A 144,179-nucleotide genomic window follows, 5' to 3' on the forward strand; every position below is an offset into this window, starting at 1 on the left:
GTTATTCATAATTATTAATAAGGATACAGAGTTGCTACTGTCTGAATTCGAATAAAATCAGACATTTTAATGCCTACTAATAAAACCTGCATCTTAAAACATGTGTCCAAAGTATAATCTCTCAATCAGCTTGCTGCTTACTTGTTCAATTATCTGAAGTTTCACTAATTTTTACTTTTTTGTGTAACCACTCATTCTTTTCAATAAAATGAATACATTTCTTATCTTCCATTTTGATCCACCACTTCAGTCTCTTATTCTATTAGATTCATGGAGTTATAATTTCAGCAACAAAACAGAGTTCAAAAGGGTAATTACAGATTATCTGATTGATCATATGAGGCGACAATGGTACATCTGTAAAATTACCTTGCACCTGGGCTGGGCTAACACAAATGATGAAATCTGTCTGACCTACATGTTGATAAATTGGCCATGTGTTGGTGCAATTCAGCTTCTTTTTTCTCTATTCTTTTTTTCCATTTATGAGACAGAATTTTCACATCTCATCTGGTCTGTGGACAAAAAGGAATATAAGTAGCGTATACCCTTTTTCTCTCCGCTCACACTCACACATCCTTTACTGGAGGCTAGTTTTAGTTCAGCGTTATTTAACATGTGCATGTGTCTTCTCTTGCTATAGGGTTAAATAATACATGTTAATATTTTCTTAATTTTCTTGCTTTCAGCGGAAACTTATGCCAGCGGTTATGTACAAGCGCATATAACACTTAGACACTGTGCTCGGGGTCATTACATGCACATTCTTATTCATGTCGTAAATTAGTGTGAATGTGCGTGTGAACACCAGCACACCAATCTGGCAGACATCTGGCACTTGAAAGACACAGAAGGTGGTCAGCTCAAAGAAAGCCAAAATGTAAAGAGACCAAGAAAGTGAGACAGAGACCGGTAGGCATGCACCCATCACCTCAGACAAAGGTTAATCTTTAGAAAACTTTCACATACCCTGCAGGGTATCGTAATCCCCTTCTCCGAGTACCAAACATGCTCAGGTATTCCTGTAAATACCTGCAGGATTTGTGATGCTGCTTTGTATCACTCAAAGAGATGTCAAGAAGGTGTAAACACTGGATGCCATGCCCAGATCATCTAAGAATATGCAATATGACTACAGAGGAAATCCTGCTGTGGTATAGGAGCATATACTGAAATGTTGAGGGGAGGGTGCCATAAGGGTGCAGTGATTGCACAGCCCAGATGGCTTCAACCAGTAAGTGCCAATTGATATAACAGTGCAACTCAATGGCTCTGCCACCAAGCCCATTTTTGATTAAACCCAAGACACTGATGGCTGGCAGCAGCAGTGCTCACTACCCAGTCTGATGTCTTGATGACAGGATCTTCAGTTCTCAGTATGAAACAATCACGCCCACGCAGGTTCTATCTGGAGCCTTGAGACGAGCGTAAAAGAGAGATTGAAAATACTGCATGAATTGTGACAGAGGGCGACAGATTTTCTGAGTAATATCCGACAGTGAAATAAAAGTACAATGCTGTTTTTTCAACCTGTGCTGAGAGGCTGAGATATACTATTGTCATCACAATAACACCTGGATTTGCACAAGAGTTTCCTGTTCACAAAAGAGACAAAATTATGTTTCTGACGAGTGGTTCCTTTTGTCGTGACAGCAGTTCGAAAAATTACTTTCATTCTAGACATGTCTGAAGTTAAAACCTTGGGTATTTTATTTTCAACATTTTTCTGTGTTCCACTCCTTGAAATAACTTATGTGAGTGTGGTGCTTTGTGCATTAATGTTTGCTTCTGGTGCCGTAATAGAAAATTGAAACATTGCCCCAGAGCATGAGGAACTCCTGTTTGAAGTTTCTGTTTCAAGGAAGAGCGTAATTGTGTGTTATACAATGAGCTCACTAAATATTTAGACAGTGATACATTAAAGCTCCATACTCATACTTTTTGATGGGAAATAAGAATAGCTACTGGGCTAAGACCACACTTTCTGCTTTAAAAGGAGGAAGTTTAACACGTCAATTTAACAGTTAAATAACCAGAGCCCTTGCTGTCTTTTTGTGCTGGCAATATACACAAATATGTAATCATTTCAGTCAATGCTGCTGAACATTGACTTGTATGTGTCTGAAACCAGAAAGGACTCTCCTCTCTGGCCACTTCATCCTGTTGTCAGGTTTTATTTTTCAGCCTGTTGCATTTCCTTATATGCAGTCCATCATTGACTTTTAAAGTGACGTGTGACATTTTGGGAAATACACTTATTCACTTTCTTTCCAGGCGTGAGTTAAGGAGATCCATACAACTTTAACAAGTCGCCCAAAGGGGCAGCTTGAGTAGCAGAGCAGCGACGGCAGCTGCACTGTTTCCTCTCTGTCTATACAGGATGCATTCAGGCGCAACATTGACTGTGGGTCACCTGTTTAAGCAGCGCTTAGAGCCAAGCACACAATCACTGTAATTACATGAGACGGATGCTGAAAACCGCAGCTAAAACTCTCTCTCTGTAGGCGCCTTGGTGTCTGTAAATGAAGCTACAGCCAGCAGGCACTTAGCTTAGCCCAGATACACTGGCAGTGTTCAAAACATAACAACAAAAAGCCTAATGGCACATCTAAAACTAACTAATGAGCACAAGATATATATTTTTATCCCAAACAAAACCAATGTGCAACAATGTGGACTTATGGGAAGCTGTCTGAGATCTCTGTGTACCTTAGGATGAGTCAGAGGCATCATGAAGTCCCTGGGGTATGCCTGTTTCTAGTTCTTAAGTTAACTTAAACTTTCTTGCAGCTCTGACTTAATATTAATAGACATTTTAGTGTGCATTCGTCTCCCCCAAACCATTGGGTCTCCCTGACAGTATTATTTATTAGTATTAAATAAAATGTCCGATTCTTTTATATTTGCCATAAATCTGTTAAAAAAAGAAACTTGTAATAATGCTAGCTGTGGTGATGATTTTAGCCTCAATGTCTGAGAGACAGCGCCAGAGAAAAAGTGAGTGGAAATGTAGCCAAAACAGCTGAGATATTGAAATTTAGCCTATGATAATCACAAACTAGTTTTGTCAAGGTTGAGCATTGATTAAAAAGAGTGTGAGTGTCTATTTGCCAACACTTGTTTCAGTCTATCTAAATCATAGTTATTATTTTACATCTGCCTGTAAGTGTGACAAGGTTTTGCCATTGTGGTCCACCTCTAGTCCAGCACGTCGCAGCCTGAACCAGAGAAGCTTTTAGGTGGGAATACATTATCAGCACACCAAATTGAATAAGTCCAGTTATTGGCCATCACGTCTTCTTTATTCACTCTGAGAGCAGTGGAAAATGTTCTAATGGGCAGTTCTAAGAGCCCGGCCCAGCTTCTCATGAAAGAACACCAAGAATAGAAGGCGCAAAGACACATGTCCCTAGAATGAAAAAAGATCTCGAAAGATGGGCAAAAGATGTCTCCTTTCAAGAATAATGTACACTAAACCTCTCTCACCTTGATTTCTATGTCAAGTTTTTAGATTTCAGTGATGTCCGTGCATGCAACAGTAACACGTGTAATGGTTTGTATTTGCATTTTTTCTGTGGCCTACATTCTTATTTGTTTATTTACCATGTTGTGTAGGTAACACAGCTGCTGCATGGATGTGCTAAAACCATTCAAAAATGCAAAAAAGTGGTCAACAGAACATGAAAAAAATAATAGTTTTGACATTATGATGTCTATGTATTGTGTTCCAGCGATATCTACAGAAGTTAGCATGCCATCTGGCGATCCCCGGCCTGGTCCATAGCTCCTGTGCTCACGCTTTGAACACAAACACAAAAGAAGGTTTTTGAACTACTCACGTTAGCTGCTGCAGCTCCTGCGCGTCGCCGTCATGGCAGACAAAAAGTGTCGATCCCTGAGTTTCGTTTTAAATACTGCCCTTTTAATTAGTCATTATTTATCTTTATTTGATCCCATCCAAAACATTGACAATTACTATGGTGTGGAACCTTAGAACAAAACAGTTGACAACAAAAACAACAATGTTTTATAGCTAGAGGTTAAAGCGCAGGATAACCATCCTGTGGAGTAAAATAATAAAGAGAAACACATACAGTTAAGTATAAAATAGAATAAGACAAATAAATACAAGAGTAATAAACAGTAATTAAAATTACAGTATAGCTAAAAGCATTTACAATCAATCAAAAAAAGTCTGAAATAAGAGCCCCTAACGGCCCAAAACTGTGGTAGTTTAGTTTAGCGTTCCCACTGGCTCATTACAAATTGATCTAACAAAAAAGCAATGTATCACAGGTTCTGCTATTTAAATGGGTCCTACAGTATTCAGGCAACCAACATAACCTTTATTTTCATTTCAGTAACAAATACTTTCTTCCTTTTTTTTCTTACGCTTAAAGTGAGAGCATTAAAACACTTTCTTCTTAGTCAACTCCTGGCATTGACGGGAGATCAATAAGACATGCTGTTCTCCTCTCACGGTGTTTGGAGATCACGTCAGGACGGAGTGATGAATGGCAGAAGAACAGGCTCAGCAGTGGGGAAGAATGAGCTGGACAGGGAACAGAGGGTCAACAAGGTTAATGATGTTGGCCGTGATTATTTGCAGGTGTGAATGATCTGAGATTAATCATTTAGTAGCAAGGCTTGAATGACAGGAGGTGAGAAATGGCAATGATCTAAAGCGTTGGAAACGCTCTTGAGCTCTAGGAAACCTTTACTGAGGTGGACCAGAGGATGAAGCAAGGGGAAGTAATGCAGCTGTCCACGCTCCGCTGTGTGTGTCAGGACAAATGCTGAAGAATTGCAGGACATGTACTCTGCAACTGTAGGGATTCTAGACCTTTGCTCACTGTGAATACTAAACTGAAATACTGAGTGTCTGTCATTACTTAATAATAGTCCTGACAGTTTTTGTCAGACACCTCAAGTATTAACAAATGATATCCAATGACTTAGGAGAGCCCTCTAGATAGTACTGATGCAGAGTAATTACATAATTACAGAAGTAATTAAGTTGTTCGTTGTACTGGCCATGTAGCATTATTTTATTTCTGTTCCCCTGCAGTTGCACATCATTAACCTACTTGAGATTCACAGTCTGGTTAATAGGCAAATAAAAAGCAAGAAATCTCTGTCAGTATTTCCTCAGATATCTCAACAACCATTCATCCAATCTACTTCACAACGTCAGGTTTGCTGAGGACCCAGAGAAATGCAGTGTCAAACTGGTGCACTTTGGACTTGCAACATGTTCAATATTAATAAACTCTGAATAAACTGTGAACACAGTTCTGTGCAGTAAGGTGGGGTGGTTTCTGGTTTCCTGAAGTAGTGCTCATGAAGACTGATTGATGGTCCATCAAGCATCAAGCAGAAGTTATGCAAGTTTGGATGATTGCTAGAGACAGGTTTTCTATTAATAAATGAGAAATGGAGGTGAGATTTTAAGGTGTAAGATTCGACCACTAAATGTGGCTTTCCATCTCACCCCTTGCAAGCATGTTACAACACGGCAGTTTTTTTAATTTGCTACATTAAAGCCCCTGTACAGACTTTTCATTTAGTGTTGATTTTGGCGGCCCCGCTGGACGAAAGCGGTGGTGTTATGCCGGAATGAAGACTGCATTTCCCATGAGCTCTAGCGCCCACTGTCGTGAAGACGTTTGTGTGGCCAGCGCATGTAGATTTGTTTTGGAAACGTCGGAAAGACAATGGGACTTCCTTTGAAAACTTTTTTTTTTTTTTTTTTTTTTAGCAGCTATCTGCAGCGTGCATATGGACGAGGTAATGTGTCTATTTGTATTTCTACTTAATATAATATGCCGCCGGTGAAACAAAGTAATGCTGCTGTTGCACTGCAATTTCCCAGCTATAAATATTACCCACGGTGCTACAGAGCTAGCGTTACAGCAAATTCACAGTGATTGTGATGGATGTTTTGTTCTAAGTAAGAAACTGAATCATTTATAATGACAGAGGATATTACCGATGCATCGTTGCAGGTCGGCTGGGCTGAAGCATACACACAGCTGAAATGGATGCGTGATCTAAGACGTTTGTTGTTGTTTTCACGAGTGTAGTATCTAGAGCTAATCTAGTGGTAACGTTAGCCAGCTTTGTTTTAACAACATAAATTCATGTATTGCTGTAAACTACGTCCCGCATTACATTTCATAAATGAAATAAAATTTACAAACCTGTCTAGGAGGAATCGGGCGAATTCTGGATCCGACCCTCCCTTCAAGTCCCGCAACTCTCTCCATCTCTGGAAGGAATCGCCAATGTTTATCCGTGTTTTAGCCCTAGCTCGATCGGATTCCCTCTGGCCTTTCGTTGGTCTTCGGTTCGAATTCTTTTTCTTTTCTTTGTCTCATTATCAGCCATGACAAAAGTTTTAGCTCGGTTAGCACTGGCTAGCGTAGCAACAAAACAGCTATGCCGTATCCTGAATGTCGTCAGTTCCGGTCTGACTGCCGTAAATCGTTTCGTCAGTGGTCCGACCCGACCAATGCCTTTCAGAGGTATAGAATTAGACTACTTAGAAATAGCGTATCTTCATGCTGATGGGCTCATTTGCTGTTGTAGGTAACAGAGACACATCAGCAGAAACCAGAGACTTTTGCATATCCAGTTAAAAACTCCGTACAGGGGCTTTAAGTGGTTGCCGGTAGCTAATGCTGCTAATACTAGCTAGCAAATATTGGTTAAGTTAACGCTGCTAATGCTAGCTACCTAACGCTAGGGAACTACATTATGCTTATAACCCATTTTTTTATGTTTTTGTCCACAAACTGGCAAATACCACACTTTTGATAGCAAGGGTAATGTAATGGCTCACAAACATTGCTAGACAGACATAAACAAAACATTTTGATTCACAATCAGAATTTCTTCAAGAAAAATACTTGTATTTTGCACCTGTCTACAAGCTCTGTAGATAACTAATAAAAATGTTATCAATATGACCTTCACATTTCTGTCAACAGTAGTATGCTAGCTAACAATACCTTCAAGCACTAGAATGTTTACTATTGCTTCACAGCACAGTCAGCTGCTTATAATGCCCCTATCTGTTGACAGTTGTGTTGAAATGTCTTGGTCCACTAGAATCATCCAAAAAACCTGTTACATTTACACCATTTTACATGCTGGATCACCTGCATGCAAATTACTGTTTAAGGGAATCGAGATACTTCACATGAATGCAAAATCCTTTTTACGCAGAGCTAAAGACATTACTTCAAGGGTGGTTGTGATATTACCTTAATTGTACAAACAGATGTATCTGCATATGTTTTTTTCTCAACAAGAAAAAAAAAAAACATGTCGGTGGCATTCGTAGGAAAAATAACCAAGCAGTGGAACGAAAGACACATTGCGCTCAGTTGCCTGAATGGACCAGAGCAGATTACCCAAGGGTCTGACAAGAGGAAATACATGTATGTTTTTAAGACACACTTGAGAGCCTCCGAAAGCAGCTGATATAGATTTATCAGCTCTATTTAAAATGCATCAGCACTTACATCTCAAGCCAGCTATATGTATGCTGCAATCAACAGCAGTATAGTTCTGGGAATACTATAGCAACAAGGAGAATGTGGGTTCAGTTCCAGAAGAAGAGACTCAAATAGAATTCACATACAGATTAAAATATTTACACTATATCGCCAAAAGTATTTGCTCACCTGCCTTGACTCGCATATGAACTTAAGTGACATCCCAGCTTTCCACAAGGTTTAGGAGTGTGTTTATGGGAATTTTCTTCCAGAAGCGCATTTGTGAGTTCACACACTGATGTTGGACAGGAAGGCCTGGCTCTCAGTCTCCGCTCTAATTCATCCCAAAGATGTTCTATCGGGTTGAGGTCAGGACTCTGTGCAGGCCAGTCAAGTTCATCCACGCCAAACTCTCTCATCCATGTCTTTATGGACCTTGCTTTGTGTACTGGTGCACGGTCATGTTGGAACAGGAAGGGGCCATTCCCAAACTGTTTTCACAAAAATGGGAGCATGGAATTGTCCAATACCTCTCTACCAAGAGTTGTTGGACAAGCTAATCTGAAGGCCACATGAAGTTTGGAGGTCCGTAGCGATTGACTTTTTCTCTCAGAAAGTTGGCGACCTTTGCACACTATGCACCTCAGCATCTGCTGACCCCGCTCCGTCATTTTACGTGGCCCACCTCTTTGGAAGCGATTGGAACGACAGCAACTCAGCCACACTTTGTTGTATTACCACTGACAGTTGACTGTGGAATATTTAGGAGCAAGGATATTTCACGACTGGACTTGTTGCACAGGTGGCATCCTATCACAGTCAGAGTGAGGAGGAAAGGTTGTGAATGTTACTTTATGTTCAACTTTAAATCATGTCCTCATCATTTAACTCTTCTGCCTGAAAAATGTCAGTTAGATTTTAATCTCCAGTGGTGGCTTTTTAACAATAAAAAACACACAGGATCCCAGGCTACTTCAACACATCATATAACCATGTCTTTTTTTTACACTGATTTACGCTCTACCTTCATCCCAACCTTTGCCGGTGCATTGCAGTCTATCTTTTTGTGTCCTCATGTAGATAGATAAACAAAATGGGGACCCACAAGGCACCTTAAAGCATTAGACAATGACAGCAAGGACATTCACAGCAGTTTGTCTCAAAGGAGCTCTTTCAAAGTTGTCTCAGGTAATCTTCCCACCTTTGGTCTGTTTCATTTACTCCAGGCCAAGTAAAATAAAAAAAATACTATGCTGCCTTTCAGTTCCGATCAGTTTAGCATTCCCACTGGCTCATTACAAATTGATCTAACAAAGTAAACATGGAGTGGTATGGATCGACTGTTAACACATTGTGGAAGTGGGAAAAAAAACACATTTCTAGACAGACATGCAGCACTAATAAACCTTAATGCAATTATTTATGTTCTCTTATGTCACAATGTCCTTACCGAGAAAGAAAATCATATGGTTGGTCTGTTTTGCTTTCACTCTGCAAACAATCCCGCTGCTTCAGACAGCCATAGATCGGTATTTCAGCCTGCACCGGAGTGTGATTGACAGCTTTCACACTGGCCTTAACGAGCTGAGCCAAACGAGCAAACATACCAGAGGTCGTTTGAACCAGAGCAAAGACCTTAAGATGTGATCATGTGAGGTGCCCTTGTTCAAAGTGTTAATACATAAGTTTGTGCATTATCAGTAGTCTTCCTCACATGAATTGAAACGTGTATGTACTGCATGTGTGAGTGTGAGTAAAGGGCAAGGAAAGGTAAAATAAAGCTGGTGGTCTATGTGGACTATTTACAAGCAAACACTCATACAGATTCACACACAACTGCATACAGATAAGAAACATAATTTTAACATGTAAATGCATTTGTCCCATGATAGCATTTTAAAACCTGTGGTGATATTTAAAGCAACATCTGGCATTTAATGTAATGCAGAGATTATTCATCATCTGTGGACATAATGTTCACAAGTGTCAGGGGGTAAGTATGGAGATCGCTTCAGCAATGGATGCATCAGGCTAAACTCAAGGGAATAACATGATTTGTCAAGTATCACAGATGTCGTCTTATTGTGCTGCATTTAAATTCTTGGAATTTAATGATCCTGACAAGGTCCATTTTCATGAGGCACGCACATTTAATCACCAATACGAAGGCATGATTTCTGTGCCGGTAGCCTGTCATTGTGGTAAAGGCACACAGCGGCGAGTCTCAAGCTAATCAATGAAGTGACCTCCCACAGAGCTGTTTATGTCTCATGCATCTGACACATAATCGATTGATAAAAGTGGAATTATGAAGTTGATCCAATCTGCTGTTTCATTCAGAGTCGCCAGCAATTCATACACAAGCTGCATGACCGAGCAGCATATACTTACACAATGATGGATAGGAAACTGACGCAGGAAATGACATAAAGGCCACATCCAGCGTTTTGTTGTATGGATAAGCAGCAGTGGTCACTGTAGATGTTTAGAACATGGTGCAGTAATATAATTGATAATACAAAATGTGATATATTTATAAATATATGCATTTACCAAATGCAGACAAAAGGCAAAATAATGGTCAAGAGAAGCCAGATCAGATTTTGTCTCCATATTGTAAAAGCAAATTATTCACAATAACATAATGCTTGCTAAATGCTTTGGACTCACATATTTGACTATTGAATTTGGCATTATGTGAAGATTGATTATTTTTTTTAAAGGATCAGTTTGCTTGTCTGTTTTCTCAGTTGTGAAATAGTTTTGGTGTCCCTACACCTGATAAGCGATGAAACTATTGTCAATCAAGTGTACCTGTCTTGGAAGTTTAAAGATGACAACACATTTTCTGATCCCTCAGAGGAAAAATTCAGGTGTTAAAGCTGCACAAGGACAGAAATAAGTACAGATGAATAGATTACTTATGAAAAATATCAGTTTGGTTTACAAAATGAGTATCAAGTATGGCTTGATAAATGCAAAGAAGAGGGAAGAGGACTGACAGCGACAAGCTTATAAAGGGTCATCAACTAGCAAGTGAGCTTGAGCAGAATTCTCCCTGAGACCTCAACTTAAAGATCCCTTTATTAGTAGTACATTTATCCATATTTGAGGATCAAAATGTATCTTGCTGCTACTGGGCGATTTAGAGATTTTTTATTTTCCAAAGCTTAAAGTCCGTGTAAACCAAAATCAGCCATTTTCTTCTAAACACATTAAACGGGTCATAAATGTGTTTACTTAAAACATGTAAAAGCCATTCGGCCATGTAGAATTTAATTTTGGAGCTAGGCTCACAAACAGTTTTTCAACATTTCTGTGTTCAGGATTTAATGGGCGGGTCAGAAATCATGCAAATCATGGCCGCGTTACGTAACGCGGCCATTTGATTTGCATAAACCCCGCCCTGCTGCGGAAGTGGTATAAATACGTTCAGCGCATCGGCTTCAGCGGTTCTCCCACTCACTCTCCAGTTTCGGATTGCATTGCTTACAATAGTTTGCAGCTAGCTAACCAGCCAACCAGTCAGCTAACCAGCCATGTCTCCTCCACATCGCTCTGCATCTTTCCTGGATGCCACAGTGTGCAGGGTGACTGCGCTGTTAGCTTATTTAAGTTTCCTTCGGATGAAACGTAAGGAAACGGGGGAGTCCATTGACGCTGGTCAACTCCGTCCCGGCTTGCATCCTCTCCTCCGCCAACGAGGAGATGTGACCGCTGCTGACCGCCGCTGACACTCTCCGTCCCGCTGACAGCGGGTCCCACCGGCATGATGTGGCCGCGCCGCAGCCGGCCCTCCGTCCTGCTAACGGCGGGTCCCACCGGCATGATGTGGCCGCGCCGCAGCCGACCCTCTCCGTCCTGCTGACGGCGGGTCCCACCGGCGGTATGTGGAGGTAGTATCAGGGCCGCATTATTGGTGAGCCGTCCCAGTGTGAACGGAAAATCCGGAGGCGCGGAGCGAGGGCGTGTCGGTCTGACAGTCTAACTGCACAGGTCCTTCACTCAACTAAATACAGAGAAATGTCCCACAAAGCAACGTTACATGACCGAACAAAAGTAACGTAGTAACTATAACTGTCTTTAGCAACTTATATGAGGAAAACAAATCCCACAGCTGTATGTGGAGAAGCGTCTGTCCTCCTGTCCGTCCCCTCCCTGTCCTCCCGACTCTTCCTCACATTTCTGCTCACAAAACAGCGTCTGTCACGCTTGTCACAAGAGTGTTTAACTCACCGAGTGTTTGACGAAAATAAATCACCGCGACCGCCAGCCCTCCTGACCGAGACTTAAGGAAACTGTCCCCCAGAAAACAGCCTCCGTCCCCACGAGTGACAGAGTCAGACAGCGTCCTGTTTACTGATGGTGATTATGTATAATTATGTAATTTAGCGCGAAAAACTTCACTCCGTCACTTTCCAGGATGTTTAGTGGGTCAGGATCTCAATCAATACACGTTATAACAGCATCTATATGATTATAAACTGTCCGCGGGTTTAGATAGACAAGGGGAACACCTGGGGAACACCTGGGGAACACCTGGGGAGACAACGACGTCATTAACATGACGTGTAGCCCCCGCCGCATGGGCGTGGTTCCAGCGCCTCTAACTGACACGCCCCCAGCGTTTCACAGCAGAAAGAAGTGCTTGTTTTTCCATGATTTAGAGACCTAATTTTATATACTTAACAATTTTTTTAATCTTTCAAATTTGGCTCAGTGGTCAATGATACATGTTTCTTTGGTGTGACAAACTCATAACACAATTTTTTTGCCGCTTTACACGGACTTTAAGAAGACTGGGTATAATGTCATAATGATGATCCATCTGGAAAACACATTGGGACTTGTGACATCATAAGCCCCAACTGATGCAATCAGCTTCCTTATCTTCTGTCGCTGTTAAGAAAGGTACAACTGAAAGATTACAACAGATAATATACCTTTATCCTTTCTTAAACACTTAATCATTACCTTCCCAGCAGTGTTGGGGAGTAACGAATTACATGTAACGACGTTATGTAATTTAATTACAAAATTTACATAATTGTAATCCGTTACATTAGTGGGAGAAAATATGTAATTTAATTACAGTTGCTTTTGGAAATTTCAATGATTACAACTTAAGTTACATTTGAAAAATTGCCGCAAAAGCTCGGATTTATCAAATAGTTTTTTGCCCCCCTAGATTCATGTTTGTTTTTAGTTTTTTTCATATCAACATCCTCCTTCCAAAACTGACTCTTGTGATTGGCTCTCTCTGGTCATGTGCCATTCGACTCAACCGACAAACTGTACGGCGGCAGTCAGACTCAGCAGCAACAGTGTCGGCGGCACACAAGATGTTCCTGGGCTGGAAATACAAAAAACACTTCATACAGACAGAAGCCAGGCTTCCCTGTATTACAAAGGTGGCTCTCTTTTAACCCAGCTAGATCACCATGGTAACTTATGCTTAGCTCATAACCTGGTCCCAACCAGGTTCTGTTCAGAGTTTCAGCTTAAAATCGGCTATAAAAGCGCAGCTGTTTCACTATTTAACTCATTTACAGCTGGCGTCACCTTTACTTTGAAAGTCCAGTGGAGCTGGATCAGAACGGAGCATTTGTACGAGGGAGAGATCGCGCTGATCCGCTGCTGTTTACTTTCTCTCTGAGCGTTGTTTCGCCTGTTATGTGTTGCCCAAACGCAAATCTTGAGTAGGTCTACTCTGTTTTCTCACATTTAAAAAGGTCTTTGTACAGAGACAACATGAGATTTGCTTGTAGCTACAGCACCTAAACCACCTAACCTATTTTCAGAGCTCACCCAGCCTCGCTTTCAATAAAACACACACTGGCATTTTATAATTGCGATCAGTGAAATATATGAAAACAATATAAAACACAGTTTGAAACAACAGTTGTTGTTGCTCTAAAGCTTCATATTTAAAAGCAGCTCAATGCAGAGCTGTCAGAAATTAAAATCAGCCTCCTCTTGTCATATTTGCAGCAACACTGTTGCTTCAGGCTGTGATCAGGCTTTTTTGTATCGCTCATACTCTCTCCATTAAAACAACCTGCTCCTTCTCTGGTCACGAAATTATCAAAAATCTCTTGTCATGGCCAAGTGAGCGCTTATTTGCAGAGAGAGGGCCCTTCTAATTTTTAAATGGATCCTGGCCTTAAAGGCAGTACTCTAAGAACAAACATATGTCATCACCCAGACACCCATTGCTTTAGCCAAAAACAATTATGAGGTAATATGTAGTCTCATTCATTTTAGTACAGACTGCATGTGCTATGAGACAGTACATCATTCAAAGGACCTGATTTATTTCCAAACACTCTGAACCAAGGTCACAAAGTGGCCCTCTGAAATGAAGGATTGGCTGGTTTGAATGTGCAAAACCAACTTTTTAGACGTTCTATAGCAGATGGTCTGAAGCGCAAAGCACTAGTGCATTTAGGGATATATTAAATAAATAAACTAACATTGAAATGAGGAGGATGATCTCAGTCCGTGGATCAGGTGGGACGGGTCATAAACATCATCCTGATCAATAACAGGTGGAATGAGAGGGTGAAATACATCCTTAATAAGCGATATATTAATGAAACGACCTGCAGTGATCCTCCAGCAGCAGAAACAATATGTGTATCTCTACATTAATATGAACATTTACGCACAACAAACAGCTGACAAACTTCACTGATTATTTAAAACTTGTTTATAACTCGACTTTTACTTTTGCTGATTAAATGTGCCCTGATAGTTGTTACACTGCATGACTGTGTCCATTAATTGTTTAAATTGACTGACATAAGCCCAGAGACCCTCTTTTTGTGATGAGCAGCTCTGGGGGATGAGTGGTCGTGAGAGGAGTGGCAATGCTGCAGCTCTTATACAATTATTTCACAACAGAAGCAAGAAAAAAATACATATAATAACAATAACCCCCAACCACAACTGAGAACTGATGTAGGATTCATAATAAGGCGGTTTTGAAATCATGTCAACATTATTGTTTCTTCGCATTCTGTTGAACATGTTAGTCTATTTTTTAAATATTTCATACTAAAATTGTGGCCTTAATCTTAAAAACTACCCTTCAATCTGGGACACATCTGTTCTGTATAATTAAGTGTAGAAAAACAATAGCTCGCAAATGTGCAAAGAGAGTGAGAGTTTGAGAATCTTAAGCACAAGACTATAAGATCCATTCAGACATAAGTATTCTTATGATGTCTTTGCCACCATGTAATTCTGGAATAGTTCTAACTAAAATCGCCGTCTGACGTTAGTAGAGATCTTACATAAATCACAGCAAAATTTTCCTTTGAGGAGGTTTTCCTAAGATGGCGAGTGTCCATTCCTAACATATGATCCCATCTAGTAGAGACAAACAATTTTCTAAAGTGTTCTTTTAAAGGCCACAGAATTAAAATGGAGAGCAACAAAAAGAGATTTTGCCGAGATGGCCTCAAAAGATTGAGTTTTAAGAAGAGAGGAATCACAAGGACGTTTAACTAAGGGCAAAAATATGTAATGCTCCTTGATAATGTTCGCTATGACTTACAATAAGGCTGATTGATAGACATTAAGAAGCCAGTTGGAAAACCTCTGTGTCTGTCCATGAAAATCTGGAGGTCAAGGAAGTGCTAAAATAAAATATTACCTTAAAACACAACACAATATAAAACATTCTAATTCACTCCAGTGGGAGTGCCAGGGTTACGGGCAGGCTCACACCCCCTCCCCCTCCTCCTCCCCACTCTAACTAATGAGAAGCTATGAATGAGGAGGTTTGGATAGTGTTTATCTATGTGGCTCTGAGGGGGCCAAGGTGCCCTCACACACAGCAGCATGTAGAGAGTGTGACTGCTGGGCATAATACTTCACACATCAGCTGCCTCTCACATATGGCTGTCCTCGCCTGGCCCTGGCTCCTGCCCCATCTGCCTTCCCCACCTCAGTCCCCAAAGTTTGTTTTTCCAACCTGTGATTGGCTGCCTCGGAGTCCTTATTGTGTTGCCATATCACCCCCAAAGCTGGCTGTTCTATCATCCCATGCCCTCTTCTTCATTGTCATGTGCACAGAACAAATCTGGCCATCTCCAGTGCAAGCCCAGTCACCTTCCTACCCCCATAACCTTTCCTCCATTCCTCCCCCTTGGATCACTGCCCTCGTCCTGCCAAGTTTGGCGTAGGGTCACATCTGGATTGGAGAATTATTACCGCCCCGTCCTGGCCCTCTCTTCCATCCATTTACAAATGGCCTGTTGATTTTTAAGCCCTCTACTGTACACTGAATGCAGCCTGTTGGCATATAGAGGATGGTTAATGTACAGGGAAGCCTGTCGAGGGCTTCAATGCCTAAATTGTTTGTTTTTTTTCCTTTGGAAACAGATGCAATTATCGCTAACCATTTCACACTTATAATTTATACCAAAGTGATGATCTGCTCGGGTGACCATGGGAATTGGCTGCTGTAACCCTCTGACCCTCAGACCCTCTGATATATTAGATTACAAGGCTGGACCAGGGTGAGGTGGTTTGGATTTTGGCCAGTTAGGCAGAGAAGGGATGGTGATAAACCTGACATATGTTTCCCTTTTTTCAAACAGCACGAGTCACTGCCATGTATTAATTTTGATCTTCACACTACTCGTGTTTTTTGAGATAATGATCGGCAAATTGAATGTTTATAGTGTAACAGAAACCGAGGACTCTTTTACCTGCAACTGAGCCATAAGTATACATTATTATATGCTCTATATTGATTGCATTGTAGGAAAAAAAGCACTACATGTAGAATGGAAACTCTCACAAGTGTCATTTGCAGCTATCTCTGCACTAAAGGGCGGTGGGGGATGTAATCAAATCACCTGCAGGCTTTTGTATTCATGTAAATATTATCTTGTATCACATTTGTTGTTGGTGTTGAATTTATGTAAACATTGTATTCTAATTTTTTTTGCCTTTATGTTCAAAGAGCCTGGGGATGGTATTATCCAGGCAATTATGTGCGTCAGGGATCTATGAACAGCTGCTGGATGCTCTAAGTTAAGGAAGGTGTTGGCGTTTGCACTGACATGGTATGTGATGAAAAAAACAAAAGCCACAAGTGGTGGGTTGCACATTACCTTTGTCTCATGGCACTTTATTGAGGGATTCCATCTGCTAATGGTTTACACGGATGCACTTATTCTACAATTTTAGACCTCACTATGTCTGATGCTGTGAATTTACAGGGGTTTAATGTTGTGTGCAGTAACAACAAGTTATTTAATATACATGAATATGATTATGCTGCTGATCAATAATTTATCTGTGCTTAGACTAGCGTACCGCAAATGATGGGCATTAAAGTGGATACAAGTGAGAACAATGAGTTGGTTGCTATTTATGTGTTCAAATATAGAAAGTCTGTATGAGGTGCTTTTATAGAAAATGGAAAATTAACAGTTTGATATGATTTTTAAAGCTGCCACAGGGAGCTTTCATTTCGATTGATTCTGGCAGCTCCTGTGGTCTAAAGCGGTACGAGCACCAACTCCTCCTGTTGTAAGGAATTTGATGAGACTTGCAGATTTTATTTTTTTTTCACAACTGTGGAAGACAAGGTGTGTTGAGGTCCATCACCTCATCACAATCTGAAGTGATATAGATTTTAAAAAAGTCCTAACGAAACTGAAAGGACAAAGAACAGTGGGTATAAGAGAAACAATGTTGTTAGTCTTGTGTTATGCTCCTCTTGCCTTCTGCTTTTGTTATTGTTGTGTATGTGATTTCTCCTTGTGTGTTTAATCAACAAAGACTTATTTAAAATTCAATTTGTTCACAGCCCTTCACCGTAAAAATAGTTTTAATTTCATGTCTGATTTGGCCCGAATAGGTTCGCAATCCTTATAGCTACACAGAAGTAACCAATGCTTGTTTGCTAATGTAGGTAGTATAGCAGGATCAATATTGCATTTACATTGTTAACTTAACCAGTAAAAACTAGTACATTTAAGTAAATACATTTACTGTGCTGTTTGTTAACTGTCATATATTGAAATAGAAATCTGGTTTTGAATTTTTGACACCCATAATTTGGCATCGTCATGCTGTGACATTTGCCAGTGAATATAAGAGAATTTCATTTGAAAACATGTGTCACCTGCACCATATGCCCCTTTAACTGTCTAGAGCCAAAATCCTATTACTTTGAAACTGCTTACAGCTGTTCTAGCTCAGGAGTTTGGCAAATGCAGCCTGTCAACATCAACACACACCACGGAAAGCCAGAGGGGCAATAGTGAAGCCAAAGAATGACTTCCCAAATTAGGGCCATCTTTCTATCGGCTGCTTATCTGCTTGGCCGACAGGATAAAGGGAGATTTCTTTATCTGAAATAACTGCAACCTATACAAGATGATGGACTATCACTGTATGTTTTCAGCACAATTTTCAGCCAATCTCCTGACTTAAAATGAGCAATTCGGGGTATTTCTGTTCATCAGCGCAGTGACACATTTAAGTTTTGTTTCAGCTGCATGTCTTAACAGTTTAAGGAAAGAGGAAAACTCAAGTTGTTTCCCGTCATCATAACAAGCCTGTCAAATATTTCAGTACAGTCTGGTTTTTACTTAACTGTGTCACTTGCAGCATTTTCCCACAGCGACGTGTAACATTGTTCTCTTGCCATTTAAAAACACAATGTTAGTACTGTACTATGCCTTTGTACATTCATACTAAAAGTAGAGCACAGGAACACTGGGAATAAGCCTCAACAACAGAGGAAAAGAATACAGATTTACAAGGGATATGGTTTGCTATTATGGCTTGTTTCTTACTATTAGCAATGTTGCTGAAGTTGTTCTAAGGGTTTGACATGTAATTTTACCATTAAGCAGCCTCTTTAAATTGTGTTTTACATTGTGTGTCACTGGCCCATTACTCTGCCAAACTGCAAAGACAAAGAAAAGAGAGGCTACAGTTTTCTCTTCTTACCTCAGGTGACTGCAATGCAGAAACTTCCAAATATGTGTATCATCTTCAATGGTTTTCCCATGTAAATGTCCTTGTCAACATTGGCCAGTTTGTTTTGCTTTTCATATTTCATGCATGGACAAAAGGGGAGGTAATCCTGTCATGCTCATACCTTCCATCCAAACAGAGGCATTGCGGAACACAGAAGGTACAGCATGTTAATAATAGATTTAAAAAAACACAAGATGTCAAATGAAGGTAAATATTGCAGAAATAGAGTGCAGTACGATGTTTCCATTAAGTCATCGCAACTTGACTCATCCACAGCGGTCTTTTGTGCGCACCCGAACAGTTGGCCCGGGGAGTTTCTGTCTGAAATCGCATTTGGCAAGCTTCCCTTAAACACCTCACTCCCCTGATGCTCTGTGCTGCTAGATACTCACAGCCCAGGTCTATCTATATTTAGCATCAGTAATTATTTTAGTATTACATGCAGATATTTTATGATGCAACATGTGTAATATATTAAAAAAGGTACAAAAATAGGAAGGTAATCCTTTAACATTGACTTGCACCTTGTTTTGCCCTCCAAACAGGCTTAGTTAACTGCTGTGCAAACGGTATAAAAAGGTGATGAAAAAGTCAAACAGGCCTGCTGGTTCGTGGTGACTCCTATACCTACAGTCATGATGGGTTGACTTAATTTGATCTCAAGAGTGAACCATTTCTTTAATCTCCATGTAATCCCATTTCAGTTTTTTTTTTCTTTCCTGTTTTCCTGCCTCCATAGGAAGGTCAGAAAGGTTGCGCTACTGAGCAGCATATCATGACTTGGCATGGACTGTTGAGGTACTGTCTTGCTAAAGACATTTAAACAAGTCTGATGCCTGCAGCCACACTGTCCTGAAACAAGGCCTTCCAGTTGAAGCTTGGTGTCCCTGCTTACACCAGCCTGCTGCTTATTTAATGGGATCTACTGACAGGGGAAAACAGCAATATGTTGAGTTTGTCATGTTTCCTGACCAGCTGTAGCCTGGTGGTATGTCACATATTATTGTATAAAAATGAGAGAAGGAATCATTTCTGCAGCCTAGCAGCAGTTGCAGGAGACCCTGCATACCCATGCAGCCACTAGGAACAATTGGCTAATATTAAGATCCATGCTCTTTCCAATAAAAAACAACGAACAGACAAAAGAAGACAGAAAATCATCTGAATATATCAGCTCATTATCTGCAATTTACAGTAAAGCAAAGAGCAGGTCTTGCACCTTGCTCAAAACAGGGAAGGTATTGTTCTATATATACTGTATGTATCTATATGTATATATGTGTAGTAGTCAGGGATTTATTGCATTAATTTTAAAACTCCTGATAGTAAGATAATAATGCTGACGCTTTAGGGTTCACAACTTATCAAATACTGATGCTTTGGGATGGTAGGTCGGGTTGACCACCATCCCAAAGCATCAGTATTTGACCAGTTGAGACTCAAAACTCAAGGTTCTTACTAACAGGAGCTTTGAACAAAATACATATTAAATCCTCAAATCTCACAGTAAATGTAATACTTCTTCGTTATAAAACATTAATATTTCTGTCATACATAACTAGAAACTGTTTAGCATTTGGCCAGAAGGACAACCAGCAGCTCTGTTGCATTTTTTTCTTTGTTATCTTTTCAGTGTATTACAGGAAGAACAGAGTAAACTGTCCTCGCTTCACAAGGACCCCATTTCCTGTAAAATGCTGTGTCTATTGTCGTCATGCAACAGGAAATGGAACAACCATTTTAGTGAAAACATGCAGACAGGGTGGAAAGTTAGTCACAAAATATGTTTGTTGTTTTGTTTTTTGTTTGTTTGGTTTTTAATTGGCAGAATTATCAATTAACAAACAGCTCATCTACAGGCTTTAAGGCAGAAATGACAGAAATAAAAATTGTGGGAATTTTTTTTTTTACCTTTCAGCCATAGACCCATATACTGGTGGAACAGCTAATCTGACTGGAGGTTAAGCGGTCCCAAAATTCTCAATAGGCAGTGGTGTCACAAATAGGACATAGGTGTCACAGTAGGACTGTTGTTGCTTCCAGTACAGGGACAGAACAGGCTTGTAGTAGCCACCACTGATATAATAACCCAAGGACAGCCCCTGGGCAGGATCTGTATAGCAAATGCTCATAGCCTATTTCTATAATGACGAGGAAACCGTTAGAAAACTGCCCATGGGTGAAGCCTGTTCAAGTTCAACTTCAGTGATTTAAATAGCCCCTCATCACAAACAAGCCGGTCTGAAAGGATGTTGCAGCTAAAAAAAAAGAAAAAAAAAAGAAAGACAGGAAAGGGAGGTGAAAAAAGAAACTCTGAGTAGATATTTTAAAAAAAACAACAGCAACACAATATCAGCTACTAGGTCTGTATCGTAAGGGATACTCAGCACCAGTCCAGTGGGAAACCTAATCTGGCATCACTCGGCATCCTGCCTCAATATAAAGCCAAACGTTTTCAAAACAAGCTTTGATAGTTTCCCTGGATCAGGCACACTTGACTTCAGTAGGGGCCTGGAGGTTAGAGAAACTGCATTCCGACTGAAAATTTGCCAGTTCTGGACTGACTACAAAAAGCTGAGTGAATACTACTCTTACCCCTCAACAGCTATACATCAAAGTGCAGTTGAGCAAGGCACTGAACCATCAATTGTTCCAGGAAAGCTGCACCAGTTGCCAACAGAGACAATGCCATAATGGCACTTGGGCGAGTGGGTGTGTAAAAACCCTGAGTGGGTGTCAGACTCCCCTGCTTCCAACCGCCTGCTGTAGCCGGTTTCCGTGAGTAAAACTATCTTTGCCATCATCTCGTCTTGTTTAGCCGACATCACAAAATCAGTGGTATTGTGTTTAGAAAAGGAAAAAAAAACACTGAGCCCTCCTTCGAAATTCTGTCTCGGAAAATAAACTATAACCATGAAAGTCATTTCATTACTCATGACATCACCTTGTTTCCTTTTTTGTACCAATGGGAGGACGGCAGAAAGTGTGAGCTGACTACCAATTTACCTTCATTTTGCATTTGAAAGTCACAGCGATTTGTGTTATTACAGCTCTGTCAGGTTGATGGAGGCGGAATTGATGGAGCCGCTGAGCTGTTCCCGAATGCTAGAGAACAGAGGTTACAGTCCTTTTCTCATCAACACCTATGACACAGTGATGAGTGGAGGCAAGTCGCTTTGACAGACAACTAAATGTGGAGGCTTGCCACATACTTATATTTGGATAAGAGGCAGCATGTGACTCTAATTTTAGGAAAACACTAAAATCCACGAAGCACAGCAAGACGTGGTTATGGAGTTGTCTGAGGAGAGACAATATAAAGGGAGAGGGCGGGCAGGGAGGGGAGAGGAATGAAAGGGAAGTGAAAAGTTAGCAAAAGGGTGTGAAGTAAGGTGGAGAAGAGGGAAAAAATGATGAAAAGGGGAGCAAAAACTGGGAGGAAGGAACATAGCATGAACCTTTAGCATCAGCACAGCCTCATTTTACACAACAGCGTGCAGAGGCATACACGTTTAAAAAGACAAAGCCCGGCCACCAGATTAAAACGCTGACATTTACGGTACATGTACGTACGTGTCATAGCACCATTTCAACACATCCTCACGTGTTGCAGTGTAACAGCGACACATGTACTTTACCTCTGTCATCTGGTCGCACTGTGGTTACGTTTAGGCAGGAAACTACGAGGTTAAGTTTAGGGAGTAAAACTACTCAGTTAGGGTTTAGACATTAAAACTACTTGGTTACGTTTAGGCATGAAAACACCATGCTTTGGGTTAAAGTCACTATGTTAAATCTGTAACTTCCATTATAAATGTACCTATGTTACCTAAGTAACTTACAATATGTTATGTATGTGACCACACTTCACTATATTAGTAAGTTAAAACAACTCATTGTTGACTTCTGGCTTTACACTGGACACAAACAGCGGTCTCCTGAATGAAAGTGTCGTGCTTATCTATCCTGACCACCCATTCCTGACCCTACTACAGACTTTTCACCCTTTACCTTGCCTCATTTGCTCCCTTTGCAGCTGTAATTACACCAGCCACTAGAAGATGCTGCCTAAAACTAAGGGAAATATGGGCTGCTTTCATTTTCAAACAATATGGTCTGATGAGGACTGGCTCCCGCATTTCTACAATACCTCGCACTGAAGGTCAAATGTACCTATATGACCTGATGCTCATGTCTGGAGATGGAGGGGAATGGTGGTGCCATGATGGCTAGGCAACACCAAACCAGAAGGAACTCCCACCATTTTTAACATGTTTAACCACTGGGTGTTTTTAATGAGACCACTGTGTGAGATATGGTTAGTAAGCATGAAACCATTGGATAGTTTTGATAAGACATCAGGACATTTCCAGCTCCAGCTGTGTTTATGGCTACATAACGAGGTACACCAAAATATGATCTTTTCCTAACCCCGACCAATAGGTTTTTGTGCCTTCATCCAACCAGACCACGAGCACAGTTTGTCGAAAAGCTGCACCATAAAGAGAGAGTTTCAACATTTCACGTGAAAAGTTCCAACAAATCCATTGTTTGTAACAATTTACCTTGCCAACATTTATTCTGATTGAGGTGCAAAAACATGTTCAGCAAAAGCAGGAGCAGAGACATTCATTAAACCTTTGTGCTATCCTAGTAGAGCTTGGCTGCCCTCTTGACCCAGACAAAAAGAAGGGGTAAACAAAACCAGGCACAGGAAATGGTTTTGTCTGTAAAAATTACGAGGTGATGGCTGGCACAGCAGTGGCTAACAGGTTGGGAAAATTGGACTTCAGTAGCACAATTGGAGCTTGATTTGTGTCCAAGTTTTCTGCTTTTCTTCCTTCAGACATGAACAAAAAACATTGAGATAGAAACAGAATTTACATCACAATCACTACATTGGTTGTTAGCCACGTTGGTCGAAAGTTCTCCCAGTTTTTTTTGTTTTTTTTTACAGTGGGGCCAACATAGCTCGACCTTTTCAATGTCATGTTTCTCATCTGTTCTAGCATCTGTTCATGAACAAAACGTCACAAGAGAAACACGCATTAGGACTTGTGAGGAAGACCGGTTGATTATCTGCCCTCTCTCTCTCTCTCTCTCTCTCCCTACCCCTCCGTTTTGTTTACATGGTGGATTTATGATGATGTGACCTCTATAATAATCAAGAGGGACAGGCCGAGGTTACACCAGACGGTGCAAGAAGACATATTGTCAACACAATCCTGCCATACAGCTCTCCTGTTTCATCTCTTCATTTGCGTCTCTTTCAGTCCATTTCAGTTTTTTTGCACAAGAGCCTGTATCACAGATCCCAGTCCTCTCTAAAGCAGACATCAGTTGGCAGTTTGTCTAACTCCACAGGCCTCCTTCATCACAACAGACCTCCAGCTGTCATAGTAGTCATCCTTCCAGCCACCACACTGAGGGTAGAAGAGGTTCAGTCCAACAGAGCTGCTTGGGTTCCTCTCCGTCATGTCGAGCCCTCCTAGGAAGTAGGAAGCAGGAGCAAAGGGAGCTTTTCCTCTCCCCCGTGGCTCAGTGTGCAAAGCTAGTTATTATCGGTGGGAGGAGGTGGGGGAGCACCTCATGAGGCAACAAGGCGCCGAATGAATGCATCTCTTTCCTCCTTTTCTTCTCTCTGCTTTCCCTTTGTTGTACCTGCCCCACAGTGTTTCTCCCTCACTATGCTTCTTTCACCTTTCCTCCCCCCATGCCTCCCTCACTGCTCCTGCTCCCCACAGCTGACATCAACACGGGTAATTCTGACTAATGTGACAAATAAACTCTTCTAATCTCAACAAAGTGGCTGTTGCTTTCTCCTGTGCATTCATCTGTGTTAAATCAAAGGTTTTATGCAAATAAAGGTTTTTTACAGGGTCTTACTTTTCATCCAAATAAGCAGCTATATCAGGTTGTAAGCTGGACAGCTTTGAACTTACTGTGTAAACAAGTGTCAGGCTTTGTGCGGAAATGCGAACCTCCACCGCGCTCACCTGTCAAAAGCAGACTTTTTCCCCGAAATTACACCTTTTCTAACTAAGCGACATCTCCCGCAGAGAGATTTAAGCATTTTAATCAGGTGTGTCTGGTGAGTGATTCACCTGCTCTGCTATTTGAAACTCCTGTGACCTTAAAGAGCTTAGCACAACATCATCATTCCCACCGTAGAGCCTCACTGTATATGCAAAGCTTTAGGCTGTCAGCTGTGCAAACTAGATAAACATTGTCGGTAAATGCTGCAATTCCACAAGTAAAGACGTCAGATTTTGAAGGTCTGTGCAGTCTTGTCAATAATATTCCGACTTACACTGTATCTCAAGAAAGTAAGCTAAGCTTCATATACCCTATTGCTTTTTTCACCCCTTCATCTCCTGCTGGTGGAAGTACATTACTGTGTTTCCTATTGGCATGGCAGTAGAGGCATTTAAACATTAACAACAATACATCAGGATATATGGGGCCTGTCAGGGTGTGTGCTGGGAAGCACATTGCCAAGGCACAGCTGTCTTGTAAGCGAGGGTAGGTTCAGTGCAGCAGAAAGACAAAGCGTCACCCTGCAGTATTTATGAACAGTTTTTAGAGGGGTGGTGCTGAGTGCTCTCCTTTGTACTCGCCAGTCTACATATCCTGACCTACATAACCTATGTGTGACAACAAGCATCGTCTGTTGAGTGCTGTCTGCTCTCCAGGGGAAAGTCTTGTTTTCCTCAAACATTGGCAGCACCTTACACTCGGTATAATGTGCCAAACAATTGATTCATTGGAATACAGGTGCACAGTGAAAGCTGCAACTCATGTCAGCTCACCCAAAGCACAAATAAACATATTTTTTTTGCCACCTTTTTTCAAGTGGTATCCAGCCATGCAGATAGTTCTGGTGGTATTTGCCAAGGTTTTGAGATCTCTGCCAGTGGGATTTATGCCACCAGCTCAACACAATGAGAGTGAATGGGGACGTTGTTGTGCTCAAAGAATGGAGAGTCCACATTTTAAAAATTAAACAAGTGAATGCATTTCCCGACACTGTAGATTATTCTAAGTAGCAGGTATTGTTTCTGACATCAGCCCAGTCGCCAGTATATAATGTCAGCAGCTAACGCTCCTGCGAACCACAGTTACCCTCAAGTTTGTACGTGTGCCATATTGACATTTGTTCAAAATGTATTTATATCATATCACGTTTGCATTTCATGGTTATTACCTGACTTTCTCAAAGGGAGGTGGAGCGGATGATGGTGGAGTTACATGCAATGAGTTCGACTTTTTTAGGGTATATTTTTAACAAGAAGTAGAGACATTTCCAGCTGTATTTGTGGGAACCAAAACTGTCATTTTAAGTCAAACCATGATGTTTTCCCAACAATCACCAGTTGCCGACTCAGGATGTTTGAGGGCCAGGGGCATAAGAAAACACAAAAGGCACCAGTTTGCAGAAAGTCATGATATAATTATAATTGAACAAGATCCCTTCACCACCTTTTTTATCCACCAGAAGGGCACCCTAGTGGGCATCCTTATTTATCTACCATAGGGGCATCCAAGAGTGCACTTTCGCAATGTTTTTCTTTTTCAAACATGCCCCCCTTCACCCCACCAAGTCCACCAGGTGTTCGTGTCTAAACCCAACCAGAAAATAAGCACAGAGTTGTGAAAAGACAGAAATAAAAAATGGATCTTAAAGAAACTTACAGCCGTCCAGCCTTGAATTGCAGAAACAAACTAAGATTTATTCTAGTGATTGCTGAGATTTAAATTTTTCAAATGTAATCCCTAAAAGCTTGTCATTTCTTCAATGATCATACTAAGGCAGTGCATGCATATTCAACAATAGCATCAAAGTGCGCTGGATTACTTTTGTCAGTAAAGATATGAAAATAATAGATGTGCTAAATTTGACAACATTTCTAGCCTAAAAAAAGAATCTGTTCTCTTACCCCAGGACCACATGTCACGGAACATGTGATTGTGATCCACTGGGCTATGACAGAAGGAGCAGTGACATCACAGGCCTCATGATCCAACACTCTAAATTTAGGTCAACACATTTGGATAAGTTGAATACTGGCGAGACCAAATCATCATCGTGTCATGTTGATCTTTGTGCATCACTTCATTTTCATGTATTTTCAAGATTGTTTTTCTATCATTCTGGCTTTTATTATTATCTTTACAGTTATAGTTAGTACTTATGTATTCATTTGACTTTCATATGAGCTTTGACAATTAGTCAGTTATTCAGTAATTGCAGGGAAAAAAAGAGCCAAACTACAGTCTTCACTACTCCTCACAAAGACATAACTGAGGGCTCCCATAGCAGTAGTTGTGAATTCTCATGACACAGATTCTGCCAACCTGAATAGTATGCAATGTAATAGGACATTTAAATGAACAATTGTGTAATGAACAGTTTAATTGTCTTTGGTAAATAAATGCCTTTTTTTATATATATATATATAAATTAATAATCACTATCTCCTCTATTTGACATTCTGTGGGCACTACGCTGTTTGACCGTGCCAGTCATCACTGGGCATCAGTTTGTGCCCCAGTGGTCCTGAATGATGCCATCAGGAATGGATGTGGTCTAGATACCACACAGGCCTCTCAATACCATGCCAGATGCAGCTTTGCCACCCGTGGCACCATCTCAACCTTTTGAAATTTAACGGTTCATGTACGTCAGGGCTGAACCATCTGGCCCTCTGAAGAGTTTTGCATGTAAAAATGACTTTGGAGGTGATGAAATGGACACCCTGATCACTGCAAAAAATGCATTTTGCATGAATTATTTTATGTGATTTGATAAGTGCTGCGTTATAGAATTACAGTTTTTTTCACATTGTTAATTTCAATATATCTGTCTGCCTTTTTTTTCCCGTAGGTATTCCATAATTTCCCTAGGGCTAAGACAGGTCTATATATGAGTTCATGTTACAGTTGAGCTAAGAAAGTTATCTAGTTAAAGAGAACCAATCTGTTCCCTTTTGGTTGGCCAGTGTTCCACCAGCCTCATCCCGATAATGCACTTTTGCATAATGTGTTTCTTTTGATGTTGGGGTTTTAAATCCTCATACTTAAACATTGATTCAGGTCAAAGTTAAACAAATTACATAAAACATGGTTTTCTGATCCACCACCTTAACGGAAAACTACTTGGTTAAGATAAGATCATGTGCAGGAGGGAGAAACCCCTTTCAAAGTTAAGAGAAACCATCACTAACTGTTCGTTGGAAATGGCTTACCCAACCAAATTGGCAGAATGATTGTAAGCATAGCGCGAACCACAGGTGACTTAAAACTGAATGTCTCTTTATACATTGAAATTTGTATTTTTCTGTTGTCACAACACTGTGCTTAGCTCTGGTTAGGTTTGTGTACAAAAACCACTTGATTGAGGTTAAAAAACCATCACAATTTCACGATTTCACAATACCTGTACTGGTCGCCACAAACACATATGAAATGTCTGCAGGTCTCTGGCTGTTTTTCACACCACAAGAACGTCTAGAAATATTCTCAGGTCTCCTGAATATACCCCTGGTTTTATGTCACAAAAAAAAAAAAAAAAAACTTCTGGAAATATGCTGTCCTTAAAAATATCTACTGCATATGTGTTCTGCTGTATGGCACCCTTGTTGACTGAAGTAACACCACCACTATACAAATGTCAACCATGAAAGCGTCTGTGGTTTGCAGAAACGTTAACTGCTAACATCATATCCCTGTGACTGGGCTGTGGCAGGAGACGGTATGCTAACCGCAGGCACTGGTGTCAAAGTCACAGCCACCCAGACCTTCTCCTGAGGATGATTTGCAGCAGAATAACAATGACACCACTCCCGTCTATCTGTTTTGCTTCTGAGAAAAGGCATTTACAAAGGAAAACAACAAGAAGAAAAACATGGCTCGTTATAAGAACTTAATGGCCAATGCTGCCGTTTCTCTTGTCTCCCCTTCTGAATGAACACGCATCCCAGTTTTTTGGGAATATGCGTGTTCACGTGCAAACGCTGACGTGAAATATGTCTCATTAGTCCATGTGGGCTTGGCATCTTGGTTGCATGTAGCTGATGCAGTGTGAATCAATTATTTCATCAATAGCTTAATCTGTTGAGCGGTCAGAAGATCAATACACTGAAAAATCACTCAAATAAGATCTGGGTGTGCCTTTCAGAGGCAAAATAAGTCGTTCGACCCGACTCATTCACCGGAGTCCATATACTTTGATGTCCGACATGTCACCTTATTGTAAACCGTTGTCAGCCACATTGTGTCACACAGGCAGCGGATCTGAGGCAGCACTGTCACTGTCCTTCTGCCACTCAACTGACACTTGAAAACAGGGTGTTCAGATGTGCACTGGGCTGTGATCTGAGCTGAAACACTACACCAGATGCACAATACGGGCACAGCTACACACTCACTCACACTCACGTCACTCACTGTGATAGTCTGGGTGGTCCGGAGGAAGGGAGGGCGACGGAGAGGCAGGGAAAGAGCAGTATATCTGAAGGGGGGGTGGGGGGACATTAGAAGGGCATCTCTTATGTTTTCCATTAAGGTAACAGAGATGTGATGGCAGGGATGTTGGACCAGATAAGAACAGAAAGAGACATAAATGGAAATGGAACACTCGTTTTTTTTTTTTTTTCCTGGATAACCTGAGGCTAGCACGATTTCATGGTGACTCCAGACGCTCTCCTTGTAGCTCTGCTTTAGTGTTAGGTTGGCTTTCTAGTTCAACCTGAATTGTTGCTCCATAAGCATGCGATGCAGTATATTCTAATGTAAAATATGCAGGGCCAGATTTGTGCAGAGGCACCTTAAATGGATAAAGACAGGCAGAAGCTGGCACCATTGTTAAACCAAATTGAGAATCCTTAAAGATAATGTCCCTGCAGCTGGTTAAGTAAATGTCAGATAGCATTCTTACAAATCAAACACCCAAACCAGAGAGTTTTTTGTGTTATGTGGTACACATCTCTGGGGACCGACTGTTATTTACACCCTCTCATCCTGTCTAGGTTGGTGCTGTGCGGATGCATCGCATTCTCACTTTGTTGTAGATCAGCTTTAGACTGCTTTAACTGTCAGCCGCAGCCCTTTAAATCCCTGAAGACCAATTCTATTTGCACTAGCCATTAGCCGAGGAAAAGGCCTCTGCCTGTCGCCCAGCTTATTTAGCAAGTCTTTGTTTGTTTTTTCCCTTGCTGATTCCTATTTGATCGTTCCATCCCTCACTCCTCATTGATGTGGACTGCATGGCCCTTTTTTGTTTAGTGTCTCAGTGTTTAAGTTGGGGAATAGTCGAGGGTGGGGGTTCAAAGCTCTAAAGGATGGGCTAATCATATGCAGGCATGGCTTTAATCGCCTTTGTCAGTGGTGTCTCGGAGTTCAGAGAGGGGCCGACGTCCCAGCATGATGCCCGCTGCTGTGTTCACACTGGAGATACATAAACTTTGAAAACAAAGGGAGGAAGGCAGAGGCACAAGGCTTTGATCTGACTGAAAGTTGCCAGTTGCCATTCTTGTTCATATTATGCCATACAAAAGTTTGGTTTGACCGAGTGTGCGAGTGTTTGAATAAATTCAAACAAATAAATGTCTCTCAGAGTTTTACTGTGTTCATTTGACTCTCAAGGCCAAAGTCTTCAGCCATCAATGTGAAGTATTATCACTCCTCACGGACTCTCAGCGAGCTGCCATAACTTCAGTACAGTTAACAAAAAATGACTTAACCTTCCCCTTAGACACAGTTTTTAAACCTCCTATTTGCAAAATGTAAACCTTTAATGATCTTCGTCTCAATGGATTTTGTAGCTAATTCAAAGTGTTTTTGAATTGAGATTATATGAAAAACAACGGTGGCAGCCGCTGTTCTGGGCTGATGTAGAAATAAGGTGGTGCAACATGGTGATCTCTGTGGAGGAGGTCTGTCTTGCTAAGTGCAGGGCACATTCTAAGGCAAAGAAAACACACTCTTTATTTTCAGCCGATCAAACAGTAAAAATACCACCAAACCCAGACTCCATCAGATTGCCAGATGGAGAAGCACGATTCGTCACTCCAGAGAACGCGTCTTCACTGCTATAGAGTCCAGTGGCGGCGTGCTTTACACCACTGCGTCCGACGCTTTGCATTGCACTTGCTGATGTATGGCTAGGATGCAGCTGCTTGGCCATGGAAACCCATTCCATGAAGCTCTCTACGCACTGTTCTTGAGCTAATCTGAAGGCCACATGAAGTTTGGATGTCTGTAGCGATTGACTCTGCAGAAAGTTGGCGACCTCTGCGCACTACGCACCGCTGACCCTGCTCCGGCATTTTACATGGCCTACCACTTCGTGGCTGAGTTACTGTTGTTCCCAATCGCTTCCACTTTGTTATAATACCACTGACAGATGAATGTGGAATATTGAGGAGAGAGGAAATTTCACGCCTGGACTTGTTGCACAGGTGGCATCCTATCACAGTACCATGCTGGAATTTACTGAGCTCCTGAGAGCGACCCATTCTTTCCCAAATGTTTGTTGAAACAGTCTGCATGCCTCGGTGCTTGCTTTTATACACCTGTGGCCATGGAAGTGATTGGAACACCTGATTTAAATTATGTGGAAGTGAGCGAATACTTTTGGCAATATAGTGTATATTTTCTTTGGATAACAATTTCAAAGTAGAAAATGCAAACTTTTGTTAGAATAACATAAATAAATATGGGTAAATAAATAGATAAAATGATGACCAAATGTAGATTCGTGATAAAATCTATTAATATCCGCCTGATGTTATTCTGATGATATTTCTCTTTCATTCTGCTAAAGATGACAAACAACTATACAGACAGAACTGCAGGCAGTGAATCACATAATTGCTTGCAGATGTAATTTATGTTCTTATTTTGACAACGACAGCCAATAGGTCAGATAAAGAGCACCAGCTATTGAGGTTATTATAATTGAATCATCTGCCCCACTTATTTATTTTTCCTAACATGAGATGTATCACGTAGCAAACGTGACTGGTGAGTGTGGGGGTGTTGTATGTACGCGTGTGCATGCGTGCATTCACAATATAACTCTATTTTCCAAGATGGTGCCATGTAAACTTTTTCTTACTTTAACTTTGCTTTTAGCTCTAACCTGAACAAAAATGACAAAGGATCACTTTCCACAAGCCTCGAAGAACATTTAAATATAGAGTAGACAGAATGGGTTGCTCTGGATGTGTTCCAAGGAACATTGTCAAAATGACATTGTGGTAAAGCCTGCTTAATGATGGCATAGCTAATTGATATAAGAGGAAAGGATCAATGTTGCAGCTCTGCCAAAAGAAGAACGGCTTCAGTAGTAAGATGTTTGTCCCCAAGGTCATATTCTGTTGCTGTAATATTGACCTTCCCGTTCCCTCCTGACATTCTGTCCAAATCACATCCTGTTGTTATTGTACAGCCATTGAGGTATCTGTCTTCCCTTTCATCCAATACATCCTCTGTCTGATAGCCTCTGTGGGAAGTCGTCAAAGTCTAACAATAAAATCATTTGAGAATTGATCTTGAAATAACAGATACGACTATATTATATTGGGAAAAACAAATGGATATTGTCATTATGCCTGCAGATTTACAAATTATGGGCACTTATGTAGTCGAAGTGTTCAACGTTATTTCTGATATTGTGCTTTAAAGGAGACATTATGCTCACTTTCAGGTTCATAATCTTATTTTGGGTTGGCACTAGAACAGGTTTCCATGCTGTAATGCTAAAAAAACCCACATCAATTTTCTCATACTGTCCAGTGCAGCAGCACTGTCTTCCCCCTATGTCTGAAACCATCTGTTTCAGCAGCTGTTTCTTTTAGACTTCTTCTACTCAGTCTGCTCTGATTGGTCAGTTCACACACGCCTGAGCCAGCTATGCACACCGTGTCTCCGGTTGGCTCTGTCCTGTTTTCAGCTTCCAGTTAGCTTCACTTCTACTGTGAATATAGGCATAAACTATGCAAATGTGTGACATGGTGATTAAGTGTGATGTCACAAAGTGTCAAAGTTGAAGGCAGGACGACTGACGAGGTGTTTCAGGAGCCGGGCTTTCTGTGGGAGAGAGGTTCTCCTGTTGGCACAGACTTTGACCTTTTTACCTTTTTAGACCGTTTACGTGCAAAAGAAACTATATAAGAAAGTGAAGGCAAGGGGAAAAAAATCTATAATAATAGGTCTCCTTTGACATTTTATCATCATATATTAAACATAACAAATATTGAAGGAAAATATCATGTTCTAGCATATTTGATTGAGTAACTATTGTATAACCAACCAGCTAATGCCTGTGTAAGTAATACTAATACCCCGGAACATCCAAGGAATTAAACCTAATGAAGCAATGAATACAATGGCAAGAAATCTCAGAGACTGTATCCAGTTTGATTGGAAATACTGAAAGTGAAAAATGGACCAGTAACAATGAAAAAAATTATGTGAATGCGATTGGTTTAAATTAGGGCTGTCAAAGTTAACGCATTAATAACACGTTAACGCAACATCCTCTTAACGCCGTTAATTTTTTTAATGCGCGATTAGCACTAGGCATTAAAAAAAAAAAAAGAAACATGCATTGTATGATTTACGGCCGTCGATGGCACCTGTAGTCTTGATCCAGAGGGTGGCAGAAGAATAAGAAAGGGAATCAGAAGGAGAAGAAGCAGGGTTGGCGGTTCGGAAAGAACATGGTGGACTGAAAAGCAAAAGCGAAAGGAAATGGAGAAAGGACTTATGAACGGCAAATTCACTTTCACTGCCAGCTGGTTCGGTCGATAGGACAAAAGTTATCTGCACGTACTGTCGACATGAAATGAGTTACCATTGAAGTACGTCGAGTCTCAAATATCATTTGCAAGCCAAACACATGGCAGATGCAGAGAGCCCACCGCCCCACTCGCCAAAAGCAGACATCACCATATTTTGATCCCATTTAGGGTGAGGGGACATTTTTTGAGCCTTTTATTTTCCTGCATGATCTGAAGTGTTGAATAAACATTTTAATAAAGCAAGCATATTTGCCTAACTCTAACCCTTTCTTATGTTGTTAAAAGTATTAAGAACATGAAAAAAATGCATTAAGGTACATTTAGAACAGAAAAAAATGTGCCAAAAAAATTGCAATAAATCGCAAGTTAACTATGGACAAAATGCGATTAATTGCGATTAAAAAAATAATCGTTTGACAGCCCTAGTTTAAATGTCTAGGAGGAATCTGATGAAAGGTCCTCTGAGCTCTTCAGCATCTCACACACCAGACACTGAATATTTCTGAATTGATTCAGCGGTGTCAGTCAGTCCTGCACTTTGCCAGGGGCAGTAATCCATGTGGTGGAATTCATATGTCTACTCCATATTAAGTTCCCCGTGTTGCTTATTGACCTTTTCATCTAGCATTTTCCCCCACTGATGGGAGCGGACCCCTCCACGGAAGCTGTCGGGAGCCATTATTTCGCTGCTTTTCTATTCCGCTTCCGGTCAGAAACACTTGAACGCTTAACACACTGCTCCTCTCTGAGGTGAATGGGAAGGAGTCTGAGGTGTTGGATCAGAGACAAGTTTCTTGAATGGCTGGATGTGAAAAAAAACAAAACAAACCCAACCATGTTAATTGGTGTATTTGTATGTTTTTCTTTGTAATCGCCAACCTCTATTTTTGTCACAAAGGTTGTCATTTCCTCCAGGTTTGTGCTTTTGAGGACAGACAAAAAGTTTCCGGCTAATACAGGCTGACAGACGGCTTTCTTTCAGACGAGGACAATTTCAATCGAGTGCGGATGCACATTTACATAGTGACACAAAACCTCTTATCACCATGGCACATTCATAGTTCCACCCATTGTTATTTAGGCATGTGGCAGTGTTTGCCATGATTGCGTGTGCCATCATTCCTTCTTCTGTTTGATGAAAAGTGATTCTCTTAAACACCCACTCAGGCGCTGTGACCATAGATACCTACTGTGTTTCTACTTCTTGTCAGCGACATCAAATCAAAGTCGACACGCATGACCGTTCATGTTCTAAGACATACATTTCCAACCTGGCCCGCACACACATACACACACATCCCTTTAAACATTCTTACACACACATTTTTCAAATTGCCTACCTCCGCACAACACAAAATACCTAAATGCCTTTCCTTCTTCATGTTGAAAAGATCTTTTCTTCTCTCCATGTGCCCTTTTAGCCTGTTCAATATAGAACAGTACTTGATTAAATCCCATTAGCATGGTTATCTGAATGAAGGACCTTCATTAAAATGCACAAATGTGATTTTCCTAGTGTTCCTCAGTGGTAATATCCTCCAAACTGTGTGATAATTTTCTTGCCCTGTGTTTTAAAATAGCATTTGATGTTGCCAAGATAATTATGACATTTATTTTCTATTTCATTGCAACTGTTGCAAACTTAATGTCATTTATTATCAAAGGTATAAAAAAGACAGGATTTTTCACATCATGAACCTGCTGCTGATCTTTACTCGTCACATGGTCTGCCATACCATTAATATTTCACACTTTGTCACAGTTCTCCTAACAAGCTGTGATCTACAAAGTTCTGAGAACTTAGATTTGAAGGTGATTGATATGTACCAGAGGACCAGCTGTTTTTTTTTTTTTAAAAAAGAAGGTATGTGATTGATTTACAGAAAACTTTTCCCACTGGGGCCAAATAAGGCAGCCTAGAAATGGTGTTTTTTTTTTTTTTAAGAAAGTGCCTCTGCTATCTTTTTAATTAACATCTGCCTTGAGGCAAATAGTTAGATACAAACAGAAAAAAGGCTTGGTGCATTCCAATGGTCTACAAATTCAGGAAGGGGGAGAAACATATTCCCTCTGTGGTCAAAATGAAAATTAATTCATTCGATCCAGCCTCATCAAATGATAAATAATTCCACGAATAATTTATCTTGATGTATTTGAGAGAGATATTTTTTGCACTGGATTGTTGCGCACATTAAGCACCACTGTTACTGCCCTGGTCAAATATAAAAATTCAAGTGTATTCATTTGGATCTGAGTTTATACTAGACTTTTTAAAAAAGCTTCATAATGTTTAATCTCTTGAACACCAGGAAAAACATCCACTGGCAGATTATGGGACATTTTTTTTCTGCAATTAGGATGTGATCGTCCCGAACGAGCATATAGAAAGGACTGCCCTCTTGGGAATGACTAACTTTAATTCTTAGACAGCAGTATGCCGATTGATGCGTTGAGTCACAACAGCATAGGACCATATGTAGTTCTGCAATTACACAGCGATGATGGAATAGTTTCCTGAGATAAATGTTATGGCGTATCATTAGCTTCCATGGTCTGTCATTTTGAATTGAGAAATGCTGAAAAAGAACATTAAAAACCCATTCCCGAGCACTAATACTTTAAGCACCAGTCAGCTCTAAAAAGTTTGTTTACTATTCTTCTTGGAGAGCTAAACACCAAGAGGGAGGGTCACATCTGCCACTGCTAATAGCCGGTACCTTACGAATCAAGCAAATCTGATTTGACTGAGCAAACGGGAGGCATACAGTATAAAACCACGGTCCAGTGTTGAAGAAACTGCAAATTGGCCACTGAATGTGAATCTAGCTGAAGGGTGGAGTGCAACATCTTATCTGCCGAGCATTAGTACACATAATTTCAAGCACCGATTTATTTGCCTCTGAGCAATTAGGCGATAAAAAAAAGAGAGAAAAAGAAGAAGAAAAAAAAAAGCGTGAGCAGTTATCTTTTGTGTGGCGAATATGTGAACCAATGTAATGAATAAAGAATCATTTGCCTGGAGCAAAATTTTAAATTGGTGCAAGTGTGTGCGCATAAGGTACATGCATATGTGCATTCTTTAAAACCAAAGACCGTTGTTGAAATAGCTAATTATTATCTCTTCCAAAGTAAGCTGGAACGGTGGATGCAAACAGAGCAATCCTATTCGAAAAGGCAAAAATTGGCCGCGCAGACGCTCGAAGGAACAAAAACACAGTGCTGAGCGAGGTTATCGTCCGGGAGGAGAGAAATTAAATCAAAGCCATGACTATCCATTCCTCAACCAACTCATACAAGGACAAGAGCAAACATTATTAGTAATTGCTTTTTTATTTGATCTTTTCATCTTTTTTTTTTTTTTTTTCAGATAGATCACAATGAACACAGCCTTTAGACAATAGCAGTTGAAATAATCCATACAAATGAATGTCTCTGGTCTTTTCACCAGTTGCCCATTGTAGCGTGGAGCCCTATGCTATCAGTGTGGACTTTGGGAGGGAGGGATGGGAGGGGGGGGGGAAGAGAGAGAGGAGGAGCGGGGTTGAGGGGAGGAGCGACACTGACAAACATCGGGTGCTTGTTTTAACTAACCAAAATGGCATGTTGTCTTTACGTGTGTGAAGCAGTGGCTGTCTGAGTCCGTGTGCACCTGCATCAGTGTGAGTCAGAGACCAGAGGCGGTTAAGCCACATTCATCAAGGCCCAGTCCTAATCACTTGGTAAAACCAACAGTCTGAAGTGGGCAAAAATTACCCACTCTGGAGCTGAGTAATGCACTGCCAACAGTGTATGATGCCAACGGTGTGTCATTAGACAATGAGAGGCCTTACGTTATGCTCAATCTCCAACTATGCGTTGACCTCAGAAGCAGCCTCTGCTCTATTAGACAGCAAATAGCCTGAGAGAGGGGGGGGAGGGGGCATGGCTTTAAAGAGTTCCTTCAATCCACCAGACCCAGCTCATTTCCTGCCCACGGTTTGTGAGTGTACAGACAGTGGCCGGGCCAATGGGGAACACCATTAGAGGGGACAGCACTTTAAAATGTGCTTGAACTGTGACAGTGACTCTTCGTGGCAGCCAAACTGAGTAAGTCCCGGGTTGACCTCTGCACTCGGTTTTAATTAATGCCCAAATTAAAGGGAGACCACGGCAATGGGTTTTAACGTGAGTTGGAAGTAAATCTATAGCACACAGGTAACATAAATTAAATGAGAAGGGAAGGAATTGTTTTGTCAAACAATGAGAGCATGAAAGCGAATCAAGCACACGCACACACACGCAGAGCAGAGAATGCTTGATCCGGCATGAAGACCGAGCAAAATGAGATAAAACAAAAAGAAAATAAACCATGAAGACAAGTGTGGAAGTGTCACATTTGTCTGGGTAGGGTTTTGCCCTCTCTTCCAGCCTTCGCTTTACCTTTAAGGGGCGATGCATTTAAATGAAAGGCAGTGTGTTGCTGAGGTGCCCGGGTGTTTGTGTGTCTGGGTGAGTGCAAAAACAGCATTTCTTTCTTTCTCTTTTTGTTTTTTGTCTTGTTTTTTTTTTTTTTTGTTTCGTGTTGCGAGGATCACAGTAGCAGAATGCACTATTGAACAGCACATTTTAACCGTTTGTGCCATCTGTATGATGCGAAATATCAGGCTCGCTTGATTTATCCAGATATTTGAGAGAGATAACAACAATCAAAAAAAAAAAAAAGAAAAGGAAAAAAAGACGTCATTTAAAAATATCCATAAATATTATTCCTCCTCTGTCAAATCTTCCAAGCCCTCTCTCTAAAAACAGCCGCTGCCATCTCCCAGGGAAAGGAGCAAGGGTAAACTGAAAACCAAACACTTTACAGACGAAAGAGAGGAGGAAAGCTAACAGTTGCTTTGCTCCTCAGAGGCGCGAAAGCAAACAGCTGAGGAAGAGGAAAGTAAGCAAAAGGAATAGTGGTATAAAAAAAGATGGAAAGCGGGCTAAAGATACAGCTGAATGGCAGAATGACAGGAGAATGTCCAAACACGTGCCTCGATTAAGAAAAAAGAAGGGAGAAACAGGAACACCGAAAAATACTCAGATGTGACATGTCTGAATGTGTTAAATCTGCTGTCAAGATTCCAACTCAGCTCAGCTTTCACTTCACATTGAACACACCGGGAGCCATTTCTACGAATATAAGTCACTGTTCCCTCTCATGGCTGCGTCTTACATAGATTTGGTGATTGTGGACACATTTCTCAGAACACATCTAGTCTAATAGCCTACTGTTCTGCTTTTACTGTCAGATAATATTAGAAAAAGCACCTCCCATTCTTATTTCAGAGAGTGGCCGAAATGTGCCAAAATTTTCAAAAATAAATGTCTGTATTATTATTATTCTTTTTTTTTTAAGAAAGCCTGAATGTGAAGACACTTGGTTGTATAAACCGTGTACTAAACAGCTAGAGACATCAAATCCAAAAGGAACTTCAGATATTATTTCAGATGTCAAGTTTCTCTGCAAAGTATGAGAATTTCTAACACGTATAGAGAAGGAGTACATACATAAACGACACAGACTGCTGAGAAAGAACCTCTTTTGGTCCTTTATAGAAAATGCACATTCTGGTGGACCAGGGCTTCATAAGCAGTCACAAGCTCCACAGATACAACAAGCTCTCCGCAGAGACAGTAAGGCAGTTTTATGATCACCAAGGAAACCACTCCACTTTCCATATGGCAGGTTTCTTTTTTGGAAAGAAAGTAAAAACATAATGAAACACAAGATACGCATACTAGTTATTGTTAAAGAAAATAGCTGCCCTGTAAAAATCTGCTCAGTAAAAATATTCAGACTGTTATCTTGTGGTTGTTGCTTTTTGTTGTTGGTTTGACTTGTTTTTTTTGTTTTTTTTTCTAGATCAGCTGGCTCATTAAGCTTTCAACAGTTATTGTATTTGATCCAGCTGGATCTCAGGGTAAAAAGAGGCGACATCTCAAAAGCACTGAAGCCAGCCTGCAAAGATGCAGAATAGAGAGGAAAAAAAACACCAACAAAAAAACCCGAACTAAAGCAAACTCACAGAGTTCGACAGCTACTAAGGCAACTTTTGCCAAATACAATATAAGCCCATGTATATTGCAACACAACTATATATTAATTTAATAAAATACACAATATAGCTTTTGTACACATAACAATTTGGCTCAAATGCACAGAAATTGCAGTGAAATCAATAAAAATATGTCAGTTTTTTGATGTAAACACATCTAAATTGGATACATTTACACATATAATGATATTATGTATAGTGATAATGTGAAGGGACATTTTCTTGTTTGTTTATATTTTCGGGTACTTGTCTTTCGAAACAATGGCAGTGTCCTTTGCAGTTCTTTGAGTTAACACCCCCGCCGCTCTGGACCTTAACTCGAGGACACTTTTTTGCTGAGATTCCTCATTTCTTTTTTCCTTAGAAAATGTATAAATATTGTGTTAATATTTGGACACTATACATGGAATTCATACATATAGTCATCTATATAATCATATAGATATCATCTTTTCACAGTTGAGGAAAAATGTCCCTTTTTATACAACTCGTGATTGCCATGGTAAGGCATAGTCACACACATGATAATTCACTGTACACAAGGGACTGAAAGCTGATGATGTTTCATGTATAAGACAATTACACAGATGGCCAGTTGTGTGAAAGCATCAGTGTGTATGTGTGTCAGTTTGTGTGTGTGTGTGTGTGTGTGTGTGTGTCAGTGCGTGTGTCAGCATGTGTATGCGCATAGTGTAGTGCACACGTGTAAAATTGGTGCGCGCGGCTACACCGGCCAGCAACATGAATGTTTAAATAGGAGGCGTGAGACAGACACAACTTACTATTTTGTGGCTACAAATGACAGGTGGAACATGGTTACACTGTTAATAATTCTCCTTCAGCGTAGCGTTTAAGCACCCCCCCCCCCACACACACCTAACTGCGATTCCTTAACCAACCCCTGCGAACACACCCCTGATTAACCAGTCTGTTCATGTTCAGTTACATGATCTATCACACAATAAACACATTTATTAAAGTCAGAAATGATAAGGTTGTTTTGTGTATTTCCATCTTTCACCGTCCCGGGTAGATTAGAATTTGTTTCTCTGCTTCCGCGTCGATTGTCGTGTCTGACCATGACTAGTCCTTTTTCATTCAGTTTCTATGGCCATCACACAAAACAGAAATCCACCTACACACACTTGGATATGTAGGATTTCATGAGAGACCATGAACAACACACTTATGAGCTGGTGGGCACTTAGATAATAGCTTGCGAGGTGCCAGAAGCATAAGCCTCTGCAATTTGTTTAAGAATCCAAAACAAAATGCGTTTATAAATTCAGCAGAATTCAGATGTTTGTTAGCCAGTTCTTTCATGTTGGTTGGGATCTTAGCCCCAAAACTGGTGCCAAGTAATAAGTGTTCCCATTGTCCATCCAGAGTTGGTACTTCAACAACAAATACAGTGAAAAGAGCTCCTATCATAAGAGCCATTTAACCTCTTTGATTTGTTTTGGTGACAGTGACAGTTTTGGCATGAGAGTTTTTGGAATAGCATCATATTCCTCTCTCTACCTCCCTACTTCTTTTTGTTACAGTCCTCTGTGTCACTTCCTGAGTGTGCCAGTGGCCTCACTTCCTCTGCAGTCTTGCAATAATTTGTCGATGTCTCTCACCACCTGGTCAGCGTCCATTCTGTCGCGGCTTCCGTCGGGCTCCACCTGCTCCAGGACACACTCCATTTCACCTGCTGCCTCTTGGCTGATCCTGGAGCGGGCCTCTGCGAGCACCTTGGCCACTGGGTCTGAGGGAGGCAAGGGTGGGTAGACCCCCTGGTCTCTGGTTTGTTTGGTCGGTGACAGGTACTGACCATCGGGAGGCCCGTAGTGGCCGGAGCAGGTAGCAGGAGGAGGTTTACCTTCAGCCCCGTCGGCTGGGCTTTTGACTGAGGAGCAGGGAGACATGGTGGAGCACCCTTTGGTAGGACTGCTAGAGGCTGAGGGTACCTCTTGGAGCAGTGGACTGAGGGCACGTTTCGCCTTCAAGTAGGGCTTGACATTGGCGACCAGGATGGTGTGGTCACGCCTCTCTTTTCCAAAAGTACAGAACGTCTTCTTCCCATTGGGGTTGACAGTCTCGTAGGTCTCTGCCTCGGGCACCGTCTCCATCCCCGCCGGCACAAACATATTGTTGCGGTAGTCGACACCCTCTGCCTGGTTTCCTCCAGCGGGAAACTGGGGCATCCAGCAGCGGTCAGAATGACCCAGTACTCGGCACTCCTCCGTACAATTCACGCAATCCTCATCTGCAGAGAGAAACAAAGGGAGGGGATGGAATGGGAAAAAAAAAGTCACATTCATGTCAGTAGTGGGCAGAGAGAGTGAAACCACACAAGGAGAGGGTAATAGAATCAGAGCACTAGTCTGAAACTGTACAAAGCGCCCAAAAGTTAAGGAAGTAGAGCCAAGCCTGATAAAATTATGAATAACAGGAAGAGGCAGCTAAACATGTCTCATTCCAAGAACTGTAAATGCACACACACACACGCACACACACACACACCTTTCCAAGGGACTGGGGGACACCTGCTAACATTTTCCAAAGCTCTGATGAAGGGGATGGCAGAGCATACAGAAGGGACGGGGAGGGAGCAAGAGAAAAACAACAACAGTTGAGGTTTGGCAAAGGCATAGTGGCGTTATCATAAATTCATGTCAGTGGGCTTTGAAGCCCTCCCTAGACAGAGACACTGTGCCAAATGGCTTGTGCTTCTTCCCCGTGTGTTTGCGCCTGTTTATTTGTGTGCTCCTTGTTGTTGTTGTTGTTGTTGTTGTGTGTGCACGCATGTGTGTACAACTGCAAATGTGTGTGTGTGTGTGTGTGTGTGTTTGTGTGTGTGTGTGTTCCCCTCTTTCATCTCTATTCAGAGGGATGCACACGCTGGCTGATTATCGGGGTGTTCATGCCTGTGTCAAACAGATCCAGAACTTGGTTAAAGAAATAAAAATATTATTAATAAAATAAAGAGAGGAGCACATTTTTTTTTCTTCTCCTGAGCGTGGAAGGGGAAAATAGAGAGGGTAAAAATGTTTTTTTAAAAAAGAGCATCTGTTGTCCCATAAATTGAATTTTTCCATTGGCCTGGTGGGATGGAAACAAGAGACACCACAGACAGGACTATACAAATGAAATTGGTACATGTAGTTCCTCGTTTCTCATCCACACATCTGACAGCGTAATATACAATAAGTCGGCACATTTTATTATGCTGCCTCGACAGGCCTCCATCAATCATTCCATTAGTTTAGGAGAGTGTAAACTTGACAAGCTACATGTTAGAAAAACCACAGAATGCAACAGCATTCGCTGTGCTCCAGTAAAGTGTAAAAGCTTACTTTTATTCACAGGCTTCCAAACGAATGCAGCTCAGGCCAATTAACATATTATGTTCAAGTTATGCAATGCATCTTAAACACAATATGTTTGTGGAGCCAAACAATGCAGAAAAACAACACACTCTTAATTTTCTTGCAACGCGTTTGTTTGCCAAAATACACTATTTTGAAAGAAACAAATTCGGCAGAAGTCAAGCAGCTCTCTTAGTTACCAGGAATTTGTTGGGTCCATCAATGGTGGCTTAATTTTGGCATTGTTGATGTTTGTATTGGCCAGTCAAAGTGGCAAAAGCCCAAGAGGCATAAAGCAAAGTTTGACCTTAAATTAGTCACAGACTGAAAAATTTAATTCTCATAAAACATGATACAGCTTCTTGACATTTTTTACCTCCCCTGCTGAATGGTAATGGTTTAAACCTTGATTCCTCATGATGAATCGCTGTCCTTGTATATCGAGAGTGATTTTTTCTTTTTGTGAAATGTATCTGCATTTAACAAGCCTTTTGTGGCTTGAAGTTTGAGACAAATTTCAGTAGGTGACCTTTAGAGGGATATGCTAATGCTGTGATTGAGAACTTTAAACATTAAAGGGGCACTATTTGAGAAAAAAATTCAAACTCAGAATTGTGATATTCACAATAATAATAAGGTAATTATTTCCATGACTGAATAAACAAGCTGCTCTCAGATGAAAATAAAGTCCTCAGAACACTGTTTGAAGCTAGGAAGGTGGCAGGGTCCGCCACGTATCAGTTTGTTTATTCAGACATAAACACAAAAGAGAGTTTATTTATTAATTTTTTTTAGGCATAAAAATCAGTCATGAAGATCTTTCTCTTCTGATTTCTTCTTCGCTTCTAAAATTTCTCCAAAACCTACATATTGCACCTTTAAAAGACTTAAAAGGCTCTACAGCTTTTCTGCTATTATTCTCAGCCAAATGTGAGAAGACAACATTACTGTTAGGAGCCGTAAAGCCGCCCCATCGATTCCATTACACCATGCGTGGACCTCTACGGCGTGGCGAGAGTGCTGCTGTAAAGACCACAAACTTGGGACTAACACAATCTTTTTCGTTGATGCAAATGAGCAGGCAGAGTGGACGCGCTTGAGTGCACTTGGCGAGGCCGTCTTCGCTGTGTTGCGGGTCAGCAGCCTTGATTCCTAAGAGACTGCCCTCCTAAGCTGTAGAGATGAGCTTAACACTTCACAAATGTTTGAATAAGCCAAACAGCGCTGGCAAGAGAGAGCCTGACATTTCCCATGTCGAGGCAGTCAGCTGAAGAGGAAATAAGGTGAGCTGGAAAAGCGAAGGCCGGACCAGTTTGAGATGGACTACATTTAAATGGTGCTGGGAGGGGGCGAGCGAATGCATTCGCACTCACCGAGAAGCATTCGCGCGTGTGTATGTGTGTTTGTGCAAGAGTGATTTGAGATTTGAGTAAGAAAATACAAACATGTCAAAGCGCAAAAGATCGATGACATGGTCGAAAGCTTGTACATACATAATACAAACCCGAATACGCTTTTCCGACCAGAACACCCTATTACTGCAATCCATCACCGGGCGGCGAAATACAGAACCGTACGTGTAACCGGGCTTAACAGCTGGACGACCACTGCCAGTCGCACACACACCGGGCTGTCATGCACTCCAGACACACACAATTAACTTAGCCCCTGCGATGTCTTCATGCTCTCAGAGGTGATTGTCCATTCACCGTGTGCATATTAAAGCATAAATAATCCATGCAGACATATTTCCCTCTATTTAGTTGGAGGAAAACCTCTGATAGATTATTCATGTCTCAGTCGCACGTTCAACCTTGAGGCGTTCTCCTCATATCTATGGCTAACAATATGACATATGAGAGCAAGGGTGACATTCATCTCCCTCCCTTCCTCCCTCCCCCTCTGTCTCACTCCCTCTCTCTCTCTCTCTCTCTCTCTCTCTCTCTCCCTCTCTCTCTGGGATGGGCAACAGAAGCCTCCACCAAGGACACATTTGCCTGCGATGATTTGGCTACCAGGTGCATGCTCGGTCGCCGCATCTCCAGTTTCTCTCTCCAAGATGAATTACACTGAGAGAGAGTCGTGCAATTACGTGTCACAATTTGATCCAGCTCTCGGTCGGTGATTTGATGGTGTGCGACGATGAAACAGAACAAATCAGCATACAGTAAACCATCGCGCAAAGAGTCCAATTGGCTTTACTGTTTCTCTACCACTTAAGTGCAAGATCACTGCTTGAAATTCCGAGTATTTGCTGCAAAATGGAAAACATCGCGATAGCTACAACCTCAAGATGCCAATCTATGTTTACAATAGGTAACGCTGTATTATTTATCTTTTGGTGTCCACTCTCTTATCACGTCTCCAATCTCAGACGCTGATATTGTATAGCCCAAGAAAAACGAGCCCTTAAATCTCATCTTACATAATGCCGCATCCTCGACCACGCTGGCCCTGAGCCAAATGGAAACAAGTGAAAAAGACGAGGGGACGCTGAGATGATATGTGGCATTTTAGATTATTCAGTATGAAGCGTAAGAGGGGGAAAAAAAAAAATAAACATCTTGGACATCAAGAAGACGATGACAAAATTGAGCTTAATTTACAAGTGAAGTGTCACCAAAACTCTGATGGAATTGTCAGGAGGCAGGCGCCGCTGATGTTTGCATCTTTGCAGCCCCTTTGTAGACACTTGACCTGAATCGCTGATTGAAATCAGATATTTATTACACCTCTGTTGCCGACAAAAAAAGTTTAATTAACTTCACACACTCTTTTGTACTTGTGGATGCTTTCTTAACAGCGAGCAGTCAGAGCTATCTTACTACCTCTGGCAGGGTTAATTGCCTTGCTTTAGGGCAGAATAGCCAGACTGGGTAACAAAGAGTTAGATAGGACAGCTATGTAGCTGCCGGTTATCTTTACTGCTAAGAGCACATGAAACAGATATAAAAAGAAGCAAAGGCTGCCCCAGGAAAGTCTCTTGAGAGGTAACAAAACAAGGACACAGTGTCACGGAAACTGTTCACAATTCAGAAAAAAAACCTCAAATAAGCAACATAATTTTTTTGTTTTAAATGACGCAAATGATCCTGGTTCACTGCTTTATTTGTCAACATCAGATATCGCAGTGCCTCGTTACAGCAGCCGGGGCGAGATAGGCCGGTGGAAGTGCAGGAGAGATGAATGAAGGATTTGTTAATTACTTTCCGAACCGGGGAGGTGCCTTATCTAAAATGTAAAAATCAGTGGCTACATGTATCTCTTTAAAGTGACTGGAACATTTTTAGAGGCCGATTCTCGCTGAATAAATTATGAATAATTTGAATGAATAATCTCAATAATGAATTCCATTAAAAAAAAACAAAAAAAAAAAACAGGGAAGAGCGGTTAAAACAGCGCGCAATGACCGCATGAGCTATTCAGAAGGAGGGGGGGGGGTGAACCAAAGTGGACTATATGTATTGTGCATTAGATTAAATCCCTGTGACTTAAAGGTGCACTGTAGATCTGAAGAGAAGGCCTTTTGAGCTTCTGGATATTTCATGCCTGAAAAAACTGAATAAACAAATTCTTTTTTTCATGACAAACAACTGAAGACGATTTTCATACTTGATTTACTTGCTATTTATATTTGGTGGACCCCGCCACCTTTCTAGCTTCAAACAATGTTTCTTGGGAGGTATGAGATTTGTTAAATATTCTCCAAATCTACATTTACCAGATGCTTTTGTCCAAAGCGGTTGCAGTAATTTGTGCAAACATTCATACACTGATGGCAGTGGCTGCAAACCAGAACATCAGGATTCAGGACTTGCCCAGGGACACTTTAACATGCAGACCAGGGGAATCAAACCAGCGACCTTCTGAATAGAAGACGCTGACTCTACCCTTGAGTCACAGCCACTCTACATAGTGCCCCTTTAATGTTTCCAACCAAAACACAGAGACCAAACGAGAAAAGGCTTGCAATTCATGTGCAAAAATAAGACATTTTTTTTAATGTCTGTAGTATGCACTGATTTTTTCAAGAGCACCGAGCATTCGCTGTGCGGTTACTACAGATTCACAAGAACAGGGAGCTATTATTGGTGTCTCATTTTTCAACCTTGCATTTCTCTAATACTTCTTGAGCACCATGCTGAAGCAAATGCAACGGGAAAAACACACAACAAAGAATCAAGGTTGGCGGGGCAAGCCCATATAGACACACACGCCCACCTATACACACACACTATCACAACTCCACTCGAGATGATTCACAACACAGTGTTCGCTGTAAAATGTCAAGAAGGAACGAGGTCGATATTAAAAAACTTCAATAACCCAAAGGGGTCAGAAATAGAAGCTGGAGGAGAAAAAAAAAAGGAATCCTTAATATAGTGCTACACCCCGCGGACTACTAAATTGTTGTGTTCTGCTGTCATTTAGGTTGTAATCATATACAAACAGCCGCATTTTATCACCGTCTCATATCATAAGAGTTATCAGTATCATGAAAACCTCACGCAGCCGTTTCAGCATCGCAGCAACGGTGAGGGTGCTTCTTCCACTGAGCCGTAAAACACCTTGCATCCCTTTCCAAATGATAAAAAAGAACTCCCCTCTGTTTTACTTCCAGAAAAAGTCCTTTACTAAATTAACACTTAATTAATGAGGACAAGGGGCCACTTAAAGTCACACACAGGTGGGCCTAAACGCGCGGGGGGGGGGGGGGGGGGGGGGGGGGGGGGGGGGGGGGTGTTACACACTGTAACAGAAAGGAACTGGGCTTCCAACCCCACAGTGCTTTGTTTTTTTTCTCGACCCTCCTCTCCTGGATTTGATTTTTCAAACTTTTGGGTTGGAAGCTTCCCCGTATGGCGCGTGAAGAATGTGCACCTAAACCTGTGAGTATAAAAGTGTGGCTTGTTTATCAGTGTGTGTCATAAAGCATGGTGTGATTTCCCTAAACACCCCCTTTCTCCCTCCAGACGCCTGCCCCCCTGGCCCTACATGCCCATCCCTCCTCGCTTTATTACCCAGCCCTGTGATTAATGTCCCTCTGTCACAGTCTGTGGTTCCTGGGGAGGGAGGGAGGGAGGGAGCAGAGCCAAGAGAGAGAGAGCTGTACATGCAGGCCACTGCTTGCGAAGCAGGCTGAATACAGGACAAACCCGTAGCGCGACCGAGTGTTCCCGAAGTCAAAAAAAACTAAGGTGCGGGAAAGTAAAGAAGCTACACACACACACACACACACACACACACACACACACAGCAATTTAGCATCCGTCGTGGCGGCGGTGAATCATCTTCCGGTTATACACACCTGGGCAGTCATTAAGACAGCTTTACGAGCTCCGATTGAGCCTCTGAGGTTGGAGAATGATCCAAGATAATGTGTCTAGGTGTGTGTTTGTGAGTCGAGGTTGTGTCGTCGCGAACATCCCCCCCCACAACCCACCCGAGGTGGACAGGAGGAATGGCAGCTGACAAATTGCGCAGAGCATCTGTGACAGACCATGACTGCACCTGTTCACCTGAGGGAGCTCGCAGTGTGTGTTTATGAAGCGCATGTGTGTGTGTGCTATTGTGTTTTTTGATCTACTCGCCTACTGCTATCTGGCCCAGCTGACCCCCCCCCCCTGCGCGCGCGCTCCCCTCCCCTCCGCACACTCTCAGCCAATCAGGGTGACTAAATATTTGAACTGCACAGATGAGAGAGTCTCCACTCCGACTGAGCCGAATGTTTAGTAAATATCTTGTGACTTCTCAGCTGCCAGTCGACCAAACAGCAGCAGTCAGAGGGGAGAGAATTTCAAACTTTGGGTCTGGGTGAACAAATTGTGCTTCGGATATTTAAGACCTGGTCAATTTTCTAAGGGTTTAGACATTACTCTGTAGACTGGAAGGCCAGTTTTTCCTGGGGCTATACACAAAATAACTATCAGTGGACGCAGCGTTCCCTGTTGTGGTAGATCCAACACTTACTACTTTTTCAATCTGTGGATTTTCTTTTCTTTTCTTTTTTTTTTATTTTATAAAAGAGCTGCTGTTCTCTTATGAAACACATTGACACTGCTTTGAAGTCTTTTTTTTTTTTTTTATCATAAAACAGACCCCAACAAATCAAAACGATATACTTTCTCATCACTTTAGATGTGGAGCACGCTAGTTTATTTCCCTTTATCCTCACACGACGTTGTTGTGGTGAAATGAGAGCATCACTCGAGTGTATTACTGCATCTGATATTGTTATGATTCTAAAACAGAGCTGTGCTGGGAAAACAGGCTGTTCTCTGCCGTTGGCCGGTCTTGTCTGTTTTGTCAACACCATTCCGAGAGGTTGCGATTAAGTCGTATTTCCATCAGGCTGCTGTCTAGGTGTATTCAATATAGTTTTGCTGTGGGACCTGCGTTTCACACTGGCCAGCAGCCCTACTCGAAAATCTATCAACAGCAGCAAAAGGTGCCCATAGTGTGATTCAAAATGTTAATAAAATGTTTTTATGTCTCCTGGTAAGGCTCTTCATCCACAGAACCCTACATATCATCTATTTCAGCAGTGCTGCTGTATCCACATTAAAACAGTTTTATGATATGATTTGGTAAACTGTTATTAAGCTCACGTTTTATTTTAATTCAGAGATCTACCGGGAGTGTGGTCGTGTGTTGAGGGAATAGGTCTGGATTGTCCTGTGCAGCGGGTGGCCAGGCACAATGAGAAGGATACTTCTCTCCAGTGTAATAGCTTTTATCACAGTGGGAGGCACGGGAATACTGATGCATGGCAGGAAATGCTTGGCAGCGGCGGTGGGGGTGCCCGGTGGCTGGCGATGCCGACACTGAATCAAGGACATATATCTCAGGATCAAACACGTCCTCTCTTCAGGCATTCCCTCACAAGCGGCAGGACCCTCCGTCAGCTAATGCCTGGCTAAGTTGTTCAAAGAACACCCCGAGGAGAGAGTATTTATGCGCAAGAGAGAGAGGGATAAAAAACCTGAGAGGAGGAGGAGGAGGAGGAGGAAGAGGAGCATAAGCTCATATTCAAACAAAAACAAACACAGAGAGCCTAATCAATGATGAGCAAGCAGGGCTGTGTGCTGTGGGTGGCGAGAACGGCCAGTGGGTTGAAGAGATGAGGGGCTCCTGGACAGCCAGATTGATGTTCTCAAATAGTGCTCTCCCTTTAACACAAAGCAGCGATGAGGGCCCTAAAATGCACAATGTGGTCCTTATAAATACAAATTTGTCTACAAGTGACCTATCTGGTTACGTAAAAGGCTGTGTGTGTGTGTGTGTGGGTGTGTGTGTATGTGTGGGTCTGCGTAAGTGTGTGTGTTTGTCTGAACAGAGCAGAATGGACCGTGCCTTGCTATTGTCTGCGTGTCTGCAACGGGCATCGACTGTTTTTCAATGACGCTCATTTTAAAATACCCAATTTCAATATGAATAGCTTTTCTGAATGTTTTTTACGACAGGTTCTAGACTTGTCATTTGCAGCTGAGCCTTGTGCTGCCTGCCATAATCTCAATTATCAAAGGTCCCCGCACACTTTAATTGTGAGCTAAGGCCAGCCTTGAGTTGAGTGTGGAACTGTTATCTGTTGACAATCAAACCAGAAAAAAGGACCTCAACAAACGGGTTTGCAACAGAAATGAGGAACCTACCATGGGAACCTATCCAAGGCTAAAAACGCGCTGAGGTCAGGCAAACTGATGTTTATCTGTAACCGCACCCGTCACGTGTGACAACACTCTTTGGAAGATTCCCACTGTGGTGTCTGACCAGCCCGTTCAATCAGGTTGCAAGTGTTCTTCATTGAAGTGTTTTCATTGCGAGGGACAGAAAAAGAGAAAGGAAGAAAAAGTACCATCGGAGAAAAGGCTATTTTTTTGTGATATTTCTTTGGCTGGGCATGCAGCAGCTCGGAGCGTTCTCAAGCTCACGGCGGTCAGAGGTAGCCCATAAATATTGCAGGGTCAGCTGTGGAAGATCTTTGCTTGAGCCAATCAAAAGACCTGAGCCTCCGTTCCGACCTGTGACTTAAGATGTTGTATAATTCAAGTTTCCGCCGGCTAAAGCTCACTCCTCAACTCCTCTTTCTCTAACTCCTTAAGTGTTCTAATGGTGGAGCAATTCAGCAGAGCAGCCACAGGCAAGCCATTACATATACAGTGGATGTCTGAGAGGAGCAGCTCCCGCTGTCATCAAGCTATTTATACCTATACATCAAACAATTAACACGAAACGGCTCAAAGCTGGAAGAAAATAAATATCAATAACATTACAATTACACAGTATATTGTAATCTATTTGTATCAATCTGAAAGTATAGATGCTAACATACAACCTTAACATATCTATATCCCAAATACTGTTTTTGCATAAAGGCTGCTGTAAGTGATATACATTTATTACAATAAGCATTGAATACCTCTAAATCCCAACAGTAATCCCTGTTACAGAGTGTTTTATGGTGGTTTGTGTGCCTTTTGTGCTGAAAGTGTGCATGTCATTGTTGATTTAGATACTATATGGCAGACTCACATTGGCAGTTTCAACACTGTAGATCCTCGATACAAATAAAGTTATTTTGCTGTAAATAAAACATTTGCCAGTGTCCTCGCCAGTGAATAGACAGACTCTGGTGTCCCTATCTTGTGTGAAAAAAATGAAAAAAGGAAATTACCCTACAAGGGTACACACTACAATCACATGCACTATTGCATACAAAGCCAGACATACAAACCAAAACCTGTACACAAATGAATGTTATGTAAGTACTGTCCTTATACTCAAATATTGAGAGAACAGCGAACAAAAAAAACAGCCTGCTGCGCAGCCTACTTTCGGAAATGGGATTAGGTTTTTTTCCCCTGCTAGGGGTTGTCTGAGGCCGACACGTTAGCAAGGAGGAACAAAGAGAGACGGAAAGCCACAGGTCAATAGTATCTTGCTACCTTTACCTGGAGAGAGACATGGAGGGTGGCACAAAGGGTGGCAAGGAGACAAGAAGGGGACTTATTAGAAGATGAGGCGAGAAGCGTGGTGAATCAGTGGCTAATCCTCCGTTTCCTCTAAGCCTGTGTAATTAGGACATGGGGGATTGCACCGTGACAGGGGATGCTTCTGGACCGCCTTGCTTTTTCTCCTCTCTTTTGTTTATTTCTTCTCTCCTTTGCCTGGGTTTATGGCAGTTTGTCATCTAAATATAGCACGCTTGTGTGTGACTTGTCGTTATTGTGTGTGCATTGCGGCGTGTTCACTCATCGGCAACGTAAACAGACGCAGCATGCCCGTGCCATGTTCTATTTCTTCTCGCTTCTACGTACTGGTTTTTTTTGTGAAACAGGACAGCACTCTCTTTTTGCTGCTCTGGACGCTGCGTGACACCTTTAAATTGAATTTTGTCACATTTTATGGGAATCAAATGGGCTGTTTTCAATCAAACACCCTCCAAACCACACGCACACACACAATAACACGCCGTGTTCGAAGGGTGCCTGTAACTGAAAAGCCTGAGGAGACAGAGCACAGTGTGGACCAGACACGAGACCAGAGACCAGAAAGGCTGATCAGCATCCTTCTGCCTGTTAATAGCCGTAATCTACTTTCTTCCCCCAGTAGACGGTAAGGAAAGTTGCCTTGGCCCATTTAGAAAGATACCGAGCGCGAGAAATAAAGTGAGAAAGAGAGTGAGGAAGAGAAAGACATAGAGAGAGAAACGAGAGGGGGGGAGGGGTGCAGGGAATTAAAAAAAATTGAGCCGAGTGAATCTATGACTCACCAGCTCATTACAGAAATCCTGTTTCTATCCAAGGAGAAAACAGGTTTAAAGTACCCTATTAAAGAAAGAATGGAGGGAAACCTTTTGTTGCTAATTCACGGAGGGTCGTCTTTTGAAGTGCTTCAATCCAACACATTTTTACGTTATAACCGGGCTCCTTTAACGATGCTCCTCGCAAACATTCTACGTTTTTGAGGGGTTCTCCTCTTAGACCGATGGGATTTGGCGCCTAAGACGGGGCGCGGTGGCCCTGTTCCGATAACCGTCCTGAAACAACAAGGATTAAACCCATTTAGCATTGCGGAGGCTTCGTTCAGACATTCCATACAATAACGAGATCGACCAGACATCACATCACGTCACATTTGCTGAATTAAATCACTTTCTTTTATTGTCGGCCTCTCTCTTTGTCTGTGTCTCTGTTTGTCACTCTCTTTTGAACAAAGGGATTTGAACAACTCAGGGTGTCATGGCTTTGTGCAAGTAATCATTCCCATGTGTACTGCTTTAGCAGGATTAGGGCGAGTGCTTCTGATTCCTTCTCTCTCTCTCGACGGAGCCATCACTGTAATACAACAACGCGTTCGCATAGAGTCGTTCCCTCGCTGCTGAGTTTTGGTCCTGTGGTATGAAATGACCTTGATCATTTGTAGCGGTGAGTTTGTTGTAATACGAATGAAGCTGAATTCTGAGAGAAAAGTTGTGATGGCAACACACATGAATGAAAATCAGGCTACAAAAGAGGCAAAGGAACCTTCTGTCATCCTTACGCTTCTCTCACAGCAGTTGCCACGAGCAATACCCTTCTCTTGCTGAACAGGATCACACTCGACACAGACTGGGTCGGAAGGTAACATCTTTAGAGGCTTGATAATCAGAGCCCGATGCAGTCCAAGAGGGCACCGTGACATAGAAGGTAAATACGTCTTCGCCGCTGCTGATGAATGCTTCAGACATGAAAATAGTCACAGAAAATAGCTGACATCATGTCTTTCAGCACAACCACAAACAAATTCATTCTCCCCAAGTTTGCTGCGGTAGAAAATCTATGCCGCGTATGGCCGGATGAAACGCCAGATGTGCCGATGATTTGCACTGTCAAATTTCAGATTCTATTCTGCAGATTGCGATAACACCGCCAGAAAAATACTCCAGGATTTCTGTGGAGAGCAGCTGTGACACTTGTGAAGATCTGTCGCGTACTTTGGTTACATTAATTCAGCTAAACTAACAGCATCTGCAGCCGTGCAAAAAATACTTTAAGCACATACCTGATATGACACCAGTCGGATGTTTTCAAACAGCCTAATCTGACAGACCAAGCCGGTAGACGTGTGTGCAAATATTTTCATTTATCTTCGACTTTGAGTCACTCGAGCACATAGTCATTCCTCACTGTGTGTGCTATTTGGGAGTTATAACAATCCAGAGTGCATTAAACCACACTACAGATAATCTAATGAACACAGTTATCACATTTCAAAATAGAAACAACAGAGTCGGGCAGTTGCTGCTGACTCCCCCAAACAAAATATGACTACGACTGTTGTAGAAGACTAGCGACAGGCGTACCAGACAAACACAATGCCTGACTCTTGGTTCCAGTGATTTGTTTTATTTTGTTTTTTACTTACTTATGTTTCTGTCTGTCTGTTTTATTCATGAATTATCATTCATATGTTTAATTGCCCCAGTAGTACTTCCTCCTTTTCCACGCGTCTTTACATGCTTTGCTCCGTTTATGTGTACGGCACTTTGTTTTTGCCTCTGTTTTTGAAAGGTGCCATAAAAACTTAAAGCTATTTATATTTTATGTCACAGTTTGCAGATCGCAGGTTGCCTGAGTTTAGGCACCAGAATTACTTGGTTTGGTTTAGGAAAACTATCATTATGTGGGTTAAAAAACGTATGTTATGGACGTAAGTTCACTTTCGTAGCTAGGTGAGCATGTGGGGCTGTCATGATTGCCTGAGTGCATGATTCGAGGTGGCTTCTTTAATTTTAAGGTCGTGAATCAAATTGCTTTTCCAGTTCGACACTTTTTTCGGCTATGCCATAACTAGACTAGTGAATCTGGATTAGTAAAGATCGACAGATCATGTGCTTTATACCCCGGCAACTATCATTTACACTGTCAGATTCTTCTTTAAAAAAACGCTGAGGTATTTTTACTGCACCAACTTGACTTAATGGTGACTTTATGCAGGTTAAGGTTGGGAAAGCTCAAATAATATTCACCAAAAATAAAGATTTGCAAGAAAAGTAAGAAGATTCTACTTGGAGTTGGAGTTAACCTCAGTAACTGTCAGCTGATCAGCTTTGAGGGATCAGTGAATAGTTTTCAATGTATTTATTTGTTTCCACTGTTAATGCTCATGCACTGATACTCCCTTTGAATGTGGTGATCACAATTGAAGGCTTATTGCGATGGATTTTCGATGGACTCCGTCACTCATTAAACATCTACTGACTTCCTCCCTTTGCTTTGATCCCTTAGGCCACGAGAGTTGTCGCCTAACAATGAATGCAAATACCGGTCGCACAAAGTTGCTTGCACGGACAACCTATTCAGACAGTTGCCGGTGTAGAGAAGGTATACAGTGTATTGTACAAATCACAACTTTCGCTTGCACATGACACTGATACTGTGTGAAGAATCAAACTGTAAAGTAATAGTATCAGTACCGACAGTAATGAAACAGGATCGTCTTCCGTCTAACTGCCTGTTAGACAATGTGATACATTTGCCAAAAGACGGAAAAAAGGTGTGAAGGAATACCACCTGCAAACTCGCTACGCCCCATAGCAACATACCACTCCAGATTGGTCTCCGGCATGTGTACTCATGAGACTAATATGTGCAATAAGAAAACTGTACACTTTAGCATGCAAGCATTTGATCAATTGTGCCAATGAACAGCAGTGTAGCTCCCCTAAGGATATTGGCGGGTGTTGAACAGAGGCTAAGTGGAAAGGTGGAGAGAGGTAGGTTGAGTCGATGGTGTTGGCTTTCTCAGCCCCGGGGCCTAACACATTTAGAGAGCTAACTGACACACTTTGGATGTATTAGCCACAGTGAGCTCTGCCAACCTCTCCTCTATTTCTGCTGCACCTCCTCCTCCTCCTCCTATCGCCGTCTGTCTGTCACTGCAATCTCCTCTCCATGCCGGGCCGAGGTACATGCCTAGTGTTTCAGCAACATTGCTTTAGCATTGATGTTCCTCCGAGCCCCAGCCAAATTGGTGTTTGCCAGTCTAGACACTGGTTGCTCGCGTCTCGGTGTGGATAAACATGGCGCACACACTAACACTCTCCGCTCCTCTGTTTATAAGTATGATTAGATTAAAAGAAACTGACGGAAATGCAATAACGGTCTATTAGTCTACTCGTCAGTGGGGATAATCATTTCAAATAGAAATGCGTTTTCCATCTCACTATCTAATTTATACTTTCTTTGCCTCTCCATATGTTTCACTCCTGAGAGTGGTGGGTTATGAGCGCGAGGCTGTAAAGTAGCGTGGGTTCAAGTCCAGGCCACTGCAATAAAACACAAATAAATAGAAATATATAGCAATAAGTACCACTCAGTCTCGGCTCGTGCGAAAAAGAAAACCCACGGGCTAAGAGGACCCCAGCCCCCTCTGACAAATATATGCATTGAATCTGAAGGTGAGAAAAACAACTCTCCTCAGTCCACGCTGCGCCATTCTATGTGGTGGTTTAAGATTAGGGTCAAAGATTAGAAGGCTTACACAAGATAAGAATGGGATTAAAAGAGCTCAGAGATGTAAAATTACAGATCAGAGAACTGCTGAAAACACACCTGAAATGTAAACAAACTCATAACACGGCAGCCACCTGTCCTGCTGGACAAATCCTGGCATCATGGGAGGGGGGGGGGGGGGAAACAAAACAATGTACTCCTGATGAGAGAATAGGAAGTGAATATTATGGAAGTAGCATCCAATATTCCAGAGAGGGATTCAACACACATCAAAGGCTGCCTCTGCAGTAAGTCTGTTAGATTTGGGATTAATGGACTCCAGAGGGGCCTGGGCACACACACACACACACACACACACACACACACAAGTACACAAACACACAGAGGCACACACACACACTCGCAAACAGGCACACAGAAACACACAGAATCCACCACCACAACTCCGCCTGATAAGATTCACAACCCCGGCTAGCAAAGCACTGCAGTGCAGAGTCTATCTATTCTAGTAGCTCTCCACAGATGACTTTCCACTGCAGCATGATACTGTGTTACAACATGTTGTAAGTCAGTGGAGGCAGTTAAGAGTGATTTTCTAACATTCTAGTAAATTTTGAGCAGCAAATGCTTCGACAGTCCAGGTGGTTCGAGTGCAAGATTTCCATGAATGCAGCGCAGGCTCTTTCCAGTCATGTCTACTGGATTGTTTGGACAAGTTCTTTATTTTGCTTGTCAAATTACCAAGCACATGCCCAGACACACACACACACACACACACACACACACACACGCTTGCATGCATACATGCACACACAACCGTAAGTTGCCTCCGAGCTCCAATGAGTTCATGCAAATTACCAAAAATGCAAATTCGGGTGCTGAGGCTCAGCCGTCCTGTGATGCATTTTGAAGAAAACACGACAAAACGGGAGGAAACTCAACAATAAAATCTATTTCATTTAATCTCTGCAGACAGAAAGACAGCCTAATCCCAACCCTGGCTGCCTTTCCACCCCAATGCCCAGCCTCTCCCCATTCTGCCACCCCCCTCCTGCATCCCCTGCCCTCTGGGCTAAAACCACAGGTGCAGGCAAATGCAAACCACTGGGTGGAAAATGCTCGTTGACAGCATTCTGGTGTGTTTGCGATTGGTCAGTGAACAATGAGGGAGTTTCCCTGAACCACTTGTCGTGCTGATGGAACAGCTGGACACCAACACCAGACACGGATCAGGGTGGGAAGAGACCATGCAGAACAACAGGGAACTTAAAACTAAAATGAGATTCAGTGAAGCTTAAGCTCACTGTCATTTCACAAACCGATTGCAAGTCACGAAGAAAAAATCCATCAAAATCCTCAAATACCACAAACAAACCCAGGTCAACTCGAATTTCCAAGAAATTCTCGACATGTAAAGCGTTTGATTTTATTTCACGCTGTAATTCTGTGTGAAATTAACTTCCGTGTCACTTGATTACATTTGCTGTGCATTTATTCACTTTTGAGCAGAAGTGGTCGTAATCTAGTGCCCACGGAGGAAGGTGGTGGCGATCACCTGTTGTTCGATACGTCTTGAATTCTGATGCGGTTGCCTGGATACAGCAACAGCAAGAGTGTGTATTCTCCATCGGCCTGTGTGTGCTAATTCCCCGGCTCACTCTGCCACTGTCTGCCTCTCCTCTCTTTTTTGAGCACCACCACCACGCAGCCACACAAGTGCATGCGAGCGCGATCCCACGGCCGTGCGCACGCCACGCCAGACCCGGCTCTCATCCGCATGATCATCCTGAGCAGCATTATCACAATCGAGGGAACTAGATTATCCCTGGGCTCAAAACTTCATCCTCTCTGATCCCACTTGGGAGGGGATGAGAGAGAGCACAGGGGACCACCACCCAGATTTCCCACTCGTTAATCACGGCGCAATTCGATCACCTTCGGGGACAGATGGACGACTGTTTTCAAAACACCACCACACAATGGGCATTATGCTGATCGCGATACTTCTTAACCTATATATTCTATAGTTTCATCAGCAGCGGCGGCAGCAGTGTTGCACCATTTGTGATCTCATAATAAACTAAGCAATGCTTGTTTTCCTAAACTACATCACACACCGCTGCTGACATTTCAGTTAATATGATGCATCGTGTGGCGCCACAGAAAAATGTCACCTAAAAGACTAACTAGCTAACTTGCTACAATTAATTCCCCCGATCAAAACTGTTCAGCACAAGTGAATCAGGTGCTACGTGGTGGGAGTCACACGTATGGGACGATCAGCCGAGGTGCCTGCTCCATCTCCGTTGGCAACTAAAAAAAAAAGAAAAAAAGCTACACACCTGCAACACATCCGACTGTCTAACCCGCTGTGGTCTGAATATCAATGAAGGCTGCGTAAACCAGATGAGGAGGTGCAAACACCCATAAGCGCCGCGCGGAGATCCATCACACTCCGTTGTTTACACTGCAAGCCTTCTGAATCTCCATAATAGATCTTTGTTGTGGTTTGAGGTGGGAGTGCGAGGTCAGCTGTTAATTGGCTGATGGTAATTACAGATGCATCTTAAGCTTGCCGACACTGTCCACGGGGCTTTGGAGACCTGCGACCAATGCGGCGTAGAGATTACAGCGATGTATGGAAATTACTCAGCTCTCATTCACTCATGCTGAGGCAGCAATTAAAAGTCTTCACCTGAACCCGGTTCTCACCCTGTCGTGGAGCTACCGCAGCAGTTCACACGTTTGGATTTAGTGGCTTTAAATGATACTAAGTCGAGCGGGGACGTCGTTTTATTACGCGCTCCAAATCAAATCACCCTTTCTTTGCCACGAATGCTCCAACTCGCCGTTTCCTTCCATCCTCTGCCGGTAGCCATGAGGGGTGTTTTTTCTCTCCCCTCTGTGGGGCTGATTCCCGGGGAAGTGATGCAGCGCTGGGGACAATAGCAGCCACCCAATTAAAGCTGTGTTGGCCTCGCAATTCCTCAAGGTATTGCCATGTGACAGTTTAATTAACCAAGCCCCTTATCTTAATTTAGCAGGATCAAAAAGTAACAAACTGAGGTTATCGGAGAAAAACACTCCCAGTCGCCATCCTCGCACGCTCGGAGAGACACACACACTCACTTGCGGCCGTTCTCTCTCTCTCTCTCTTGATCTCTGTCAGTTTGAGAGCGCTGTAGTACAGTACGGCACATGTGACTGAGATATGACATTCACAGAGCAAGCTTGTATTCCCAGATACAGTTTTAATAATGCTGCAAATGCTTTAAAGAATATTTATTGCAGCTGTAGGGGTGAGACTAATGACAGGCTTTTTATGCCGCAGCGATGTGTGCAATTATGCCCCTGGTGGGTGTGCGCACTTGACAGGCTCCGGCTTGTCTTAAGAGGGTATGCATTTATGTTACAGGTTTTTTCTTTCGATTTCTGACCTGGTGGCTCAGTCGGCCACCGTGCCGCATAAGCCAATCTCCCATTGAGCCCGCCTTCCGGTCCCGCCCCTCTTCGTCCATCCATCCATCCATCCATCCATCCATCCATGAGCTCCTTCTTCTCATCATTCTTAAGAACCGCTTGCCATGTTTCTTCCCTCCTTCACTGCAGCGCCGCTTCTTTTATCTTGGATGTCCGTCTGATTATTTGATGCATCTATTTGAGTTTCCTTTTATTTTAATCCATTTAGGCCCTGCCACTATAGCTCCTTTCATATATACGATTCTTCTTCTTCTTCCTGACATCTCTGATCATCCCAGCCACCGTCATTGCACAGATCACATCCTCTCTTTGTTTTAGCATTTCCTCTTCTTCAACTACTCCATTATCTATAGCACTGCAGGCAGTGGATGAAAGGACATTACTAGTTATGGCTGAACTGAGAAGAAGTCCTGATGCCTTGGACAGGCCGGGGCCCATTTATCTCTCTGGTTCCTGATGCAGTGTAACATGGGGAAACAATGCCCCAGGGCACCACAAATATTCATTCACATCAGCCTAGGAAACAGCCTGGACAAAAGGGGCCTACACTTGTATCTCTCTGATTCAGCGGAAGTTGTGCTGAAATCTCTGTCTAAGTACATTTTTTTCAAGGCATTTCGTTTTTCACACAATCAAAGCTGAGCAATTTCCCAGTTTGTAGCTGCCTGCATAGAATTGATCAAACAATCTGTCACTCGGGTGTTTTCGTAATTAATAACGTTGCTGCATCCAATAGAGCATTACTGGGCCCAATATAAGTCAAACCATTGCATTGTGTGATTTAAATCTCGGCTGATTGTGTCCGTACCACCCAATCCATACAGAGACATATCAATGGAGCTGCACACTTTCAGACGCCACTTTCTGTGTTGCCGCGCAGGTGTGGAGTTGCACAAAATAGGAAAAGAGTGCCGATCAGTTTGCTAATTCAAAGGAACTCTCGATATTGAAAATGGCTGTAAGCGGCACAGATAGCTCGCAAACCCGAGACATGAATTCATTAAGCGAGCAGCGGGATTGCAAGTGAGACGCTTCTACTGTGATCAGAGACAAAGCTGTTTGAAAAAGAGATCTGTGCTACCCGTGACTTCACCTCCCACAGTATTGTTACCAGCTGACGAGAGAATTAACTCCTCTAATTGCGAGAACAGGCTACCGGTGTGGATTCGTCATACGCAACACATTGAGGTTGAAAAGCGCGAGTGCAATGTCTCTCAATCTGTCTCCGTATGATAACGTATCATGTCGTAGGCGTTTATCGTATTCTTAGATACACAGGTAAGATGGAGTAAGGCATGCAATAACGCTCAGCCCCTAAAAGTACAGTGTGCCCAGCCTTTTAAAGGCATGGAGGGCACATGTGGCACCATATGTACAGTTCCACTTCATGGCATATTCCTGCACAGAAGAATGTGTAAAATTACGACTTAAACTAAACCCTAAACTGATACATGTCAGTATCTTAAGACTTCGGAATATTTTACGGATATCTTGGTGGATTAGTTTCTTGTGATTTGACAGAAATCCAACTCAAGAGACACAAACTGCTGAAGGCAGCACTCACTGCTCTGAGTGCTACTTAACTGACATAAATATACAAGCGTCAACTACCAACTGCAGTTAGCACACCTTTAGTGCACAGCTGGGTGCAGGCGGCACACATGTCAGAGGGAAACGGACTTCAACACAACATCGTATAAAATAGGTCCGAAAAATGAAAAACAGCACATAATTTAACTACCTTGTTTTATCAGTTCTGATTATGTTTTTAATTTTAATATTTATTTATCTATATTTCATGGCAATTTCAAAGTTAATTAAAAAATGTAACATTAAAAACCTGGATCTACTGTAAAGGGCAGCCTACCTGCAGTACCGTCACGGAACACTAGGGGGTCACGGCCCAAGCTTTGCGAACCAAAGTACCAAACAATTCATCAATGAATCATGAAAATACCCAGATTAATTAATACGCAGCTAACGGATTATGAAAAATAATCGCCTCTGCAGCCTGGCATTTTTTCTGCCATTGATCAACAAATAGCTTCTCTATACAACATTGGAATTACCAAATGTAACCTACTAATTCTGTTCAATGTATGATCATTTGAAAGAGAGCACACCGAGCGGCTCTTTGCATTTTGTTTTGCACCTGCTGGATAATTTGACTTGATAAACTGCTTGAACAATCTTTACATTTGAAACAAAGATGGAGATTTCAAGGCATGTGCGTGCTCAGAGGGATGACCGGGGTAATGATAAAGACTGGAAAAATTATAGGAGGGAAGCAAAAAGTGGTTACCAAGGCATTTGTAAAAAAAAAAAAAAAAATAGTGCGGCTAATGTCTAGAATTACATCCGACACACACAGCGAAACATACACTTAAACACACACACACCCCGGCTGAGCATGGACAGGGGACAGATGGCCGCAGAGTGGCTTTGGTCCAGGAAGTGACGATGATCTGTATCATTATAATCTGCTCCGTAGTCTCCTGCCTGCTGCTGTGCTGGACAACATGTTTCGCCCACTGAGAGCAGATACTGGAACAGCTCTTCTGCTGCTCTGCCGCACACATACTCCTAAAGAGGCGCTGTGACAACAAACTTAGTTTTTATGGTGAGCGCTGCTTTGTTTAACTGCTAGAAAGCCATAGTGGTCATTTTTAAAGGCCAAAACTCACTCAGTGACTTGATGCAGCAAGGAAAACGTACACAAGGACAGCACAAATGCACAACAACACCATGTTCTAAAGACACATCCACTCAGCGAGTCAGTCTTTGATTGCTCACAGGGGTTATTTCTGTCCGTCAGTCCGTGTGTGTGTGTGTGTGTGTGTGTCTCAGAGACAAACAGACACAAACACAAGGCTGCAGAGCATTCTGAATTACCGCTCAGCCTGTTTGCCGTTTCCAGCAGAAGCTCACTTGTTACCACCCATCAGCTGGGAAAAAAAACACCCCCGCTCTCTGAATCCTGCTCTATGTTTAAATATCTCTGCATCAAAAGTTATGATAACATCCTAATTGTCTGTGCTGTTATCACACATTTAACTAAGCTTTTCAATTAGAGGTTAATGCCTAAAAGAAAGAAAGAAAGAAAGACAGAAAGAAAGAAAGAAAAGAATGAAAGAGAAAAAACAAAAACGTAGGCTGCACTGCCATGGGGCTCAGCCACACAATGTTAATTAATTTCATTTATAGCACAGACACCACATCTACAAGGTTGTTGTTCATGTGATTACAAAGAGAACAACTGGGAGCAGAATCATGTCTGTCATGATGATGGAGGAGATAAACACCCTGGATTTTCTCTCTCTCTCTCGCCGTCTCCCGCTTTGAGGGAGTTTTTCCGACGCGTTCGCGTGGCAGAACAAGTTCAGCGAGGAGGGTTTTGTTCACTCTCACTCAGGGTGTAAGAAACATACACTCCAGATGATAATGTAGGTTACTCGTGTGTTTACAGCAAGCAAGTCTGTGTGCTGTCAACACGGGAATATGCAAAGTAATCAAACCGTCTGGCCTCACTTTCTGAGGTTATTAACACACGGGTGAGGCATTAATACGGTATATTCAAATTCTTCTGCAGCCGAAGCCTCGATGACAGAAACGTCTCCAGCTTGACATGCGGATCCGCAGGAACAAAGCTTGTTAAATACCTCACTTTAAGAAAAAAAAAAAAGAAAAAAAAACCCAAACGATAACAGTAATATCACTGAAGTTTCACTGGACCTCACAGCGGATGAAACTTTGACAATATGGTTAGAGAGAGTGATTAACTTTAAATCTCCATGACTCTGCACTAATCCTCACACTCAGTGCGCCTACATTTTTTAATGGGCCTTGAATAACATTTCCACAGCATTTAATGGCTTTGTGTGTTTTTTCAATGTCTAATATGAGTGAGCACACACTTGGATTAATACCCTGTAATGTTCTCATTACAAAGCGGGCGCGAGGAGAGAGAGGGGGCCGGGCGACCGCAAGCTTTTAGGGGCAGCGGCTCTCATTGGAAGGTGCGGGAGAAAAAAAAAGGATTCTCTGTGGGGATCTAGCGCGGCTTTCTTTTCTTTTTTTTTTGAAGATGAAGAGTCCAATCATGAGAGGTTTTAATGGTACTTAAAGTGAAATAAGACATATTTTTACTCATTGCTTCCATAAACATGCCATAATTATTCACCGCGCCTGCCAGGGTGAAGGGATAATGTCAGAGATTTATGGCCCGAGTGGTAAGAGTCTGAGATGTTCATCAATCCTCTCCAACGCAGTGGTGCCACTGTGCTTCAGATAGCCTTCACTGGCTGAATGAGGATCAGGGGGGTGAGCCGCCACGCAGGCGGGCGGAGGTTTAGAGCTGGAAATCACACCCCAACAGCCGGCCCAGCCCAATATCACACACGCTTAGTGCAAGAGGGAAGGACGCAAGAATGGACATTACCCTTCACGAACCACAATCGTAACAATGGAATTTAATAAAAACTTCATGTATTAAAGAAAATAGACTAATCCCTTTAAAGCTTCCATAATGAGAGAGGAAATCCTAAGACTGTGATATTTCCCCTCCCTTCACCCCACAAGATTTTAGGCTTCCACAGGATTCCACTAGCTTAGCCGCAAAATCGCCTCACTGCTGTGCGATACTGCCACATTCTCTAAGAATGGAGGGTACGCACGAACTGGCACGTATGTGTACGGGCGCACGGAGGCGCACACACACACACACGTCTTATTTGACTTTGAGTGATGTCCAGATTGCTGATGGTTCTCATTTTCCACACCAGGAGAGTAGCTGGTGATGTTGCCATGAATCAGGCTATCAGCCCAGCCAGGGACGGACCGTGGAGAGCCCAGAAGATGAGGAGCAGGGGAAGATGAAAGGCTCAGAGACAAATCCTCTCCGTCCAACGGCTCGAACAAACACCACGAAGAAACATGAGCATCTGGCTGCTGTTTTCAGATGTTTCTTGTTTTTTTTCTAATCGACTCCCCAAGGCCGGACTTTTAGATGGATTCTTTAAGGTTCGATAGTAAGACATGACACATACTCCACAAAGAGGCGCTAAAATGACCCTCATATATATATATTTTTTTTTAAACTAACAATGAAGAGCGGCAGTCAGTAGGAGCTCTGCAACACATCAAGTCCAGCTCGCGTTGCTATGAGGACTTAACCGGAATGACGCACGCACATGTCTCCACTGGAACGACGGGTGTAAACCCACTCTGATGGTCAATTAATCACGTCTAAACAGACAGATGAAACCATGACTCCCCCATATGCTACCTGTTTAGAGCAATGTTTGTAAACTAACTAATTGCTATGCTCTCGAACGGAGCTCCTCTCTCTCAGCAGATGCTTGTCCATTAACCTGCGGAACAATCGCTCTAACATGGTATGAAGATTTGCACATGAACGGTGCCCTCTCCGCACCGGAGAGTACACCCGGACAAAGACTTCAAAAACATTTAGTGTGCCACCCTGCTCAGAGGGATGTTTGGATAAATAACGGGCTGAATAGAAGAGGTTTTGAAAACAGTTATGGTTCCGCTGTACCGTTTATGGAAGAATAAAGGTACATAAAGGTACTTTTGTCTATTCTTGTCAGCGATGATATGTACACTTAATAACGACGGACAATTGTTTATGCAGCCCCGCACGTAAGCGTCTTGTTCACACATATATAAAAAGATCGCCTATGCTTTTAGAAGTACCGCTAGTAATGTGGGTGTATTAACTGGAATGAGAAATTAGAACTTTGAAGCACGTCTCATTCTCATAACCGTTGTGACGAATGGACAAGTGTCTAAAAGTCACTCTTCCTGTTTACAAGTTACGAATGAGTCACGTTCTGGTGGCGCTGCATCCACACTTCGGATCCGATGCCCACTGGAAGTGTTTCAGAAGGAGTGCTTCTTCGACCAGCCTATCTTCCTCCAGCAGCCAGATTTTGTGGCGCTTTGTTCATTTGTTTCTGGGATTCAGTTGTGCTGCGTGTGAACTCGACTGTGTGTCCCTCTCTTCCTCTGCCTTTTTCTCTTGCTTCGACAGAAAACCTTCACGTTACGCACAACAATTTGCTGCTCAAAAGAAACCGCATAAATATGATTTTTTTTGTGTGTGTTATTGTTTTAAAGAAAGATACAAACTCATCCATCAGACTTGGAGAAAATGTAATTTACACTTAATTTTCAACAACTATCGCTGTTCTTCTGGATCCTTTTTTAAAAATGATTGAACAATTTAAAGCTGCTGTAAGTGATATATATATATATATAGGGAGAGAGAAAGAGAGCGAAATATTGAAAATAAGTGTAAAATAGCTCAGTAATCCAACAGTAATCACTGTTATAGGCTTTTGCTCAGTAACACACATCTTTCCTCTCCCTGCTCATGCAGGAAAAGATAAAAAGGAACATTTCTGGTATCCCTGCTCACTTTATCCAGTATTTTTCATTTGCTAATAATAAACTCAAATATCTTAGTAATATGGATGTATAGTTTTGCCTTTTGTAGACAAAATTAGTCAGCCATGATAAAATAACTTTTATTTCATACATGTTTAAGAGAATAGTACGTTAAACAAACACGCATTTTTACTTGCAACTGTAACTGTAATATACTGTATATCAACTGCACTGGTACTATGTTATCAAACCTGTTTCCTACTTTAGTCCGCTGTGGTTGCTTTAAATGTGCGTGTAAATAAACTTTGACTTGACTCTGCTTTACTATTTGTTAAAAAAAAAAAAAAAAAAAAAAAAATGAAAAAAGAAGGGATATATGCCAAACACAACCTCGTAACTGGCATGATGGAGCTGCATTCTGAATACGAATTTAGAGGAATTCAAATTACAGATGTAATACGCATCGAGCCACCCAATGAAAAACGTGTCTGCATTTATCTGTCCATGAAATATGAATGATGTTGAATGGAATGCCCTTTTCCAACAGTCAGATAAAGGTTTATTGAAGGCCAGAGTGAGCAGGATAGAAGTTGCCATGGCTACAAAGTGTGAAAAGGGCATCTGATCTGACTCCTGACCAGTCTATTAATCTTGGAATTGCAATTTTTTTCCCTTATTTATTTATTTTTTTTAATCAAAGGTTCACTCACGATTCACAGTTAATTGCTGCGAATAAAAAGAAAAAAAGAGGAAGAACTGAGATTGTGGGGACTTGAAACCCCTTTGGAAAAGTACAGTAATGCTTGAGTCTTAAGATAAGGACCGCCACGAGGGAAGACGGGTGAATATTTAAGATGGATTAAAGTCTGAATATTTAGTTTGTTTGGTCTCAGTGTGAAGTGGGAGAGAAAACCTATTATTCAACAAAACAACACATAACGAGCTAATTTTCTCATGTTTTTTTTTTTACGGATGAATAATAAGGACTCCAGAAACCATATCATAAAATGCGATTTTTGTTTCGTTTCTTGCATTTAATTGAAAATGGCGATTATTAATAATAATAATAATAATAATAATAACAATAATAATAATAATCAGCCCTGTGTCTAAAGGAGAAAATGGTCTCTCATCATTGTTTCCACAGGCATTATGCAGACCCTCTGTGATGTTATGTCAACACGACTTCCATATTTGACCTGATAGGCTACTGTGGGATAGAGGATGACAACATTGTCCCGCACCTGTTGGCTAAAACTGCAATTAAAGCAGCAGAAAAAAATTAGGGATTGACTCAAAAAACTCAAGAGTTCTGTTGCGTCAAACTGGATATTTGAATATAAAATATTTCTCAATTTGAGTCGCTTTATGAGATTTTTATGAACAGCCACTTTTTTTTTTGTTTAGTGTTTGAGAAAGTGCAGAATATGAAGATACTGGGAACTCCGCTCTGTTTTTAAGATCTCCAGCTACCAGGCAGCGAGATAAAATTCACTTTTATAAACTGAACATGCATCTGAGTTCAGAGGACTTGCTGCCAAAGTCGGCGCCATAAATTACTTAACAGAGAAGATAAGCATCATATAAACATGGGGTTTGGTGAGTAATAATTAAACATATTGTACTGGCAACATCATCATTTATTTGTGTACAGTACATATGTCTGTGCATGCATGTGCCCAGGGGTTTGCACATGCGAGAGCAATTGGCAAAGCATGACATTTCCCGTACTTGCGCTTTTCACATGCTGAGGGATGATGTGGGGATTGGGATTTCTATCACCAGGGCCACAAATAACTGGGAAAAGTCAATTTCATCGCCTTTTTACCGCGCTGTCATAGGAACACATCTCATGCAGTCTCTCTACACCGTACCCCCGCTGTCCTTGTAGTATCACATCCTCCTCCCTCCTCCTCTGTGCCACTCGTGCCTCCCTTTTAAAACAAGGCAGGAGGCGGCTTGATTATCACACTCCAATCGCAGCTAATTAGGATAGGTCAGCTGGTACAGTCACACAGTATCCCTGTCAAACAGTGTCCCTCCACACTCGTCCTCCTCCTCCTCCTCCTCCTCCTCCATCATCCATCTCTCTCTCCATTTCCTCGGACAGCCCTATCAGTGGGTAACATCTCCCTACACCACTGCCGCCTGTCTGTTCGTGATAGCGACTATGGCAGTCATCTCCACAGAGGCGAGCGATGTGCTGCCAGCCACTCCGCCGGAGCCAGTCTGCTGCAGACGCGCCGGAGCATCAATTAATCGCCGTTTAAAACTGGCAAAAAAATTGCATTTGATATACTTACGCTTAATTAATACATTGCTACCAATTTTGCAGGGCTAATTAATCAATTTGAGACCCGTCCCTGGTGCGAAGATGTCCAGATTATGTTGTCTGAAAGGAGAGGCACGCTGAACATCAGAGAAGGCGATGAATTACAAGCATGGAAATGGGGAGTTGTGTGTTTGCTCTACCAATGCCTATTGCCAGAGGAGCGCATAAATAGTGAAAATTGAGGGGGAATGAATAATAATAAGAGGAAAGGAGGAAAGAAGTAAAAAGGCTTAAAAGGATAAGGAAATCAGAAACAAAAAAAAAAAGGAGAGAGAGACACAAATGTGTGCACACTTCAGGCTACAACCTCGTGACTATAAAGGCTAAGAACTGAAACAGGGTTGGGGATTGATTGGGACTTGAACTACATGCTTTGTGCACTTGTAGTTTTGTTTATACTGAGCCAGTGAATGAGGCCGCAGTGTCCTGGCAGGCGAGCAGAGAGAGCTACAGAGTAATTGGGAGGGCTATGCTTGGAGAGAGAAGCAGAGGACTTGAGATGGGAAGAAGGAGGAAAAGGCAAGGGGGGTGGAGAGAGACCTATGAAGTAGATGCTAAGTGCTGAGATGGGAAGAAAATAAGCCTGCAGGAAAGCGACCCCGGGGACGGTGACCAATGACAAGCCAACCCCCCCCCCCCCCCCCCTCACTCCATCTGATAATAGACATACAGTACCTGTGTGCTTCCGCGTGTGCAGTTCATGTGTCTGCGCACAGGGAGCTTCGTTTAAGCGGCAGAAAGCGATACCGGAACGCAGAGCAGCACATCACACCATGCTTCCTTTTCAAAGCTCACATTTCGGTTCTCGCTTTACTAAGCCTCATTAATTAGCCAGAAAATCACCGCAATAAATTACATGTACACGAGTGGGTCCGCTTGAGACAAAGAAGCACATGCTCTCTCACGCTCACCGGGCACAAGGTGACCATCTCGTGAGGCATCTCAAAGGGGCGGGAGCAGAAAGGCAAATGGCAGTTTGAAAGGCAGAGGATCATATTGTTTTCTAAACTCAAAATGAGATGTGATTTAACGCTTTTTCCCGCCTAATAAAGACGCGCTGGTACCCTGCCAGAGCGGTGTTCCCCATCCCTCACTCATCATCACTGTTCTTTCACAATGCATTGGCCTCCTGCCCCTGCCCTCCCCCACAGCTCAGCTAAGCCCACATGTTATTGGCTAAACACAGCCAGCTGCAGCCAGTTAACTGTCTAATCTCACATCAATCGATTTCCCCAAACAAGGTGAGGTGCAGAAGTGGAGCCAGCGGCGGAGGGTGCGAACACAGCGGCGGGGCGAGAGCAAATGGGAGGGCAGCGATGAGTGAGGAACAGGCAGAGGCAGGTTACAGCCTTTCGCCGAGTTACCCAGCACCACCCAGGCTTCTGTCTGTGTGAGTGTGTGTGTGTGCACGTGTACCGCCTGACAACCTTTTGTTTGAGACCGTCGAAAGGATACGGATCGAAGGCGACACACAGGAAAAAGGTGGACGGACAGGCTGAGGTTGGCACTATCAGGCAGCGGCAAGCAAACATCAGCCAACAATGTTTTTTTACAGACTGACTACTGCCCGGCACACTCTGCTCGCTCATCGTGTCGTGTGTGTGTACAAACGCGATTCTTTCAGTCCCTCACGGACAATTAAATGGGAGCATTTTCAAAATGAGAAACATATGGAGCCTTTTAATTGGCCAATTTCTCTTGCCACTGTGTGAGGCTTTTTTTCCATTCAAAAAACCAATGAAAGGGATAAAAAAAAAAAAAGCTATCTAGTAAGACATGCATATTGCAGCACAGAGTGTTGCACAAATTGTCATTGTCCTTCCGCAAGGAGTAGAACAGCCCTTCTGTTCCCAGGATTAATAGCACCATTACAGAGGATCCATGTTCAGTATACGGCTCTGTACTTCTAGATCCAGTCGGTGAGATACATAGAGGCTTGAATTTTGTATTTCTGTGGGAATATCTGTTTTTCCAAGCAGGTAATGGTCCACCCCGAGGTACATGACTGGTTGAAGCTGCAGTGGGAAATGTACCATACTTCCTGTCCCATTACTTCTGTATAGGCCAGTGCATAATCTTGGGTTTCCTTGCCTCCCTTGACCCCGCGCTAATCATGTGAGGTGGCTGGGGTGAGGAGGACTGCTACAACTCACATCTGGGGAGTTATTGTTCTACACATGTCATGTGTAATCTGCCCGACCCACAGTGCTCGGAATAATTATTCATATTTAATCACCACGCGACGAAGCTACATCGCACGCCGCTCACTAAGTCATTTTCCATGTTCCATTATCAAAGTTTCAGAGACGGGTGCTCAGGGAAGGGGGACTAAATGGAGAGGCTGAAGTAGTTGGGCTTATAAAAACATAATGGGCTTGTCTGCTTTGATAAACTGAGGACGTGTATAGAATGCACACTCGCTCACACCCTCAAACACACACATCGGGGCTCACACACACACGGCGCACACACATTAAATGAGAAAAGTGCAGAGAACAAAGTAGGGGAGAATAAAGTAGCCAAGTAGAAGTTCAGATTGTGAGCGTTCAGGCAAGTCAGGAGCTCAGTCGTTAATACAAATAACTGCGGCGCAGAGAACGGATTGATAGTCACTCGGTTCAAGCGTGTTTGGCTTGCGCAGCAGCTTTCACTCCTCATGCAGTCAAACTTGCCAATGAGGCGCTCACCTTGCTCCAGAGGCGGCGGTTTCACGCCCGTGGCCTTTAACTTGAGGGCTTCTTTGGCAGACATGTCGCAGCAGGAGCCTTTGTTGGTGTCCTGGTCGCTGTCGGCCTGGTCGCTGTCGCCATGACCGCTGTCTCTCAGGCTCGCTCGCTCGGGGTCTTTGAATGTCGAACTACTGAAGAAAAATAGAAAAGAATAAAAGAGTATTGGTACGGATTCTGCAGCGAGAGAGAGAATTTCTCAGACTTTTTATGATTATTTTTTTTTACAGAGTTTAAGGACAGAAAGTAACAATGGTGAGCACCCTTGAATGATTAAACAAAACAGAATTGTATAACAGGATTTAGGGTGCAATAAAATGCTTCTAGAAATACCGCACCACCACTACTGTCTGCTAAAGGGAAACTCTTCAGTGTGATCATATTTAATGTATTATAGATAAAAAACTGTTAGTGACCACTTTTCAGCCTAATTAAATGAACATGCCCTTCTTAACCCCTGCTGTGACTCGGTCCGATTCATTGTCAGATGAGTAAGTGATGGAAAACACTACTGTGTTGGGACTATTGGAGAAAAGAAAACAAAGGTCTGAGATGTAGTGACGGTTATGGATTCCAGCTCTTACCTTTGAACAAACTGTTGTCTGCTACCCATATAATTAGGCTCAGTGGGGAAATTGTCCGTCTGCGGAGAAGAGAGAGAGAGAGAGAAAAGTATGTAGTGGGCTCTACAGAGTCCTGCTGTGAAACAAGATCTCCCAGTGACATGTGATTAATTATGCAGAAAAAGAAGAGGCAGAGGACAGAGTAGGGGCAAGTAAAACACTTCGGATATGAGCTCTGTATCGTTTATGTTGGAGCATTTCATTAACCACATAAAGCAGGCTAATTAGCCATTTGGGAATAAACCGCAGAGCTGAGCATCAAATCTGGCAGACGTAGTATAATCAATAACAGCGAGGACAATAGCCTTGATGAGCACAGAAAACTTTGCAGTATCCGTGTTGAAGTGTCAGCTAAACGTCTCGTAACCAAATTACGGCGCTATTTGTGCAGAAGTTAAAATGCGATTTGCTATTTCCTTTAACAACGTTTCTGTGACAAACTGTTCACTTCTTTTCTTTTTTTCTTAACAGACATTGAGAAACTGTTCACGAGGATCTGTGTTGAACCATCTGGTGGTTATTAGATACGGGGGCTATATAGCGATCGTACACGGGGGGGGGGGGGGCTTGGTGCGATATGGATCGATGGGGGGGGGGAGAAACACACGTGTTAACGCGGAAAAAAAGTCTGAAGTAAACAGCCACACAAAGAAACAGCAATGGCACGTATGACAAAATACAGCACCATAATGGAATACTGGTACAAACCCTACAAACACTCAGCACTGGATGCAGCAGTGCATTACAGACCGGATCAATCACGCTGACAGTGGAAACTACTCTGTCTCTCCGACGGTCTGGCTCTCTCGCTCACTCCCTCTTGTTAATTTTATCAACGTATGGTACGTGAGGGTTTTTAATCAAGTCAATTGAGATAAAAGGTCACGCAGGTTCCCAGTTTCTTTCTGGCATTTAAAGACATTAATAATATCGAAAACAACTAAAGCAGTCGGATGTATGGAAGGACGCGGGGCGGAAACTAATGTGTTTATATTTTGTTAAATTATTACGGGAATATCTCAAAGTCCCTGTTGGGTAGAGGTAGGAGCGGAAACAAATGCCTTTAAGAGAAATAGCTTTCACACTGCTGTGGCTGCATTCATCACCGTACAACACAAATAATTACGCTATGTAGTGCACAACTCTCTGTCTTGAATTGATAGCAGTAAAATGTCATGTTTAGTGAGTAATGTCTCCTTGTGCCAGGCTTTTTCAACATGCACAGCTTGACTCACGGTCGATAGAGTATTTCAATGTCATCCGTGCTCTGCGGTGGCTCGGTATGAAAAAAGGGGTGTGTGAAGGTCAGACAGGCCACCTCAGTACTTTGACCTTCCATGCTTTTGCCAACACCTTTATCTCTACCTTAACACTCCATTCCACCTCAGCCTTCGCCAAAGATTAAAAGAAAACACCCACAAAATATATCAAAGGCTGGAATCTAACAACGGACTAAGAGAAGAATGAATATTTGAAATAGTTTGGCATTGAAATGATAACAGCCAGAGTTTTTCAAAAAGGGGAGATGGAAGTCTTTATATTGATGTGGCCATTCTGTAGCTTTATGACCAGGGACTCGTCCTCGGACATACTTTTCAATCAAGTCAGCTCTGTCGGCACTTATTCTGATCGGGATGAAAAGACGTTGGCAGGTTTTCCTTGATTGCCGTGTGGTTGAATTTGCTTTGTGCACCTGTTCACATAGAACAAGCATCTAAATGATATCCTTGTGATTATAATAACAATTTTACTGACTCACGAGACTCAGATGGATCCCGTTTTTTTTCACCCTCTGGAGTGTTGACCATTGATGAAATAAACTTGAAATGGCAAAGGTCTATTTTTTTTTTTTTCTCGTCGCACTTGAAGTAGCATATGCTCTGCATCCCTCCACCAAATAACCCCTCTGCAAGCCAATAAAAAGCACATTACGGCACTTCATAGTAACCTCTTTCCTGCCAATTAGAGTCCGGGCTGATCTTAAGCCTCCATCTCTTCCTGTCTGTCCATATTGCCCAGCCCTTTCACTACAATGGGCCACTTTCCAATTAATGGATCGATAACAGCCAGTATGGGCTGCTTTGTACTTAGCCAGTCAGAGCCCACAATGAATACAGGATAATTTGAGGGAGGGGGGTTATGATACATTCTGGCTGGATGTCCAGTAGTTTTATTATCATTATCAGACACTGGATTATACAGTACATAAATTAATTTGGGATGGCAAGAATCATTGAGTGTTTTATCTTGCATGCCCTGCACTCCTTGCCTTCTAATTTCGTCTTGTGGGATTTCTTGAACTGAACTGAGGTGAACTGAATTGAGCCGAACTAAACTGACCAACTGCAAATCGAACTGACCCGAACTGCGGCATTTGTGTATTTGGCCTTTAAGGTCTCGAAATCTGACTTGCTTATTGACCTAAAATATGAGTCTTTGACCTTCAAGGTTCAGAGAAGCACTGAACCCATTCGACACTCATCGAATCCCAGCAGCCGCGGGTTGGTGCACTCTGTGTAGATATCGACAGAGAACATTTTCTTGTGCTAGCGTGGATGAGAATTGCAAAGGCATGTTGTTGAATCGCGCCAAACGATGTGTTGTATCTACACCATGCGGCACGGGCACAAAGGTCAGAGAGATACTGAGTACAGTGAGGCTGAGTAAGTGTAAAAAGCTGCAGTCTATTCTGTATTCCCATTGAGACCCTAAGACTGACCGAGCAGACAGCAGGCCGATTGAGACAAATGGGACGAGCATATTGGAGTGCTATTCTACTCTCAAGCCTTGTTGGTGCATTTTGGAGCCATGTTTGTGTGTATCTACCTGTGCGCGTGTGTGTGTGTGTGTTTGATATCTTAGGTAGCGGTGGAGAAAGAGGACAAATTGCAGCTTCTCTTTCACACATCATTGGACAGCTCTCTTTTATTCACAAGAACGAGAGTGCACCCCCTTCCTCTACCTACCCTTCTGGGCATGATACATGCATTTGTCCTTTACTGTCTCCCAAAAGAACACACATACTCACTCTGGTGCAAGTGCATGTGTTTGCTCGGTGTCAGGAGGTGTGAGCGCTTCCAGATCCACCGTAACCTTGTCAGCGAGCCAAAAGGATCTGGACCGCAGTTTTTAATTTGATAAACTATGTCTTTGTTGCGGGACGCTACCACCAAGGGAGCTCTATTTGATTCCTCTTGGAAAACTGTCAGGGTGGCTCAGCAACAGCCAAATGGGAAGAGCGGGTAAAGGATAAAACGGAGAGGAAATGAGCTTAGAGGAGAGACAACCCATCGCTGGAGGGGAGTGCAGCAGAAGCAGGAAATAAAAGACTGAAAACAGAAAAGGGAAAGCGAAAACAGCAGAGTGAGAGGATGATAAAGGAAGTACAAAAAAAAGGGGGCGGAGAAACGAGGCAATAATTACACTGCATTGATTACCTGGTGGCTGAGGAGCAATTGTGAGTGATCAAATCTAATTAGCCGGTCCTATACATCTTCCTGGAGATAACACACCAATCAATCAGCGGGCTTAAGTGAACTTCAAGCCATCACAGTCGACTGCCTGCTAAATATCTCCCACTATCTAACTTACAAGAGGTCCGGTTCAAATGACTTTCAGACAAATAAGTGCTACCGATGACGGTAAATGGAGACTAGACAGATTTCAACCAAACCGAGGTCTTATCAGGCAAGATGGACACATGGCTAATGATTCGGAAAGTACTTTGAAAGAAAGATGACATCCTCCGAGACAAGTTCGGATATCAAGGACTGTTTGGACATGTAGAGATATGGAGGCTGACAGTATGCAGTCATAGTATTTTAGCCTTCTCTGTATTCATATCAGGAGGAAGTGATTTCTGTGTGTCCCACTGGTCATTTTGATGGTGTGGCACACAGGGACTTAAAGCTGCTACAAGGAACTTTAGTTACCTGTTGATTCTGGTGGCCCCTGTGGACAAAAGCTGCATGAGCACCACAGCCTACTGTTGCAAAAAATCTTGATCTGGCTTAGTGCATGCACGTGTTTGGAAATTAATCAAAACATATCTTAAACATTACTTTCCAGCCTTACTTTCCTGGTGTATTTGTTGCTATGTATGAATAATTTAAATCTCTTTTTAAAAGATATTAAACAGCGTGAATGTAAATGTTACATCACCACCATTTTAATCACTTTAAATATTTGTTTTAATAGACTGTGAGCATTACGAATGTGGGTGTCTGATTTGAATTGACGGTGCCTTCAGAGTGCTTTATTTGGTTTTACCGTTTTAATGATACTGTAATCTTTATGTACTGATGTTGTATGTGTCGTTATCAAGGCATCATTGCAAAAAAAGGAGGTTGCTCTCATTGGCATTCCCTGTTTGATTAAGGTGATGATGTTGTGAACAAATTCTAGAGTCATCAACATCCTCTATTCATTCTATAATCTTGTGGGGAATTTGACCTGGTGGCAGGCATCAAGAACAACTGTTCAAGAAATATGCAAATCTTCCCACTAATTCGCTAATGTCGGTCATATAGACACAACGGTATTAAACTCCGCTTGAATTAAATCAATTAAAAATTGCCAAAGGTCTCGGTGAGTCTGTGATTTACCTGGAGGGTAAGCAGGGTAAGTGGCTCATTTGAGATCAGATGTATTTGTGGCATATACTTTGTACACTCAAAAGACAAATGCAAAATAGGAAAAAAAAGAGTGCAACTTGTGCACCACTTGATGCCTGTTGAGTACCTCTACCTCAGAGCACCAACTAAAAAGGTAAAATATTCTCCCACATGTCTGCAACACTCAAACATAACCTCTTGTATAATTCCAACGTGCCCCGGTGAGCTGTGTTGTGGAGAAGGGTACAAATTGGTAGTTGAACCGGAATCTTCTGCGTTCGAACGAGTGCAGTTGTGTGAATGACTTGAGGCTCCGCTGAAATCGAGCATGCATGCTCAGCAAACCTCTGGATAACATTCAGAACGAGGCTAAAAAGGTTTTTGCCTTTTTTTTTTTTTATTAATTTAAACCACACAGCTCCTACTGTACTCCTTGTTTCAGCTGCAAATCTTATAAACTGATTTTCCCTGTGCTACAGTGTTTGTCAGAAGATGGCAGGTTACCATAACTGTCAGACGAATGCGTTCGAGCTGGCTCTCCGTGTGACTTATACCTGAAGCTCTGGGTTTGTTTGATGTAAGGCGGTCATTACCCTAAAGGGTATCGATGCATGTGTAATGATGAATCTTTCGCTAGCATTACAGAAATACTTTTTTTTTATAATGGACAGCAGAAAATGAAATATATATATATATATATATATATATGTATATATATATTTATTTCAGACATGCCTGCAGGGATGGAAGGAAATACAGTACAGCAAGAGAACCTGCCATGAAATCAATGTCAGTGTGACCAAAACATATCACTAGAGTGTGTATCAGAAAATATCGATTATTTGTCCTGCTCCTCGCGATCAGTCATTTAAAGTATCTCCACTACTGACAGTCTCACCTCTCTTCCCTAAATTTAATCGTACCGAGCTCAACTTCGCGCCACAAATCCAATACGAGCTGAATAAAGTCAGCCACATCTACATGCGTCGGATTTGACACTGCCTTGAAATATTGTGACTGCGTTCTTTACAGAACCACTATGGGGCTTTTTATAAAATTGCTGGTTTTCCTATGGAGCCTCTGACTCAGGCAGCTCCACTTCAACTCAGTAGTCTCATCTTGTTAATCACCGTTTGCCATAATTCAGGACATTCCTTTGTTTTTTTGTGCGTGTGTTTACGTGTTGATTTGGTGGAGAACTGGCCTCTTCCTTCATTAAATATGGCTAAGTAGCACTTTAGCGGTTTTGTATACAGTTGCAAAAAAACAGCCTGACCTCTCTCGCACATCCACTGCTCACCAGAAAAGAAACAATATTTATAATTAATATGCAACCACTCACACTGATTGCCAATTATTTTTGGCTGACCATACAGTGTCATTAGAGGTGCCCATTAGGAGCTCGGCGGAAGTATCGAGTCATTTAACTGGCACAACTTCTTTTCCTTTGGTTTCATCATCCTCAGTCTCAGGAAAGCCACTTCATATGGAGAGAAGAACAGTGTGCAAATGAAAGTGTTGACTCGCCAACCACATACTGAGCAGGGGGGAACCGGAATCATTGATAGGCGTAAAAGCAAGAAGGGAAGACGGAAAAGAAGAGGCTGCACAGGGCAGAGGGATGGCTGAGGTGGTCACGCTTGCATCTCTTCATCAAGACAGACGAGACAAAAAACACTTCTGCTTCAAAGCTGATTTCCTTTAACCTGCGCGGTTACTGCTACTTTATTATTCCATTTGAGGAAGAGCTCGAGCAAGAGTGGGTATCATTTTCTCTTCTGTCTACAAATTACTACTTTGGTCTGATTTTGAAGGTACTTTCCTTATGTACAAGTGCGATAGGTGCATTTGCCTTTAGGAGCTATGTAAGAGTCTATCACCATGCTTCCCCCCCCCCCCAGCTTTCTAAGAGCAGATTCTGTAGAGCCCACTCATCCCCCGTAATAATGTTTGTCAGTTAAATTTTGCCGACTAAATTACTCTTAAAAGAGCATGAAAGGAAGACTCTACGAAATAAACAGACCCCTGAGTCTGAGAGATGGTCAACAAAGCGTTGTTAAACTCTTACACTTAAGCCTGTCATTATCATCTTGACAATCAACTCACGTAGAAAATAATAAAATGCAATCCTCGTGAGAGAGTGCGTATCCTTGAACTTGTTTTTCTCTCTGTTTATCACACACACACACACACACACACGCACACACGCACACACACACACACATCATTACAGGTGTTGGGGATCTGACAGTCTAGCCTATTTTATGATGCATGAAAAATCAAATGAAGGGCTAAACTAAATCCTGCATGAACAAAATGGCTCGGAAGGCTCGTCTTAATAGGCATACGGTAATACAGAATAATCTGTTAACCACATATGACAAAAAAATATATAATAATCTGTTTCTTCACTCCTGTGCATGTAATTGATTTATTAATGGGCTGATTAAGCTATTATTGAATGATTCATCTTTATCTAGCAAAAAAAAAAGGACATTACCCATATAGTGTGATGTTGACCAACATCCCCCCGGGTAAAGATTACAATAAGCTGCCACGTTGGAAGCGCACGAGTGAGGCTCTACACTGAGTCAAACTGTCAACATCTTTTTTGGCTAAATGGAAGTAAATAAAGCTAATTTGACTGTGACCCATTTAACAATCCACCTCTAGTTTGAAATCAAATAAATTGAATCCGAGATGACTGTTTCAGTCAGGGGACCGCAGACAACAGTTACACAGCAGTTCTATTTTTGCAGTGCGGTCGCAATGATTAGTCTATTAACCACTGCTGTTGAATCGAATGAAATAAAACTGATTGATCATCATTAGTCATTTTTTTCAAGCAAAAATGTCAAACATTTACTCGTTCTACCTTCTTAAATGTGAGTATTTTCTGCTTTTCTTTGATTCTTTGATTTGATTTCAAATGAAGGGTCTCTCGGTTTAGGCAGCCAAGAGCCAGGTTGCAATGTTAGCAGTTAAAGGCAAATCCAAGGTTGACTTTTGTACCTAACATGGCATTTCACATTCACATTATATGCTTATATTACCCACCTTTCACATCTGTTGGTGGGGAGACGTTAATGGCATTATCACAAGCCAACAAGGCTGTCACAAGGCAAATTCTAGTCACATTACTGGAGACACCTGGAGAAATTTTCAACCGTTTCGGCTACTTTTCATTGGAAGTCTGACTTTCTTTATTCGTGATAGTGGTGACCAAAACAAGTACTTTAAGCCAAACCATGATTTTTTTTTTTTTTTTTACTAACCCTGATCAAGTGTGTGTTTTGACCGTAAACCTAACCAGAGCACAGCACTGTGACAAGGGAGAAACAGGAAATTCAACCTAAACACATGCAAAGTTGCAACATAAAAGAAACGTTCAGTTTTACCTAATCTATCATTTCCAGAAACATACTGGATATACATTTTGGACTGGTACAGTTGGGTTGGTTTTGGACTGTTGGTTGGATAAAATAAACTCATGTCATTTTGGGCTTTGGGAAATTGTGTTTGTGTTGCATTTCTTCAAGAATTTTCTTTTTTACATTTTATAAACAATTAATCCACCAATCGTGACAACAATCAGCAGACTAATCAATATTTAATATAATTAATAATATATTATATCGTAAAAATATAAAAGTTAAAATAACAGAAACACCAAGACCTGAGAATACATGGTTTCACCAGTGAACACAGCACACATGTTTATTTAATGTCATAAACATGCCTAGATGAATTGGTGTTAGAGATGTTGAGATTGGTGTGTGTGTGTTGTGTGTGTGTGTGTGTTGTTCCTGAGCTGTTGTTATGGGGTGCAGTCGCACCTATGTGCATTGGAATATAATGAGGCAGTCTGTTCAGGTGTGGGCAGTAAACCAGACAAAGGAAATCATTAAATAAGACCTGGACATGAAATAAAAAAAAAAAAACTAAATCACAGTCTTCAAGACAAAAAGAGTCTGACTGGAACAGGTTGTGACCCCATCTCTATTTTCCCCGAAAAATAAAAATGTTTGTCCAGTTGAAAAGGGCAAGAATAACTTCATTCTAATCTTACTTAAGAATCACAGGCACTGTCATATTTGCAATTACCTTCTACGGTATTACTTCTGTGTGTCTGCACTTGCTGCCACGATTTCTCTTTACAAATACAACAATACTGACAACAATTCAGCAGCCAATTCCATTCAGCTGCCATCTCTGAATTTAGCTCAGAGGAAACTTGTGTGCTCTGTAGAGGAGGGGCGGGCGCACGGCGGCGCATTTGTACTCCTATCAACACAATCCACATCTGTGGCAGTTTAGCCCCAGGAGCAAATGACAAATGTAGCTTTTGGCATGGATATTTATTCCAACACACGAAAACCCCTAACACAGCAGTTTGTCAGCTCTCCTTAAATAGCAGTATTGTTTTCCCTCACAACTCCAACTTTCTTTGTGTAGACACATTTAACCAGCTGGTCTGGGCAACCGTTACAGCTGGGATCAGTCTTGTGATTATTGATAAAGGAAAACATGTAAACTCCCGAGTCAAAATCTTGTAGTCAGATTACTTTACTTGATGCTGAATTATTTAAACGTGAAAGTGAAAACTGAAAGTGTAAGGAGACTGGTAAATAGAAAAGACAGGGCGCAGAATGTGATCACGATGTGTAAGCTACTAATCATTCACTACTTGCTCATCGATAGTTACAACAGCTTTGAGTCAGCACCGACCTTGCTTTGCCCTCATTAATCCAAAGCCAACTCAGCCCAAAAATCTGAAGCTGTTAAGGAGCACGCACGAATGTAAGCATGCAACAGAGGTGGGAAAAAAACAGAGGACAAAAACTTTGCTAATGTACCAGTAAGTGGAGTTTTCAGGTATATGTACTGAGTATTTACTTTTAACTTTAACTCACTACATTTCAACACAGACATCTGAACTTTCTACTCCTTACATTTTTTCAAAAGCATGTCTGATTACTTTAGTTGTAATGCATTTGAGGGGAATTATCAATATTTTTTTGTATGTTGTGTCATTGCACAATGGCTTCCCAACGTCACAGGGGGGATTTCAACCTTTCAGCACATATGATGCACAACAGACATAACGAGACGGAAGCAGACAGAGAGGGAGACTCAAACGGGGAGACGAGGCGTGTTAGTTTCTCATATCTGCTGAAACCCTGCAGCCCTGTCTGGATTTTCTTATTTTCTTAATTCTTTGCTGTGCTCAGGGAAGCTTTACCTTCCCAAAATGTCAATATCTGACATCCTGAGAAAGAGACTCAACAATCAACTACCTTTCTGGTGCGTTCATGAACAGCCTGGACAAATCCTACCTATTCAAACTCCAGATTTAATAGTACATTAATTTGACATGAGGTTCAGCTTTGCAGAGAAATGCCTGGTCGCAAAGTATCCGCACGTCTGCTCGAGAATAGAATGTGTGTGTTTTTGCCCACTCTGAGCATACATGAGCGCAAGCACAGATGAAGACTTCTTGAGCAATAAGCCGACAAACAAAGCTTTTAATCAATACTTTCGACAGTTCGGCGAATACACTTATTCACTTTCTTTTTTCTCATGCCTGTACACTAAATGTGAACCTCACTGCTTCCAGCCAGGAAACAGCTTGACACATAACCTCCAATAAAACCACATTGTGTTGATTGAACATGTTGTGGTTAAATGAACAAGATATAACAAATGAATTAATTAGGGAGCATTAGAGGTGCTTGTAGGGGGATTTCTGTTATCTTCATTCAGACCGGGCTAGTACCCCCCTGTCAATGTTTGTATGCTAAGCTAACTGCGCGCTGCAATGGTGGTTTCAATCTGCTCATCTCTCAACTCTCAGCAAGAAAGGAAATAGGCATACTACCCAATTTAAGTTTAGAGAAACGCCTTCAAATAGAAGCTGAACAAATGTATCTGATTTCTTCAGTGTCTACAGCGATTTCTAAATAAAGGCAGCGTGGCACTTTAAATTCTTTAGAAAAGCACGCTGTTTGCGGCCTTGCAATCAAATAATAAAAACACCGTCGACCAGTTTTCAGCCTGCTGAAAGCTCACGTTTACTACACTTTCAAACTGATATCATTAAAACCCTCTTATCCAGCAGTAGCATCAGATATGAGTAAAGAAACAAGCATTTTTTATGATTTGAGCTTTGAAACAAACCATCCGCAAAACGTGGTCTAGTTTGCAGGTTAACAAGAGAGAAGCGGAGAGCTCGCGAACAAAAAACATTAAAGAACATATTTATTCCATTTGAATTGATGGAAGCGGAGCTGTTCCATGGATGAAAGGATTTCACATATCTCCCCAAAGCCTAGAACCAAGGCCAGACACAGATAAATAAACACACAGACACAGACAGGCCGGATGCAAGCACACGTGTCTAATATCAATATATGCACAAGTGCGCATTCAGACACCTGTGTTCGCTCTCTATGCACACATGTACACACATGCAGCAGATGGACTACGCCTGCTTTCATTTCAAGGTGACCTATCTACTGTATATGCATCGGGTCAGAGGTATCCAAGAGAAAGGAGGTGGGTGTGAAAAACAGAGTGGATGACAGGAAGGATACTGTCCGTGCACCTCGGAGGAAAAAAAAAACGGACAGAAAAGGCTTTGCGATAAATCTGTGTTGTCAGAGTATCAGACGCCAGCTCCTCTCCGTCTCTTTTAAGTGCGTCTATGGTGCATTAAGAATCTGTCAGACCAGCTTTAGCATTAATCAGCTAGCCCACGGAAGAAACAATCACACATAATCTCGGGCTTTAAACCCCGCTGACCTTCTCTTCAAATGCATAGATAAACTCCCCTTGAAAACCTCAGTCATTTAAAAAGACGCACACAGGCCCGAGCTCCAGGGGCTGGTAATTCCCCCCCCCTCCCCGCTCTGCCTCCCCTGTGGTCTATCTGATTGGTTCCTCCCACAGCAGCACCCATATCTCTCCACCTGGGAGTACATCGACTCAGCATGTCAACGTGACCTCGAAGGGGACGCGTTTCCGACAATGTGTGCGGGTAACGGGGGCTGCTTTACCCTATCAATCTTGAAACGGGAGAGGAGGAGAGAGAATATGAGAGGAGAGGGAGGAGAGAGGAGGAGACGCAGGAGGAGGAAAGGGAAAAAAGAGAGGAGAAGGGCAGAATACACAAGTTCCATTCATCATCTCTGCAGTGTTGAGAGTGTATAAATAGCAAGGTCTGTTCGGAGTTATCATTGAGCCAACGCTTCCATCGCGGTACTTCATTTATTAAGACTGCGCGCGGATCAATACGGCAGACATATACACTCTGTACTGTTGACAAGATAATCTCATCATTATGAATTTGGCTTGTGTCGTCAGTAACATGAGCAATTGCAACGCTTATCTGAGATGACATGAGCAGGGGAGAAAGAAAGGGAATCCGAAAAAGGAAGCGAGTCAGAGCGGGGGCGAGGAGGGGAAGCGGGCGGGAAAGAGCGCGAGCATTAGCGCTTCACTTTTTTTTTTTTTCTATCTAAAACTAAGCACTGCTCAGAGTGATGGATAATGAAATACAGTATTTCAGTCCCAAACAGAGCAAAAATCAATAAGAAACAGAGCAAACCAGCAATTGATCTGAATGCTACAGGCCCCAAGAAGATTTCTCTCGAAGACATAAACCCAGTGAGGGGCCAATTGAGTACATCTGTGTAGCACAATAGAAAAAGATGAAACCGGCCAAATGTCCCATTTTCAATACGCCATTAGCACTCAGCATCGCCACTGCTACCCTGAAGAGCAGACACAGTCAAACGTTTGATGACAAATCTTGTGTGCCCACCACTTAGTGGGCCTTTTGTTTAGGCAATAACATCTGAGAGTGCCGACTCATTCGCCTGTGTTGCCACAAACACGCAACAGCCAGTGCAAAACACAGTGGCTGTCAATTCCCTTCAGACACACACAGGGCTTTAGACATGGGAGTCAGATTTCAAACTGTGCTACAGATACGAGCAGGAATGGAGGAGTCGGTGGGATCCCTCCTATTAGTGTGTCGGACCTTTCTCAGGCACACACAAACATACGCTGGCAGGATTACATTGTTTAGAAAAATACGCCTCGAATTGCAAAGCAAAGCGTCTCTCTGAGCGGAGCGCCTGTAATGTACTCCTGCGGTTGTGCGAGGGGAGGAGAGGCCCCGTCATACAGCGGTGTGTTATGACACGTAGTTAGGTGGAATTAGAGCAAATGAGATGGTATTCATGGTATGTCGCTCCGATCAATTAATCACATTACTGATGAAGCTGAAGAAGTGCTGAACTGTGGAAGGCAAGGACAAGGAGAGAGATAGTCCGGGAGAAAGGGATAAATCATTCCTCTTATACTAATGAGATAGAAGGTGAGAACAGATTCACATAACTCATTCTTTGAGCTGCGTGTTGTTTCTACAGCACATGCCTAGGGGGCACAGTGAAGGAAGATGTGGCAGAAATAAAAGCTCTCTCAGGTTGGACCCGTGCCAACACACGGCAGAGCGAGTTCCACTTTGTCTGACTTTGAAAGTGTTTGATTTACAGCAAGGAGACACAGCTGCTGGCAGTTCAAAGAATACATCGCCACACCATGTACGCCTATGAAGCCCTCTGTGCGCTGAGCATCTGAGAGGACATTATTGTGAGGTCACTCTTATATATGCCCATCTCTATCGCCGCAGCTGGGGCACCCCGCTGCTCAAAGCGTTAAGTCTGAAGACCCCAGGGGGGATCTAAGAGCCCTCAGGGGGCAGGCGGCCCCTACAGGGAAGCCCTTCCAATCTGAGGGAACCAGCAAGACCGGTGCTTCAGAGCACAGCTGGTGGTAACGGAGGTGAGCATGTGTATGTGCACACACACACACACACACAGACGGACACATGGCATATGAATCTTGGATTCCTCCACTGTGAAGGTTATGTTTTGTTCTCTTGTTTTTGTGACCTCGGTTGATGCTAGGTTGGCTCCTTGTTCCTGAGTTTTTTGAGCACAATACCAGCAGCGCCAAGGTAAATGCTTCAAAATCTACTGGGGGCACGCACAGATCTCTTCTTTTTCCTTCTGTCAAATGGAATGGATTGAAGGCGTTTATATTAAAAAAGAAAAACACATTAAAGGAAAAGGACTGTCAGGTGTACAACTCGCAGATCAATCTGGTGTGGGCGTCCACTTGCAATGCAACAGAAATACGGGCAACAGGCCGTACCGACAGGGTCAGGAAAAACAAGACACACTGTCACACAGCCAGACAAACACAACATGACTGGCGAGATAGAGTCACGCTCGCTGCAGCCCCATAACATTATATAAAAGTAATTACTTTAGGACTTGATCTGATACCACTTAAAATGCCAGTCTGCCTGGAAGGTAGCTCATACGAAACAGTGTCACTAAGTGCTACTTAACAAAAGGACATGACAGCATGACATGATATTTTGAAGCTCCGGTGTCGCTGAGATAGGCAGAGGAGTCCTAATCATCCACTTCCCCTCAATCACAAACACACAATAACTCGAGCGATGAATGTCCACTGACAATCCACAGTCGCATTATCATGCCCATGTCATCTCCAATAGGCTACTTCCTATTGAACCAAGCAAATTGGTTTAATGTGTCCGGCCAGTCTGGCTATCACGGAGGTCAGCTTGTGTTCTCATATCCTGTCTCTTTCACTGCACTTGGGAAAAAAAAACAAAATTCCTTTGTTGCCCTGCGTTGCCAGGTCAGGGAGGTCTGTTAAAGTAATGAAATTAAGCAGCACAGATAAGTGCTGTGTCCACATGAATGCACGACAGCTGGCTGAAAGGTTTTCTAGTGGCTGCCCGAGACAGTACACCTAATTGTCTTCAGTCTATCTATATCTATCTTCTTCTGTCAACAGTTTGACTTGAGTTTGGTCTAAGTTACAGGATAAAGTTGTGTTTAGTGGTGGGCATAGTCTGGGGCCTCCATTTATACTCAATTATTCAGCAGGGTTACTCGGATTTTTGAGAACTCGCAATAAATAAAACATTCACTTCCACGGCTCCCTCCAACCTCAAACAAATTTCCGGGCTACTCGTAAAATGTATCTGCAAAGCTATTAATTGTGTGAATATCTGAAGAATTTCCAGCGCGAGCGTGCTCAATGTTGCTCGTGGAAATCGAGGCCAGAGAAAACATCAAAAGCATCGGTAAAGAAAGACACCGGTGTCGCTCCATAGGACCAGAGCAGATTTAAAATGTGTGTTTCTTTTCTAAAACCTGCAAATTTCATTACTGCTGGGCTTCTTGAGAGATCACTACGGCCATCTCCTCTTTCTCTCCTGCGTCCTCATGTTACAAACAGACACCGGACGAGTAAATACAGCTCAAATTCTACTTGCATCAGAAAATAAGTAGCTAAGTGTTCCTTACCCCCTGTTTTACCCCCCCTCCTCCTCCTCCCGCCATGTTCACAAATATGTAGCCAGAGACCGCTGATGTTTATCGTGACATCTTCCGCTTTCCTCTGATTTGTTAAACGTTATGATTTATTAATGAAAGAGGCTGCAAATATAGCTGCTGTGTTGTGCTGTGTGTTACACTTCTGCCACAGCTTCCAGACATACGAAAAGCGCTTGTACTGGAACAAGCACTTTCGCAAATTGTAATACAAGTAACGGCGGCTGATAAGCCAAACAATCAATGACAAAAAAACATATATTTGTTAAATTGCGATAATCATTTTTCTGTTATTCCCCCGAGCCACATTCTGTGGTCTCCAGGCACTTCCTCTCAGTTGAATCTACCATGTGAGCTCCGTGGAGGTGAAAAAATAGAAACAAAACTGACTATTAATAATTCAGAATTTCAGCGTGTAGTGTACAGTTATGTACAATAGCAGCATGTTTATTTGAGGAAGTTTGAAGATACACCCTAAGGCGAGCTGATCATTTTCTTTTTTATGTACTGGCAAGCTCAAACAAAAGAAATCTGGCCTTACTGGCCCCAAAGAGCTCGAGAGAGGAGCAAAGTACACAAATTACAAATGGCTTCTTGAACTGTCTCTGATTCCTGTAAATGACTGTTTGTGAATCTGGTAGCTGAGCTGCTCAATCCTGTCTACAAGCAGGCTTCAGTACATACAGGTTTACCAAACTCATTCCATGGAAAGCTCCAGAGGAGAGCAGTTATCTAAGATGAAGGGAGAGGGAGAGAAATGAAATAAAGAGCGCTTTTTTATTCATTGCCTCAGTGGCCACTGAAGTGTGGGAGCAATTTCAATACAATATACAGCGGAGGCTTTGATAAGACTTTTCACTAGAATCCTTAAAAACAGCCCAAGCCCAGTTACATGTGCATCTGCGTGTTGGTGTGCACGAGCGTGTGCGCGTTTGTGTGTGTGCGTGAGTGAGTGTGTTTCTTGGAGGAAGGGTGTTTCAAGGTTCGGACAAATGCAAGATTGTCCCGCTCATAAAAGAGAGGGGCTCTGTCACGGAGCCTGCCAGCTAAAGGCTTAAATCACATGCCTGGAATACACAATGACGCTTCACCCACACACACCCAAACACACACACACACACACACACACACCATCTCCCCTTAAATTATGCAGAGTAAGACCATTCCTGGAAGCATTCACTTTCAACATCTGCTCCAGCTACATTGTTGGCATGCACATGCTCAACCTTAACAAATCAGAGGGGGGAAATTTTCATCTCACATATTGTACTTAAATGATCACAGTCACACATCCTAAATGATTTTTCATCTTTCTTTAAAAACCCTTTAGTAGTTTAATGGCTGCCTGTCATTTTGAGGATCCATTCAAGGACCGTGGATTATGATTACAAAAAAAAAATCCACCTTGCTATCCAATTTATTTGCAGTAATGCATGCATGCATTCAGTGTCTCCTTATTGCATTCAGTGATTTATCCTTTAAAACAATTGAAACCAAATACTGTCATGCAGAGAAATATTTCATAGTCCATGTGTTCGATATGAATTCATGTCTGACATTTTCCATTGGAGCATTAGGCGCCCCTTACCCACTGGCAAGTGACAATGTCAAGTCAGCAGCGACTAGAGCCCCTTTTCTCCTTGACACCCTCATCTCAATTCCACCTCACACAAGGCAGAATGCTGCCACCTATAGGCAGCTTTAATAGCCTTTCAGACCCATCTGCCTCTGTACCACCTGCACCTTATTAACATGGATGGTCTCCCACCGAGACAGGATTCAGTTTAATTAGAGTTTCACGGTGAATCAAATTACAACATTCAAAACTTATCAAAACAAATCAATGATAAATTATGGGCCAATTAAAAGTAATGACACAGGAGTCTTCGAATGTTTGGTAACAAGGAGGGCAGCCTCTGGAAAAAGGTGGCAGCAAAGGAAGTTAAGAACCAGTCAGTGGGCCACCGCCTGGCACAGCCACTGAAGTTAAACATGATGTGGGACCAAATCCTAAAACATATTCAAGACAGAGTGGGCGCAGGATCACTCTTTGGAGCGAATTACTGAAATCCCTTCTTCCTGGGCATTGAGGAATTTTGCAGCAGATTGGTTTTAACCTTGATTCCACACTAAGTAATTCCCTTCAACGCCTTAAGCGGAATTAGGCATCATTACGTATCATCCATCTCCTTATCCCAGGAATTCTCTTTAGAAATGAAATGAAGCTCTCCACTGGGCCGGGTGCTGGCACGGTGGTGACAATGATAAGGCCAGCAGAGCTCTGCTGATATGTTCATATTATTCCCCTCTCCCAGCTAGAGACCAAGCCCAGCCTGTCTGCCAGTGCACCACTATAAAACATCATTAGAGACCAGCAGCCGTGTGGAGAGAGACTGGAAGTTGCAGACAGTTACAGTAGCCCTACAAGGTGTAGATGAAGACAGCCACACTAAGGTGCCCTTGTGAAACTGACTGGGCAGGCGATGTGCTCCCCCGCTTTATCGGTCTCTTTATTTATTTTTCCTATTTAGCCTCTCCTCCCATGGCAACTGTAATGACAGATGGGCTGAGAGGCCTTGGGATCGATGGAAGGGGAATTCTGTCTTTGTTTCCTGACATTTTTCCCATAGCCACTCTGCTCTGACTCAGGTTACTTACTGTCCACACGGATGGACAGAGAAGGCAGAGGCAGAGAGGAGGGAGTAAAGTGATATGCTTCTGTACAGCTTCTGACGAAACTTAATGCCTCAGGCCATCTCCCTCTACACAGGTTTCTGTTGAATAATACAATAGAGCACCCTGCACGCCTGATGCGTCGAGGGGACCCTCTGTAAACAAGGCGCAAAGGAATGTGCTGCTGCTGCTCCTGCTTGTTCCCCCTTTGACAATCTCAAAGGGGGAAAGAACAGTGCACAGAACGGGTGTGCAACAGCCCCCATGGTCTAATTCATCATCACTACATTAGCAGAGAAACAGCCTGCAGAATGGACCAGCAATTATTCTGTCCCTCTGATTAGGAAGCCTTAACGGTCTTTGTGCTGACCCTTGCCCTATGCAGCTGGCTCATAATAGAAGCAGGGCTGAGACCGAGAGTGGGAACAACAGACAGTGGCCGTCCTCCCTGGTGGGAACACGTCACATCTGATCACAGTCATATTCACATCCACGTCCAACGCAAATGGTCGGATAGAAAGGAGAGCACATAGCCTAATCAGGAGACTAATGGTTATAGTCCGTGAAATATAACTGGAAAGAAAAATGTCATCCTCCTAATTTGCCAAATAGCACAACGTTACAGGCAGAGGTTGATAACTAACTGAGGACTCTTTATTATTCCTATGAAATTATATTAGTAACACATACATTTCTTTTTTTAATTTAAACAACAGCTAAACATAACAAAAAGGGTTCATTGTGCCACAGCTGCCCATTATCCAAAGTTACATACCACTGTTTTAAGCAGGCCTTAATCCTCGTCTGACACGACAGACTTTTAATGGGCTTAAGACCAAAGACACAGAGAAGTTATCACGTTAGAGGCTTATACACCCAAGTACTCCGCACAAAGACCTATAAAGTAGCTGCGAAAATAACTATAATCTGCTAATCTCTAGGAATTAAAATCGCAAGAATTAACCACAAAGCGCTGTAGAACTTTGCGACTGTTTTGATGATATAAACAGTTGCTTCTAAAGCAAATAGCATCTGTCTGTGTTTGGTGTAACTAAATATTGTATCAAGAAAATCCAGTCATTTGATTAGGACATGTAAATGTCTGTGGGATAATTGGGTAATCTCAAATGGAATTGATCCTGAGAAAACTACATACCTGATTATAGCTCAGCCACAGGCTAAACTCTTCACTTCACGGGAAGAGAATGACAATGATTGAGTGATTAATGAAAAATTTCTACATGAAACCTGATTTCAAAAGCCTGCCGTGACATATTTCAAGCACAACTGATTTGTGTTGATGTCACAGGCTCTGTTCTATGAGAGCACCAGAATGACTGTTTAATCCTTCTAATGCTCACCCCTCCCTCCCCCCCTTTTCTCTCTGTTCTCCTGGGCCTCTCTGCCTCTGCCTGTCCTTATCTTCTTTTTCTTTCATTTTACAAAACAAGGGGCAAACGTTGATATCAGAAATGGGAGTTTTCTGAGGGTTGTGATGTGACAATGGTGGCATAACAGTGAAGGAGGAGAGTGCAATTTCCCTTACCTGTATGATGGACATGCGGTTAGTAGGTGTGTCTGTAGTGCTGGTGACTGGGCCTGTGAAGCTGGTGTGGCATCCCACGTGGCCTTGGGGCACGCTGAGGTTATTGGCAGTGGGCTTGAGGTACATGACCTCTGACCTTGGTGAGCTGAGTGGCAGGCGTGTCTGGTAGTCAAAGTACATGGGAGAGGTGGCCAAGGAAGGGCTGCTTACCACATTCATCACATTCATGGCATCCCGCTCCTCCACCTCGCTCTGCACCAGCATGATGTCGTTCTTGTTAATCTTCTTCTTCTTGCCTTTCCCCAGCTGAGGGTGCGAGTACTCTGCAATGCGACAATTATAGGTACGGATTTCCTTGTTTTCCCGCTTGCACTTAATTGCTATGGTCACCATGGCAGCCAGAAGCATGATAGATATGATGCTTAGAGTTACAATGAGAGGAAGGGACATGTCCCAGTTCTGATTGTCCTTTGTGCGCGGCAGTCCGTCAGGAGGACGTCCATCTGACGCCTTGACTATGAGCCTGGCAGCAGCAGTGAGGGTTGGCTTGCCGTGGTCTGATACTCGGATGATTAGCTCCACAATCGGGCTCACATCGTCCCAAAAGGGATGTGCTGTTCGCACCTCTCCTGTCACTGGATCAATCTCGAAGAGGTGCTCCTCATTTCCATCTGAGATCTCATAGGTGAGTCTCCCACTCTCACCGTAGTCATTATCGACTGCTCTCACTGTGGTGACAATGTAGCCAACACCAACATTACGCGGCACATGGATTTCAGCCGTATCATTTAGGAGTAGGGGCAGAACTATGACAGGAATGTTGTCATTGACATCCAGAACACTGATGCGGACTGTGGCATTGCTCTCCAGGTGAGGCGACCCGGCATCTTTAGCGAGGACCTTAAAGTCAAAATACTTTATTTGCTCATAGTTAAAAGAGCGCACGGCATAGATGGCTCCATTAGCAGCATTTACATTAACGTAGGTGTTAACGTCACCCCCGCTCACATTTGAGTTGAGTATGCTGTAGTACACTGTGCCATTCTGGCCAAGGTCTGGGTCATGTGCCAAAACTGAACCAAGGTACTCCCCCGGGATGTTGTTCTCAGGTATCTGAAGAAGATAAACTGACTTGGTAAAGCGAGGAACATTGTCGTTCTCATCCAGAATCTTTACCGTGAAGGATTTTGTCGAGTTGAGAGGAGGAATGCCATTGTCTTTGGCCACAATGGTGACATTGTACTCATCCTGTACCTCTCTGTCCAAAGGCCTGTCCGTCACTACTGTATAGAAGTTATCATAGTTTTCCTCAAGCTTAAACGGGACATTACCCAGCACTCTGCACTGAAGCTGCCCATTCCTGCCTGAGTCCTTGTCTGTGACACGGACCAGAGCAATGACAGTGCCTGGAGGTGCTGCCTCACTGATGGCTCCCTGTCTCACAGACACAAAGCCTATCGATGGCCAGTTATCATTCCGGTCAAGCACTTTAACAGTGACTTTACAATGGCCTGGGATTGGATTGGGACCTAGATCCTTTGCCTGGATGTCAATCTCAATAACAGGGCTCTCCTCGTAGTCAATTTCGCCCTGAATCTTTATGACCCCTGTTCTTGAATCTATGGAGAACAGCTCCCTGATTCTCTCTGGGGCATAGCCACTAAACGAATAGACTACTTGTCCATTGTTGCCCTCATCAGGATCAGTAGCATTTAAATCGATTAGGACTTTGCCAGGAGGGGAATTTTCAGGAATTTCCACAACATATGAGGGCTGATCAAAGACGGGGCTATTGTCATTGGAATCGATAACTTTAACATTTATCTGCATGGTGCCCGACCTAGGATATTCCCCCCCATCAGTGGCAGACAAAATAAGGGTGTGATGGCTTCGTTCTTCTCGGTCCAATGGTCGTTGAATAACTAATTCTGGGAATTTAGTCCCGTCCCCACGGGATTTTACCTCCAAGGAAAAGAGATTGTAGTCGTCGCGTGTTATTTGATAGGTTTTCAGGCCATTTTCCCCTGCATCTGGGTCATGTGCGCTGGTCAGGGGAAAGCGTGTCCCTGGCACTGCATTTTCAGAAATGTCAATATCAATCTGATCCGAGGGGAAAGTGGGGGAGTTGTCGTTAATATCCTGAATATCTATTTTGATCATGCAGATCTCCTTGTCATTGGCAAACACCTCCATGGAGAGCTGGCACTTGGGGTTTCTCTTACACAACGTTTCCCTGTCAATGCGCTGCTTTGTATACAAGAGTCCGCTTTGAGGGTCCACATCGATGAGATGTGGAGCTGAGTTCTCCAGCACCCTGAAGTTGGCTTTCTTACCCTGTCCTGCCTGTCCAACCTGTTCGAGTCCAAGTCTGGCATCTTTGGCAATGTTCCCAATCACAGTCCCCGGACCTTGTTCCTCCGGGACAGAGTAATTCAAGTTTTTCAATGTCAGGGCGTGAGCCCATAAGAGGAGGAAAAAGAAAATAGAAAGATACATCCCCACTCTGTAAAAGCTGCTATAATCTGTGTTGTGTTTACACTTCCTTTGACCTGTTGATATTTTGTTCGAATTTGGTATTTCTATTATTCGGGATCAAATACAGAGTTCTGTTCATCATGTGAGGCCTTGGCATTTGTCTTTGCGGATTGTCTTTGCTCTGTCTCTCTCTTCCTCTGCCTCTTCCAGCAATCTGTGGTGCCGAACACCTAATTTATATTCAGCTGAGCGCCCAGACTCATCTGAGCAATAATCGCGATCCAGTCTCCAAACAGAATAGTCATTGTAAGCGTTCACTCATACCACCTAGGAAGGAAAACAGAAAGAAAGAAAAAGATAGATTTGTTATAATGCATGCGTGGCAATTAGTCACCCTAGTAAAAATAGACTTAGCTACCTTATAGCCTTACTGCCAGTAAGACATCAGATCTACCAGTGAGCCAAAAATGAAACAGGGCTCATGTGTAATTCATCTCCACAATTATGGGGGGAAGCTTGTCAATTAGTTAACCTTGGGAAGACACTCAGCGCAGCCCCTGACACACAGGAATATAAATATTCCCCCTGAAGCTTATTTACTACATGTGTTATTACCAACACAGGGTTTCAGGATGCAGTTTTAATCTACCTCTAATGTGCAATGCACGACCTGACCCTCGCGCAATAATGGCCCGTTCACACATTATGAGAACGCTGACGGAAACTGTAATAGGGCAACTTTAATAATATGGTAACACTGCGGGCGTACAACTGAAGATGGCCTATTGTGGCGGCTATTTGAATAAGTGTGTATAAAATGAGCCTCTTACACGCATTAACAAATCCGCATAATCCGGATATTCACAATGAGCCTTATAAAAATTCGGAAATGAGCTGCCAACATCTCAGCACAGCCGTGTAATTCTCCCCACTGATGCTCTATGTGTGTGTGTGTGTGTGTGTGTGTGTGTGTCTCCCCGTCTCTCTGCAAGATCCAACGGTCCTTGGAAGAAGAAGCTGTTGCATCCGCATGCATAAGGGGGGATGATGGCAGTGAAATAACAATCGCTTGATTTTCGAGATGAGCAACAACAAAAAAAAAAAAAAGGAAAGCGAGAAAAGAGCACCAAAAAATAAACTTACCGAGAGGAAACTGCTGTCATAGTAGTCCCCAAAACATATAGCAGTAAAATCAAAACGGGCAGTTCCAGCAGGGTTCAGGGAGAGTTTCATCCCCAAAAGCTCTTCACCAGGCTGCCACCCCGTATCCTCTTTCCCCCCTTCTGGTGTGTGTGTGTGTGCCACAAGCCTCCCGATGCACACGCAGGCTACAGTGCAGCGCAGTGGAAATAAAAAAATAATAATAGAAAAAAAAAAATAAAAAAAAGTGCTCCAGAAAAGTATGACTGTAATGTCAATGAGCTGAAGTCCTCTCTCCGCTGTCTGATTAGGATGCAGCGGCTCGCCTTCTGCCTGCAGTGAGTCACCGTTCTTCAGAAAGGAAAAACTGTTCGGAGAAAAAAATACTCTGAAAGAGCAGGGGGAAAAAAAGAGGATGAAGAGGAAAAATCCAGATGTGGGCTGTAAGGTTAGATCCAAAAGTGTGTTTTTGTTGTTGTTTTAGAAAGCGGTCAGTGGTATCTTTTCCTCCCCTCGTCCGGAGCGGCGTTCAGTGACTGATTCCCGGTGTGGCATTTTTGTCCTTGTCCGCTCGTCCCCTCGTCAAAGTCCACACACACACCACAGCCGGGGAGAGAGAGAGAGAGAGAGAGAGAGAGCCGGGAGGGAGAGACAGCTGCTGAGGAGGTGGTCAGCAACAACCCCGCATCCTGGCACAAGTCTCTTGTTGCAGCCGTCAGAAAACAGGGTGATTTTTTATATATATATTTTTTTTTCTTTCTCTCGAATATACGCGCAGCGGTCGTTGTTTGGTATTTTCTGCACGTAAAACAGTCCTGAGCACATTGAACGCTTCCTCTCACTGACTGAACTCTGGACACCGCATGGTGCATTAAACATTGTCGCTGCTCCTCCCGGCAGCCAATGAATTTGAAGAGGTGGGAAGAGAAGGAGGGATTCAAAAGCCGCGTTGGGTGCAGACTACAAATGATTGGTGGCTCGCAGTTCACCGGTGGCGCATCTGTTTTTTTCAAATATCACACTTCATTGTTGTTTACAATAAAAGGAGACCGTGCGTTGGACAGGCTCGCCAGGAGACGCGTGCTGGTTGGGGTGGTGTGGGGGGCAGGGTTGATGTGGTTTGAAATTTCAGTTAAGCCATCTATCAGAAGAAAAAAAAGCAACGGACAAAGGATTTGAAGTTCCCTCAATCATCCGAATGTAACGTGTGGGCTCTGAGCTTTTATTCTGAAATTCACTCTGTTGTATTCGGAGAGAGGAACCTACTGTCAAAGAACATCATCCTATATTTGTTAGTTTTCTTAGTTTTTTTTTTTTTTTACATAGATTGCTTGTGTTCATGTATCATATTGCGTTGCATATTGCAGTCTTCCACTTAAGACATTGGTGTTTGAACCCAAATTTAAGGTTTCAGTAGTTCCCCTCTACCCTGTGTGACTACAAAGTATGGATAAAACCATTCTGCATCCTTAAGCAAGTTTGTGATGCCACCTGAGGCTCAGCAGTAATTGCATTAAACATTTTTCTATGTAATGAAAAAGTGTTAAAGACCTGGGAAATTATATGATGTGAAATGATGAGAGTTGTTAAGAGTTGGTGACTGTAGCAGGTATTGTAAGTGATACTGACATGCTGCGTTGACTCTGACTTTCAGCAGGGCTATTGTACGTTCACAATTATAGACTGAGAACTTCATTTCATCTCGTCTCTGACTATTATAGCCCCCGTTATAAAGAGAAAAAAAAACTGTCGATTAAAAAACTTTTGTCTCAGCACTGAAGGCAGGGCTGAAATGACTTTTCGATAGACAGAAAATTAATTGGCAACCATTTTTTGGTAATCACTTAATTGTTTAAGTCCCCTTTTCAAGCAAAAAGCCAAACACTCTCTATTTAATTTTATTTTTTTGTTTCTCAGTGATGAGGATTTGCTGCTTTTCTTAGTTTCGTGGTATTAAAAAAAATGAACTATCTGTGTGTTTTGAACAAAATTACTATTTGTTAGACAAAACAAGGAAATTGAAGATGTCATCTTTGGACTTTAGAAAATTGCGATGGATGTTTCACAGACCACAAATTAACTGAGGAAATGTTTGATAGATTATTCGATAATGAAAATTATTATTAATTATTATTAAAAACAGGATGATCACGCATCCGAGTGGACACAACGGTAATCAATTTCAATTCTAACAGTATTGCTAATCACTGAGCTACCATGTCACTTCAAGCATCAAGCATTTTAAAAGAGATCTCATCTTCGCACACCCATAGAAATATCACATCATGGCCCTGAGGACGTTCAAGTCCACTTCTGACTTGCCAGTTGTCACAGAGCTGCAGTTTTGTCGGAGTTTAACCATGCCCTTCATTTGGTATTGCTATTTCAACATGTCAGCTTTGTTCAGTATAATCTTGTAGTCAATCCATGTATAAACACGGGTCTCAACCTCTTTGACTTTCTCGCTGACCTTTCTCTCCAACTGGGGGGAATGACAAGAGTGTCAGAACCGTTCGTTAGTCAGATGGCACCCAGAGCTTATTATTAAACAGCAGGTTTGATGTACTAATGTCAAGATGTTGATAACTGATGAAGGTAAATGTCACATCACTGTCTCTGTCTGCGTGGTGTGTGTGTGTGTGTGTGTGTGTGTGTGTGTGGGGGGGGGGGGGAGCAACTGTGTGTGTCTGGTGCCTTTGTGTGTGTCTATTAAAATGTGATGAATATTTTGTTCGTTAAGCGCACCTTCCTGTGGATTCTCCAGGTTCTGTGGTCCTGTGGGCCTTCCAAGAATTAAAGGACCACAAGATGAAATTACATCAGCTGATAACAGCCTGTTCTACTCTCATTGTGTCAAATAGGGCAGCCTGGTCAGTGGTCGCAGGTCTGACACTGTTGTCACGCCTCTAGCATCACTTGTCAGACGGCATCTCGGGGTTGCTGGACGGGTCATTCACCGGACTTTATCTCCAGGGTTAACAAGATTTTTGTGACCAACAGTACGAGGTGATTTGTTGATAAGTTATTTCATGCAAGTACTATGATACTGAAAGTAGTTATCTTACCTCATGGTATGATATTTTCCTAAACCTAACCAAGTAGTTTTGGAGCCTAAACCTAGCCAAACCTCAAACATTTCACGACATGTCATAATAGGTGAACTGTTTGTAGGGCAGCTTTATTTGAAAGTCTTACCAGATACAGCATACAACATATATAATTCCTAACTGAAAACCCCTTTGCATCCAAAACTGCCGGTCAGGGGGTTAGAGGAGCGTAATATTTTGAAGATTGGCATCTTTGATGAATTGGGAGTGAGAACGACGTAGTAATAAGCAGCATGTGTGGAAATTAATTAGGAAATAATTCAAATTGTTCCTGAATGAAGCCGTTTTATCCATTTTCCTAAGCACCACATTGTTGTTTTTTAGATTTGCCCAAATAACGTGTTGACATTTTTCTCTCCCCAACCACGAAATGCTACACACTGAGCCTAAATAATGCCTGGAAAATCACCTGCCTTGAGAAATGTCGCCAGCACTGCCAGAGATAAACCCAGCCATTAGCAGCTTTCTTCATTAGCCCAATTAAACGGCCCTCAGGAAATGCACTGACAAAAAGCGTATTCGAAATGGGCTGCTGGTGAACAGCTGCATTAAAACACTGTTTCGTAAATTAAATTTCAATCTAATGGCAATGGCCTTTCTTCAGGTGGTAATAAGCGAGCAAAGGCCTCTTCCTGCCGACACTATTTGACCAATTTCTGATTTCTCTTTTCCTTCATTTCTTGCTCTCTCTGATTCCACGTCTCCTTCCTCCTTCGAGCGATAAAAGAATGTGTTACACTCATCCACCATAAAGAAATTCAAACCATGACAATGGACCGTGTGGAGTGCAAGCTTTTTCTCCACTACCTCTGTCAGGAAAAAAAAAAAAGGGGGAGGAAAAAAAATCAGAGCTGACTTCTACACACGGAGAGTTTTCCAGCAGCAAACTGTCACCTCTTTCACCGCTACTTTTTACTTGGCTGTTGTTTGTCTCCCACCTAAATTTTTCCATGTTGCTGTCTGAATGTGAGCTTCTCTTCTGTTTTGCACCATTCAACTGTTGGCTGTGTTAAAAAGAGAGGGGAGTTTTCACCATATTGTTTACTTCACTTTGCTGTGGTTCAGCAGCAGAAAAATGCTGGTTTCCATCACAGTTGGAGGAAGTCTTTGTCTTTGTCTATGATCGTATCAAACCAGATATGATTTTTACCTCTTTCATCCTTCAAAGACATACTATTTCTGCGCTGTATATAAGTTACAGCACCTATGTATAATGCAGTCTCACTGCACTGAGCTATCAATATTAATTTCTTCCCTACAGGTGACCTGCCTATGACATGCTTTACTGAAAGTTAGTTCAATCTGCATTTAACTCGGTATATTTCACAGGCTAATCCCCGAGCATCTCACCGACTGCTGAAGCGGTAGTTCCCTACAGTTTAATGCCATAGAATGAAACTGAATTGAAAGTAATGGCATTAACTGGAATAAGACCCGCATGTGAGTGAACTTTCAGTTCCTTTTTCACACACTTTCATATTGGAATGTCCTCTCTTGTTGTCTTTCTCTCTAAATGGCCTTAATTGTGCATGGCTGGTGGTAAGTGAAGGTTTCAGCATACTTCAAAACAAGGACTTTGCATAGAGTTTTGTGTAAACAGAAGTTTGAGGACAAACGTGTTTGAACCAGCTCCAGTGCAGCATTAAAATAGACGTGAGAGCAGGGCAAAAGGGCTGAGTCTCTTTAAAGCAACATTATGTAGAAATTGGCATTTTCACAGCTTCTGAGTGCAACACCACTGACATAAATACAAATCCCAGGTCTGTAACAGTTTGTCAGGCGTAACGTAGGTGCTAACTACAGGCAAAACTCATTACATCGTAAAAATGTTGTGTTTTTTTAACTTGTATGTTGGAGTAAACATGTATGTAACGCTCTGATCCTACCCTCTCATTAGGATAACATGGTGCAGAAACAAATTCTAGGGGGATGGAGTGGCTGTGACAGAGACACCATTCACCCTATTACAAGACACTGTAGCATCAAAATGATTTTGAAGCTTATTTCAGATTTTCCATTACCTACAGGTTTTTTACGCTTGCTGGCTTCTATTTTTAGCTCTGCCTTGCCGTGTGTCTATGCCTGCGTGTGGACACGTATGTTTGTTTTTGTAAAGTGCTTTAGCCCAAAACCTGTTAGCTGAACAGTTCCAAGTTTCAAGTTTATTTCATTTATCGCGTCCAACAGGCGTCTCAACAGCTGAGTTTGGAGGATGGCTGTAAAGCAAAGTGAGACGTCAGTGCATTTGCCCATTCAGACAGAAAGCCAAGGTGAGTTTACTGAGTCACAGAGTACTGTCTGAAAGACGTATGATAATGAACAGATGAGCACAGTGAGAGTTTCACAGTGTGAGCCATGTGAAGCGTCTGCCTATATGTTTACCATGCAGCCTTGCTTTGATTCTTTTTCTCCCAGCATCTTTTCTGTGTTTGTAACGGAGCGGTTTAAATCCCTGACCTAGCTTAGCAATGTCATTAAGCCTCAAGAAAAAAAAAACAACGGATGATGACAAAGTGTTACCCTGTGCAGTGCCTGTGTGTCTGTACACTTTGTCTTTTCATATGTCGGTTTCCAATGTGGATTTCACAAATGCTTCGTGCACAAAGTTGACTGTCCAGAGGCGAATTTGTTGATCTAGTAAAACCTGCATCTGTTCATCTGGTTCGTTTGTGTTAATTTGCCTGCGTGTGTGTGTTTGTGTCAACCAAATGTTCAGCGTTTGCATGTTCCAAGCAGTATTTCCTGATCAATGCGCACCATGAAACTGATTTTGACTCATCGCAGTCCTCACTGTTGGAATGCGGGCCATAATAGGCTTCAGCAGCTGGGCGGCAGGATCACGGATTTCTCACTATGAAAAGGATTCCAGTAATTTTTATGTCATCTTCAGTGAGATTTGACAAAAAAAATAAATAAAAAATGCTCCGCTTTGTACAGTCATGATTAATTTTTCATTGCTGGACGGCTTGTGCTTCTGCGCTGATGCCCCTTAATGAAAACGTCAGTGTTGTTCCATACGTTAATGCTCTTGTGCAGAGTGACACTCTTGTCGTTGGATGGAGCATGAGTAAAATATGAATTATGATGAACTCCTATAGCTTTTCATATTGCCCAGTGCACCTAAATATCTGAATCGTGTTTGTCCAGCTGAGACTGGACATAGGAAATTGGCGCAGTAATGAGAGGCAGGCTCATGGTGATGTCGACAGTATGTCTTTTATTCACCCTGATGTGCAAATAATTACTTCTCCTCTCACCTGCAGAGCCAGGTATCGTGCTGCGGCAAGAAGATGAGACCAACAGCTCCTCTGGGCATGCGGAGGCTTTTGAATTTTAGCCTCACATCAAATGATAAATCAACACACATGGTACCATTTTTGATCATGATCACCCATTGCATTCAAAACTGTCCGTCAACTATCTGTTCTATGTTCGCCTCGGTCAGATACATCAGAAGAAGTGGTGCGTCACGTCCCTTTCATTACCTTTTTTTTTTTTTTTTCACTTGATTGGATGATGTAGAAAGTTCCAGAACTCTGGGCGGTCATTGGTATTAGCAGCCACTTGCGCTGTTCCCTGCAATATTTTTGCTTTGCTTATTAATATTATAAAGAAATTCATGAAAGTAACAAACAGAGGTCTTTATTAGGCTGCACAAGCTGACAGAGGAGCCCCCCTGACAGACAGCATGCTGACAATAGCTTTTCATCACCACTTAGCAGGATATTATTTCTTTCTTTTTCCATTGGCCTGACAATGTTAAACTACTCAGTGAAATTTGTTTAGCAACTCCATTTATTCACACCAAAGTATTGCTAGTTGGAATCAGTTTTGAGTTTATCTGAAACATCTGATTCAAACTATACTGAAACACTTGACTTCCCTTTGACTTCTTAACTCTTTGACCAAATCTTCACTTTTGTATGTTCCTCCACTTTGTTCTCCCGAAATAAATTGTATAATAAAATATACATTCATATACGTTTTTTTTTGTGTGTTTTTTTAATAAATCGACCACAGCCCACGTAAATTGTAAGAAATGCTGATCGGCCCTGAGAACCTTTGTATGGGATGATGAGCAATGCAACGTGTGTAGGCAGGAGTTCAACGCTGATTTTTATTAAGAAAAATAAGTTTCAAGTTCAACAAAAGAAAATCAAGCTGAAATGGAATGTACTACTGCCCCAAAGAAAACCGCCACCTCATCTGTTACTATGGACAATGAGGAGTACTGTCTTCTCAATCTGGAATGTACCATCTGCTCAGGTAAACACAGGGGTGAGCTCAACAAGTGCAAGCTCTCTAATTATACAGATATTCAAGGTTATTGATGCCTTATGACAGATATTGTTGAGATCTAAATTCAGCTATCTCCATGCACACCTGCCCGCGCGAACTACATTATTACATTTTCATCTCCATTGCTGTATCCGAACCGGGCGCCGGTTTGGATACAACAATGCACACCTGTTCTTGATATCATTGCATAAACAGATGTTCATCGACAACAAAAGCACAAACACTGAAACAAGCTTATGTTGTTGCTCGATCGCTAAAACATAATACGGCAATAGACTGAAATTTGTGATTTAAAACTTTAATAAACCTGCTAATGTTGAAGAGCATGGCCCTGGGAAAAGTTGCCTTTTCTTATTCATTATGAAAAGGCATATTGGTTTTCCAAGCACCATTTCACCACAAAATCTAACCTAATACAGAACAGAATAATGCTGCTTCAGGATGCTATGTCTGTCGCTTCACCAGACTCTTGCCAGAGAGATAACAATTAATATTTCTGTCTGAACAATATCTATACCTGTACCCACGCATGAACTTGTTCCTCTGGTTCATCTAATTCATTCATTTATATGGTAAAAGGAAGATTTAACAAGGACTTGGACTACTTTACATCTAAATAGGTCAGAGTGATTTTCTACAGAGGAGATAGAATCATATGGGTCACTGCATTATTTCTGGAAATTCAAAAAGAAAAAGTGTTGTAGGATTGTTGAAAATTACCAACCAATTTTTATATAGGTGACCTCATAGAGTGTCTATATTTGGGTTTCTGTGGGCTTACTGTATGTGAAGGGAGTGGATTTGTCTCTCTCTGCCTCTGTTTCACATCTCATCTCACTTAATATGGACTTTATTGCCTTCCCTTTTCCTACATGGCTGCCTGCCTGCGTTAGCTCCCCATGTCTGTCAAGGCTGGACTACTATAACACCATTGTAAATTTGCAATTTGGAAGCCATTTGGTCGACTCATATTCCGACATAACATCTCAAGGACTTGTTTTGGACAACATAATGACTCTCAGTTGAAGCAGATATCAAACAACTAATCCTAAAATCATCTCAAAATAAAGCTTAATTGCTCTATTTTGCTTTTCAACAACGGTGTGAGGCATTGTCATTTTGATTTCAAGAGATCTGCGATTTGAAAATTGGATTTAGATCCCCTCTTTGATGTTTGGCCTGACTTGTGCTCAACCAGGCCAGCTTAGTTTGTCTTGTCTAAGGCGATTGGGACTCTAGGGATGGTCACAGTCACACCCTCTTTATCTCCCCCCCTCCACCCTCCGCCGTTGCCATCTCCTTCGTTTCTGTCCGTGCACTCTACCGACGGCTCCTCCTTTTCAATGTTCCTTGTCTCCTTCCCACTCGGTGCCCTCTGTCTCAGTCACCCCGTAGCGAACAGGTGTATCTGTCTCTCTCCTGATGAGTTTATTACTCTGAAGTGTCTCCATACTCCCCGCGGACCCCCTGCCTCCTAATACGCTTAGCCCTCACAGCTTATGTCAGCCAGAGTGGGTGGTCTGATAACGCTCCACTTGATCAAGCCATCCGCATCAGGGTCCATCTGGTCCACAGTCACTTCGGTCAGCTTGTATGTCAGGGAGTGGACACAGACAGCCACCCAAGCTGGGTAAACTTCCCCCACCCATTAAAGGTGATGGGAGTGACACTGCACTGTGGTACCACGCTACCCAGGTTTCCAGACTTGAGGAAGTATTTCCAGACATTTTTTTTTTCCCTTTCTATCACTCAGTGAACAGGTATGGAGATGAATGCAGAGTGACTCAGCTTGGTTCCTTTAACACTTCAACGCTGCTGTGCTCTCAAGAGGAATCAGGTAGAAGTCCATTATTTATACAGCAGCTGAACGACTGAATTCTCGGTTAATTCTCATCAAGTATCATATCCCAGGTTTAAATGGCTAAAGCTGTAAAAGCCCACCTATCAACTTGAAGCTGCAAATGTGTTTTCAGAAATCCGAACAATAAAGCATGGCATTAGGGTAAGAAATAATGATTTATAAAAGCAGATTATTTTTCCTCTGCTTAACAGATGAGTTTAGGCGTTTGCATTAATTGTTTTTTTGGCTACTTGGAGCAGTGGAAGGAGAAAATAATGAGCACAACGTTGATATATCATCCTCTGTTAGATATGAGCTGAAAGAAGCTAAAATGCTGAATGGAGTTGTGGGGAACTGCAGCGGTTTGTTCCGCAGCAGATACGTCAATTAAAGCAACCTCTTTCACATTGTATTCAATTATTTGATAACTTGTTGATATCAAAATATTAACCATAGCAGCTTTAAAGCCATAATATATTCCACTGGGACAATATAATTAATGGAAAAATAGGTCTTGGAGCGAATAATATACGTATAGACAGTAGATATTATGGAACAGGAGCCACTACTGTGATACAGGGATTCAGATCACACGTCACAGGGTGCTATCACAAGGTCTGCATCCATAATGTCATTTCACTGGGGGAGTTAAAGCTGTGTTAAATTGGAGTTAAAACCTGTAACTTTTTTTTAACAAAAATTAACAGCGGCACAGGTGAAACAGGAGGCAATATTTTGCTTCCCATCGAGGAAAAAGTATCCCACCTGCCACCCTCCGCCCACCTCGTCTCCTTTGCCTTTTCTCTTCTTCTCTCACTTCTGCAATTTTTTTCTCCTGTCTTTAACATGCGAACACACACACACACACACACACACACACACCTCCCCACCAGGCGATATCAAAGAGGTTCGCGGTGAAGACAAAGGCTCCAACCCATCCCCACAGAGCGGTGCAGCGCCTGTGCTTAGATGTGTATCATGCTGAAGTGACAGTGCAGCACCTGTTTCCCTCAGAGCTGCTGCAATTCTTTGTAGACTCTTGAGGCCTTGAAGTATGCATATAGGTTGTGTTCATGATCAGTAGATGACACAAGCGCCGGGGACAACCTTCTGACTCCATGGCTCACAGTGATGCTTCCTATGCAAAATGGCGCTGAGATTAGGTACATTTCCGACGAGCATCAAGGGATATTTACGGCGTGTTGTTTGTTGCAGGCGAAGCTGCTTTGCGCTGCAACAAGATGAATGGACTGAGCAGCGAGAGCTTATTTACAGTGATATGTTGCATTCAATTTACACTGTTTCTATTATCCATTCCCTGGGTTTCTTCATTCCCCACAGCCCTCATGCGTTGTTAAAAAAAAAAAACAAAAAAAAAACACACTCTATACTTTTCACCGTACTTGAATTTCTGCTTATCCATGGCAACCACATACTGCTTCTGTCCCTCCATCTGTGGTTGCAGAAGATGCACACAGCTCATACAAGGCTGAGCTTTTTGAAATTTATTTTTTGCTATTGTGGGAAACGTATCTAAGGCCTTTTAAAATAAATGTGTTTAATGTAAATGTCTAACCTTAAAAGGTTCGACCATTACAAAAAGGAACACCCATCTGCTGTTAACAGGGTGGGAAACACATTAGCACCATCTAGTGGTAAGTTTTGAAGAGCCTTTCTGTCCCATTACATGATCCCTCATGCTATCTATCTATCTATCTATCTATCTATCTATCTATCTATCTATCTATCTATCTATCTATCTATCTATCTATCTATCTATCTATCCATCCATCCATCCATCCATCCATCCATCCATCCATCCATCATTGAGGAAAATGCAATCAATGCAGTAAAATGGATATACTACACCCACAGAAGCCGTGCCTTGCAGATCAAGCTCCCTGATTAAGAGAAATCTGAGACTAGAGTAAATTAACCAGATAATAAAGAATTCTGAATGTCAAGTAAATTATGAATTCCCTTCCACCGTGTTCATGTAATTATCTCCAAATGTGTCCTTTTTAAAATCTCCCTTTACTTGTTTGAAAGTGCCAGGGCTCCACGTTGTATATAATAGATCAGCCCATTTGCAGGGGCATTTACAGACTGCTAATAAGCTGTGCTCATGTAAGTCATGGATCCATCTCCAAACCTCAGAGACGTCAATGCACATAACCAGCTTGTCTGCACACATGCCATGGCACTCTCCCCATGTGACTTGTAGGTATTTTGCGGATTTGTGTCACTCTTAATGGCGTGGATGTTTGTTACCATGTCGAAGATGGAAGGCTAATTCCATTTGAGATGTCCAATTTCTCTTGTTCTTTCCTTTCATTTGTCTTTCGCTGCAATTGTGGATCTTTAAGAATCAGTCTGGGCCAGTGATAATCCACTGTCTGGGATGTGTTTTGGTTATATTTAAAGAATAAACCCAACCAAACATGCACCTGTTCATGGATATAGCGAACTAAATGCATTGAAGTCCATGTTGCAAGAAAAATGTTATTCATATGTGAGGTGAGGTGAGTTAATCGATGTAGTCAGAACACTGATAGAATTATAATTGTGGTGCAGTATTTATGAATGTATAATGTCATGTAGAATGCAGCGTGTTAGCTTTTAGGGTCAAATTTCCCCACATTTGTATGTACAAGGAGACGCCATTGTTCTTGATATTGTTCAAGGTAATTGGTGAATACATACGGCACATCAGATTCAGCTGATTAAATGTATAAAAGTCATATTACAGTAAAACATGTAATTGTTAAAATCTTTACAGTTTCATTTTTATAGTTGTCATTCTATTTTAATGCATTTTTCGAGGTTGTAAGAATAAATCTAATTGGATATATTGCTGGTTTTAAAACATACTGATGATTGTAACATTTTTTGTCATCAGATAAAAATTAGAGGTAATCTTGCGAAGGGATCTCAGCTGTCAACGTGTAGATGTTCTGGCCCATCACTACTCAGTAGTCATTACTACATTATTACCAGCCACTCGCTGTCATGACTGGTATTGTTTTCACCTTGTCAGTCTGTGTGTGTGGGTGTGTTTGATCATGGTGAAATGTGGTCCACAGAATGAGCACTTTGCCAGGCTTTTATGTTTACCAGTCACGACTGCAATAGCTGGTCATGATTTCACTTAGCGAGTCTGTGTGTCATGGCAGAATAGGAGACACCTTTTGTAGTGGAGCACAGAAACGATTTTGAGTATTTTTGCCTAGTGTTTATCTATCTGTCTGTGGACAGATTTTTAGTCAGTGTGATAGCTTCAAAATAGTGCATGATACAGTCACGAAAACTCACAGATGTGTAGTTAGGGGAAAAAAATTAAGGCTGATTTCAAAGATGGCCGTAGTCCGAGCAAGGACGCCAGAAATAAAGGGGGTGGAGAGTAGCCCACATTAGTTTTAAGTTGTGGATCAAGCTACCAAATGATTTGAATGTATTTGTGGAAGGGGGAGAGTTATTGGTGTCTTCTGTAGCAATATTTTAATGAGAGATTCAGAGGTTATAAACAGATGAATCTGAATGAAATACAAGTTGCACTTCACTGTAATATTCTTATCTAGACATGGGGGAAATTGATTAATGTAAAGAGAACATCTCCATAGATCCAAGTTTGTACTTCATTTACCCGCTTGGCTCCTATGTACAGGTGCATTCTGACCACAGGAGATACCAGCCAATGCAGAAAATGTCCTTTGACAGATACAGTATGGCACAAATTTGAATCCGGCAATCCCTGGTCTTATCCTATTAAGAGCTCATTTCATAACAGCAGCCGGTAGCTGTAAAGTTATTGCTAAAGAAATCTATTTTTAGCAATAACACTAATGTGTTATGGGGACATTTACTGAGATTATTCTTAACACTTTTGTGGCTCCTGCGCTAATCACTTGTGTTGGCGTTTGCGCGGTGTTACAGCAGCACATTTCCTTACAGACAGACATTTTTGTAAAGGTTGAATAGAGAATTGTTTTTTGTTTTAAGGATAAGATAAAAAATATATATATATATATCTGCTATGTAACAGTTAATTCACAGCACCAAGTGCATTTTGGGGTGAGGGAGAAGTGGAAGGCTGCTTTAGTAGACTTGTGAACTGACTCCTACTGACTGTGTTCATGGAACCAGCTGATGATCACTCTATCTATCTCTGCTGCTGTCTGCATAGAAAGTCTTTCTTTAGCCTTTCTGTCTGCATGACTGATGCCAATTTCTTGACTGTGTTATATGAAACATGGGAGAAGTGGAACGATGCCAAAACTCAACTTAGAGCGATAATGATTTTGTATAAAAATAACTGGACTGTGGGAGAAAAAAACACTAGTTCTACTGTTACTATCAAATTATAAAACAAGTAATCTTTGTCTGTCTGTCTTTCTTTCTATATGTCCTTTCACATATCGCTTTACACTTGCCATGTTTGTCCAAAAACACGTCAAATTTGCTGCAATGTGGACACACGTCATGGTCAATGTCAGTACGTTTTGATTTCAAAGCTGAACACTGTGTTCAAGCAGCGCTCTGGCTTCACGTCTCTGCAGACTAAAGCTGGGCTCGCACTACAGAACTTTCTAGTTACGCCACAGTCATCAGAAGAAACTCCACAGATTGTCTTCTCTCCCATCTTAAACATGCACATACAGCAAGATTTTAAAAATAATGGTACATCACACACTAAAGATGAGGTTAGTGTACCAGAGGGAGCAATACACCACCTCATGTGAACCCTGCCACGTGACGTTGTAGGGAAGCAGACGTAAACAAAATGGAGATTAGGGAGGTGCAACTCCTTTGAAAGCAGAAAGTTAAACAAGTCCGGATGACTGGGTAAGCGATCAACGCAAGTTTTCAATAGGCAGCACGTCAGCTGCTCTGGGACGTCTCTCTCATTTGTTGTTATGGACCAGCTCAGAAAGCGCCGATATAATTATCCTGATTTTAAATCGTAAATGTCAAACATGTTTGATATTAACGGGGCTGCCCCGGTCAGTCCAGTCTGTCAGCAGTTCAGGTGGCTTGAGACCAGATCTGTTAACCCCTCACATTACCAGATAATCTGTGCCAAACAGCATGTTTTTTATTACACTGCACTCGTACCTCATAAAAGGCAAAACAGCTAATTCAATGGCCACAGTTCTTCCTGAATTAAAGTAGACTGACAATTGTGCACTCATACTGAAATTGTCAGTGAATGCAATCACCATTTTGCAAATTTCGTATAACACAATAATTATTCAGGATCAAAATCCCCTCCAAAGATGGTTTCAAAAGTACAAGATGGTTGATTATGAATCAATATGCGATTCATGTGGATTAATGTTATTGAATTGGTGTTTCTTTGATACACTTGTTACTATAGCCGGATGAACATTCGTATAAATAATGTTTTTTTCTTTGTTGGCTCTCTCCCATTCTACCTTTTTTCCCCCACATCCCCAATGCTCTAATTCCTGTGGTGAACACCAGGCTTGAAGCATGAGTAAACATAGTCAATATCAGTCTCTCTGTAATTGTGGTCTTTTTTCTAAGGCACGAGGAAAGAGGAGGCATGAAATTACAGCATGATAATTTCTGAGTTCTTATTAAGGACACATGAGTAAGTAAGAGGAAAAAAAGGAATGCGAGAGAGAGAAAGAACATGTTACCTTTAAAAACACTGAGCTTGTCACGCTAACAATGAATATTTATTAGACACCTTTTTTTCAGTGCATGTTTGCTGCACTTGTTTTTTTTTTCATTTTTTTATTTAAATTACCCAAGTGACAGTATGAGAGCATAGGTTATAATTCAACCATCATTGCTAATTTAAAGTCATTATTCTTTGGATGTGTGTGGTCTCAACAGCTGAACATCAATCATACTGTGGCTTTACCTTTATTATGTTTTTGTTGTTGTTGTTGTTTGGTTCAATCCATACAGCCTGCAACATGAAGCAGACGGAATAAATCACATGTTCTGCTGGATTAGAGACAAAAATGAAGCCATAAAAAAAAACAACCTTCAAATACACTTCCTCAGCTGCATCAAAAATGTGACAGAAAAGGGAAAAACCACCACCTTTGAAGTAGCTCCAAGCGCAATTAAAAAAAAACAAAAAAACACTGCTTGCACAGAACGCGCTGAGGTAAATCCAATTCATGGTCTGTATATTCAAACAATGAATCAGATGAGACTTGGTGGATAAGGGGGGATTCACCTGACTCGAGGAAATACATGACTTCATACTCGACACTGGCTCGGAATAACCTACCTTTCATAAACCAAATTTTATGCCTCGCTCATGTATTTTTTTTATATCTACTAGCTAGATTTGATAATAACGCCGTTGTCTCTGTTTGGTTTACGGTTTAACGGCCGGTTCGCAGTGACATCATGGAACGACTTCGTAGAACTCCATGGTGCTTGCAGCTGAGCATGGCAAGGGGGCTACCCTCACCACTCTCTCTCCCCTTACCAAATCAGGGGGAGGGTTGCTGCCAGTGGGAAGTCTCAGCTAATAATGTACCATGTCTAACCATTTGCTTTTACTGTTGCTTTAAATAGATATACAAACCCCCCCAACCCTAACCCCTCTGCCACCACATCTCATTGAAATCACATTGTACTGTATATTACTTGTTTATCATGTTGAACAGCAAGTTTAGACAACAGAAGCACTCTGGTCAAAGTCAGTGGGGGTGTTAGGGTCAGCATGATTGTATTTAAATGCTAACAAAGATGCCAAAACAGACCACAATCTTACCCAATAATTAATCAGGTGGTTATTTTCCTCTCCTAGCCTTAACGAAACTATTGAAGTGGCAGATCTGAAAATGAATTGAGTCATTTGCAAAGCACTGAGAAACTGTCATTTAGAAATTAGGACCTGTTGGGCAAGTCGTACTGCTGATAGCAGCACTGGATCAGAAACGAGTAACATTTGTTGTTTTGGAGATCAGAAAAAAAACATTTCAGCCTTTTGGTATGTGGACTAAGTAGAAGGACTCCTATCTCCCCTTTTATCCATCACTTAAAAGCATCTGGAGTTTCTTGTCCATTAAAATCGTGTGGAGCAATGTTTCTCCATGTGGGTCGCCTATTTGTTTGTTCTCGCAGTTGTCCACGAGGGCACATGTGCATGTGCACATGCATGGGGGGTGATCAAACACACCCCTCCTGACGATGGTTTCACACCATACCACTGTTACAGAGGTGGCAGCAATACACAAAAGTGAGAAGGAAGAAAGGCACGATTGCAAATGGATTTGAATAATGCAAGTTTCAAAGTTTTGAGGGGAAATTAGCATTGGAAAAATTCTATAGGGCATCTTCAACATGTCTCTGATACCTCAAGGATACACTCACTACACACATTTTGGTGATGAATAATGAATGTAAACAGTGCTTCATAAAAAAAATAGAAAATAAAAAATAAAAAAAGGCATGTGTTCAATTTAAATGAGATTTCATGATCTGATTTCTGAACACTAAAACACACTCTGTTTCCAGCAGCGAGGTGACACTGTTCTCTGGAGGTAAAATTAAAAGCTCTAGTAGTCCCCCTTCATGGTGAGCACACCTACAAATACATACAACTTTGAATAGACCTGTGTTAATTTTTCAATAAAAATCCTTTGAACACACAAAACTCGTGCTTTCACTAGATTTTCCATTCCCTGGCTGTTCAGTAAAGCTTGGAGTCATGATGAATATTGATAGGATGAAATTAATAAGGCAAGCTGTTAATTGATATTGTACCAGCTGTAGAGAGGGAGAATGAAAAAGGAGAGGGAGAAAAAGAGACAAGGAGGATTTGCAGTTTCTTAAATGGCTCAGTGCAGTAAGACCTCACATTTAAGAATGGACCCATGTCCTGAAAGTTTAAACTCTCGTTATCAACAATAAACCCACAACAAAGGCTCACACAAGTATTAGCGCTGCACTGTAGAAAAGGCATGGCTTCGAGTTTTGAAGACTATTATTCTGTGTCGCCATTTTTTAAAACTAAAAAAGATTTTTATGGGCCCACTGTGGCTGTGAGCTCTCACACTTGGTAATAGAACAGAAGAGAGGTTTATGGGAAATCCAAGCCCGATAATCAATAGTCAACCTCATTCCCGGAGAAGCGACGTTCGAAAAATATTTGTAAAACGTCTGTTTTGTGGAAAAAGCACCATATTCATAGGGGAGAGACTTGATAAATTAGGTCTGATCATGTGCTGCAAGTGTACTGTACTGTACGGCGGTGGCATTACTCACTATATGGGAATGTAAACAGTAATTTATAGACTATGTGCTCGTAACTTTAAGTCTCCCAGCCGGCTTGAAGAGAGGGTGAGCATGAAATTACAGTAGGACAAATCACTGTTCACGCAGCTCTCTCTCCCTCCCTCTACCACTCTGCTCGCTAAAATGTGCCATACATGCATACAGTACAATGATACATATGCAGTTCCATGTGGTTTGCACTATGCTTAATACACCGTACACACTGTAATCTTGAACATAGCAACAGTCTGCTATCTGAACAGAATAACAAAGGACTAAATAGAGACAGAATATGTATGTAACAGTCAGCTGCTTGGCCTTCTCTCATAAAATGTTCATACTCTATATAGTGGGATTGTCTTGAAATCTGGGTAGACTAGAGAATACACCGTCACCCCCTAATTTCATGTTGAACTATTCTTTTGTCAAGAGTTTTGAGAATCCTGTTTGACTTTGCGGGAAATAAAAAAAAAAAACCTGGAATGTTTTTCTTTCAGTGTTGATCTTTCTCCCCGCTTCTGTCTATTCTGATGGTCTGCCAGACAGTTCCTTAGCAACGGAAAAACACACATTATCCCTCGACAGCAACATCCCCTCACACTCCCATCCCGGTCCACGTGAAAACATGAGCGCGCAACTCCTCAGCATCTCTGTTTCCCCGGGTCTTCTACTAAAGAGGCAGAAAATGAGTCTCCTCTTTGATGTCGGAGCATAATGCAAGTAGCAGCTGTGAACACTGTGTACTACTGTGGTAATGGAGAACAAAGCCCAAGGAGGTGAGCGGGTGTGAACCTTGACTTCTCAGTCCTCCTTTGCCTTTCTTAATACCACCACCTACAATCACTAGCACTTCTCATTAAAGGGCACTTCCCATTAGAGTGAGTCAGTGCTTCAGTGTCTCTGGCTACAAGGCTTGGGTTATTTCTCATCAGTCCCACGCTGTATTCATTATGTCTTCTCTTTCTCTATTCAGATTAATATTCCTGAAACGAGACCGGCAAGACAAAAGATAACAGAAAATGTGGTTTTATTTCAAACACAGCACGTGCGCTGTATAGAGGAGAGGTTAGCTTGGGCCCATGTAGATAATCAACGTGAAAGTCCGTCCTTTCAACACGGCCTCTGGTATTGATTAAGGCAGAGATGTGAGTTAAAAACATGTGTGTAATGTGCCTTTATGTGTGAAATACTCATGCCGGTTGAATTGGAAACGCCACAGATGCTTTTGAGCACAAATCCAGGAATGCTCTGCACAGATGGTCTCAAAAGCAATCACAGGAAACCTTCAGGTTTCTGCAAAATGCATTATTATAATTAGATAGTATAAAGTGCAAGTTTTATGAGTGGTACAAAAAAATTACAGCTATGTACTCAATCTACATAAATACTGCATACTTCCTGCATATGTTCTAAATGCTGCCAATACATTTGATTGATTTAAACCAATTAATCATTACATCACATATACAAATTCAAAACTTGTTGATTCAAATGAGTTAGCAGTCGTTTCTGTTGTTACATGAATCACTGTGTCATCTGTATACATCTGACTATAAACCTCTTTAAAGAAAAAGAGCAAAGGACCAAGTATTACATTGAGGGCAGCATGGCGCCAGACCCCACAAGGTAAGGCAGCCTGCTGTAAGGGATTAAATTGTGATTTACCTGCCTTTACCTTAAGGTTGATGTAACAGTACAAGGTTTCAACATAAATTCATTGCCATTTTTAAAACACAACTACATTTGAGTCCTTTATGCTACACATATTCTAGAAAATGTAATGTTGATGATGCACTGAGGTGTCTTACAGCCTGAGGAAAGAAGCCTCTCTGTAGTCTGGTGGTATAACAGCAAATACTTCTGTATCTTTTGCCAGACGGCAGCAGGGTGAGCAGACTGCGGCTGGGGTTGGGTGTTTAGCATCCTGTGAGCTTTGTGCAGACACTTCACCGATGCTCAGATGGTTCATGTGATGCTCCGGCCGGTTTTAATCACCCACTGTGGAGCATTCCTGCTGTGGGCCGTTCACGAACCATACCAGTTTGTGCTGTCCTACTGTAAAAGTTGAACAAAATTGTCAGTTGGTAGAAAGGTACTAACAGTGTATTTCTTTAAAGAGCAGAGACTCATCAAAATGTCTCATCAAAACGAAATACATATGCTAGCCTTATGTTAACCGAGTGCCAATCGTGAGCATAAACTTGTCTTATCCTGCTGAGAGAAGACAGGAAGACAGAGAGAAGACGTTATTAACTTAACCTTGAGTGAGTGTATGCAGAAACCAGTCAAAACTAATCATGACAGAGGAGACTGTTATAAGAACAATCATTCGGGTCTGATTTGGTGTAAAGATGGAAATTGTTGGAAGACCAAGACTAAGCAGAAGTGCTTGATTTGCTGTGTGATTGTTAAGAGCTCTCCGTGCACATGAATAAAAACTCGTATTCACAGTTACGTTGATGTCAGCTATATTTCAAGAACCTAAAGTTGACAGAATTTCTCTATTACAGGCTGCGGGACAGTACGTTTTGTGGGTGTGTGAGTATGTTCATGCTAACAATTCAATAAACATTTGTGTGAAAGGTAGGTAAAGGACAGCTGGTTAACTGTTCATGTCAAATGGGAAAAAAAGGTGTTTCAGTGGGAGTGGCCTTTAATAGGTGCATAACTTATTATAATAATGACAATAATAATTATATGGATACGTTATATATATATATATATATATACTGTATATATAGCAGCATTCAAGAGAAGAACGTCACAAAGTGCTTCACAACAAAAATTGCAGAAAAACACAAACAAGAAAAAAACAAGAAAAAGCAAAGCCAGGTGGCATGCTAGGGGCGAAAACATAGCACTATTGAAATGGCAGACACATTAATCAAAAGCATGTTTAAATAAATGCGTCTTTCCCTGCTTTTTTAACTGTGTCAACTCTGCCCACATTACGTAAATTCAATGGAAGACAATTCCAGAATGTAGGAGCTACCACTACAAGTTCAATCTCCTTTTGTCTTTAGCCTGGTGTGACCAGTTAACAGTCCCTGGTCAGACAATATAAATGGATTGAAAATGGATTCAAGCTGCATTACCAAACCTGTCATGTGTTTATAACGTTGCATGGATGTATCTGTTGAAAATTCATAATTGTTTATTGTCTCTGACTGTGTGATAATCTCATAACTTTACATCAAAGTTGATTAACAGAGGCATTAAAACATGCATCTTACGGCTAAAACATGACAGTCATATAGGCTGATATAGGAGTGTAGTCTGGGACAGCTGCCGGGCAGGGCAGTGAATGATACAGTATACTTGGGTGTATTGAAGGTTAGGGTTCTATTGATGATTTATACATAAACTTACTATCTATACTGGGTACAGCCAAACAATTTAAATTCAGCACTGTTATACCTATTCTCTGACTGAATTTGGGACTGATTTGTCTGTTTCAATGTTTCCAGATAATTCCCCTATGAACCAGCATACAGTCGCAAAAGTAAGGCTGTATTTGTTTTTGTTTTTTTTACCAAATTGTTGACCACCTTATTCCTGAGTCCTTTAAATGAGTATAATGAGTATATCTGTTCAGTCTGTTCTCACTCACAACACATCAAATAGCAAATGAGAACATGTTGTTCTGTTTGCACATTTGTTGATCACGATTCTTCTTTAGCTGCAAAATACACTTTTCATGAAGTCAATACTTTATACAAGGAAAATAGACTTTTTAAAGACTTCTCTAAATAGACATTAACTTCTGGAGACATATGTGTCAATCAGGGTATTCCTGCACTTATTTAAATCGTCCATCTTAAGTCCTTTTTCCGTATTTTTATTCATCAACTTGTTTTCAAACTGAAGCATTTTGCTGCTTGGGGACTCCTGTTGCTGATAGTTAACTCTTGGTCCACCGTGAGACAACAATGTCAATGTTTTTTCATCAAAAAACCTTGTGGTTTATGTTTATGTTATTTTTTACAATCTACAACAATGTCTGAGCATGTAGGAGGTCCACAACAAAAGAAAATGGAACACACAGACATACACTCTTCAGTTTCAGTCCATACTTGACAGGTCTAATACAAGTGCAAACTCAAAACACCAATCCAAACTGAATGGGTGTATATGATGGGGATAAAAACAAGAGAGCAGGTAAATGGAGACTTCAACTGATTTATCGCTTCTCTTACCCCAATGAGAGGCCAGGTGTTTGGATGGCAGTAATCCTCGTCTGTCTGTATCTCTATCAGCCAAAAGCCGAGAGGCCCTGCTGCAAAGATGGCCTCTTAGCTGACGTAGACCTCTTATGGATTACTTTTGCTTTCAAAAAGAATTACTGGTGTCACTGAGTTTTGCGCCCAGGTAGGTTTAGTGATATGTTTTCTTGTACCTGTGACAACTTAAGTCCAATCCATTGTCTTTCAAGAAAAAGACATTGACCGGCCTCTAAAAAGCCTCTTTTAGCCTTAATCATATTGTTTGTTTGAGGTTTGACTAGTCACTCTTTACCATGTTTTTTTTTAAAAAATGGGCCGAATTTTGGATGGAAACTTGAAAAGACTGTTTACGTATTTCAAAGTGCTGCATCACAAGGCGATGTTAGATTGATCCATCATCCATGTATGTGTCCTTGACACTGGAATGGATGCATGTTGGCCCCTTCCCTTAACAGTCAGAGGTCATGGCTTAATCTTCTTTCTCATAATGTTTATGGGTCCTGGAATTTTTTTGTGACTCAGATTTATGGTCAACGGTGAGATGTGCAAGCACTTATCTGTGCACAATAAAACATTGAAATGAGTTCTGTAAGCACAGGTAGAAGCCTTTTACTTTAGTTTAATTCCCTTCTTTCTATTTTATTTTATTTTATTTCTTTGTTTTTTTTGATCAGCTTCCTGTTTTGTTTCCTAGTCGCTCTTCGTCTGTACAATGCACTGACTTTGTAGATGTTGGAATAGAGCACAATACCCATTTGTAACGCCTACATCAGTCTGGACCCACAAATATCTTCTCATAATCTAAACCTACAAGCAAAGCTAACACAGAGATTGGATCTGTTACTCTCTTTGTTTTTATTGTCACTGTAATATGCTCATGAAAGCACGTTCAGAATCAGGTTCTTGGCAATTTACCAACATCAATTTATACCAGCTGTGGGTGGTGGCAGACAACCTAATTCTTAAGCATTATAATTATCTCTATTAGTCGATCAACACAATCAGAAATCATTTCAGTTTGGTCTTAGTCCAGCATAACATCCACATTTTATCTCACCGTCAAAAGTGAGAGAAACAGGATTTAATTTGAAAAGAAAAAGCTTTGCAATGTCTTGCAGCTCGAAGTAGTCACACATTGAATGTGACTCGCTGCGGGTGGAGAAGTGTTTGTGAACATAATCTTACATGTACTAGATAATTTTATTAGAAAGAGAGGATGTTGAAAATTGTAGCACAAAAGAAATGTCATCCTTGGAGGATGTCTAAGAGTAAAGCATTCAGCCATGAAGCCTAGTTGATTTAACTGTTGCTCCAAAACTGTGTCACGGCCAGAGATCATTTAATGAATTTTAAACTACTAGTCCGTGTAACATGTCAGTCATAATTTCCCTATTGTTCAACGCCACCAATTACAGCAATGATTAATGTTAAATTGGGTTTGCTTAATGGTTGTTTTTTTAATCATTCATATTTGGATTATTAAACACATAATGGGTTTCAACGAACATTGTTGTAATATTACAACTATTGATATATCTACAACCGCAAACCATGTTTACTTAAAATTGTTAAATATTTCTGATTTAAAACCAATGCTGTTCATACTTTTCTTTGCTATTAGACCAAACAAAAGCATTCAATGAAACTTCCAATGGGCATCTAAATCATAGAACGCATTCATGCAAATTGCAATGTGAAAAAGGTTTTAAGACAATATGATTCGGGGCTGTTATGAAAGAAAACTACTTTTCTGCAAACATATAATGAATACACATGAGGCATTTTTCAGGGTCCAATGACAACTGAGAAAATTGTGTGGTTTTCTGGAGCTACCCCAGACACAGAGGGCCCGACTTTGCAAGGGCAAAGTCGGTAATCCTGTCACACGCTGATTGGTTTGGATGCATTTGAATGACAGTGCTCACCTCATCAGGTATAAGTTCATGTTTGTGTGCACTCCACTCGAGTCTGAGTTGCATTCTAAAGACAGCCCGATGCTCACATTAGCATCCCCTGTGGAGCCCAGGCAGAGGCATCCTGGTCATTTGCATGCAGCACTTACACTTGCCTCCCCATGCTCAAACTGAGTGACAAATATAAACAGGAAGTTATTTTCCATTGGCAACACTGTATACACTTTTACTTCCAATCTCTTCAGTGAGTCCGTCTTCAAGTTGCCCACAGCACACAGCGCCATGAGCTTGAGCAGTTTGATAAAGTACCCGTGTGAAGCATTATTAAACATTTTACACAATGTACTTATATTTATGTAAAATCCCTGCAAGGCTTCATGCAGCATCATGACTTACACTCATTTATGAATGCTTCTAATGCGTAACCACTGCACTAAAAAAAACTAACTATGGACTGAATAAAATGGCCATGAAATGGAGGATTTGGGGGATTTTAAGCTAAGACTGAACCATGAACCAAACCATCTTACCATTATATGCGAGGATTTGACTGGTAAGTCTGTGTTTTTACACCTTTAATGACCAATATACTGATTGTAGTACAGTCTAGAGTCTGTCTGTACAGATTTCAGCTCCCAACATGTGCAGGAACATGTGTGTGTGTTTTTGACATTTAGCAATATATTTGACGGAATGATATGAATCATAATTTGATTTTGAAGCACTTACACACGTTGCTTAAGTCCTTTTAGCCATAATGTGTACATGTTGGCACTGGCATTAAGTACTTTCATTGACAAAGTAGCAAAGGACTTTTAAGGCATACTGTGCAGGATTTGTTGTCGGCTGTTCTAAACACACCATCCCATGTTGGCCCCTGTCCCATGGCTCGATGGGTAGGACAAGGAGAGCGAAACAGAGCAGTGGTGGTCCCACCAAGCATGAGAGTGATTGAGGAGAGGGAATCACGTGAATGGTAACCATATAGTGAACAAAAGCAAAAAAAAAATCTGATTGTTTCATGGTGCTTTTATGTTCCAAAACACTAATAAACATGGCCGCACCTCCAGGCAACCCTCCAGATTTCGCATGGATGCAGCCAAAGCAAACTTCATCCTGTCTGCTGTTTGTCTCTCGCTCCGTGTGTAGCTCAGCCCCACCCTCGGTCAAACAGACACACACCTGCAGCTTTTAACTGTATACATAACAGACAGAGAGCAGAATAGCATCCAGAGATGGTGATGTAAGATGGTCAGTTTGTTTGGTCCACCTTAACACACTGAGGGCTGTAACTGGCCAGAAGCTTCACACCTGCTACCCAAAGGTTAACACTCAGAAATGTCATGAAAAAAAAAGAGGGCAAGGGTCTCCACAGTTACAGACACCATCACACACTTCTACTGGTTCATAGGTGATGATTGACAAAGATTAATTTTTTATTAGTGTACACACAAATCTCTGGAAGTACTGGGCATAGAAAGTCTGCATTGCTCTGGTTGAGTTGCTGAACACTGTAATAGGCTAACTGATGACTGTGTTTGGCCAAGGTTAATGTAGCTTTATGCTAAGGAGAGAGTGGGCCAGACTGAGAACCGTATAGTGATAAATAGGTTCAATTTTTAAGGCGTTGAAATTGCAACTTTTACTTAGCTTGTTAATTCACATATTCATTTGTTGCTGTGGTTTTCACTTTCATAGACCACGCAAACATGTTGCATGTTTACTTTCTCACTCATCTTACGATGAAATAAACTGACTTGAGCGTCCACTTGAAACATATTCACTGACTAAGATCAGTGTTACATTTCAAAGGGCTTCAATTTCTTCAATAAAACATCCTAATTATAAAATAATAGAATCAGAGAACAAAAAATAGATTGTGCAACTGCTTTGTTTTTTACTTAATACCTACAATGTTGGTGGATGAGTTGTCATCACTAATTATGCATGTAATAATTAAATTATAACAGTTTTCAATTATAACATTTGATAGAATATTATTTTCTAGAATTCAGACATAAACTGTATATTTTGATCAGTTGTGTAGACAGCCTTAAAGTGCATCATTTTCATCATAAAATGTCAGTGTCCTGGTGTTTGGCAAATAGGTAAAAAAACTGTATTCTCATCTAATTCTGTGCCCTTACACGTATATCAGATAACGTTTAACTTTTCCTTTACCAATAATGGAGAGATACTTAAAAATGACAATAGAATGCGCAGCCGAAGATCATTATTTCCATATGCAATTAAGGATTTGCTAAATTAATTGTCAAATGTAAATTATCCTCTTATTCTGAGTTCACTTGATTAGAATCCCCAAGGTAAAAACACATTTATACATAATTATAGGCAGAAAGTAAAATCAAAAGAGTAGAAAATCATTATGCACTCCAGCATTAGTCAGAAAGTTCAAATACAAATAATGCACCAAGGGGGGACAGAAATGTGTTTGTTAATTAAAGAAAACCTTAAAAATGAAATTATACTTTTGTTGTGATGTCTTATAATGAGCCTGGATGTTAATTTATTCAGTATTGACGAAATTAAAAACATGTTTATGTTAATAAGTACAACACACTGCATAAATTATCGTGTTCCATCAGACAGTACAGTGCAGCAACATAAATGACTATTGACAGTCACACCTTCTTAACTTGTTGCTTACCATGTGAGTATGGTTACACAAAGCTGAAGTTGCTATTTGCCTTTAAATGGATGCCTCTAGAAATTTAGACATCCTCTTTTTAGGCTATCAGCATAAACAACAGTAAGCATCTGAGAGACTCTCTCATTCTTCAACCTTATCTAAATACAGTTTATATAATAATAATAATAATAATAATAATAATAATAATAATATAAGGAAGAACAATACTCACCACTTGCTATAAAAAGACTACAATTGCACATTACATCTTCTGTATAAAATATAAAAACAAAGAGTAAATGAAATTGGTCAATCAAGACATTTTTAAACTTACGATGAAATGGTTGATTTGGAGTATGGTTAATTATATTGTGTTGTTAAAGCAACATTATGAAGAAATTGGCATTTTGTGCTATTTGGTGTCAACTTTGTCAAATCTTTTTGCATGACTTTTGGAAAGAACTAGCATTGTTAATTGGAAGATGGGGCTGAGGTGGAAGATACCACATAAACCAGCAGCACTGTGGTCCATTTGGTGGTATTTTACATCTTCACACTGGCATAATTTTGTTTTTATAGTCGGCTCACAGAAAACAAAAAAAACACTGATAAACACCAGCAACTTTTACATACACACCCACATTCAACTCCTCCTGCAAATGTTAAAACATTACAGAGAAGTATCATGTAATGTAAAATGTAAATTTGTTTTGTGACAGTTTACCTGTGTGTTTACCTCTGTTACTTGCGTGTTACAATTTAATGTAACACGCAAATGCAAATCATTAGGGATGTGCTCTTTTTTCTGTTGACAATAAACTTTTGTCTTTGCAATGGGTGTTCCATCCCCTCGGGTGTCTGGAAATGTAATCCTTGAGAGAGCAAGACAGAGTCTGCGCATGTTAGTGTTCTACACCCATATTGGGTTTGACTGCCTAACATGATTAATGCACCTGTTTATATGCAACTGTTTTGACCTAGAATAACATATACAGACACCATGACCAGCCCCTCCACTACAAACCACCCCCTCCTCAAATTAATCGGCTGAGCTTGTGCATGACTTGAATCACAACATTGTACAAGGTGCCTTTATTAAACAGCTTGTTACTCAGTCAAAACAATTAGGACCGTGTATTATAGAAGCGGTATCCTGGCAACTGGGTATGGTAATGCAGAAATAGAAAGAGACAGGGAGAGAGATGCCCGTACACGCTGCCATAACTGATTTGTTAAATTTGACTTTATGACTGTTGATCTACTTATTTATTTTGTATCAATGCTGTCTTCACTGAGTTAAGGACGTGGTAAGTTTGTGATGAGACTGAGCCTGGCGGTTTGTCCAAGTTGCAAGCAGAGCCACAACTGTGGGTCGGACCCACAGGCTCCAGATAGCGGCAAGCAGCGCCATGGGGACTTGCTACAGAAGATAATTTTGACAGTGGCTGGAGGGCTTTTCGCTACTGTTATTTAGTATTCCCAACACATACGCGCAAAAGTGCATGTGCACGTGCACGTGCAGTCCTGCCTTCCTATTTCTCTATTTCCTTCACGCACACTCTCACACGCACGCATACAAATACTCACACCCCACAATGACATACCACCTATCATCTCTGCACTTCCCAGGACATTGTATTAGTCTCTTTTTGATGTGGAGTGTGCCCCTGACAATAAAGTGCAATTAGACTCTGCACTTTACAACACCATTTGCATTTTGCTGTGCAGCTGGAGGTTTGGAGAACAGACATGCTTACAGATTACAATAAATAGATACAAAGACAGATGCATAAACACTCATAAATTCTTATTTACATCTTCTGTTAGACATAATTTGCTATCTGACAAGAAGAAACACTACATCTAGCTAAAGACACATGAGGAGAGGAATATTTGAGTTCTGTTGCAGTACACTATCCACAGTTAGAAAAATCGGTCCTCACACATACACAACACTTACTCCTTCAGGCCTAAAAACCCTGTTTGTTGAGCATGGACATGTAATCTAATATAATCTATAAATGGGCTGCATGCTCATGAGATGGAAGAAGAAGTGCATGCTAAACAACATTATTTGGCCATTATTTAGATTATTCTTGTGTTTTGACCTCTACCAAAGGGTTAAAATAGATTAAATTTATATTAGGAGGTTAATGGACAATGTCTTCATTGCTAAACTAAATGAAAACACATTAAAAACGACACCCACAAATGTAATGGTGCACAAGCATTCAACGTGTGCAAGCACGCACACAAATAAACTCGCACACATGTGGTACTTCCAGACACACATCATTAGCCACAGCAGGTTTTAAAGTGGCAGTTTAGGATGACTTGTCACTCACTCTACTGCCTCCACCTTGCTACACTCAAGGCTGCCAGGCCAGTAACGACAGGAGCAGCAGCGCCCGGCACACTATGCTAACAGCTAAGCAGAACAAAAGGTGACATTGACACAGTCATTGCACCAGCTCCGGTTCTACCCATGACGTCAGTGTCCTTCGACAGGGAGCACACGGGACGTGGGCTCGCTGAATCATGTGATCAGCCATCCCTATCTCTATTTGTCAGCGTGTTGGCTGTGGCGCACCTACCTGTATACTGAGAAGAGGGCTTGATGCATGAGAGCTGAGTATGACAAGTACCATCCAGAGAGAGAATGAGAGACACAGACAGACAGAGGATAAGAGAGGGAGGACGAGAGAGGGCGAAACAGAGCTGTTGTCTGGTTGCACTTTCCACCATCAGTCATGAAGTATCCATAAAGCATGCAGAGATAAGGTTAAACAGCATTTAAAGCACATGGTTATAAATGGCTGACCATGACCTTAAAGTCTCAAGGGAAGAGCTGTGAAAAAAAACAAAACAAAAGGAGGGAAGCAGGAAGAAAAGAATGAGAAGTAGAAAGCTGGAGTAATGAATATAAAGAGATAGAAAGGACAAGAAAAGGACGGAAATGAGAGAATGAAAAGGCGTGATATAAAAGGATGTTAAAGACACACTGGCCTGAGTGAGGCACAGTGATAAAGAGAGAGTGTCAAATCGATGATACCGCATATAAAGAGGTTAATAGAGAGCATGAGCAAGAATAGGAGCAGGTAAATGAAAAGACAATTGACTGTGTATCTTCCCTTTCTTGTTGGCTCAATTGTGTTATATTTTCTCCACACAGGACTACTTCAGAGCGCCGACAAGATTGCAACCCTTTGACGTTAAACCCCTCATTTGTTGAACAGAAAATCATTGAATTAATCATAATAAAGTCTGCGTATGATGCAAATGTTTTCGCACGGAAGAACAAGAAGAAAATTCATGCAGAAGAAACTTTCCCCCCCAAAAAACTTCCCCTGCTCTTTCTTTTCCCTGTTAGCCTCATGAGCATTTATTTTTAATGTATGCACACAATGAAATTGTATGTTTTCTACTTGCAACACCTCCATTGTGATGTATTTAAAACAGCTGAATTGCATAGCATTCTGGCACACTGTACTCCTGTTCCCCATTTTTTACCTGTGTCTGTTGTCACGGGGGTCAAATGCGTGACTCCACGCTAATTGAGTTGCAAAGCGGTTTTCACGAGCAGTTACAATTGGGGGCGAAGGCTGAGCCGCTACCCCGCTTGTCAATAAAACTCCATTAAAAAGAACGCATCATAATTACTGCTTGTATTATCCTTCAAGATCTAGGACAGAGGCGCCCACTTGTAATTGGCTGACTAACTGCCCCATATGCGCATGGCCGATAGAAATAATTGTCCTTGTGCGCTGCACTGACATGTTAACAGAGTCATATCAGAGTTTGTGACTAAAACAATCAATTCCAAGGTGCTCGCAAACCAACATACTCTTATTTGAAATTATTGATTAGGCACGCAGAATGGTGCAAACGTTATCAACACAATGCTGTTAGGAAAAGAACAGTGCTTTGTTTATAGATTTTCGCCAACTAAAATTGGTTTAACAATTAAGAATAACAGAAAAAAAAAACAGCCTCTCAGGATTCATTTCCTTTTATTCTCTTTAATTGTGGGAAAGGAGAAGGAGTCGCACCTGTTGTTTTCCTCGCGTGTGCAAAAGGTTTATCAGAACACTTTCACAGCTCAGCAATCAGTACACACCGGCAGTTGTTTGTGTTGTCAAAACAAATTACGCACAATATCTATACAACTGGATCCTCGACGAGACACGCATTTGATAAACAAGCAAAAAGTGGACTCCTGCATGGGGGGGACGGCAACCCTGCCATGTCAATAAGCTGCTTGAGCAGATTTTGATTTTTTTGTTATTCACCATCTTAACTTTGCGAGCAGTTGTGGCTTAGTCGCACCACTCCTGCTGCCCCACGCACACAGAGAAAAGACGAGATTAAGAGACTAATGCTTTTAGAACAAAGTGGAGCTGCCGGTCTGTTGTGAGCTTTGACACTATGATGTTTTTAAATCTGCAGAAATGAAGAGCTTACAGAGGTAAGGATGTGGTAATGTTCTCGTCTCCTAAAGGAATTAGCAGCCCCTGCGATGAAGGGGAAAATGAATCTTTGATTAATAGTTTGGATGGGGCTACGCACAGATGTAGATAGCATCTTTCTAATCTCGCCTTCTGATGTGTGACTCCCCCCACTTTTTTTTTTCTTCTCTTTTGTGCACAGAATAGCATGAAAGGGCGAGATGGATTGTCCGGCGTTTGAAGATAGATTGTTTTGGAGGCCAGCTGTGAACTGGGATGATGTCCTGCATAAGTTGCATACTCAGACAGGACCGCTCACCAAAAAAGATGCAGTCCAATTCCCCGTTCTTCTCTGCTCTCATCCAAAAAGATTACAATAGATTAGTGTTTCTTGATATTGAGTGCTTTCTCCTTTGTGTGCTTTAAACAAAATCTTAGGCAATCTTCAGGCATTGAACTTTTGACCTCAGACTTTTCCTGTTTCATTTCAACTATTCATTATCCCCTTGCGTTCACCCAGCCTGTGCCTTCAGAGTGGTTTTCGGACATTAATGTGACGTAAACACAAAATTGCTGTACATTTCATCTTCATCTGCAAGCTTTGGATAATCTTTTGATACAATCGAATAAGAAGTAAAGTGGGGTTTTAGAAAACACAATTTTCTTTCCGAAGAGGCTTTCGGTAAGAATTGCTCATAGTTGAGGAATAGTCTGAGGAATTATTGTAATTGTGCCACGCTGGTGCCAGTCAGAGAAGGCCTGCAGTCGTAACTGAAACGATCAACAGAATGTGAAGAAATAACAGTTTTGAAGTGAAAAAGTCTATTTACTGTGTTGCAGAGATATCTACTGAAGCTAGCCCCGGTCCGGAGCTCATGTGCTAGCGGCACCAACACTCCCCTGGTACTCCAAGCCCCCCACAGTCCGGGCCGCTGGTTGCACGTCTAGCAGAGCTAACTCTCTAACAGCAGGAACAGTTGGTAGCAGCTTGCAGTTAGTCTTATTATTACCATGCTGCTCCCTATTCGCTTTAAGTATGAGTTTGACAGGTGGCCAATTCTTACGTACTGCATTTATTACACTCATTTTTCAAGCTCTACTTTTCCTGAAGATATAACACATTAAGAAATGGAAACTTTTTGCTAATGTAAACAGGATCTCATCAATAGTAAGACTAATCAATAGTTTAATAATTCATAAAGGCCTGATGGCATATCTTCTCTATGCTTCGTTATCATAACTTATATATCCAAGTAATTCACCTTGCTTTCTCTCTCTCTCTCTCTCTCTCTCTCTCTCTCTCTCTGTTTTTATCTTTTCTCTCTCGCCCTCTAGGTACTATTTATTAGACATATTCTGTGTAGGCAGTATCATTCTGCGTGCAGCTTAAGGGTTATGTGAGTTAGGGTGTGGATAATGATCAAATTAATTTGTGAACACAGGCTACATGGACAAAAAGTACACATTGCAATTATTTTTTACAGAATAACCAGCAAACAAAAATGTGAAAACCACTATTAGTTTTCAGGTGCTGAAGGTCATTTGGTCACGGTTACATATAATTTACTATTGATCATCTGAACGCTGGCCCAAATTGAATGTTTTCAACCTTGCGTGGGCTGATTGAGATGTGAGTTCAAAGAAAAGGCAGCGGGAATGTGTGTGTGTGTGTGTGTAAGTGTGTACATAACTCTCGCTCAGTAAATGGGTGGCCGAGTGATGGAAGCTCATCAACTGAGTGATAATCTAATTACTGCTCCAGACTAAGATAGATGGACCCGCGTAGCAAAACACACATCTTTGTGGGATTTAATTTGTGCTGTAAAAGCTACACAAATAATTTAGGGCCTTGCGAGAGATATGAATTTTGATGCATGTATATTAGTTTGTGCAGCTCTCAAATGGGGTCTGTTACATAAGTCACAGCATGGCAGCTTGTCGAGACAAACCGAGAGTCTGTCGAAACAATCTGGGAGACAAATTGAGTGACGTTTTCTGCAGGATCTGATTAAAAAGCAAAGGAGAGCGACATTTGGAGAGTTATTGATGAGTGGTGACAGATGCGATGGCTGCCAGTGACGGATACCACTCACCCACCTCTGCTTCTGTGTTTACTTTGAGTTAATTTGCTATTCAGTCTCTTTCTATTCAAACAGGATAAGAGGTCTCACAAGGCATGAGGAAGATATAGAGTCATATTTGTATGCCAGGAAGCAAGAGCACATCAACGCTGCTTTCGGAGATGCATTGAAATGATGACGGTTTTGTTTCAGCGCTGACAGTGTTTTCATAACATCTGACCTTCATCTGTCAGCTGAAAGCCTCTATGGCCTAATAATTTAAATATTTAAAATAAATTGTAACCTAGTGAGGTCATTTGATGTAATCCTTGTAATTACAAAATTACAAATCGTTTTGTGCCGAAGGAGCTGTGACACGGCTGCTCTGAAATGGTTCCAAGGCTCGGATCTCTGAGAACAATTGCCTGAGAACGTTTCTTCAGCCCTGTAATATATGCACTTCACTCCGCAGGTTCTTGTGCTGATTAATTGAATTCGATGTGGGTTAAATGAGAATGTTAATATGTTGTAATATTCTGATACCATAGTTGTCCGGTTTGAAAGAGTGAATAAAAAGTGAAATATATAATGTAGTGGTCAATAAGTCTGATTAAAAATCATAGAGGAAAAGCTAAATCTTTTCGAGTTTCATCCTGCTTTTGTCTCCATGATCACTTCTGCCTCAGAAATGTATTACCAGGCCATTTGAAAGAAGTCATAATCTGTATCAGATACTACTCTATATTGAATGTCTAGTCATTGGAAAGTTATGTGTTTTGAAAATGTGCAGTAGATTTGCTCGTTTTTTGTTTTTGTTTTTTTGCTAAAGGACCCAAATTCAAGACACTGAGGCAAACAGGTTATAAAGTAGAAGGGAAGCTTTATTAGTGATGCTGAAATCTCCCAAAAATCAAAATGCAGCCAGCAGAAGGCAGGGATAAAAATAAAATAAAAAAGCAGTCAAAAGAGAATCAAAGAAAGAACTGAAGAAAAATGCAGAAACTTAGAATGAACCAGATAGCCACAGGGAACAGGAGAAGGAACACAGAGGATACACAAGGAGCAACACAGGATGGTTGAACAGACACATGAATCGTAGTCGAACCAACGAAGAGGGAGGGTTAAACACAGACTGATACACACTGGAGGTGATGAACGAAACACAAGTCTTCACACAGACAAAGACAGGAAGTGGAAAGTAATACATGAGGTTATAACCTACAAAATAAAAAAGGAAATTATGAAACTAAGAGCCCAAACCATGTCAAGATTGTCACTTTATCATACAGATGTAATCTCTGTAACGTTTTTAGGAAATGAAAAGAATAAAGTCTCTTTGCATCTGTAAAAAAGAGGCAATACCAATTCAATTTTTTTTAGCAGTTTTCTATATAACTAATACATATTGTCATGTATTATTCATTCTGCTAACAGGAATCTAAGAATCAAACTGAATGTGATATTGGCTCAGATTTTTATGCAGCTGAATAAATCAGGAGTTGTCCCTTTTGAGCAGTGGATCTAGGCATGTAAGACAAGTAACACATAAGGCACATTAATGAGCAGACAACACAAAAAATTGTGTTCACAAACAGAGCCGTACAGACAGGAAGATCGAGCGTTTGCTTTCCAGTGCAAAAACCTATTGTGTTTTTAAATGATTTATGCAGTGCAATAGGAAAAGGGTTTCCAAGGGGTCTGCTTGTCAAAAGTCCTTCCTCTTGCTCAGCTGTGGAGGATGGTGTTTAACACGTTGGCTGGCTGCCATTTGAGCTACAGAAGCTTATTTCTATCTTTCTTTGGCCAGAAATAACAAATATATATATTATATATATTTTTTTGCATCGCAGTATTACCGCTCACGGCCAGCTGGTTTTATTTGTATCAAATACAGGCAGCCAGAGACAAAGACACATGTCCGATTTAACAACGTGCAAAAAACAAGAATATTCCTGCTCGTGGTTTAAATTTCAGCCATCTCTGTCTGACGCTCTGATGCTGAGCAACAAAGAAACGTGCCACAATAGAAAAAAAGTTGAGATTGCAGCTCTTTCCCGCCATCGTTCAACTCATCACCCCTCACGTCTCAAGTGTCCACCTTCCTTCCCTTTTTAATCCGTTCATCGGCATCGACTGTGTTCTCCGAGTGCCTTGTTGACAGGCTTGGAGAATATGATTCTGCTGCCGAGACAACTGCTCATGTGCCGTCCTCATATCCACCGCTCGTCTCCCCCTTGCCCTTCTCCTGCCGCTCCATCTCCTCTATTTCTGTGTTGACAGAAGCCCATTTTAGATGGAGTGTCCTTTTGCGTCATGCACCTTTCTCATCAGCGAGAACGAGCTTTTTCACATACCCTACAAGGCCCTCTCACCCTTAGATTTATTGTCAGTGTGGAGGCTGAAGTTGACTGCCTCCTCTCTGTGATGTATTTTCACTGATGCCCTGACACTCCGGAGAGCAGAGATGAGCTTTTACCATCAATAAAACACACTTTTGTTGGTGTAGACATGCAGGTAGATGAGTGGGTGAAACAAGAAAATGCGTGTGCTGAGACTTGAAAAGAGGTCAAATTTTAGGGACGTCAATATGTAAATCTAGTTTCTGTTTCAACACTTCTCCGCCCTTTACATTCCACTAGACATAGATCTGCGATTGATTTCAAACTGCTCCTTCTTTTTAATACTTTTCCTTCGCACCTATTTTTTGTCAATCTCCCTCAGATCCTCTCCTCTCTCCCCTTCACCTTCACTTGCACTTTTTTCACTTTTGCACTTTCTCCACTTGCTTTTCTTCCTTCAGCGACACCTTAGACACCCCCCCCCCCCCATCATCTCTCATCATTTCCTCCACCTCTTCCTCCCGTCTTCCTCATATCCATTTGATGGCTGTGTCCTTCACCTTGGCCTTATCCAGCGAGCAGATCAATAGGGGTTGAGCAAGGCCAAGCATCACCCTTTCAGTGATTTCCTCTTTCCCTTCGGATACGGTTGCATGTGCATGTACAGATTCAGGCATGTTGATAGATTGGTATCTTTTTGGTAAGATATTGACGAGGGCAGTTTTTTTGATGAGGTTTTTTTCTTTTTCTCTATCGTCGTAGTATTTTCATCTTTTGCCTCAGCAAAAACTTTTAATTGTGACTGAACCGAAGTGAAACTTCCCTTACAGCTCTGCCGTGACCCTCCAGTGGCTCACATTTAATAAGCTGTTTTCTAATTTACTTAAATAACTGTCATTGGTTATATTATTGAAATTGTCTCTCTGAAAAATGTGTTTGCACATTCCTGATTAATGGCCAGCAATGTTGACATGAGGTCAGACATGGTATTTGAAAATATGTCACCAACAGATGCTCATCTCTAATCAGTCCTGAGTAAGTGGAAATCCTGCTGGTGGGTGAACACAATATTTTTAGTCATGTTGGGCCGAGAAACATTTTGCAATGAGAGAAAATCCAGTACAAGCAAAACTGAACTACATCCCTTGTAAGTGATCACAGTGCAAAACAGTCAAGATATGAATTTGTTTGGCTAGGAGCATACTACTCTAAACTTAAGTTTGCAGAGGAGGAGATCATTCACTGAGAACCGAACAAAGCCAGTCAGATAAACTGATGGACAGATAGACCTTTCAGTAAAATATGCTAACTTCTGAGCCTTAGGAGCAAGTATAACACCAACCTTGGTGTGATGGATATTACAAAATAAAGCTGTATTCAGCAACTGCATAGCCTCATTTCTCAGTTTCTTACAAACAGAATTTGATAGCTAATCTATTTCCAGTTAAATGAGGAGCAAGCCGACTGAGTGGTACATTTGTCCAAATCTATGACGGGAGAAAAACGGTAAATGTAAGGTTCACATGCATAGGTTCTGCTCTTTATTGAATGACGGTGGTGCTTTTTACAACTCTCTCTGATGCAGACTAAATTTGATAACTTTCCTAAAACAACCCAGATCTTATCTTACATCGGATTCACTTTCATGTGGGTTGGCATTCATAACCAAGTTGAAAGGGAGGTTATCTTAATTTATTAAGGCTAATTGAACCACTTCACTGTAACACTTATAATAACCATGATTCATAAATAGTAAACTTTAGTGGAATAGTTTATTAAACTTTGATTAAAAGTTATTTTACAAACAGTGAAATGCTTTCTGAGCCTTTTTTTGCTTTATAATGGACATCCACATAATGTTTATCGATTAACCACATGGCATTCATTGGGCATTTTCAAGTATTATAAACATCAGTTGCAACTTTACAATAAACATTTGCTTAATTAATTGTTTATAAGGAGTGTTTGGGAGTACGGTTTAGTCAGTAGGAGTGGCCACAAAAGATGACTGTGAACATGAGCAGCAGGCCGTGGCAGATTTTCAGAGAGGTGCTGTTCCTCCCCCGCACTCCGCCAGAACATTTCTCATTTTCAGACCTAATTGAAAATAAACAGATCACTTGGGACTGGAGTGTAAATCTGATGGGCTGGAAAAGTCCACTACCATTGGTAATGTTTAATCTTATTATGCTGCGGATCTGCAGTGAGATTAATTAACCCAATTAGACTTGAGCAAAACACATACAAAAGTAAAGCTCAAGCCTCACTTGTGCATATCAAGCAGACAGTTATTATTCGCACTGATCGGCAACATAACAGCTCTGCCTCTTCTGCTTTCTGTTTCCTTTGTGACCAGTGCAATTTTCTGGAGACTGACTGCAATTTCTAAATTACAAAATGACTCATATAGGTGTTGTCTGATCTGCCACCTCAAGGTTTAGGATTGGTTGAATCTGCACTAATCAATATATTAATTTTAATAATGGATCAAATAAGAATGTGTTAGAAAGGTTTAGCCTGTAGCGATTAACCCACAGAGAATTATTACCATACCCTGTATTCCCCCTAAGCTTTTAAACATTTTGGCATCTTTCAGCTCACTGTTTAAGGTTTCCACCCTAGACTTTAATGTTTTGTTTCACACTCTGCTTTAAAGGAATAGTTTGTGTTTTTTGAAGTGAGGTCATATAAAGTACATATCTGTAGTCGATCTGTTCCCTACCGTAATCACCGATCAGCGCAGCCTCAGTTTGGAGAAGTAGAGAGCCGCTCCAGCCCAGACACTCAGCTTTGTACTGCAGTGAACGGTGCCCAGATGCAAAGCGAATTTTAAGCACCTAAAACAAGGCTCACCTAAAAAAATCTATTACAGTTGCTTTTTGCAACTTGCTTTTCGCAACTTTTGCAACTCAACCTTCCTTCGATGCGTTTGATTTGAATCACATACTTCAAAGCATCACATTTCCTTAAGCTATTTGTCGGCATAGACATCTGACAGTATGGGGTTGATAACATTTTTGTGATACCTATGGGATTTTGGACCTCATTAAGTTTTAATGCCCCTACCTTAAGTAAGAGTTTTTCATGACCCCTCCTTAGGAATTAAAAAAAAAAATGTAGTGACCTTCCCCCCAGCAAATACATTTTTAATGATGCAATAAATGTTGAAATAGTATCCCAGGCCATGGTGAGCTTTTGCCATCAGGACTGCTGGATCAACCAGTTTGAGCTGTGAGAGCATATAATGGAAATTTAATACAAAATAAATGTCTCTGAAAGCCTTTTTTTCTTAATGCATTACTCTTTACCTTTTCTTTCCTGCTTGGGTTTTTTTTCCCCTTTGCTTAAATTGTTTGTGTTTATTTCGTTTCATTGTATCTGTTTGTAAAGACTTTTGAACCATAAGAAAATTACTCAACTATTCGTCTTCTTCCACTTTATCTTCTTTCTTTTAAAAGACCTTACATCTCGGGATGCTTACCCCCTGAGAGCCACTATCAACGAAGGCAGAAGCTGTTTATAAATAGGCCACAGCCATTAGGTTACCATTAGAACTGGCATATTTATAGCCATCCATAGATAAGGAAAGTATAGGTGCAGCCATTGCATTCTCACTTCCAGCCCATTCTCACTCCCAACTCTTCAAATTCTGCATTCACGTGCTCTTTGAATGGTTCACTCGCAACTCTTCAGTGGTCCTACACTATTGATTTCGACGCTGTAGTTTCAGTGGTATAAAGAGTGATTGTTGGGGGTGGATGGGTTGGTTGGATGAGTCATTCACAGGATTTTGCCCTTGGACACCAAGGTTTTTGTCTTGTGTCTGAAGAACTTGTTTAAGTTATGTTCCGTAAGGGATGAGATTGAATGTAGTTATTGTAACATCACATTGTGATCTTTACCAAAATCCAACTCAGTAGTTTCTTTGTCTAAACCTGACCACGACAGTTAAATAGTATGTGAAATTTTTGTCAGCAAGCTTTATTTTGAAAGTCTAACTGCTAACATTGAACGCAAAGGCCTTCACCAGCGAGCGGTAGGAACAGCACCATCTGAAGCTTAAGGCCACTGATGAAGCTGCCGTATTTGATGATTTGGGAGTGAAATGTGTTGCTACTTCTCCCCGTCGTCAGATGTTTCTCTTTTATTTGGCAGTGGCATTTGGTTCATCTTAGTGACATATACTAGATGATGGATTTGGCATGACAAGCAACAGCCAGAGGGTATGTATATACAATCTTTATCTACATGTATTTGTATAAAGTGCTCTGATGTTTCTCGTTCCTTGAAAAATGTGTGGGCCATACTTTGCATTTTGATGTTCTGATCTACACTCCGATCTTTATGACCCAGTTGTTTCTTGTTTTTTCCGAACCTGAGTGTATAAAAATGCGGCCAATGACCACTGTTAGTTATTATGATTTGAGAAAGCTACATTATACTAAAATGTTGACCTAAATGAAAATAGCCAATGTGATGTGTGTGGGAGGCTTCATGTTTTCACATATTAATTTGAGTCGATTTAAAGTCTTTCCAGCATCAAAAGGACCATTTGATGTTCACGTGCCTATACTGAGATTTTCAAAGCAGATCCTTTGAATTCTGATGCAGTAAAAAAACACATGTGTTACAAATGACATTAATGTTGGCACTGTTTTTTGTTTGTCCCATTAAGACATGGCAGTGTGTAAGCCCATTGGTCATATCCATCTTTCTTTCTGTCTTTGTTTCAAACTAATTAGTACATGTACTCAAGTTAGATGTGTGACGGTCAAATTCCGAATTATTTCTCATTAATGCTTTAATTTGAAGGCATTTCACAGAGGCTATATCGAGGTTTTTTAATTGACATCATATTTATTTTATGACATAGGTTATGAAATATGCAGAACCAAAACTCAAGAGATGCTACAGACTCAAACACTTGAACTGTATCCAAACATGACCTGTTAGTTAGTCAGAAATGTTCAAGTACTCTCTCGAAAATACACGTTACAGAGGTTACCATTGCTATGTTGTAATTAACGAGGAGCACAGCATCTGACAAGCATAAGCAAACACGTTGCAGCTTCGGAATCGTTCATGTTTCCATTTGTTTGGAAAAGATAAATAACCCTCCATTATTTTTTGAGGTTTGGTGACATTTTGATCAAAAAGGCTGAATTATACAAGTTTTAGTAAGGGTCCACATTTAAATCACAGCAGGAAAATAAATATTACATCACCCACACCTATTCTTTTGTGTTAGAATTTCATTTCATGCAGAAAAAAATATATAAACTGAAGAAAGATGCAATGATAACAAAATGAAGAAAATCAAAAAATTACATATCAAAGCACCCAGCCTGTTTGGAATGACTTCAGACAACACTTTGGTTTCTGTTTAAAGTACAGCCTCAGGCTTCTCCTTAACTCTTTCGGGTAACTACTGATCCCATTCCAGTTGCCACATGTTTCAGGATGTGAGTTGAGTGGGCTGAGGTTCTCAGCAAGGGTATTTTCCTCCACAGTGTTTTCCAGCTCGCCCTCTTGCATCATCATTATTATGGTAAATAATTCAACAGTTTGTTCCACGATATGACTCCCCTGCGCTCTCTCACCTTTTTCCTCTGCTCTTCTCTTGCACATAGTTAGGTGATAGCGCAAAAAAACCTATTAATGCTTACCTACAAAGATGCACCTTCTCTCTCGTGGTCATTTAATACATTTCATAGCCCTTTTTATACATTCACACATAGTCCCACTCACATTAATGCAACCCACATACTGTAGTGGACTGATACTACCAGTCATGATAACAATGATTAATGTGTTCATTCTCTCACATCTACTCTCGCTGAGTGAGTGCACTGATAATTGCTTGTTGCTGATACTGGCCTTCTGTGAATTTCAAAATGTTTAGATGTACAATCAAAGTGACAAAAGACCCTGTGTGGACTGAAAATGAGCTTGTAAAATACATCACTCATCCAGAGCAAAAAAAGTATTTTCATTTTTCTTTTCTTTTCTTCAATTCTATTCTGTGCAGATTTGACTAATGCCCAGAATTCATTCAATAAATACTTGGTCCCAAAAACACAAGACAAACATATCCATCTATGAATAGATTTATAACCCTAAGCATTCACAAATACAAGTAGTAAACACCTAGATATATCAGGTAAAACATGCAGGAATTTAATACAATTTAGGCTTGGACCAGAACTTGCTCAGCTCATTATCGCAGACTGTTTTATTTCTGATTGAAACAATCAATTGCTATGAACATGCTAAAAACTGTTGCTGTGATCTGTTTCATGAAGTGCAAGAGAGCAGACCAGGATCACTGGAAACGTGTATCAAGTGTCATTTCAGCTGCCAGACTGATGGGAATGAGTTCATCTAGACAAGAATTAAAATGTTCATAACTAAAACATAACCTTATGTAATGATAAAAATGTGACAAAAGGGCATAACTATTTTCAATTTGCACACAAATTCAGGTGGAGTGTAAAAGCTGTAAATTTGTATAAAAGTCTGAAATATTTCAAAAGGTATTTATTCTTGGCAGAGGTGGGAAAAAAGGTGTATTGAAATAATAAAATGCAACAAAGTGGGAAGAATACAGACTTTGCAAATAAGATGTAGCATGTTACTAAAATGTAACTCAAGTATCTTTCCTGAAGAGGCAAAAAAACAGCTGCAAAAGAAAACATTAGCGTTGTGTTACCATGAGAAGCTGGTAACACAGTGAAATTACTACATGACAAGCATGACTGAAGTATTTCCATCACATTTTCCACATGATTTCCATTGTTTGACACCAAATCAAACCAAACCACGGATATGTTGCAACTTAAGATTTCTTTTAGTTGTATGGTAATGTTCACACGTAGGTGCAGAAACCACTTGGTTTGGGTTATGAAAAGATTGTTTTGCCACAAAATACCTTGCTTTGCTGTGATAGCTTGAAAGATTTAAAATATTATGGTTTCACTCTTTTAAATTGGTGTTAAAAAGGTGTCTCAAACAAAGACAGAGAATAAGTGCCGCAAGCTACATCCTACTACCTTTCGTTGGAAACCTGGCAACAGAGCGTCATCTACAACAATTACCTCAGCTTTATTCAACAGTGATCAATTTTGAAAAGGAAAATCATGGAAATGAAAATACTTGCTTTCACATTTCTTGTTTCTGCCCTTACCATTTCACACCACCTCCATCAAAATTGTGGCGTATGGGAGGGAATGATAATTTTACAAGATAATGCAAAGACAGTGCTTTAGTATGTCAGTGTTCACTACGAATTTCCATATATTTGTGCAATTATGTGCTTTGCCTGTACAATTCCCCCCGTTCTGTTCCCATCGGTCCTTTATCTCCATCATATTCTCCTGTTTTTTTTTCATGTGATTAAGTCCCCCGGTGGTCATGCGCTTTGTAATGCCTTCTAATCACAACCTCCATTGTAGGGAATTTGTCTTGAACTGCCATCTTAATTCCTTTCTGTCCATTGACTTTCATATGACATTCATCCCTCTAGCTTTCCTCTGGCATCGCCATGGCATGACTGTGCGGTGACAAACTGCATGGCCGGGGTAAGGGGAGGTTAAATGGCTTGCCTCTAAGACAAAGAGTTCATCATTGCATCTGCTCTATAATGAAGGTAAAGGATTGCTTGCTTCTTTACCTCTGGGGAATGAAAATTAGCACCTTCCAAGCGTTCTGCCATACCAGGGAAAGCAACTCACACTGCAATTTGGTCCCCGGAGCATTTTACATAATATCCTGACGAGCTTATGAGGGAGAATATTAGTGTTTGGTTATTAAATTCAAATAAGCTGATGCAGTATAACTTAGATAGAGGATATTGATAAAGGCAAATAAAGAACAGTGTCTGATGAGCAGACCTTAAAATAAAATTGATTTGAAGGTTTGCATTATGCTCGATTTCATGAAAAGGTGAGTTTGCCTGATTAAATCTGACCTCGGGCTGACCTATTTAAGATTTTTAATCCAAACAATTTGGCCTCTGGCGTTCCAGAGCTCTCTCATTACGGTACAATACAAATCATTCATATAGTATTGAAGGCGGCACATTGCTCCTGCCAAAAAAAAAGAACACAACAAAAAAAAAAACATCAGCTTATGGAATAAAGCCTATGCTGCCTATCCATCATTCTGAAGTTCCCTTGCTGTCATTATACTTTTTTGCTGCCTAAAGTTTATCAGAAAGTTGTGTCGCAGAGCTCACCTCCCATCAGGTTTGAGGATGCGAGCTACACAATTGTATTGATTGGTATTTAATGGTGCTAAAGAGATGTGAGTTTGGGTAATTATATGCATTTCACAGTGCTGTGGTACTAACAATGATACAGTGTATGCAACAGCTGGCACAGCAGTCCACCCTCTTCGGTGTTAAAACGTAACATATTCAGATGATATACATCTAATTTATTCATATTCAAAACCATCCAACACTGAGCTTCCTCCTTGCATTATAATTGCTAATCAGTGTCAGTAACTCAGAATACACAACTTCTTTTAGGTACCTATTTTTTAGTTATCATGTCATCAGGCATGTTATTTTATCTCTTTATACCTGTGGCCTTGTGTTGCCCCCTGGTCTGGTGGGTACCAGGGAGAGGTGTGTTCTGAACCCTGCAGCTCTGTATGTTGGAACAAAGAGGCAGAAAACTTAGCTTGCGTTCAGCTCAACTGCAGGATTTATTCTCTCCTTAACAAAAAGACATATTAGACAATTGACTTCCTGAGGTATTAACCAGAATACTTAGTATTGCGTCAGGTGAATTGCAGTACTTTCAAGGATAGCAGATATGGCAATATCTTACGAAAACATACATTTATCCATAGCATGTTAGTGCATTCAAAACAACAGCACCATGAAATAACAAAATGAATGTCCATATACACTGAACAAGACAAAACCAATTATCTCTCACTTGGTTACTGTCACGTTTTTCACAGCTTAACTCCTACCAAATTACACATAAAACTACAATATATTCTGGCAGCGAGTAACTCTCAACTCTCAACCAGCATTAGCTCTGGTTAAATCATAACAAATCAATGTGCTTATGTCTCTCCCCTAACCCACATATATTCATGCAACCACTCACATCTCTGTTAACTCAGTAACAAACAAAACAGACCCCTTTACATGTCTCATGGAACTTCAATTGTACTGCATCTTGTTAACGAGCTCATGAGCAACAGGTCCGCTAGCCTAGCATGGCAGTATATAGCGAACATCTCTATTTCCACACTTTACTGCAAAACGACTCAACTCTCAACATTACACGCTCCCACTTAGGATTCACAACGCAGTTATCCCTTATACTGGGGTACATGCTTATAGTTTTGAGGAATATTAACCCACCTGTATGTTGGAACAAAGAGGCAGAAAACTTAGCTTGCGTTCAGCTCAACTGCAGGATTTATTCTGCAGAACATGCCTCTAAAGGGTTTCAAGTTCCTCCCCAGCGCTATGCGCCACCTAGCGACCTGTCCTGAGTATTGCGCCAACAAAAAGGGCACAATGAAATCTGCATTTAATTACTATTTGAGACATAATAAAATAAAAAAATATAGGGGTGCCCATTTTTAAACCACATGACTATTTTAAACACTTTTAACTTTTTTTAACCATGAATTAGACCTTGATCAGATACTGAACTGCAGTTTCTATGACTTTTTAATATCTGTATTGACATTTTTCCATTCTTCTTTTAACCCTTTACACTTGCAACCTATCAGCAGCCGCCAGTTTGGCTCCACAAAGGAACCTGCAGCGGCATTCTTCGTGGCAGGTGAAAGTGGATTATAATTACAAATTTACCGACTTTTAATTAAATTAGTCTCTCATTGACCACACACAACATGTCAACTAATGCAGCCTGCTCAGTGGCCCTATGGTTCAAAGTTTGACGCTGTTGTGATCCTCTAGCATAAGCTCTCGCAGCGTCCCTCTCATGCAGTAATATACAGAGTGAGTCATGAAGGTTTGTCTGTGACCAAGAGCCAAACATGGTTTGTTTTTTAATTTGGGTAATGTAAGTTAAGCAATGCCTGTAAATTACTGATCTTACATAGATTAAGTGATGTAAGTTAAACCAAAAATTTAACTTGTGTTCCTAGCGCTTTTTGTTGCTTCACTCTATTAAGTGTTTTTTTTTTTTTTTTTGCCACAACCACAACCATTTGAAAAAATCCAATCCACATTCCTGTCATCATCTGTCACTGTGCAAACCAGTGTTACCGGATAAACGATCAATTCCTTATCTGTACCATGATTTTGTTCTTAGTGCTGTGCACAATCAATGTATGTTAAATTGACCACTTTTACATCAGTCGCTGGTTTTATATGACTGATGTAAAAATATGCTGCCCCATTTTAATGAATTTGTGGACATGATCAGGATAACAAAATAAGTATCTTGCATCTATATCTTTTCAGCCAAGGTGGCGGGGTTGCTGAAAGAGAGGTTTGCCCAGGGAATCATGCAAGCTAGAACCGCCACCTGCAATCATGCTTGGTGTCGGCTCTGCTGATGATCGGGATTTGTGAGCTTGGTCGATTGAAGTGTTCGTGTAAGCCCAGTTACTAATGTAATTAGCTTACCTCGTGGTCTTAACTGTTGGCTATCAGTTGTGCTTTCTTATAATTTAGGTTATTACCAAGATTGTTAGACTGATGGATTTATGCCCTTCTCCATGCATCATGAGCTACATCAGCTTGCTTAAAAGAAAAAAAAAACAATGTGGGTGAAATTGTAGGTGTGTCAAAATTAGTTTAAATAAATACATATTCTGTCATGTTACTCAATTACACCCATTTACTCTTGTGGTTATGACTCATGTACGATAATTTACATGCAAAATATGATCAATTTAAGCCTCTTGTATGAGGGTTCAACAATTGCCATCTGGCAACGCTGATGCAAACTGTGAGCATGCTTACAAGTAGATAAAGCAACATCATTTGAAGCTTAAGGGCACTGACCAAGCTGCCAAATTTGATGAACTGGGAGTGAGAACGTGTCAGTTTGGCCAGAGAAAGTATTAAATAAAACATAGGGAGTTTATATAATAGCATAATGCAATTCCAGTCAGAGATACAGGCTGTCAAACATGTTGTCTCTCTAGGGAAGGCAGCAACTCCCTCGTGTGCGCCAACCAGCCAAAGTTTATGGTCAGCTACAACTCAAAGCCTCCCTGATGTTTCACTGGAGGCATGAGAGATCATGGCTGTAAGTGGACGTAAAACAGAAAACTCTCTCGGGGATGTCTAGCGAGATGGAGCAATATTTTATTCACTGCTTAGGGAATTGGTCTTTAATACAGGGCTACTGTATTTCCGATGCATAATCTATATAAACTTTCAAGGTTTTGTGTTGCAGTGGTCTTGACAAATAATTATAAATCTCACTAATGAACTTTTGGGAAAAGAGCATTGATGCCTACAGTGTCGTGTTGTGCTGCAACACTCCAAAACACTCCTTCTCATATAGGCTATAATCAGGTCTCAAGTATTTAGTTCTCCATTATCACTGTTATGTTGGAGGTCCTTATGTGGTCTAATCAGTTTAAAATAGGATCTCATTCCTATAATTTACCACTGCTGGAAGCAAGTAAGAGCAAGGTCAGACAGGATGCTTCTTTTTCAAAATGAAAAGCTAAATAGAACTCTAAGTGTGTCTCAGTGGGACAGAGAGCAAGACTGTGACAACTGTTACATGGGTCCTGATACACACTAACACAGTGTTTGACAAGCTAATTTAATAATAACACAAGTATACATGTAAGAGGAAGACTTAGAAAACCCACAAAGAGAACGACAGAAGAGAGCATTCAGCTTGTCATATGTCAGACAGCATTAATCAGTTCCACGTAGTCTCTATGCACAAATATGACAGTCATGCGGGGAGGGGGAGGCATCCATCATGGTATGCATGGAGAGACAGGCATTACTGCTGTCTCAAGTGTGAAAGAGTTGAGCTTAATGTTGTCAAATGTTAGTATAGGCTGAAGTTTTTGAGCCTCAGCCTAAAGCTCTTTGCCAACTTTTGTTTTCAGGTAAAGGCAGTATATTTTAAAGCAACACAGGCTAGCTATAGCTTACCCTAAGCCAAACTACCACTATGTCAGAGACTGTCTGAGAAGTAGAAAACTTCCTTCCTTTATTTTTCTCCAGGCTCCAGAAAGCAACTAATGGTCAAGAACTTTAATCATTTTGTACTCAATACTCTGCTGACATACCATTGATTTCTCTCAACCTCTTTGATACAGTACGTCCTGCAGGCAGTTTATACACTTACAGCCATTGTTTGTCACTTGAAAAAATTAAAATTGAATGAAGTACTGTACTTATTCCAGCATTGGATAGATCATTACAGACTGGTCTCAGAAAAAAATCAGGTTATAAATGACATGCCGTGTCATTTACTGCTGTGTGCATTAAGCTTGAATGCCATACAGAAAACATGTGTATGAGAGAACGAGAAAGTTCCCCTGGGGAGGTGGATGTCGTGGATGGATGGGTAAACACAGGACGTTCAACCATTAATGTTTTATTTAGACCTCGATACAGTAGCACAGCCTCGCATACAATGTTGCCCAGTGGCCACTCACAGTATTGCAGCAAAGCATTTTCTCCATAGACCACCATTCAAAAAGAGGCGTATGTAGAATTGCTGACAGGACTCTTTGACCTGCAATCAAGGTCAATCATAACTCTTTCTGTACTGTTTTTTTGATCCATGGATGTTTGACTTACCGTGAGCCAAGAAAAGCTATTTCAAAATCTCCAACATCATAACAATGCAAAGTCTGTGGGTTGAGATGGAATTCACAGGCTGCACATGTTCACTGTATGCTCCAGGTAAGCGGTTCTCAATGCACTGAATAAGTGCCATCTTTATATTTTGTATCTAGTTCTTCTTATAAACCTTTGCATTCACCCATCTGACCGGTGCCTTTGTACCATGTTGAACCAAAAGTCAACGCTGACTTATTTAAATGTACTTCTGTAAGTTGACTTGCATAACGTAGTTGACTTATGTCACGTTCTAATTGTAACCTGAAACCATGATCTTTACTAAACCATAACAAAATAGTTTTGGCGCCTTAACCTAACCAAACTAACCTCTTCACCAGGTTACCACATGTTTATTATTGTTGTAACAGTGACAAAAGCCTCCTGAATATATTTATGATGGTCAACTACCTTCATCCCATATTCAGAACTCAAATGAAGCTTAAAATGTGTGACATAACACATTACACAGGAAATGTTCTTAAAAGTGACCTGCTATTAAAACAGCATCCCATGAGAACATGGGACATTATACTGTACTTCATATTAAGATAGAGATGAGATGACGTTATTCTTACATCATTTGCTACCAGTTGATGTTTCTGAAAGCTGTCCATTAGTCAGAGGCAGTCAGAGTGAATTTATTCACCAGAAATTTTCATCAGGCCTCTCACCCCCCTCCGATCATAGGTAATCTTTGTTGCTTTTCTTGTATAAAGCCTCTTACACTCATGTTCTAGGACAGAGTGCTTCCCACACATTTACCTGAACACTGTCATTTAATATGTATCACATTCAGGCACTTCATGAAGTGCAAGACTGCAAAATTCTAGTGTTAGTGTGACCTTTTTTTTTTTTTTTATCGTCTTTTCAGACCATTTAACTTTCTCAAGGGACCCAGGAAGTGACAGTATGCAGTCTGAAATGGTGTGGTTAAGGCATTGATGTTAAACTTGGTGTGACCACAAATTGTCTCCTGTCTCTGCAGTGAAAACTGTCTTTTTTAATAACTGAAAAAGCCCCAGTGAATGAATAAAGAATTCAGTCTCATTACACTATAAGCAAGGCCGATGTTGTTGGTGTGTGTGTGTCTGTGTGTGTGTGTGTGTGTGTGTGTGTGTGTGTGTGTGTGAGCATTTCCAGCCTGCAAATTAAGCCTTTGAATTATTTAGCCCGCATAATACTCTTGAGCTGTAAAATTGGTGAAATTGATGCCATGTACACCTGAGTAAACTCGGGCTGCCAGTGCTTCTCAAAAGAATCTAAATGACCAGGTGACCTGGCATCAGAGCAACCTCGGGCAGAAGGGACGACAGCCATCCATCTGGACTCAAGTGAATGGTTTGTATCTCTCCTGCTAAGCCAGATCCCTGTTCAACAAGTCAGTATAACAATGAGTGTTGCTGTATAATTACTTGGAGAGGAATTCACTAGAGAGTCAATTTATCAAGATGGATGCTTCATTGGTTATTCTCTAGTGTTCTTTGGATACACACACACAGACACACACACACACACACACACACACACACATATATA

General features: G+C 41.5%; 1 protein-coding gene across 4 annotated transcripts; it reads right to left on the bottom strand.

Moving 5' to 3' along the window:
* Positions 1-36,621: 36,621 nt before the first annotated feature.
* Positions 36,622-95,574, bottom strand: pcdh17 (protocadherin 17). 4 transcript variants are annotated; one of them, XM_030414390.1, is made up of 5 exons: positions 94,692-95,574; positions 91,284-93,875; positions 71,767-71,825; positions 71,144-71,313; positions 36,622-41,641 (listed from the first exon to the last, which is right to left on the bottom strand). In XM_030414390.1, the coding sequence occupies exons 2-5, from the start codon at positions 93,567-93,569 to the stop codon at positions 40,944-40,946; spliced, it is 3,213 nt and encodes a 1,070-aa protein (XP_030270250.1). In that variant the 5' UTR covers positions 93,570-93,875; positions 94,692-95,574; the 3' UTR covers positions 36,622-40,943. The 4 variants fall into 4 exon arrangements, with proteins under 4 accessions (XP_030270250.1, XP_030270247.1, XP_030270248.1 ...); XM_030414387.1 differs by having other exon boundaries at positions 91,074-93,875; XM_030414388.1 differs by having other exon boundaries at positions 71,144-71,316; positions 94,692-95,573.
* Between the last annotated feature and the right edge of the window lie 48,605 nt (positions 95,575-144,179).

The sequence above is a fragment of the Sparus aurata genome, chromosome 4 (genome assembly GCF_900880675.1).
Source record: "Sparus aurata chromosome 4, fSpaAur1.1, whole genome shotgun sequence".
NCBI classification, from domain to species: domain Eukaryota; kingdom Metazoa; phylum Chordata; class Actinopteri; order Spariformes; family Sparidae; genus Sparus; species Sparus aurata.

What these genes read in the sequence shown, in the direction of transcription:
- pcdh17 (XM_030414386.1), bottom strand. Translation starts at nt 93,569, where the DNA reads ATGTATCTTTCTATTTTCTTTTTCCTCCTCTTATGGGCTCACGCCCTG. An exon ending in ACCGCATGTCCATCATACAG is followed by an intron (nt 71,826 to 91,073) that starts GTAAGGGAAATT and finishes TCTTCTCCGCAG; the next exon opens with ACGGACAATTTCCCCACTGA. An exon ending in AGACAACAGTTTGTTCAAAG is followed by an intron (nt 71,317 to 71,766) that starts GTAAGAGCTGGA and finishes ATTTTTCTTCAG; the next exon opens with TAGTTCGACATTCAAAGACC.